The following is a 120,547-nucleotide window of genomic DNA, read 5'->3' as shown; positions in this document are numbered from 1 at the left end:
TAACCTGTCAAATTTATGTAGAAATCATTTTAAATTTTCTATGTCAAACTCATTACCAGCATATCTTTTCTAATATGAACCTGTTAAAAACCTTCAATTTTCAAAATCAATGAAGGTTTCTAGGGGCATATTCCTTGATTCAAGCTGGTTTCCAACAGGTGACTTCAAACATTTCCTTAAAACAAACCAATTATAAGACAAATACTGTATTCAAACCTGTAATTTTTCAAAATTTTCATTAACTTTTCGAACCTTTTGTTCTATGGCCCCGCTCCAAAATATTAACTTTTCTTAACCATTTGCTAATCATCAGTCAAGTATACGTAGACATAACCTCTTTTTTCACCATATCATCTCAAATGTTAAAATTCTATAGCACCAAAATGCAAAGGTACTTTTTTATTGAAACAATATCACATACATTATTATGCATTAGGATATTTTGAATCTGTTCCACATAATGATTCATCATGTTCTCTTTTGATAGTGCAGCTATTCTCTTCTATTAGATTGTAGCCGTTAGAATAACCATTAATCTATTTTGAGTTATACACAGTTTTTACTGTAGTGTCACCTACTGGCTCAATATGCGTTTTGACATTGGTATTATAAGGTTCATTGACTATATCTGTTGGTATAGTAATGTTCTCATGCGCTTTGTTTTTCTTCGATTCGTCTTTATATTCTTTGTTCAAAGTCTCAGCCAATAGCCTTTTTATTTTGCTTTCGATTTCACTGTCTATTACTACATTTTTTTTTACACAGGTAACAGTTTTGGCACGTAGACAAAATATGATTTATGATATTGGTCCATTGGTAGTCCTTTATTTTTCTTTTGCTCTCATTTGAATACTAATACCAGTTAGGTGCTGATAGGATCTTTTAATAGGTAACGTGTTAGAAGTAGTAGCAGCAGTAGTAGTAGCAGTAGTAGTAGTAGTAGTAATAGTAAAAGAAGTAGTAGTAGTATTAATTTATTAACCAAAAGAAATAACGCAGACACAATCAATCGGTAGCACACCAAAAGCGCTGCTTACGATGGTGTGTTACTAACAAAAAAGAACAAAAAATAGAAGAGAAAAAAAAACAAAAAAAAAAAACAATGAGTTAATCTAAAATGAGCAGAAAGGTGAGACCGTGTACCGAGAAAAAATTACATAATAATTCATACACAATCAAGCAGCATAATATCATGATCCCGAAGCAAAAAATAAAAGAAAAAAACAAAAAAAACAATAAACAATTATTTCTAATATTAAATCAATCAATCTCAATCTAATTCAAAGGTATACCTACCAAGAAACCCCACACGCGGCACGGCCTTAAATTGATTAATGGGCAATTCTTTGATACTTGGAACAAGCTTATTCCATAGCTTAGCCCCTCTATAAATAATTGAAAAAGAAGAAGCACTACCAGAAGAAGAAGTTACCAGAAGCACTAGCAGAAGTTTCCCCTCATCATCGACTATCATTTTTATGTTTGCATTCTCTTTGACTGTTATCATCTCTGGAAATGCTACTCTTATATATCAACCGTTAGCAATGTTGATTTTTTTCGGTAGTCCAAAGGAATCTAATCACTCACTGTTATGACAATGCAAGCATACATTTCCATTAGTGTTATCACTTGTACTTGTTTCATAGTTCAAACATTTTTCTTTGCCAGTATTCAACGCAACGGTAAGTTTATCTTGTGCACACAGTTTCTAGGAATATATCATGTTCCTTTTAAAAAAAAATATGATGCAAGTGTTTGTTCTTCCAATGCACAGACAGCACTGATTGAAAACATACAATAAGCAAGATAGCGTCGATGACCAGCCATATAGTACCACAGGGGCAGCTGCATATAAAAAAACAAAAAACGTGGGGTTAGTCCCATAAAAAAACAAATCCCCAAAAAATTCAAAGTAAAAAAATTCCGAAAAGCTCAAGTACAGAAAATTCGAAATCCAAAAAATTTCTGGGTCCAAAAAGGAGTTGGCGTAAAAAGTTGGGGGAGGGGTATTGGGGCCCCTTGGAGATCAGGTGTTGGATTACCGCAAGTTCTTTCTAGCATTAAAAAGTGTTGATATAACTGCTCATTCTCATGAATATGACGATACAAGTGGTTACACTATGCCTATGTTAATATATGCTGTCAAGTAAAGTTCAAAATTATATCATAAATTCTATTAGTCCAATTCGAAATTAAGTATAATGGTTTACTTAAGTGGTCATCCCTCTGATTACGCCAATTCTACTATTTTATTTGAATTTATATGAGTCAGTTTACTAAAGTGGTCATCCCTCTGATTATGCCAGTTTTACCATTCCATTTGAATTCATGTAAGTCGGTTTACTTAAGTGGTCATTCCTCTTATTCAGTGATGGTTGAATACATGTTAATCATGTCAAGACAGGTGTTACCAAAGTGGTCATTCCTCTTATTCAGTGAAGGTTGAATATAGGTTATTCATATGTAGATCATTCAGCGAATCTAGTTGGTAGGTAAACTGGCCTTGCAAACTTTGTAACTTCAGGAGTATTGTCCTCATAACTACTAATATCCTAAGGGTCATATTCTGTATTAACCATTTGTCTTACGGGTCAGCGAACACCCCAGCATCGTATTGTAATAGTTCAAAACGTATGCTGTCGATGTCAACTGCTTTACTATTCTTTAGTTTACGTACCTCTGTCTCTACTTCATGTTAACTGTTTGGCTATATTTATCCAATTGGAAAAGGAGTCGAGCATTTAGAGGGTCTGCAGGGTCTGCAAGAGGGACAAAGTTTAATATATCTCGGAAATAATCTTTCCATCTATTATCGATTTCTTCTTTCGTGTTAGCAGTCGTCCCGATTTATTCTCAATCGCAGTAGTAGGTTTCTTGGCATATCCTGTGATCTCTTTTGTTACGCAATAAACAGTCCTGTTATAACATTTACTATCAGCAACATCCGTTTCGGGAAGCAGCGAGGAAGCAACGTGTAGCCACTCTAGTTAACTTTCAACTTCCCCATGGGCCTCTTTGCACTTATTTTTGAGATAGTCTTTAAATCTAGAGGTGGCACTGAGGTCACAGGAGTCTAGTTGAATTTTCAACTCATTTCTCGCCGACACGAGTTTCCGAAAAGTATTTTCTTTTTCCTTTCAGAAAAAAAGATAAAAAAGCTGAATGCTACATTCAAAGAGCAAGGGGCTGAGGGAAGCGGCTATCCCCACTCCCACCCACGTACTTTGGGTAATTGTTTCTTACAAAAGATAACTTATTATTCAATATTATTAACATATTGAGCCAAGTACATATGCAACAATAGAAGCCTTTGAGCCTGTCCTCCCCCCGATTTCATGATTTTATAATTCATCCTTTAATTTTACAATTCCTGCTGTAATTTTTTACATATTGTGTTGCAAGAGTAACACTTTGGTTTTGTCCCGTTTTTTTTTCCTATGCCGTTGATGTTGGCTTATACCTGGAAACTGGTAGGGGTCTAACCTTTGTGGTTTTTATGGAAAGTGTGGACCTCAGGCCAGATTGATGAATATGACATTACATTTTGGAAAGCTCCGCAGAACTCTTGCCTGGGACCAAAAAGGATGGTTTTTGCTTGTCCACGAGCCAGAGCCTATGGTGTTCGAAGTGAAGTGGAGCTATGTAGCCTATGTCAGAGAGGAGTATCTGAAGTTGTGCAGCAAAGCTTTCGTTTCATCAAACCATGTTTCTACTTTCGAGTGGAAAGCTCCGTTCTAGCAGGCAAGCAGGCAGGCACTACTTTCAAATTGAAGATGGATTAAAATCTATAAGTGTTGAATATATGCGGCAGTTACCCAGCCCCACAGCCAATATATCTTCTTTGAATGATAAATAGAAAAATTTACAGAAGCAAAAAAGCGGCATTTTCACACGGTTCCGGAAGTGCTGCCGTGATTTTGCTAGGTTTATCATTTGTTTTTTTGGACTTGGGATTGAGGTAGAGAAATGTTATCAGATCTACCTCTTTAATTTTAAAAGTTCTGTCATTGCTAAAGACATTGGAGCATATCCTTTGCTCTTTTCTAAGTGGTGACGTTAGAAAGCTGGCCAACGGCAAAAAAATTCACTTTTGAACTAAGATAGATAGAATTTTTCTTCGATGTCAATCGATAGCTCTTGATGAGCTTATCAAAGTATATGTCATCCATTGTTTTATACAAAAATTCCTTCATGAGATATGCTAGTTTGAACATTTCAAGGGGCTGACAACTTCAGCAATAGGGTACACACTGAAACCAAAAATAAGCCCATACCAATTGTGAGACATGTAGGGGACTTGTAAGAAAGGATCAGCTGTTAGCTCACAATCATCTTCGGCAGTGAGGGGTTTGCAAATTTTACTATTTGGTGTACTTATTATTTGTTTCCAGTGTATTTGATGATAAGACCGAGTTGGTTCCAGTGGTGAGACATGTAGGGGACTTGTAGGTAATAATTATCTGTTAGGCTACAATCATCTTTAGTTAAGAGGGGTTTGTAACTTTTCCTAATTGTTGCAGCCTACCCATACTCACTGTAACTTAGAATTAAGTGTTTACGCAACGGGTACAAACGATAACGTAAAACAGCGAGGCAGTTTCGTAATAATTAATAGAGTATCATCTATGATATTTTGATCCAGAAAAGTTACAGATAGCTTTATAATACAAACCATATTATATAAGATAGTGTTCCAAGTCTTGATCCGTCACGATGTCCACGATTGAAAAGGATAAAGTTCAACCGGCTGCAAAGTCAATTTAGTCCCTTCTTTCGATATCCTTTTGTTACTGCTATTTTTTCAACGCAGAGGAATAGCCTTTGATCATGTGATTACTGATCTCGTTCTTCTTTGAACATAACATTTTAAAAGCTTCGATAGGCTGACAACTTCAGCGTTTAACCAATAGCAAAGAACAAAACCAAAGTGTTGCTCTCGCAACACTTGATTCGGCAAAGTCAGATAAAGGTTGCCGCAACACTTCACGTTGCTCAGACATCATAGGTCTATTTTTTTTTCCTATGCCGCCGATGTCGGCTAATTCCTGGAAACTGGTAAGGGTCTAACCTGTGTGGTTTTTACGGAAAGTGTTGAACTTAGGAAGGATTGATGAATATGGCATTACATTTTGGAAAGCTCCGCAGAACTCTTGCCTGGTGCCAAAAAGGATGGTTTTTGCTTGTGCACAAGCCAGAGCCTATGGTGTGCGAAGTGAAGTGGAGTTATGCAGCCTATGTCAGATAGGAGTATCTGAAGTTGTGCAGCCAAGCTTTCGTTTCATCAAACCATGTTTCTGCTTTCGAGTGGAAAGCTCCGTTCTAGCAGGCAAGCAGACAGGTACTATTTTCAGAAGATGGACTAAAATCTATAAGTGTTAAATATATGCGGCAGTTACCCGGTCCCGTAGCCAATTCTTTGAGTGATAAATAGAGAAATTTACAAAAGCAAAAAAGCGGCTTTTTCCCACGGGTCCGAAAGTGCTGCCGTGATTTTGGCTGGGCTTATCATTTTTTTCTCGGACTTGGGATTGAGGTAGAGAAATGTTATCAGATGTACCTCTTAAACTTTAAAAGTTCTGTCATTGCTTAAGAAATTGGAGCTTATCCTTTGCTCTTTTCTAAGTGGTGACGTTAGAAAGTTGGCCTACAGCAAAAAAAAAAAAAATCAACTTTTGAACTAAGACAGATAGAATTTTTCTTCGACGTCAATCAATAGCTCTTGATGAGCTGATCAAAGTATGTCATCCATTTTTTGGTAAAAAAAATTCTTCATGAGATATTCTTGTTAGGAAGTTTAAGGGGTTGACAACTTCAGTAGTAGGGTACACACTGAAACCAAAAATAAACCGATACCAATTGTGAGACACGTAGGGGACTTGTAAGGAAAGGTCGGCTGTTAGCTCATAATCATCTTCGGCAGTAAGGGGTTGGCAAATTTTGCTGTTTAGTGTACCTATTATTTGTTTCCAGTGTATTTGATGGTAAGACCGAGCTGGTTCCAGTGGTAAGACATGGAGGGGACTTGTAAGTAATAATTGACTGTTAGGCTGCAATCATCTTTAGTGAAGAGGGGTTTGTAACTTTTGCTAGTTGGTGTAACCTACCCATACTCACTGTAAACTAGAATTAAGTGTTTACGCAACGGGTACAAACGATAACGTAAAACAACGGGGCAGTTTCGTAATAATTAATTAGAGTGTCATCTATGGTATTTTGATCCTGAAAAGTTATGGATAGCCTTATAATACCAACTAGATTATATAAGATATTGTTCCAAGTCTTGATCCGTCACGATGTCTACGATTGAAAAAGATAAAGTTCAACTGGCTGCAAAGTCAATTTAGTCCCTTCTTTCAATATTCTTTTGTTATTGTTGTTTTTTCAACGCTGAGGAATAGCCTTTGATCATGTAATTACTAATCGCGTTCTACTTTGAACATAACGTTTTAAAAGCTTCGATAGGCTGACAACTTTAGCGTTTAACCAGTAGCAAAGAAACAAAACGAAAGTGTTGCTCTCGCAACACTTTATTCGGCGAAGTCGGATAAAGGTTGCCGCAACACTTCACGTTGCTCAGGCAACATAGGTCTAGTTTCAATATGATTCCTGCATTTTTTTATTTTTTCTATTCTCCTAAAAACCTGCGTACTTTCCTATTTTAAGCAAATAGGCATAGAATTAAACTGAATTCAAATAAAAATTCTTGTGACCAACAAGAGGTAAAATGTGAAGTAGCTCAAACGCAACTACGGAATCCATTGACCTAATCATGTTTTATAACTGGTTATATTTCTACTTTAGCGACTACTACTGCTAGAATCCACTAACATGAGCAGGAGGACTCAGAAAACCCCGATCATTATGCCATTTGTGGTGTCCCATCAATTTAATACGTTCTTTTTAAAAATGAGAGAAAGAGTAAGAATAACACTTTCAAGTAAAAACCTGAAATAACCCAAGTCTTATTATAATTAAATAAAAAGAACAAGTTTTTTTTTTAATTGAAAGTAAGGAGCGACATTAAAACTTAAAACGAACAGAAATTACTCAGTATATGAAATTGGTTGTCCCATATGCAATCCCTCGCTCTTTACGCTAAAGTTTGACTCTGCCACAATTCTAATGTTTAAAACAGTTAAAACTTTACCGCAAAGAGGGAGGGATTGCGGAGGGGACAACCCATTTCATATACAGAGTAATTTCTGTTCGTTTTAAGTTTTAATGTCGCTCCTTACTTTCAGTTAAAAACACTTGTTTTTTATTTAATTTCTGAATGTTTTTAGTCAAAGTACGTTTTGATTTTGGCTCTCCGCAGAGGAATAATTAAAACAGAATTTTCATATTTTTTTTTGGCTAAATGGCTTTCTCATAATTTTGATCGAATGATTTTGAGAAAAAAAGAGCGGGGGAGGAAGCCTAGCTGTCCTCCGATTTTTTGGTTAAATAAAAAGGCAGCTAGAACTTTCATTTTCTTACGAATCTTTTTATCAGTAAAAGATATACGTAACTTATAAATTAGCTTACGTAAAGAGCTTTTGTATTCTCATATTTTTATACATATATGAGGGGGTTTGCCCCCTTGTCAGTACCTCGCTCTTTACACTAAAGCCTAACTTTTTTCCCAATTCATTAAGAATGACCCCCGAATCAAAAAAGCCGTAGAATAAATAGTTGAAATTACTAAAAACACTTTAGCGTAAAGAGGTGAGCCCTTCATATGGGTAATTATTTCTGTTCATTTTATGTTTTAATGCTGCTCCTTACTTCCAGCTGAAAAAAAACTTTTTCATATTTATTTTTTTATTGTTTTTTTTAATTAATGCTAGTAAATCCTGCATTCCCTTCATGGAAATTTTCTTCCCCCATGACAAATTCCTCGATGGAAAGTTCCCATCGAGAAAAGTTCACCCCTTTTCAACCCCTCCCCCAACCAAAAAATGCTCATGAAAACGCCTCTACACTTCCCAATAACCATTACTATATGTAAGCGCTGGTCAAAGTTTGTAACTTATAGCCCCTCCCACGGGGACTGTGGGAGAGTAAGTTGTCCCCAAAGACATAGTTATAAGGGTTTTTCGACAACGTTGAATAAAATGGCTATATCATAATTTTGATCGATTGACTTTGTGAAAATAATTAGCGTGGAAGGGGGCCTAGATGCCTTCTAATTTTTTTGGTCACTTAAAAAGGGCACTAAAACTTTTCATTTCCATTAGAATGAGCCCTCTCGCAACATTCTAGGACAACTGGGTCGATACGACCACCCCTGGGGAAAAACAACAAAAAAAAAAAACAACAAAAAAACGAACAAATAAACACGTATCCTTGATCTGCCTTCTAGCAAAAAATACAAAATTCTACGTTTTTGTAGATAGGAGCCTAAACTTCTACAGTAGGGTTCTCTGATACGCTGAATATGATGGTGTTATTTTCGTTAAGATTCTATTACTTTTAGGGGGTGTTTCACCATATTTTCTAAAATAACCCAATTTTTATCAGGCGCGTAACTTTTGATAGGTAAGACTAAACTTGATAAAACTTATATATTTAAAATCAGCATAAAAATGCAATTCCTTTGATGTAGCTAATGGTATCAAAATTCCAATTTTTAGAGTTTTGGTTACTATTGAGCCGAGTCGCTCCTTACTACAGTTCGTTACCACGTACTGTTTGAAAAGCTAAATTGTTGGAGTTAAATCCATTGATTTTGGCAGCTGAGGTTCAATATTTGTTTCAGTGGCTTTTTAAAGACAATTTTTCTCTATCATATAAATGCTGGCGCAAGTTATTCTGTAAATGCTGGCGAAGTTTAAGTTCCTGATAAGAAATTTTTCACGCCTTCTTTTGATTAGCTTTTTTAATCTTTTTGGTCGTTATCAAACACGATAATATCTTAAGAGGACAGTAAGATAAAAGGTTAACACACTTAGTAGCATAGGACGAATAGAATAAACACTGTGTTCATAATTGTTAATGAATATGGAAATGATTTTAAACGGGATTATTCTTGAAGAGATGAAGAATTTGTCTCGTAGAATAAAAGGCACAGGAATAACACAAATTGTTTTTGGAACCCTGTTGATAATAATATCGGTAAAGTAAATTTGTGTTTGTGCAATGCTCAAGTCCACTCTAAACTAGTCAAACTATTGCCAGTGGCTTCTTATATAACAAATATTCACACTTTGAGACAAAATCTGCAGGCAATTCGTCAATTTTGAATTAAACTCCAGATTTCGATTACCGTATCAAAATCAAATGAATCATTAGTAATAATGTGACAATTATAACGGCTTTTAAAATTCAACCATCACCAACGGTAACCCAGGCTCTAAAGAATCTTCTTTTACCTCAATTACAAACATGTCAAATCTATTACATTTAAAGTTACCAATGAAAAGATAAATTCCAGATTTCAAGGTATTATTTTTATTCAAATTATCAAAAAACTCTTATTCTCCCCCCCCCTCCTGTGAAAAATTTATGCTTGAGAAATACCCTCAAATGGGAAGAAATACCCTCAAAATAGGTATGTAATCTGACCAAAAATCATAACACAAATTCAGCATGATTAAAGATCCTACGCCAGATGTTTCAAATTCTAAGAAAAGTTTTATTACCTAAATGGTTTATAACACATTACATAGAAAAAACATTAGAACACACGAGCAGGAATCCGGTAAGAATGATAGAATCAACAAGACCTCGTGAAAACAAGACTCAACAAGACTTGTTAATTAAATTTTATCATAAATTAATTTTCACTATGGTTCCTATATTCAAAAATAAAAAAAAATATCAGAAAAGGAGTATCTGAACTGAAACTCAAAATTAGTGTCCGTTTAAAGTAATTAATTATATAAAGTCCAAAAATACCAACAAAAGAAATATGACGAGCGATGTTAAAACATAAACCAAAAAGAAATAAGTGATGTAATACATCAAAACAAAACAACTCAAAAATAAACAAAAATTACCGTGAATGCGAAAAATAAAACCTAAAACGAGCAGAGATTGAAACAAATAATAAAAAAAAAGTTAAAACGAACAGATATTACCACAAACTAGAGTTGGGCTACTACTCCCTTAAGCCTTCTTAAGCCATGACTCCCGACGTGGGGCACATGCCCCACCGATATGTAAACATTACCGGCACCAGCACAACAATATTTTGCTGGGTGGTGGGCAGGATGTGCAGCTTTCGGTTGACTTTCCTTTACCGCCTTTATTTAAAAAAAACATTTTTCATCTAAATAGTGTCACATTCAAATGCATTTAAAGAGTACAAAAAAAGCAACCCTCTCTTAATAAAACAACCCTTGGCCACTGATTAAATCTCGAATTTTGATTAGATAGCAAATAGAGTTAACCGTTCTCTACTAAATGGATGCTTTGATTCTGAGTTTTCAGTGTCAATAGTTAATGTAAAATAAGCTTTACTTTTGAGAGTTGACAACATTCGAGAGTTATACTGCAGAAAGGACTATATCAGAAATGGTTTGTGCGATAAACTTGAACATCCTATGAATATGTTCCTTGGGTAATGAGGACTTGGAACTTGCTTCTTAGTCCCTTGATTAGGGGAGATGTGGGCAGAGAGAAACCACACGTTTTTACTCTTTTATCTCAGATGAACCAGCAAACTTTGTTGAAAATAGTAGCTTTGAACATTTTCAATTGGCCCACATCAAAAGGAGTTATGGATTCTAGAGGAGTCATTCTTTAAGGTCAAGGGGATGGCTAGGGCATTTGAGGTGAAATTTTCAGAGGTTTATGTAGGGGGAAAGGAAAACTGGAAAATACGAGTTGGGATGCGTGGTGTCTAAATGGGACTCAATATATTTTTTTTTAATCTCTGATGCCTATCGATCTAACAGGGTCCAGACGTATATAATTAGCATAACGGGCTACTATCCCTGCAGCTGGGCCGACGTCTACATGATTAGCATACTTACATGAACATAAAATTAGAACACGTTCTGGATAAGAGGAATTACCATAATCAAAGTTGAAAAACTTGTATGTATTTGATATAATTTCTTATATATAAGGCTCGTCTCTCTGATAAAAAATTAATACTATTGAATCAGAACTTCAAAAATGAAGAAGCAATCTCAATATAATGCTTTTTTGTAATTAATTTCGAAATCATAGTATATTTAATTATATATGCATTACACTTTAAATTATCCATTAGGGGGAAACCTTTTTTTTCATTGTACAAGATATATGTAAATCAACTTTAAGAGTTGACAGTTGAACCAAAGATAATATACTAGCCTGTCTATGTTCAATGTTAACGCTGAACTGTCTCTCTTAATAAAACAACCTTTGGCTACTGATTAAATCTCGAATTTTGATTAGATAGCAAAGAGAGTTAACCGTTCTTTGTTAAATGGATGCTTTGATTCTGAGTTTTCGGTGTTAATAGTTAATGTAAAATTTTCTTTACTTTTGAGAGTTGACAACTTTCGAGAGTTATCCTGTTGAAAGGACTATATCGGAAATGGTTTGTGCGATAAACTTGAACATCCTATGAATATGTTCCTTGGGTAATGAGGACTTGGAACTTGCTTCTAAGTCCCTTGATTAGGGGAGATGTGGGCAGAGAGAAACCTCACGTTTTTACTCTTTTATCTCAGATGAACCAGCAAACTTTGTTGAAAATAGTAGCTTTGAACATTTTCAATTAGCTCACATCAAAAGGAGTTATATATTCTAGAGGAGTCATTCTTTAAGGTCAAAAGGATGGCTAGGGCATTTGAGATGAAATTTTCAGAAATTTATGTAGGGGGAAAGGAAAACTGGAAAATATGAGTTGGGGGATGTGTGGTGTTTAAATGGGACTCAATATATTTTTTTATCTGTGATGCTTATCGATCTGTTTAGAAATTGATCTGTTTTTTCTTACTTTAATTTAGAAAACTATTTTCTTGGTATTTTTTATTTTTTTAATCATACAAATGAGCAAATGAAATCTAAGCAAAGAGGAAAAAAATAGATATACGCTTGTAGAATAAAATGAATTGTTGCAGGAACTTTTAGTTGGCTATGGTATTACTTCAATTGCGGGTATAATATTTGGATTTTTTCTTCTTGACTGACTAAATTCCGTAGCTGTAAACCTCTATAACCTTAATTAAACAAAAAAAAAAAAAAACAAGTTTTAAAAAAAAATTAAAGTAAGGAACGACATTAAAATTTAAAACGAACAGAAATTACTCCGTGTATGAAAGAGACTTTTCCTCCTCAACGCCCCGCCCTTTACGCTAAATTTTAACTTTGTCTCTTAAGTCTACTTTTTAAAACAGTGAAAAAAAACTTTAGTGTAAAGAGGGGGGCGTTCAGGAGGAAAAGCCCCTTTCATATACAGAGTAATTTATGTTCGTTTTAGGTTTTAATGTCGCTCCTTACTTTCATTAAAAAATTTTTTTATTTAATTACTGGACGTTTTTGAATTAATGCATATTCTGATCTTGGCTCTCCGCACATAAATAATTAAAACGAAATTTTCATATTAAATTTTTCGGCTAAATGGCTTTCTCATAGTTTAATCAGAAGATTTTGAGAAACAAAGCGAGGGAGGAGGCCTAGTTGCCCTCCAATTTTTGATTACCTGAAAAGGCAACTGTAACTTTTATTTTTTTTTACGAACGTCTTCATAAGTAAAACATATACGTAACTTACGAATTAACTTACTTAGCGAACTTCAATATTCGTATATTCGTATTCGGCTAATGCTTAGCATAAAGAGCGAGGTATTACTAGCGAGGTAAACCTCCCATATGCGTAATAATTTCTTTTCGTTTTAAGTTTTAATGCTGCTCCTCACTTTCAGTAGAACAAACTTTTCATATTTATTTTTTCATTGTTTTTTAAATAATGCTAAAAAATCCTAGGCCCCTTCATTGAAAGGTCCAATGAGAAGTTCCTCCTTGGAAAGATCCTCCTACATACACCAACCAGCTCTTCCCCCTCCCCTCCCCAAACCGAAAAATATCTCCTTGAAAATGTCTGTACACTTCCCAGTAACCATTACTATATGTAAACACAGGTCAAAGTTTGTAACTTGCAGCCCCTCCCACGAGGACTGCAGGGGAGTAAGTCGTCCCCAAAGACATTGGTATTAGGTTCTTCAAATATGCTGAATAAAATTAGTACCTCAGAATTTTGATCCGGTGATTTTGGGGAAAAATGAGCGTGGGAGGGGGCCTAGGTGCCCTCCAATTTTTTGGTCACTTAAAAAGGACACTAGAACTTTTAATTTTCATTAGAATGAGCCCTTTCGTGACATTCTAGGACCACTGAGTCGACAAGACCACCCCTGGAGAAAAAAAACAAAAAAAACGGACGCATCCGTGATTTGTCTTCTGGCAAAAACTGCGAAATTCTCACCATTTTGTAGATAGGAGCTTGAAACTTCTACATTAAGGTTCTCTGATACGCTGAATCTGATGTTGTGATTTTCGTTAAGATTGTAAGACTTTTAGGGGGTGTTGCCCCCAATTAACCTAAAATGAGGCAAATTTTCTCAGGCTCGTTACTTTTGATAGGTAAGACTATAGGATGAAACTTGTATATTTGAAATCAGCATTAAAATGCGATTCTTTTGATGAAACTATTGGTATCAAAATCCATTTTCTAGAGTTCCGGTTACTATTGAGCTGGGTCACTCCTTACTACAGTTCATTACCACGAACTGTTTGAAAATGTGTGTTTGAAGAAATACAATTCTTAATAGAGAAAATGATTCTTAATAGAGAAAAATGAAACCTATTTGAAATAATATTTCGAAAAATTAATTAGACTATATTATTCTTCTTTTTCGTGACTTTGAAGTATATATATTTTCGAATACACTTTGGTCACTTGCATGCACATATAAATGCACCACTAAGTGTTTAGATTGTTCCTTATATCACATTTCTTTATTTTTAGCAGACAGTACCTAACTTTATTACTTATATGTTGATTAGATACTTGACTTCTTTTTATCCTGCACGTCGTATGGAGGATTCTCATGGGGCTTTCTCGGATCTGGAATTTGGTCAGGCCTGCCACTAATTTCAACAGGAATTATCGGTGCTGTGCTATCAAAGAGGAAAACGGTCGACAAATGCCTGTGAGTATTTTTAAAATTTACTCATCCCGGGTTGTAATTGTTGCAGGTGTAACTACAAAGTAATATAAAAGTTGACCAAAGCACTTGGGCCTGTCTTCATGAGGAAGGCAGTTGAACTCAGTTTCACATCTAATCCTCATGAAAACAGTCATTAGTTAAAACAAGAGGTGGGTTTTTCATTCCATTTCACAGAGTTGAACAATATCTTTTTGGCATGCTCAAAAGGAATGAATAAAAAACCAGTGGATGTTATTCTTTTGTTGAACAAATAGAACACAAAATCAAAGGCTCACATGAACTGATAGCGTCAATCAAGCTCTCATTCTCGTGAAATTAAGGCCCTATAGGAACTGATATTTAGATAATACGTATTTAAGGATTTTATCGGGTAGAACAGTTTTAAATTGACACGAATTCAGAAACAATAGCTATAATTAGTTTGAAAAAAAAAATAAGTGATAACAATTTTTTTTACAAAGTTTGATATTTTCTGTGAAGAGCAAGAAGCCCCTCAAATACCTTTAAAAACTACGTCATTAGCGCTTTCATCGAAATCCATGACCAGAGTTTTACTACCCGCTATCTGGAAAAACAAGAAAACATGTTTTTGTATGGATGACACCGATGGTTCTCCTTTTTCCCTCAAATAGCCATCATATAGAGCAGATGATCGAACACAGACAAATTAGGGGTCATGCAAAAGTTTACTTGAACTGCCACGTAATTTTGTTAATCAGTATTATATGCTCCATGTTTTACATACATACATACTACTACTAACTGAAAAATGGAGATTTAATGGTGTTTTATTACACTGACCAACTGAATTATTTATCAAACTAAGAACATCAATTGGGTTATTTTGAAGATGAAATAGTCACTCATCCAAGGAGGATGTGTCACCCGAACTAGTCAGGCCAATTCATAATACATGAAAACCCAGCTTGGTATCTTCATAACAATGACATGGAAAAAATCAAACATATTCCTCCTCACCTCCAACTGACTCAATTAACGGTTGATTTAAGCAGCCGTTCGTGTTTCAACACCATCAGTGCATTTAATGCATCCTAGTTTTTCACCACAGGTTAGCTTGATTCTGTCCTCTGATCTTAGTGACTTTTCAAAAATTTCAATCAGTTGCGTAGTTGTTGAGGGTTGGTTGTGTTACGCAGCCTTGCCGTACACCAAAGATCATTTTGAAGAGCTCTGTGAGCTTTCAACGCTCGAGGATGTTCGTGCAAGGGTTTTCCTACAAGTGTTTTCATAGTATGCCTTGATAAGACTCACCAGCATCGGTGGGAATAAGACTTTTGGCATGGTTTCTTCCATTAGTGGGCAAAATACTGAATCAAATGCTGCTGTTAGATCCAAAAACATAGATGTAAAAGGATCCAAAGAAAAAAATGTGATCCCATTCCTTCCAAACCCATTCCTTGATGGATTGACAGCTTGTTTTTTCCTAACTCTTAATATATCTACAACAGCGATCATAACTACATTTTCAGTCACATCCATTAGTGAGGCGCCTTGATAGTTTTGCAGTTACTCATCTTCATGATTGTTGTATCACTCCAAATTTAAAAGACATACCTACTCGCCCAGATCTTCTTGGGGAAATCTATGAGTGAGCTAACCCAGGATAAGCTTTTTTTGGAGCTCTGTTGGTAATTCATCTTCTCCTGGCACTTTGTAGCTTCTGTGCAATTTTACTGTTTTCAGTAATTCTTCTATCACAGCTGGGGAATGTCAGTGAGGCATTGACTTCCGGTTGTGATAAATCAGGTCTGTTGTCTGTTTGGTATAGATTCTGTAAAAGGCGGGTTAGGTTTATTTGAGAGGTTTTTAAGAAGTGTTATAGCCACCCATTAGTTCTTAGTAATACACTGGTTATTATAGCATCTTCCATCTTCTTTACATATTCGGCTATTAAATTCCAAATTATCTTGAGAACTTATAATCTGGTATTGCTTGATGAACTCAGTTTTTCTGGCAGCTTCCTCCAGTTCAGTTGCAACCCTCTACCAGTTACTGATCTTTTCGATTCTGGCTAGTGTATGAGCTTTTTTCCAAAGCCACTTGAACTTTGGTTGACCTATGGAGACCTTGGACTTGTCTGTGAGTGCCTTAGGTAAACTATCTCTGCTTTGCTAAAGTCTTTGTGATTTTCAGCTTGATTTTTGAATATCTTTAAGGTGACTTCTTTGTTTACCAGACCTTCTTGTCTGCTTTGTTTACCAAGACTGTCCTACACTTTTGGCGTCTAAGTTGTGATTCCATTCTTGGAAGACAGCAAGAGCTTCAAGCATGTTGCTCCACTTAAGATAAAACTCTGCCTTTACTGGTGGCATTTCTAGTTCCTTTATCATATTTTTAAGCAGCCCATGTTCTTCTAATGACTGAGAGTTTCTGTGGAAGTAGGGCTACAAAAATGTTATGATAAGACCTATAAAGATAATCAGCATTGAAAAAAAAACTTTATAGCTACAGAAAAAGTGCTTTTCTGGTTAATGGGAAGCGCTCTTCTTCCTTCCTTATCAACAACAGAGTATGGCAAGAATGCACTGCTGTACCCGAGCTGTTTAAGTGCGTCAGGGACCATATTCTGAACGAGACACTGTGCCCACCCTTTCGGCAAAACATAAGCTGGAAAGACCCTCTCTGATATCGACTTCGTGGACCATATAGATGTCCTTAGTGACAATCTTGACCAGCTGAAATTTGCACTCTAAACTTAAATTTGCCTCAAGAGTAGGGCTGTAGATTAATAGGAAGAAAAAAAAATAATGCCCATAGATAACACCGTTTTGACTTTACCCTGGAATGTTGAAAGTATTGGCCAATCGGTCGTCTTGGTAAGGCAATTCACATTTCAAATCCATGGGACTTGTCGGTCATATGTCAATCCCAAAATATGGTAGTCTGCATGTCATTGTAGGCAAGCAAATGTCAATTATTCGCCTGTGAGTGTAAATGAATGCAGTCCCCCCTTTTGCATACAAATTCAGTCAACATTGTCCGCCATAAGTCAACCCAGAAATCTTGATCATACCTAAAGTTCTATGGCTATCTACAATAGTTTCTGCTATAGGATGGATGGATGATAGACTATCCGTCGACGATCAAAAATAGTATCATTTTTACACATTCTTGAAAAGGCTTGTGCCAGCTCTTCCTCAGACTATCAACTGTCTTCGCTTTTCTTTGATTAGCCATGGATTGATGGCAACTTGATTTTAGTTCGAGTTAATCAAATTCAATTGATCAGTTCCAAAGCCTCTAGAGTAAATCAACAAATTAATTGGAAGAAAGCAAAGATAATGCCCATAGATAAGACGGCTTTGATTTCACCCTTAAATTTTGAAATTAATGACCAAGCTGTCGACTCGGTAAGGCAGTTCGAATATTACAGATCAGCTATATCCTCAAATGGCACACTTACACCGAAATCTCTACCTGATCAACCAAGACAAACTTTATATTTGGACAACTCCTGAGGGTAGTTTTTCTAAAACCACGAATTAGTCACCAAATTAAATCTCGAATATAGAACGCCAAAGTCTCAAACATCATCTTATACTCTTCTGAAACGCGGCCAATAATTCAGAAATGGCTAGGAAAATCCAATACCGTTTAAACTATACACCTGCGTTGAATAGAAGGCTTCAAATGATATGACAAGATCCGCAACACTGAGATCCTGACGAACCTTCAAGCTTGCAAATCTCTCTACTCAAGCAAAAGCTCATGCCCTCAGGTTGTATGGCAGCCTATTCCGCCTCCCACCAAAAACCCCTGCAAGGAACATCATGGATTTCAACTCTTCAAAAATGGCTAGTGACGTTCTGGAGGGAGACTGAGCACCAGGTAGGCTGATGTAACAAGCCAACAATATCAACCCAAACGAAGCCCTGTCACTAACCTGGGATAGGACCACTAGTTAACTAGTTTCATCAACGCTGGTGAACCTGCTGAAGAAGAGCGTTATAAAGTCTCCAGAAGAACACCAGAGAGACAATACAACCTGATAAATCACAATAATAATAAAGGTGAATGTGACTTGAAAAAACTTTCCAGCAAGGAAAATGTAGTTCTCAGCAATAGGCCAAGAAAACTCCTGATTTTAATTAAAATCTAGTAGTTTCGGGTATCAAGCCATGGTCTAGTTGCAAAAAAAAAGCCAAGACAGATAGTGTAGGTGAGAGACAAAATCTGACATAAGCCCTTTTTAGGATTGTATGGAAATGATTTCATTTCGCTTGTTGATAGATAAGCCCTTCATCCATCTGTCCATACATCACTGCTAGGGCAGACCTAAGGTAGATAGTCATAAAACTAAGGGATGATTTTGGGTTGAGGCGTTACAGAAAATTTCTTCTAGACCTGTATCCAAAATGGGGGACTGAATTTACTTGAACTCACAGCCAAACAAGTAACCTAAGCCTAATAGGCTTGGCCGCTTGTAGTCTAAAGGTAGAATTGACAGTTTGTTCGGAATAGGGGGGGGGGGTAGCTTAGACAATGGACAGGTACTATTTGGAAGATTATTGGATGGAGACTAGGCAGAGAGAAGCAAGATATGAGGGGGTTACTGTAGAAAAAAAAATTGAGATTGTGTGATGGAAGCGGTGGATATGGGTTAGATGGGATCCGAGTGAAAATGACAATATTGTTGGCAATGGTTAAGCACGTGGTTACCGCCTGAGCAACGATCTAACCATGGTAACTAACTGCGAGTAAAGCTTTGTAACTTGAAGGAGCGTTGGAAAATAGGATTTTTTTTGTATTAATGGCAATTTTGTATCATGAGTCGGAGGGTATAAGCTCTACTGCACACACAGTTACACTTTTCATTTAGACTTCTCAATTTTAAAAATCCCACGACTTCAAATTCTCTAAAATTGTACTGTGAGGCAAAGTTTTATTGTTATGATGCAGAAAGGCTTGACCAGTTTTTATAATTCTTTCTGTGCCATTGTCTTCTAAGGTCAAAATCCTGTGGTCCCAAACTTGGCTTCGAAATCTCTATCTTACAAGCCAACAAGGGACAACTAGGATAGTTACTATGAGGCGAATATCCTTGATTATATTCATTGGCTTAAGGAATACAACAGTAATGGGGCTCAACTAAAGGTTTACAGACCACCATCAATAATTAATGAATATACAACATTTACACGCAAAGCAACCTAATCTGCCCCAAAGGACCACTAAAAGAAACCTCAAAATTATCTAGTGCTATAGGCTAAAAGCTACAATTACTAAAAGGCTATGTTTTACTTTCAACCTCGTCTTTTAATTTTTGCTCCCAAGCCATAATTTCTTGACCCCAAGATCCATATTTTACACATAATTTTTCCGGTATTATGCCTTTATCTGATGCAAATGTTCTGTTTACACAAAACCTTCCTTCCTTGTTTATATTAGATGTAAATTGTTTATTCAATGTACTCAGAGACTATTGACTATTTGATAGTTGGTCCAATTTTCTTTATGATTACAAGAAATTTATCATGAGAAGTATCCCATCGATAGTAGCCTATTGATGTGACGCAAAAATGCTTGTCTGGGTGCCTTGTCCTCTGAAATTGGCATCATGGCCCAGTGGCAAGGCATACATCTGTCTAGTACACTGAAAGTCATAGTACAGACCGCACTCTTGGCATAATGTCGTTATAAAATGCTCACTACTTTAGTTTGGTACCATGATATAGGAAGATTTTAGGCAAATGTTTCATATAATTTGTTTATTAACAGGATGGACGGATACTTGGCTATGTGTATTCTGTCAACCATTTTGTCATGTGGTCCCATTGTCTGTGGAGCTATCACTATCGTTGAGCATTCCTATAATCCTTGGCACTATTGCAGATCTAACTCACATGGTAAGAAAGCCGTTTCATTTAAGTGGTTCCTAAACTAGTAACAGATTACTGAACATATTTCTTTTTTCTAGGGAATCAGATCAAACTTAACAATAGACCGTTACAATTAGACCGAACTTAATAATACAGATTTTATCAATTTCCGTCTTTTATCAATAGTAGAAAAGCACGTAAAGAGAATCAAATCCAAACAAAGCCAAACTACTTTTGTGTTAATAATACAAAAACAAGATCGAATTTCTCTAGCTACGATTGCACAAGGTAGAATTTTCTGAGAGATATTAATGTAAAAAATAAGAAAATTATTTCTGATAGAGTTGAGTAGAATCATCTCTACTCAAGTCGAATCATTAATCATCATCAAGAGTAGAATCATCAATTTATAGTATATACACCACATACAAAATTAACTTAAATAAACTTAGCCATGAGGCTCCTCTATCTTTGCAGGACTAAAGCTTTAGTGGGGTGCCTTCAAGAAGCCGGGCCACAGCAAGCAATTCACCGGACCTCTAGCACCCCATTCAACCGGGGCTCTAGCAACCAATTTAACAGGAGCTCCCAGGGTCTGATTCCACCAGGGGTCCTAGCGAGCAATTCCACCCAGAAGATTCTTGTTATGTAATGGGTTTTGTTTACTTTTGGTTATTATGTAATAGGACTTGTTAGAGTCTGCTAGTCAAGCGGGGGATTCCCGGTTGTAACTGAGGGGTACACCTACATGGGATTTTACGTAATGGCAAGGCACACGTAGGGTGTTATGAAATAACAATGAATACGTGGGCTGTTACAAAATACTTACAGAGATTTTCTTCTTCAGGATTTCATTTTCTTTCAAGGCGTTTTCTTCAGGGAACATTTATAATCTAAATATTTTTGTCCGCATTAGAATTTGAATATAAAATAAGAGATTTTCCCCAATGACCAGACCAGAGCCTTAACCATCTGGACCAGCAAAGTATTCATAACATTTTGATTCGGGTAATATTTTCTATGTTGTAACCTATTGTATGCAAGGAGAATCCCCTGTTCCGCTCACTAGAATGATAAAAAGGATCGCATGTTCCCATATGGATGCAATAATTGACATAAAGGGGGGGGGACTGATTTCTAGAAATTGCTTACATTTTATATGCACCTGTAAGTTAAGTCATGCCTTAGAGTGTGTTATCAGATAACATTGGGGCTTATTCATAACGTATTTTTTAGAAATAGAGTCTTGAAAACATGAAAATATCTAAAAACTTCTTAGGAATGATAAATGTATCACCAGAATGCCATTGGCCAACCACATATTGCCATGGTGGCGTGAATTTCTTGGACTAACATGTTCTACAGCTTAAAGTTAGGGTGAGAGGTGTTGATAGAATTTGTCGGTGGTGGGGGAATGAACTATAAAATCCAGTCAAAGAAATGACGCATTTTCATTGAGACCTTTGAGAAATAATTTTTAATATAGTTTAAATTTATCTCTAATGCAACCCTTGCCCTCTGGTATTGCTTTTTAGGGTGGGCTAGCCATATAATATCACGGTGCATTAATATGCATAATCTTGGCTCAATGAAACATGATATTTTCATTAAGGCCTCTTGGAAATAACTTTTTATACAGTTTATATTTATCTCTAATAACAACGATCCCCCTCTGGAATTGTTCGCTAGGAAGGGCCAGCCACATATTGTTGCGGTGGCATGAATATTTATAGTCTTGGTTCAAAGAAACGTGGCATTTCCGTTAAGAATTCTCAGAAATGGCTCTTAATGTGTTTAAATTTATCACTAATAACAAGCCTTTCCATACCTTTCCTCTGGGATTACACGCGAGGGGTGTGGGCCAGCCACATATAGTCACGATGGCGTGAAATATGCAAAGTTTTGGCTCAAAGAAGCGTGGCATTTTCATTTTACCGTCTCAAGACATAGCCGAATGCAAAAATTTGTCTCATTTCCTTGCAGATGCGCCTAATAGACTGCGGCATTTTCATTAAGGCTTCTCAGAAATAACTCTTATTATGGATTAAATCTATCTCTTCCCCTCTGAAACCGGTTTCTAGGGGGTGGAACCGGCACAAAATGTCACGGTGACGTGAATATTTACAGTCTTGGCTCTTAGAGATACAGCATTTTCATTAGAACCTGTCAGAAATAACCAATACAAAAATGTGTCTTTATTGCAGACACGTCCAATAGAGCAATAGAAACGACACATTTCATTAAGACCTCTCAGAAGTAACTCTTATTATGGCTCAAATTTATCTCTAATAACAAGCCTCCTCTCTGGAATTGAATGCTAGGGCTCCGACCTCTCTTTATTTCATGGTTCTATTCACTTATATTTCATCCTTTATAATTTTTTTAAAGTTTTGTATTTTCGTTTGTTGTGTTTTAATTGCATTTTTCTGTGTCTAATAATGCTTGTAATTTTTTTATTATTAAAATTTGTACGTACTAAAGCCTTCATTCTTTATATTTCTTGTTCCCGGATAAAACTTTAAAACATAATAATTTACTCAATGAAATATCTAGGGGCAATGCTATGCAACATCTTATAGCCTATATAAATAGGTGTTCTCGTTCAAGATTGCCTCAAATATAAGTACTAAGTTCTTTGTAGTGAAGAGGAAACGAAAGACTTTTGATCATATATGAAGATGTACAATATTCTAGTCATAATAATACTCTAGCTTTTATTTTATATCTGATAACACATTCATGTTCCAATAGAGTAAAAGACTCTATTTCTAAGAAATTCGTTATGAAACAAGCCCCAATATTATCCGGTAACACCCACTGATGCATAATATAATATGCAGGTGCATATCAAATGTAAGCGATTTCTAGTAATCAATTGCCCCCCCTCCCTTTATGTCAATTATTATCTCCATATGGGAACATTCAATTTTTTTTATCATTCTTGTTAGCGGGAGGGATTCTTCTTGCATGCAATAGGTTATAACGTAGAAAATATAATCCAAATCCAAATATTGTGAATAGTTTGCTGGTCCAGATGGTTAAGGCTCTAGCCTGTTCATTGAGGAAAATCTCTGGTCTTATATTCGAATCCTAAGGTGAAAAAAAAGATTATAAAGGCACCCTGAAAAAACTGCTAGGGGCCCTTGTTAAATTGGTTGCTAGGGGTCCGGTGGAATTGCTTGCTAAGGCCTGGCGTCTTGAAGGTTTCCCACAATTGGGCCCTAAAGGTTTTAAGCCCAACGACTAGAGAAATCCTGGTTTGGTGGGCCCTTGAAGGTTTTGTTCTTGCCCTCGTTGGTATTTTGCACCTGCATCGCTTAGAAAACCGTCCCTATTCCTTCATGAAAAATGTCTTGAAGGAAATGTCTTACAACTTCTTAGAATGTCTTGAAACGTCTTGAAAAGCGACTCCAAGAAAAAAAAAGTCTTAAAAACGTCTTGAAATGTCTTGAAACGCCTTGAAAACCATTTTGAAGAAAAGTCTTAAAAACGTCTTGAAGAGAAATATCTTAACAAAACTTCCCCGCTTGACTAGTGGACTCTAACACGTCCCACTACGTAGCAAACAAAACTAAACAAACCCTACTATTTAAAAACCAAAAGTAAACAAGTCCTATTACGTAACAACCAAAGAAATCCTAAAGAAAACATCCCCTATTGCGTAACAGATATCAGTATCTCTTAGAAAACATTCCCTATTACGTAACATGCACCTACATCTTAAAGAAGTATATAAAAAGAGTTGGGACTGGGATTCAGAGGGAAAAGGCCTCAGTTAAAGTCATTATGCTGTCACTACTCCTTTGTGGATGACATGCCCACGATAGTCCCTGGAGAAAGGGCTCTAAGCACTAAGTAACTTAATTTGCTGATAACTCACACTTAGTATTTGTTCTTGGGAAATAAAGTTTTTTAGGGGGGAGTACTTTTGTTGAGGGAATTTTCACAGGGAGAATTTTCGTGGGAAGGAAAATTTCCGGGGCGATTTTCCAAGATAAATTCTACACGGGGGAAAGGGGATTTCTGGCATTATTTGAAAAACGACCAAAAATTAAATTGAAGAAAACAAGTTGTTCAGCTGAAATTGATTAGCAATATTTAAACTAAAACCGAACAAGAACTATTTCCTTATATGGAAGGTGCTACCCTCTCTTCAATACCCCACTCTTTACGCTAAAGTTTGACTTTTCTCACAATTATTTTAAGAACGAGTCCTGACACTTAAGGGCCGTTTAATTAGAATAAGAAGCTTTTAAAGCAGAAAACTTTTACTGTAAAGAGCGGGGTATCGAGAAGGGGGCAGCCCCTTTTATGCACGGAATAATTTCACTTCGTCTAAAATTTCAATATTGCTCCTTACTTCCAGCTGAAACAACTTTTTTTTTTTATTTAGTCAAATAGTTTGTGGTAACCAACTATAATTACTCTGTATTATTCCGTATGCAAAAAGGGCTGCCCCCTCCTCAATACCCCGCTCTTTACACTAAAGTTTGATTTTTGAAAAATGATAAGAATAAGAAACTTTTTTCGGAATAAAAAGCTTTTTGAAGAAATAAAAACTTTAGCGTGAAGAGTTGATATTGAGGAGGGGGCAGTCCCCTTTTATGTACAAAATAATTTCTGTTAGTTTTAAGTTTTATTGCTACTCCTTATTTTCAGTTGAAAAAAGATTTTATTTTTTTAATTGTTTCATTACATGCTAGAAGCATGTAACTGCAACTCCTTCAAGATCCTTAAAGATCAAAGATTCGTTTGGAATTTAGTAAAAACCAGATAGATTTAGTTTTTATTTAAGCTGTAGTCCAAAGTCTAAGTAAGTAAGTAAACTGGTTACTTGAGTAGTTGAAACATTACCAAATTATATTTTGAAAGTCATAATTAGCTATTAATTTTCTATGAATTCTCATAACATGTTCAAATAAGAAGAAAACGTTGATGAAAACAAATGTTGTTTAAAAACCGTAAAACTAAGAAGATTGTCACTATAAACTGATGCTAACAAAGCTATCTCTTCCTGAGAATTAAACTAAAATTGAATTGTTGAGACGTTTCATTAAAGTTTTTTTTTGAAACTGTATTTTGTTTCTATTAAAACGGAAATAATTCAAGATTTAGGATGGAAGTGGGATAGAAGTGGCTGCCCCCTCTCATTGGTGGTGGTATATTTTTGTCTTCTTACTTCATACATAAGTGACCAGCTTGTTTTAAGGTTAATATCGCTCTTTACATTTCTTTAGAAAAGATTGGTTCTTTTCTTTAGTATTTTTTATCAATACTTCACTTTGGAATGATTAAAAACTACTAAAAAAAGCATGCTTTTATTATATTTTGCAGGTGGCAGCGGTAAATGTTGGTTACTAATGTAGGTAGTTTTTTTAAATGTATCTTTTAATCTAAGCAATACAGCATTTTGCTTTGCTTGTCTTGCTAGCATTTTCAGCCTTATCAGAGCCATTTTGAATGGTTAAAGTTCTGTTTCCCACTATTTTTCTATTATTTAATTGAATTAAATAATATTATTAATTCTGTTAATAATAATCTATTATTAAATTTGTAAATAATAATCTTATATTAATCTGTAAATAATAATCTATTATTAATTATGTTCTATTATTTAACTTCATGCAGATATTACCTTTAACTATCAAAACGAAAACTTCAGGATCCTGTTGTCAATACAAAACTTTTTTTTTAACACAGAAAAAAAATTTCCTTAATCTGGACAATTAAATTGGCAGTTTTTTAAATATTTTTACACATATTTATTTTTATTTTAGAATTTTATGTATCTAGCATCGTACTCAGTTCACTCCTGATAACCTTTGGATTCGCTTCATTTGTGACTAGCATTCCTGGTGGCATTTACAGTGACTTACTGAGGGATTTATCAAGAAAACTTAGACCAACCGTAAGTTACTTTATAATTAACTTTTTAAAGGATTTCCCATGCAATCAAATCAGTTCAGTTCATTCGGGTTTATTAAAAAACATTATAACAGTCATAAGATACATAATCTCTCATCTCTATGCAAAAACTGCATGCTGAGTCCCATATCACCTCAAAAATAAATACGCACTATGGCTCTCCCTCCGCTTTTCGATACAACCATGGCCCCTACCAAAAAACATCCTTACAAGTCCCCACCTCTTCATCCAGGAGCAAACCACTCCAACCCCCACAAAAAAACTCGATAATAACTAAAATCACTATTCTAATTAGATTCTTTATTCAAATTAAACTAATTTAAAACAAGATAATTTTTTATTCTCTTTTTGAAAGAACCAAGGGAGCTCCTACCTCTCAGTTCAAGCGGTAGGATATTGTAAGCCTTTAGCACAGACGATGTCAGGCGAAAAATCTGACCTCACTGTTGGCGTATGTCGAATATGTATCTCTGCAGATAGTCTTGTAATTGGAAGACGCTGCTCGGATACCAAACCGAATAGATTCCCAAAAGGCGGTGGAAGCAAGCTGGAGAGGAATCTGAAAGCAAAAACCAAGCAGGAAAGCTCAAACAGCGATTTCAGCGAGAGATAATCTTCTGTGTGTTTGATGATCTCCAAGGCATTCTTGTGGATGGAATCCAGTTTTTTCAGATGGGATTTGAATGTCGATTGCCATACCATTGCGCAATACTGTAAGTGGGGTCTAATGAGTGCATTGTAGAGAAGGGTAAGGGTTTTACGCGGGAATGTTTGCTTCAGTTTCTTCATGATACCCAGATTCCTTGAAAGCTTTAATTCTAGAGCATGGATGTGAGGAAGGAAAGAAAGGTTTTCATCTACTATTACTCCTAAATATTTTGCAGATCCATTTACTGGTCGTTGAACCTTTCCACGAGACGTCATAATTCCTGTTATTTCCGGGTGAAGGGTTCCTACCCTAGAAAATAGTAGAATGCAAGATTTTTCTACATTGATGACAAGTTTGTTGGCATCCATCCACAGATAGGTCTCTTCTATGATGTTTTCAAGCTTCCGCTGGAGTGAAGGCATATTGAGTCCGCAGCAGGTCATTGTAGTGTCGTCAGCGAATGCTATAAGTTCATCTTCTTCGTTAGTAATGTCCTCAGATGTTTGATCAAAGCATAGGTTACAGTATTTTTGGTCGTCATGATTCAGATTAAGGATTAAGGATACGAATTAGCTCATTTACATGGACTAAAAACAAAAGAGGACCGAGGATTGATCCTTGGGGCACACCAAATTTCACAGTAGTGTCGTTTCTTGGGTCGTCACCAATGTAGATGCACCTATTTTGAAGGTAAGATTCAAACCATTGAAGGGCTATCCCTCTCACTCCAATATGTTGCAGCTTTCCCAGTAAGATTGTATGATCCATACTATCAAATGCTTTCTTGATGTCAAACAATATAGCAGCTGGCAGAAGACCTGAGTCAAGTGTTCTGTTGATGAATAAGCTTAAGGATGCCAGAGCATTTTCTGTTGAATGACCAGGTCTGAAGCCGAACTGACGACTATGAAAAAATCCTTTTTTTTCGAGAAACTGGTAAAGTAGTCTTTGTAAGAGTTTTCCAAAAACTTTTGAAAAAACAGATAATATGGATATGGGTCGGAAATTTGATGGATCGTCATGAGGGCCACCTTTATGCAGAGGGATTATTCTTGCTTTTTTTAGTATCGAGGGAAAAACACCACTTCTTAGAGACAGGTTTATCAAATAAGTTAATGGCTCTAGGATAGAAGGGAGGACTGCTTTCAGGGTTTTCGTGTGTATCCGGTCAAATCCAGATGCTGATGTGCCTTTCAAGGTCTTTACAATTAGTTCAACTTCAGTTGATGTCAAAGGAATTATTACCATTGATTTGGTGCATGCTGAGCCAAGGTAATGCTTGTAGGGTTTGTGGGGACTTTTCGCAGAATTAGATGTAATTCCTCCTATCCTTGCGAAAAATGTACTGAGTTCTTTTGCAACCTGAGTGGGTTCCGTAACAGCCTCCCCTTTGACAAAAAGTCTGGAAGACAATTCTACTCTCTTATCATTTGGTCAAAAAATCGAATTAATGACCTTTCAGACTTTTCGTCCATCCTTCCCACTTTCCGATATTTTATTATTCACATAAATTCTTTTTGCTTTCCTCAGAACTGAATGAAGGCATTTCTTATACGTCTCATATCTCTCAAGGTTTTCTCGGTTTGGATGGTTTCTGTAATTTGCCCATAACTTATTTTTTTTTTATTTATGCATATGAGTAAGCTTTCGGTAACCCATGGACATATTGGTGTATTTTTTCTTCCAAGGTTTCTTGGTTTCTCTTTAAAACAGCATGTTTTATATGCAGCTATAAACGCATTGTGAAAAATTTCAAAACCTTCGTTCACATCTTCATTTGCTAGGACACTGTCCCAAGAAACTTCTTTTAACTCATCATTTAACAATTTAAGATTCTCCTCTTTAAGATGAATTACTTGTAGACCCTGGTTAGTTCTTACAAGTGGAGTTGGCATCCTCGCTGTGTTGAAGACAGTGTGCATAGGAAAATGATCAGATGTGTCGCTGGTGATGACTGATACCTTCCCCGGACATAATGTAGAAAAAATGTTATCAATCAATGAATGTGTACTTTCTGTTACTCTGGTTGGAATTGTAATTGAAGGGTAAATATTAGACCCAGACATAATAGTGAGAAGATCCACTGAGCTATTTCTTAGAGGAAAGGCTAGATTAATGTTAAAATCACCCATGATGATTACATCTTGGTTCTGGTTTCCTATCAGCTGTAAAATCTGAATTAGTATATCCATAAAAGCAGAAACAGAACCTGATGGTGAGCGATATATTTCTCCAATTAATATCTTTTTCTTAGAAGGCCCATATAGCTCAAGGAAAAGTGATTCAAAAATGCCTTCAACATTCAGGGTCAGTTGGTTTTTAATAAGCACAGCATATTCATTCCTCGCATAAATAGCCAATCCTCCTCTGCGAGCTTCTTTTCTATGTAGAAAATCTGATCTATAGCCTGGGATATCTAGGAGGCTATCTGTTTGTCCTGTAAGGAATGTCTCACATAATCCAATTATGTCAGATTGCAGTTGGTGGCACGTTGCAGTTATTTCCATAAACGATGAACATAATCCTTGACAGTTAAGTTGAAGCACAGAGAACTGAGAGTCAGAGCGTCCCTTCGTCAAATCTATTAAATCAACATATTTACTTCTAGGAAAATTACTTTCACTAAATAACGGCAAATCATCTTCATTACTTATTTTTTCATCAAAATTTTTCTACAAATCCAAAAAAAGAATTCTCTAATTGTTTTAACCGGTATTAATTTGTGGTAATAAAGAAGTGATTAGCCCCCGGGATGAAGAATAGGAGCTCATTACTTACCTAATAGTTTCCAGATGACAAGGCCATATTTTGAAGTGAAGCAAAAGCCATGAGAAATACACACACCCGTAGGAACTTTTTTTGAACTCTGAAAGAGAAAAACAAAACAAAGAAAATGAAATAGCATGGATAAAAAAAGCACTGAAATACACATTCTAGACAGAAAAATGTAAGCAAGTGGCAATCAACTTACCTAATAGTTTCCAGGGGACAACTACATATGAAGGAGAAAAAATATAAAATAAATCGAAAAATTAAGGGATGTTCAAGAACTTAATCAACATCCGACCGCTGGCAAGGATGGGGCAAAATCAACATGGAAATCTAATCAATTGGCAATCAACTTATACTGACAAACTTATGAATGAAAGGAACACACACAATTATGACTCTGAGTCTAATTCCTCTGGTTGGATAGTTGGCAGTTTAACTGGGTCAAAGCATTCATCTAGATATTTCGCCCACTGTGAATTTTTAGACTTTTTAACATGCAACCACATTCTGATGCCTCGTTGGACAAGACGAGTTTCTGCAACTTTCTCAGCTGTCACTTTAGATGTATTTAGCTTATACCCTAATGACAAAAGTTCCTTTCTTCTTTTACCAAGCTCTGCTGGTAGGTCCTTCGATATACTGAAGCCCGTCTTTTTAAGTTTTCTACACTCCTTCATGATCATCGACCGGTCAAAGCCATCTAGGCTTACAAAAATAGGCTTTACAGCCTTTTTTCGCTGTGTCCCACTTCGGAGGCTCAGAACACTCTCTGGTTCTGGTCGACTAGATTTCTTTGAAATACGATAAATGGCACTCATACGTATTTGGTTAGTGTTGGATATTTCAAGCTTAGCCTCAAAAAATGAAGCTATAGTCTGCCGAAGATTTTCTGAGCCTTGCGATGCTTCAATTCCGTGTGAAACGATATTATTTTTTCTTGTATATAGTTCTGTTCGTAAAGTAGAAGTCTTCACTTGGACGAGCTCAGTCTTGAGCAATTTATTTTCTGCTCTGAGTAGTTTATTTTCAGTCTGTAACTGCGAAATTAACTGTAGCATTTCGTCCATCTTCCGGTCAAAATGCTCTTTTGTCACTGCCATTACTAATTTCTGACGATAATGCCGCTTTGCCAATCTAATATACTAAAATATCATCGAGTGAAACTTACTCGCAAGGGCCCCGTTTTGTAATAAAACCAGTTATTACTAGGGCCCGCTTTCATCAAATACAAATCTGAAATCCTATTCAATCGAGCTTGTTCTCAGTGAAAAACACTATATCCTAGGGGCGTGGCTATAGCAAATTAACTTTGCACAGCGGAGAACCACACTGCCTAAAACGATTGTATTCAAATTTTCATATTCAGTAAATATTTAAGGAGAGTTCTGGTGACAAAATGGTCCTGATGGTTCTGATTAGAGTGACTAGCCTATAGTCAGAGCGCCAGATTCTGTATCGTGCACCCACCCATGCCGGAAGGTAAAAAAAAATGCGGATGACGGATCATAGAGTCCGCAATGGCGCAAGTTCGCCATTGGGGCATTTCTGAGATAGGCCAAAAACGTTAAATTTAGTCTATAACTAAATGTGACGATTTAGGATTTTTTTTCGAGTTATTGGGTTGAGAAATCCGGTGTAATGTTATATCAATCGAAACAAGAGATCTATATCTCCAAGAATATAAGTTTTAAATTGAAAAGAACACACTATTTTTGTCTTTATTTACTGCAGTTTCAAAATGAGTGCTGTAAAATTCGACAAATATCTCAAAGAAAGACTAAAAACTCGAAATTTCGTCAAGTTAACAAACTTTTTTTCATATTACGAGATAAATTTTCATTCAACTCCGTACAATTTGAGCTAAAACAAATATAATCTATTAGTATTTTTAAAATGTCTGTGATTTGTTTTGTAGTGTCACTGAATTGAACATTAGCCATATCATGAAAAGGGACAGGGCTTTTTTTTTCTTCAAAGGATAGGAATGTTTCAAACTTCCTAACTGTTTAAAAACTTTAACTTTATCTTAAAAATAAAAATAGGTTTAAAAAAATGTTGACTAAAAAAAGCGTTTTTTTTTTAGAATGGATGAATATATTTTCTGGTGTACTAAGGGTCTGTTATTACCTTTTTGGCATCACAGATGGATCCAGTCGGCGCACTGGCGTTGTCTTACTTGACCTGGTCGTAAAACTGGGTAAAAGTAACTAATTAGGTACCTGTTGTAATTAAAAGTTAAAGGTATCAAATAAAATTTTCGAAAATATTCCTCATTTTCTTCTTCCAAGATTTCAGATGGGGCAAGGTCAGACTCCCTGCATGCCCTCGTCGTTCCGTGCCAGGAGCATAAGCTACAGCATCCTTTCATTTTTGAGCAACTACAGTCATTCCTGCATTTTTCACTTTTTTATCTGAAGTAAGCTTCCAGCCTTGATACTTCTTACAGCTTGAGCCGACTGCATCTACCATTAATGGAGGAGTCTTCCATTAATGGAGGAGTGGATATGGAATGCTCGATTGAGCCTGTAATGACGACAAGATTACCCATGTAGCGAATATGGCTCTTCGTATGCATGGCTCAAAGGTGTCGTCAGAAGGTGGCAGTCTTCTCACATCTTATTTCTGGAACCAAATGCATGCCCTTATACTAGCCAGTGAATTAAATCCGGCTTATTTACCGTACATTTCAATGACCGGGGATTTTAGTAGGTCGTAAACTTCTCTAAACGGGTCGACTGAAAGCTTCCCTTCTGCATCCTTGATCCGGTCCGTCAGAGACACCATTTTTGAGGAAAAAGTTGGAGACGCCGCAATGTTTCAGAGAGAGGCTTTTCCGACGCCGAAGGAAAGTTCATTGTGTCACACCCTAACAGACAGTGTACGAACAGTAACATAATATGCTCCATAAGCCAGCTCGTGTACTGGGATAATGAAAGTTGGGAACTTCAAAAAAAGTTCACTGAGTCCCTCAGCTTGAAGCTCTTCAAAAAAATGAACACAGGCTACTACCACGTCTGTGTCGTTGGCATGTACAACGATGCTAGATGCGTAACGGCTAGCGTACTTGGCATGTGTCATAAGGCGATGGTCAGCCTCTTCGTGGCTGGAGGACAAACATTTCTCGTAGTCACAGTGTTCTGGTGAAGTTGGACAGCAGCCATGCTTGACCAGAGACACTTTTAATCTCTCTTTGAACCCACCTGAAAGAAAAAGTTGATTGCTTTCGGAAACAGATCACCCATCTACTCCCAGGTTTGATGCAAAATTTTGAGGAGCCGGCTTTTAGACGCTGAGCTTGCAAGTAAGGCATGCCATTCTTCAATTGTACCAAGAGTGAAAATTCGGAGGTTTTTTCCATTCTCTCGTTGGAGTCTGTATGCTAATTTCAAGGAGATCAACTCTCCGGTGTCCGTGAGCTTGCCAAACAGCACGTCGTACCGATCTGCGACAATATGAACATCAGGAATACCCACTAGAAAATCATTCAGCAACGATAGAAATAATCTTTACGCGAAGGATTCGACTGTTTCAAACCTGGCAGGCCGTTATGATCTTATATTGGACATTAGCTCAATGACATGTCCTGTAGCCGATGGTGTCTCTTTGGATTTCGAAGTCGCCAGCCAAGCTGTAAGTCCTCCTTTTTTCTTAGGCAGTTCAAAAGCAGAGCTTAGTTACCTGTGTTCATTTTCCATCCAGAGGATGTCTTGGTTGATTGTTGCAGAAGATGTTCAAAATGGATGGAGGGAAAAGAAGAATCTCTTTGGTAAAGATCATTACTACTGGTTTTTCCTTTTCTTCGTCGTAGATCAACTGAGCAGTAATGATTCTGTTCAAGGATGCTGCTCCAGAGCTCAGGAGATCGGTTCAAGGGACACCCTTTACTTTCTGAGTTTTTCTCTATGAAGGGACAGTTCAAAGTGCAACGTTTGTTAACATCTTCTTTCCTGTTGCACAGAGAGTCCTCAACCACCTCTTTTCCTTTTGCGGCTACGCAAGTAATATCAGAAACAATCTTCTCATCGTCCACGACTTCTGACGTCACAATATTCACTTGTTCGAAGTTCACTTTTCAGAACGGATTGCCACGTATAGTGAAAATATCTCAAACTCCATCTCACGATAGTTGTAATCGCGTTGTCTTCGACTGATTGTCTTCGTGATGTTTCAATGTCTCTGTGGATAATTTGACTACTTACAGAAAACCATTGCTGATGGCAGCGGAAATCGGTAAGGGAAGAATCTAAGCTTCAGTCTGTCTCTCATCCATTTGTTCTCCTATTATTCCGGCCGTCGTCTTTGTATCCTTGTTCGCTTTATATTCCAGTAGCTGATCGGACTAGGAGGCCGTGAACCTGGTGTGCGTTCTCTTCACTGCGAAGTATCCTTGATATAAGAGCTGTTCTGTGGAGCATGCAGTGCATCGCGAGAACATCGGGTGTTTTCATTTTACTAGTGCTGGAAGTGCTTTCATTTGAGCCAGTTTTTTGTCCTGACATTGATTTTGCACCACAAAATCATCAAACGCAATTATTCTACAATATGCGTTTCTCATTATAAAAAAAGTGTCAATTACATAAAAAGTCTTTTCCAGGAACAAGTTCGCAAAACAAAAATCTTCAGTTATATTGTTATGTTCAACATATCGAAGATATCAAATTAAATATGCGGCTCTAGCACATCAGTTGCTTCAACTTGTAAGGCGAATTTGGAAAAGCGTACCTGAGAAACTAATTAATCGCAAAGATCGTATCGTCTATCGTCTAAATCGTCTAATTGTCATGCGTCTATTTTTTCAACCCTGAATGGAACATCTACCAGAATCTATAAAATCTTGCTATTTCTAGCTTGAGATATGGAAACTACCTATTGCAAGTTACTATTTTACCTATTAAACTATTAGTTAGGCACAAATTTACTAAACCACAGCTTGCTAATTCTACCTATTTTTTGTTGATCCAGGGCCAGTAAATGCCGCAGTCCCGAAAGGGTTAAGATATTGTTGTAGTTGCGTGACTATGTAGTTCCAATTCATTTAGTTTTTGTCAATCATGGCTGATACTCGTCCTTTACCATAGACTAGTCTATGCTCCCCTGAAGAGGCTTGCCTCCCAGTTTCGAAAGTGCTGCCCTAGTCGATGTTTTGAGTCATAGTTCTAACAAACCGATAATTTTCCCTTAGATAACTGTTTATCTACTTAAATAACACTAATTAACAGGTGTTTACCTTTACTTTGACAGTATTACATCATCACTTCAGGACCAATGACTCTCTACATGTTCAGGAATGATTAATTCTACCTGCTGTCACGTGATGAAAAAAAAACTTCCTGCCAGGTAGCAGGTTACTAAACAAAATTCCTATTATCGGGGACACTCTCTAAAAAAGCTGGAGACCCCTCAGAAACAATATTTCAACTTTTTTTCTTAGCTCAATGTGTTCTGAATTAAAAAAGCTACTTTATCTGGAAAAATTTCAAGTTTGTAGCTTCTCTGTTAAAAATTTTTTGACAAAAATCTGATTTTTTTTAAAACTGCAGTAAAAAGTATACTTTTTTTTAATTTTTTTTTTTTTAAACAAAAATCATATTCGTGTAGCCCCAAGCCTCTTCTTTTGATTGAGGTGAGAGTGCGCTGGATTTGACCAATCTTATCTGTAAAAAAAAAAAAATCATGTTTTTTGCCTATATATCAGAAAAGCCCCAACGGCAAACATACGCCATACGATATTTATTTTTAGCACAGTCGACTACCCTGGGATCCACCCTTAACATCTTTGTACCTTCCGGCATGGGTACTAATTGAAATAAGTGAGATACAGAATCTGGCGCTCTGACTACTAGGTTCCCTAGAAATAGGATCACTGTTTCTACTTTGAAAATAGTCATGAAAACGCTAATAGTCAACGTTTTGCATGAGAGTTGACCGTCTGTAATTTTTCCGAACAAAGGTTGAGCGTTAAACTACTATGCAAGACTTGAGAAGCAATTTGAGTTTCTGTTCTTTTCTTTGCAGTATATATCAAATTTATTTTTTGTGTTCATGCCACAGATGAGCATATCTTGGAACTAGTTGTTAATTATATAGAAAAGAATACCCTAGAAGCTAACCTATGAATTTGTAGGCCCTATGCTAAAAAAGAACATTTTGCAATTGATTAAGGTCTGTTAGATCACAATCCTCATTTTGTTTTTTACCAATTTTCTTTTTTTTAGATTATTCAAACAGGAAATGGCCCTATGGTGATGCAACATACAAATCCCAACACGGCATTATACGGAATCAATCCGTACATATCTGGCCAACAGTATATGATACCTGCCAACACTTACACAATGGCTGGGCAATATCCCATAAACAATCAGTCTCTACAGCCTTTACCAGAAAACGCCCAGATGGCTCCTAGCTCATATCTAACAAATTCAAATACTATGGGCAATATACCACGGGTTGGCGTCAAAGCTTCTACCGACCAAAAAGCATTGAAGACGGACCAAGAGCCTGCTGAAACAAAATAACATGATCTTTCTGAAACTAAAAAAGTAATGTTAAATACAAAGTCTGAAAACCAATAAATATTTTTATTTCTCATTGTTTTAAGAGAACTCAAGTTATAAGACAGAAAAAGTAAAATTCTCCACCTATATAGTTGATCAGCATCCATAAAAAGCAGTCAAACCTTCATCCAAAACCAATGGGGTGTTGCTATTACCCTAACCGTGTATACTTTTACATCAGGGTTAATTAGTTTCGAATAACAGGGAGGGGTATACTTTTCTTCTTTTTATTATGCCTGAAGGTTAGCGAGTATTGCATATAGTTTAAAAAGATTGCATACAGATACAATCAGTAGCTTTCACTAAAAGGTTTTTCATTAAATGTTACTCACCTAATTTGGTGAGTATACCCTATTTTGTCTCTATTTTTTCATATGTTTAAATTTGGGAATTGAAAGGCAGTGTGGTCAAAGAAATTTTTTCTAGGCTTTTTGGAAGGAAAACTCATAATATTCTCCCTCCCCCAAAAAATTATAGATCCCTTTGTTGCTGTTTTAAGAATTAAGATATTCCCACCTAAAGCGTTCAAAAGTAGATAATGATTATTGTTTTTTATTATAGGCCCAATAGTAAGTCCTGGCTATTCCTATTGGGACAACTAAGAATCAGAATTGTTCAGTTTTTAAAGAAAGCATGAAAATTGGCAACTATACACTTTCGACCGTGCTGAGCAATTTTACAATTATTGCCGGAAAACTCGATCACTAGACCGTCGTTTTACACTGTGAATTCCCAGAAAAATTCAAGCAGGGTTTTAATAGCGCAAAAAGTTTTGAAGTGGGTAAAATATGTTGCTAACCGCACTGATCCTACAGTTATATCCTCAGGTCCCAAGAACGTCGTAAAACGTCACGTTAAAAAGATTGTTCTGATATATAGGAGTTCGTAAACTAAAGCCGTAAACAAGACCTGAACTATGATGAACATCCTACAATAGGGAGGCAAATGCTAAATCACAAAAAGGTCTTCAAAACGTTGTATAACGTTACAAATCTTCAAAAGTGGTATTATTAGCGCAAGATAGTCTAGAATGGATAAAAACGAGCTTCTGATCGCACTGGTTGTCTCAATTTTGCCAGATTATTTTAGTGTTCTATTAGAGGCCATAAATCAGGATGGGAGACCTTATTTACGATAAAATGGCAACATTTTCAAAAAGGCACACTAGATTTTTTAACATTCTCTTTTTTTAAAATAGAAATCCAGACATGGACGACAAAAACTGATTAAAGAACTAAGATTCCATGTGAGAACACAGTAGATATGCCGAGAACGTTGCAAAAATTAGCTATAAAAAATTAACTGTAACGATTCACAGTGTACGAGTAAGCTATACGATGAATGAATCACTATTTTTATTAGCAATCAAACTGATTTGTACGTTTCCGCTTTTAATTTGACATTTCATTTACAAGTGGGGTTATTAGTAGTAATAGGGTTGTGGATACAAGCAGCGTGTCCAAGACTGCACCCTCTAAGGGCATCAATACTGCAACAGCCCTCTCCTTTTTTGCTCCTGCAGCCATGATGCATCCGGGTTGAATAAAACCGGTCTATATTATTATAAGTTTCCTTCACTGAGTGGATATAAGGCGGGGTTTTAGATGTATTTTAGAATTAATTAAAAAGCTTTTCAAAGAAAAGTAGAGAGCGGAAAAAAGCATACAAGGAAATGACCATGGATTGGACTGACATTTCTTCGTTAAGGTTTTGATAAATTTTCATTTCTGAAAGTAAGAAAGGTGAAAATATTTCAAGCGTATTTTGTTTTCAGTAAAGCGCAAACTGGGTTCTGGTCTTGAAAAGCCATAGGGGTTATCAGCCTTACTCGTGTTAATTTTTGCTCGTTTTGAGTTTGACTCGGCTATTTATTGTAATTTCGGTTCGGTTTTAACTTCATTTAATGAGACATAAGGGCTTGTTTACATATTTTGTTTTCAGGATCAAGCATGATCCTGAATATGATCAGAAGCATTATTTTTGAATATGCTTTCAATGCAGATCCTGTCTTTGTGTTTTCATTGAGAAGACTGGTATATGACAGACTTTTCTCGGACTAGAGAAATCAGCTTATGTTCAGTTTCCTGATTTCACATTTCCAAATCTGTTTAAAAGTTTTGCCCTGGAACCCTTCCCCTATTGGTCAATTTTACGAACTTTACGAAAAAAATTAATTTAAGTTAACTTTAATGCTCGCTCACGTAAAGGTTTACGGAAGGTTAACGAAGCAACTTTACGAACTTTACGAACGCCGTCCTTTATGGTCAAGGAGCTTGTTCATGCAAAGAGAAAATGACCCATGAAGAGGCCAAAGAGTATACTCTAATATCTGGTTTTGTCTGCAGATCAGCTACCTCAACCAGCCTTGTGAATGTGGCTTGGGGTTTTCTTAGAAGAACAGCAACTATAAATTTCCTTCTGCTTTCTCATCAAATAAAAGGAAGCTACTTGGTCAGATATATTTCTCGACAATGAGGATACACAACAGGATGAAAATGAAGGTGTGATTCGATTTTCAAGTAGATTTACATCTGAGCTTGGCAGCCCATGCTAAAAAATAAAAGATGCTATCCTGGTTAACGCAATCAATTCAACTATTGCCTTCTGGAAACGATATTTGACTTAGCTACCGTGTATTGCAGTTTTAGCAAAACAAATGAGACGTTTTCAGCAAGTGCGAGTGTAGAAAGAGTTTTCAATAGTGCAGGAAAAATAGTTACTTTAAGCGTTCGCTGTTGACCCCGTATCGTGCAAACAAGCTTATAATAGGAAAACTACAGGATTTTTAACGTTTTTGAGGGAAGTCTTCGAGGTTGTTTTTCTAGCTAAGTCTCTTGAATTCCTAATACTGGCTCAATAAAGCGTAAATAACAGCAACCCCCCCCCCCTAACAAATAGGGCTGCTACAAAAAGTCTCAAAAGTTAAAGGAGATAGGTCTAAGCTGAAATTGTAAAACGGAACTGATAGCTGTCTTTGTGATGCCAATAAAAAAGTTTTTTTCTGAGTATTGAAGTGAAGGGAAAAGACCTCGGGAGATTGTCACATAGGGATAAGGGAATTTGAGAAACAGATAGCAGGTTACAAAACCAGTAAATCCAGACATGAGACATGATATAGTCATCGGATTCCCTTAGCATTCTATAAAGTAGATATGGGTGCAAGGAAATTTATTTCAATTCCGTATTTTGTCGGATCAATTCAATTCTCAAGCAGTTTAAGTCTCACCGTCGATCATTCGCATTAAAAGAAAAATATTTGAAAAAGCTAAATGTCTTGTCTTTCATTTGTCCAGGGTTTGGCTATTATAGTGAAACTGAAAAGGAACTGTGGATAAAAAGGAATTTTATTGAAAAGGAAAAAGGAATTTCGATGAGAACTGGTACGCTTTTTTTCGCAAAAATATGTTTGCTGATAATGCTAAAACTAGAGCAAACGCCGATCGTTTGGCAACATGGGACCAATTAGTTTTAGCGCGCATAATTGTGTCTGCTGCTACTGAATTAAAATGTGGCGAGGATTCAGGGACTAATACAGAGCCTTAAGATTTAGCAGTACGGTTCAAAGAAAAGAAAGCTATCTGCTCTTTTTCATTAATTTCTGTCTTGTAACCAAGTAGCTGTTTTGAAATCCATTGCTGCTAATGAATAACTTCAGTATCACATTTAAACTTATGTTTGACACTAGACAACTATAATTAGCAAATGTCCCTGCCCATTAGCTCAGAAATCCTATCAATCAAAGGTAGTTCTCAGTATACAGTTAGTAGCTTTCAAAACTTATAAAGGGAAGAGTGGGAATTACTCACCGAGTCATCTTTAGAATTCTAAAATTATATGATTTGATATTCTACTTACTTTCTTCCATTTATTGAGTTGCAGAGCAACACTACTGCTTTCGGAGCTGTTCTATTTTTTTTTTCATGGCCAGTAGCTCCAAAGTGGTAAGAGATACAAACTTGGAGTTTTTCCTCTGTGTGGGAATCGTGGAACAGTGCAGAAAAATTACATTGAAGTTTGTAAAAATTTTCAGTTGTCTTTCTGAAAAAAAAAAACTCACCAAGTCACCTTTAAAATATTAAATTCATATGATTTGCAATTTTACTTACTTTCCTTCGTTGATGGTGTTGCAGACTAACACTACTGCTTTCGGAGCTGTTCTATTTTTTTCATGGCCTGTAGCTCCAAAGTGGTAAGAGACACAAACTTGGAGTTTTTCCTCTGTGTGGGATTCGTGGAACAGTGCAGAAAAATTCATTTAAGTTTTTAAGAATTTTCAGTTGTCTTTCTAGTAAAAAAAAATTACTCACCAAGTCACCTTTAAAACATTAAATTCATATGATTTACAATTTTACTTACTTTCTTTCGTTAATTGTGTTGCAGAGTAACGCTACTGCTTTCGGAGCTGTTCTATTTTTTTCATGGCCTGTAGCTCCAAAGTGGTAAGAGATACAAACTCGGAGTTTTTCCTCTGTGTGGGAATCATGGAGCAGTGCAGGAAAATTCCAGTTAAGTTTGTAAAAATTTTCAGTACTCTTACAGAAAAAAAAGTACTCTCTAAGTCACCTTTAAAATGCTAGAATTGTATGATATACGATTCTACTTACTTTCCTCCGTTTATTGTTTTGCAGAGCAAAACTACTGCTTTCGGAGCTGTTTTTTTGTTGTTGCTTTTTTTTTCATGGCCTGTGGTAAGAGATACAAACTCGAAGTTTTTCCTCTGTATGGGAATCGTGGATCAGTAGAGGAAAGTTGGACTGAAGTTTGTAAAAAATTTCAGTTGTCATCCAGAAAAAAAAATTACTCACCAAGTCACCTTTAAAATGTTAAAATTGCATAATCTGCAATTCTACTTACTTTCTTCCGTTTGTTGTTTTTTAGAGAAACATTACTCCTTTCGGAGCTGTGTTTTTTTTTTCACGGTCTTTAGCTCTAAAGTGGTAAAAAATTGAAACTTAGAATTTTTCATCTCCATGGGAGTCGTGGAACAGAGCAGGAAAATTCAAGTGAAGTTTGTAAAAATTTTCAGTTGACTTCCAGGAAAAAAAGTTTTTTCTCATTTAAATCTTGTTGCCAAAACAAAACTACACTAGCTGGAAAAGTAAACTTCTTACTTTCCCAGCAAAATGTTTTTTTTTATGAAATTGCTTCTCAAAGAACTGAAGAACAAAATTCTGGATCTTCTCTAAATTTCTTGGAAATAATTCTGGAGAGGTCAATGTCAAATGCCAAATTCCAGCTTCTTTTCTGAAGTTTCTGACCTGATACCTCATGCATTTTAACCAAGCAATACTATGAAGAGTAGGCAAGACGACATCAATTTTCTCCTGAACGAAATTTCTTCATCCACGCAGAAATAATTTTTAAACTCGTCACAACGCATTAATTTTTTAGGTATCCTAAAACTTTTTTTTTATCAAGACAAGGTAATTTTTTCCTAGGCAGTTAGAGAGGTACCCTAAGAGATAAAAGTTTGCATAATGAAGAATGGATACTCATTAACCGCAGTAAATAATGCACAGTCTTAAACACCGGTATAAACAAAAACACTGCAGATACAGAGTTTCATGATTACTCCACACACACAGCTTATTCCAAAGTTTCTCTAATTACATATTAATTTTACAAATAATAACTTCCAATAATCATAACACATATATTTATAAACATAATATTTATAAACGCGAGATATAGCTGCATGTGTTGCTCAAGACATACGGCCCAAGGGTCACGATTGCCACAACACTCTACGGGCCTTGGCACCGAAGGTCTAGTTTACTACTAGCAATGAAGCCTATCAAACTTTTGCGTTGAAGGGTTTTCCTCCAATCACTATAAAAGAGAATACACTACGTTTTTTTTATTCTCCTTTTATTCTAGTCGTCCGACAAGCTCTGCTTCTAGTATGAAAATATGAAAACAATACAGAAATCAAAAGAACAGACCCAACTAAAATGGAATATAGAAGAACGGAGAAAAATAATAAAATGAAACAAAAGAAGATAAATAATCTAAACATACAACTTAGCTCCTCCAATCCGATCAAAGAAGGTAACTGTTATATTTGTCGTATTTTAGTAAAAGTACTCATTTCAAGGAGATATGGAAGATATACAACCCCCTTCACACCATTACCATGATTATGTTGAGGTTCGTACTGACTGGTTAACGAATAATCCTATTTAACCAAAATGTATCAAGACCAATCTCATGGCTTCATTTGCATTTTACTGATCTTGTTTTGATATTGAGCCTTATCAAGGAATTATAGGTCATTAGGATTTTTAGTCTGTAATAAAAGCTTTTGGCACCAAAAAAAAAAACAAAAACGATTTAAACAAAATAATGATTCTCTAAAGACAAAGTAGGATGTCAATGGTTTGGCAAAAAACAACAGACAACAAAGAATTCTTTCCATGTGAAATTGTCGTGTTTCCAATGAAAGCATAATAACTTGAAAATTACTTTGTTACACCTACGGCACTTAAACAAAAATTACATATGTGATTAATAATTTGTGCCTCACAGAACCAATACAAGGTATTATAGAGCATTGAATACGAAATAACTATGCAAATACATATCTACCACAAAAGCTTTATCAAAAACGCCTTTTAATTCAGAAAAATAGTCATTTTACAATATAAACGCAAATAAACAAAATGTTATCTAAATTAACACAACTTCATTTGATAACCTTCTTCAGGAAGGCAAATCCTGACTTATAAGAAATTCAATAAAGAACTATACATTTTCAGTAGGAAAATATCATTAGGATTTATGGTTTAACGATAAGATCTACTCTTAAACTTCCATTTTTAAGTAAAGATTTTAAAACCAAAAAAAGAAGATTTCTTGGTGGCCTTTGAACTGATATGGCGTCAAAGAGTAAATATACTACGCGCATAACCATAATCAGAAACATCTAAGTTTCGTCAGACCGGCATGAAGAAAAAGTAGTAGGCAGAGGGAGGGAAGATGATACAGGCTTCCCACAATTGCAGGATTTCCCCCATTTTTACTTAATCATAAGACCCCCCCACAAAAAAATTAAAAAAACAGGTGTAGGGCAACAAAGCATTTAAAAAAAAACTCAGATCGAATTTAAATTAAATGATACTTCACAATAGTTTGTTTTGTTTGTTTTTTTTTCTGTGGAACATAACTATAGCCGAAACTTGTTTGGTCAATCCAAAACTGAAACTTCGCACATTTTGTTTTACAAATTCAACTAAATTCATGTTTGGACTGACTTGAAGCAAATCAGCAAGATAGGGGATTAGATTTGTTATTGATATTTTGTAATTGATGTCTGAACCTTCTGACATTGTAATCCAATTTAACGTCAGGATTCTATCGTTTAAAGAACACACTCTCAGTCTCAAACGCCCAACGGTGTGAAAAAAGGTTTCTAAGTATTATTTTAGAACGATCAGTATCGTCCTGAGGATTCAGGACGATACTTACGTTCCTGATTCGTTTTTCCGAGAGAAATGGTCCCTGGTGCGTTTTTTTCAGAGATTATCGCATCAAAGCCACGAACTAAGTTATTATTAAAAATGCGTCATTTGAACGGATATTTATGATTTAGTGGCTTTCTTTTAAATAAAAATCTTTGCATTAATCCTGAAATATGCGAAACTGATGAATGGACACGGGATCTTTCACTGTTAAAAACTAGGCAGATAATCATGGCAGGGGGAAGCTAAGTTGTCCTCTTCATGGGGGGTGATTCAAATGGCAACATCAATATACTTTTAAATGTTTGGATTTTAAATGTATAATGAAGAATATTTTGTCCTACAAATTAAGAAATGCTCCAACCAAATGATGCAGACACTTGAATTTTACCTCAAAAATGCCTGAAGATTAATGGTAGATAATGATGAGTAGTTCTGAAAATTCAATAAAACATGTTTCTAAAATGCCTTTTGAATCAGCATCTAAAAAGTCTTTATTACACAATGTCCTTGACTTTATCGTTGTTGTTTTTTTTTTATCTCACCTTACACCTAAACGTACTGTCAAGTTTTGGAACTGCTATCTGGCCACAGTGACATTGAGTATGTGCAGGCCTTGCAAAATTCAGTTACAAATATTTGTAAACGGTTAGTCCAGATTGAATAAGAATAAGGTTTATACAACGCTAATATTTATTAACATTTTCACTTTAATTGTTCCATTTTCTTTATTAGTAGCTTACATCTAGACAACTATTATAAATGTTTAGCGTCGGATAGTGTCATTGACAGATATCCAGATCAAAGATGACTTATCAGATGACAGATGATTTTCTTTTTTTTTGTCCAACTTCTATTTCACTTCACCATCTTTTTACACACTATGAGTGTTTCAGTAGGGAGTAATCCTTAAATTGACTTATTTCCCAGCAAATCCTCTCCAAAGGCTTGCAACTCCGGCAGCTGCACTGGTCACAAAGCTCGCAGCAACATGTATACTACTTTGACCGGGAAGAACGTATGGTCCAATCGAAGGTAATGCAGCTGTGACCTATAAGGAAATCATAAACAGAGGTCTTTCATAAAGAAACACAAGAAAAATAACTTGTGTATGACTTGAAGCAACACCAATTGCATTTTCAGTAAGAAGAAGATGATGGTCAGCCATTAAGAAGAAGTTTTATGTACATAAAAATTGGATATTATCAATAAGAATCGGCATCTGCAAAAAATAAATTTTATAAAACATCAGAAAAAGAAACTGTTTCTCTTGATCACAAGGATATCGGATAGATCTTAATTTTTGAAGAGAACTAAATGCAGCCTTTTCCACCTTTTACAATTTCACAGCCACGGCCTAAGTCATCGAGGCAAATCTTAGTCACTTGTACTGCATTTAAGAAGGCACCAATCGACAAAGCAGAGTCTATGCTATACAGAATCGTATTATCACACATTGATTGATGCTAGTCAATCACTGTGAGACCGCCTCACAGTCATTAAGTTTTTTGGCAATTTTGTGGTTTAGATCAAGATTAAAACTGAGCCAGAAACTCACTTATTCTTAAAGTTCACGTAACACAAGGAAAAAATGGGTATACAAAGAATTATTGTCCTTATTTTCACCCTTATTAGAAGAAATGTATTATATTTTTAAAAAAAAGTAGGACCATACTACTTTTAACAAGAAAAAATGTGGTTTAGAAGTAAAATCAAAGTTTGAAAAGCTTAAATGAACATTTCATCTATGAACATTTTAGACCCTCATTCCGTTTTTTGCTTTTCTAAATTACCATGTCAATTTGATCAATTATTGGTACCCTTGTCACATTGCTCCCCCCCCCCACCATGATTTTTCTGTAGATCCGCCTTTGAACTGGGAAGCATTGTATATTGACAAACCATATCTTTATCAGGAGAAAGGTCTTATTGGCGAAACAATCGAAGCTGTAGAATAAAAATCAAAACTTATTGTAGTTACCAGTTGCGCCAGCTCTAAAATTCGGTTTTATGACCAATCTTCTATAAATCGTTTCTATAAGTAATTAAATTTATTTAATACTTAAACGAGTTGATCCATCCTGCCTGATGCCAATGGACATTCTTAAGACTTTATTTTGTTGTCTTATTCCACTATGCTAACGATGTTTAGTTAGGTCCAGTCCCAACGTCTCTCACATCTTCTGAATCCTCTCCACGGCTCCATGTTGAACTGGGTTGAGTCAGGTTGAACGCAATTGCCAAATGTTATATCTGATGCCCTTCTTTCTGTTTCCCTGAGATGATTTCACCTTAGTACGGCTCTCCAGGTATTCCTTTGAGGCCAAAACATCCTAACATCAAGGTCAACCTATGGTCTATTTCTTACTTCAGACTTCGTGTTGGCTGCATAATGACCATTTGTGGTAAATACTGTCCTGGTTTTCTTGTTGTTGTTGTTGTTGATTGGATTGCTATGGAGATGCTCTAGCAAAATCTCAACATCAGAATCAAATTTCAGGTCTGGGTTTTCTCAATAAGCGCAGCTACTTGTTTGTCCGACCACAGTATTTGCACATTTAAAATCTCCTGAGTTTTTATGTCAGCAACATATAAAAACTAATGAAGTTTACAGGCAATAAACAAACAATTTCTTAGAGTGAATATTTTTGTGATTCAATCTATTCCAATACCTCAAGATTAGGAAAGAGTAATAATCCTACTGATATGGAAGCACAATGGGAGCCATAGTGATTGTTGAATTACTGAGGGATAACGCTCCATCCTGGTAGACGCTACACACATTACGATGGCCCTTTTAAGAAGCATCGAGTTCCTCCGAACTCCGAGGAACTTTTCTGCTACCTTTTCCCATTCCCCCTATAACCCCAATGATGTTGGATAAAAATTTAAGATAGCCGTTTCGTTCAGAAATGTTAAAAGGTCTAATAAATATGCATCTGGGGTCGACACATTGTTCTCAAATTACTGAACAGTTTTTAGTAAAAAATGCGGTTATATTTTGTTATTGTTGTCCGATCAGATTTCGTCTCTGATATGCTCGTAACCATACAGACGGTGCCAGCTAGATTTCAATGAAAACAAGAACATTTCGATGACTGGTTGCATCGGTAGAGCACCTAAAAAATTGACTTAACAAGTTTATTTTATCAGATTGGCATCGGCTTAGACTTCCAGGGAATTAAGACACAAGGGAAAATTCAATGAAGACAGAAAGTATATGAACAAATTGTATTGAATCGTGACACTCTAAATAGGTAAAAATTTCTCTTGTCTCTAGTCGGCTATCAAATTACTGCGTATGTATTCTGGGCAAAGCTAAGCCTCTAGAAGCAAATATGAAGTCCCCTTCCTCCCCCCCACACACACTCCAAGAATTTCAGCTTGAATCCCGAAGGTTTTCCGAGAATATTTCAGATATGCTGTTTCGATCACCTAGCAACGCACAGTGTCTTTTGATTTACCTCACTACTTAACCATGGAGGTTAAGTAGAAAACTTCTTGTGCAAAACCTTTAGATAAATTAGATTCATAAAATGTTTAATCACTCCTGCTCAACAAGTCCCTTTGCTCCCCCCCCCCCATACATCTACCGGATAGCTTCAACTGTATACCACAACCCCTTCCCAGCATATTGAAGATATCCTATTTTGATGACCTGGATACATACCGTGTCTTTAGACTTACCTTTGCCTCCTTCCAAAAACCAAAATTTGAGGTAAACTTGACCCCAGTACCCAGATATATTGCAGATAACCTACTTTGATAGCATCGTACCATATCATTATATTTTCTGAAACCACGCTGGCTAAGTATGACTAAAAAGGGAACTCAGGAGAACGAGGAAAAATGAGGTGAATCACAGCAAATGAAAAAAAAAATTAAATATAGTCGTGACCTCAACAGTGTTCATTGCTTATGAAAAATATTTAGACAAAAGTCCAACGATTTAAAAAAGATAAACCTTATCAACATAAATCAACATAAAACTAAACATTTTCACCGTGACTAAAGTCTTCTAGTTTATTCTTTAAGGCTTGGCTTTTTCTAGCGGTCAAACGGACTTATATTTATATTTTTGTTATTATTTTTGCACTGAGGATAGTTGTTTGAAGGGCTGGAAAGAAAAGAAAAATGCATCTTCCTCTCTTTTTTATTGGCTGTTATTGAGCACTAGGGATCGGCACCGATTATGTTTTTTTTGTGTTTTTTTTTTTGTTTTTTTTTGAAAAAACAGAAAACACAAAAACACGTAGCTGTTTTTTCATTTCTGTTTTAGTTTCTGTTCCATTTTTTTCTTACCGTTTTCCCGTTTCTGTTTTTTTTTAAGACTCATTTTTCTTCATTTTCCCTGTTTTGCTTATGTATAGCATCATATCGCATTCTTACGACTTTTATTTGATTGGGATACTTGCCATGTAGGGAGTCTACCTACTTGTCAACCTACTTTTTTCATTTTATGCTCTATTTTTTGGAGTTGCTTCCTCTTTCCCGAAGCGAACTTTCTGCAAATAACTCGAATATTCTTTGCATGCTTAGATTCTTTGGTATATATATGATTTTTTTTCATTTTGACCTTATTCGCCATAAAAAAAAAAAAAATTGATAAGCACGCACCTTTTTCGTAAGCAATCAATTCCGGCTTCAGAGATTCAGGCAATAACAACTATATGTTATAAGTATTACCGACTGATCAATGAAACTAGAGTGAAAACTCTGTATTCTTGATGGTCTCGAACCAAAACAAAAGCCAAGCACGCAAGATAAATTTTGTCAGTTCAGAAAAATTTCTATCAAGGAAAAAGAAGCTCGTAATCAGAGAAATTTAAAATGAGATAATTAATCGATTCTCTAATTAAATGATTATGGCGTTAGTCTTTAGTTCTAATTCATGAGGTGTCAAATAAGCAATTTCAATTAAATTATGAAATTCTCGCGTTCATTCAATTCCTCCTTCCTATTAATCAACCAATTTATAGGATTTATTTTCTTCTGGGAGTTGATGTGATTTTCATTATTGCTTCTCTTCTAGCCGCAGATTTCGTTTACAACTTGATGTGATAGGCCCTGTCACTTTTCTTCTAACCGTAAATTTTGTCGTCCGTTTTTTTTCCTTTGGGATTTGCTGTGACATTTGTTGCATGTCTTCTAGCCGCAGATCTTGTTTATGTTTCATTTTGTGTATTATTACCTTAGACATGTTTCAATGTATTTTGTTTTAGCTCTTTGGGTTCATTCGAAATCATCTGTGATTTTGAATGGATACAAAAACAAAAATAAATTCCCCAGCTTTTTACCAGTCGTCATATTTTTGCTTTAATAGCGTTGCCGTACAACTCAGAAACAACAGGGAATGTTCCAACGCCTATAACCTTCTGATATATCTATATTACGCATAGGTATAATCATTTCTGTATTCTTTGGTTTCAAATTTACCCCATCCTAAGAAAAATTAATTTAAAAAGAGTCCGGAGTTGTTATTTCAGGTACTGTAAGTTTTTCCTTTTCATTTCTCCTTGGACACATAACCGGATTCTAATTGGCAAATATGGTGTACCCGATAAAACATTGAAGTTGGAAAAACTTCAGAGGAAGCTCTCAGGTACTGCTCTTGGTGGGCTTTTTCCACATAATCATCTTTTTTCTTCTTTTTTTATTTCATTTCCTGTGTGTATTTAATGTTGACTTTTTCCTTTATAGTTCGTTATTTTGTGTGTGTGTGGGTTTATTTAATTTTTGGTGTTTATATAATGTAAAAAAAAATCTATAGTCATTATTTTTGTTTTTTGTATGTTTTGCATTTTTTGTGGTTATTTAATTGTTTTTACTCCACATTTTAACACTTTTTATAGCGTTTTTGTGGGTAAGAAATAAATCATCATTATTGTTGTCAAATCAAAGGGTGGCAAATCAGTCAATTGAGGCTATGACGTGAATTCAATTCCTTCTTCCTACTTATCCATAACAGACACCAAAATAGCACGATCCTTATTCCATTAAAATATTTGAAACATCTAAATTACGTATTACCATAATTATCATGTTATTCTTTAGTTTTAAGTCACATTTTTTTGCAATTCAACAAGATGTTGCTCTTTCTTCTTCCATGCCATTTTCTTCAGCAGTTCAGAATCACTTGTCATCTTTTGTAGTTTGTGCTCGTGAAATAGATACTAAAAATTAATTCCTCCATCTTGTTCAACCTTCACAGACTTATACACATTAAATTTACACGTTTCTTTATTCCATCGCAATTTTGTGCAACAAAAATGTTGCACAACAGACTTCGTTGTGCAACATTTTCGTTTGCAAATGAATGAGATTTTTGCGGTTTCTTGTTCCATGCCTTTTTAACTGTTCATAGCCATTTGTCATCTTTTGTAATGTTGCATGCACTATAGATATTAAAAATAATTACCAATATTCATTCCTAGGGAAAAAATGGTGTAATTCTTGTTTATTACATGACTCGCATGATTTTTTTTTTTCCTGCTACAAATCCAATTCTTCTTTTCTGTATATCCTCACAGACCCAAAGATAAATAAATTTATTATAAAAAGCCAAAATAAATTATTCCATTCCATGGTGGCTAAGAAATTCAGGCGTGAATTCACTTTCTCCTTCCTGTGTATCTTTACAGACACTAAAATAATGATTCTTCATTTTATGATGAAAAATCAGCAATTTTGATTGAATAAGTAATTCTAACATGAACTTAATTCCTCCCTCTCGTTCATCCTTTACAGACACAGGCGCGCTAAACTAAATTCGAGCGTAATTTTGCTTCTAACAATAACAATAGTTTTTGCTGTGCAACGATTTCCTTTCCAATTTAATGTTATTTGTGCTGTGCCTTTTTCTTTAGTTGTTCAAGGTCATTTGCCATCTTGGGTAATTTTGCATGCCTCATACATACTAATACCACTCCTGAGAAGGGTGAAATGATGTAATTTATACTCTTGAAATGCATATAAATATACTGCCCCTCACATTTTTTTTCTCTTTTTTTTGCCAAAATTAAGACTTTAAACGAATTTTCTCAAGCATTTGACTTACATAGGTCGTTTTTTCAGGCCTGAAAATCCCAGGGTTTCAATCTAAAAAGATGATGGAGCCATTTTCAAGAAAAAAAAAATTATACATACACAGTTGCTCTTATAAAGAGAGTAGAGATGAAACTAGGCTTGATATGCTACTCAACACAAGAGCTGGCCTTTTTATCCTATAATTTATGAACGAAGAAAGATTGTTTTTTTTTTCAGTTTCTCGACACTACTAGGCTGCAGATGAACTCTTCAAGTAAAAATAATAACAATATAAGCACTGCCCGCGTACCAGCAAAAATCATTAGGGCATATGAGGACACAGTTCCAGTCTTCTTGAGAGTGAAAAGATCAGGAATAAATTAATCCTGATCGACTAGAATTTTGGACTAAATGCTTCAACACTTACCCTGAATTAAGTGAAATTGCGTGCATACATCTCGCAGTGTCTGGAAAAATCGGGAAAATATCTGTTTAACAGCCGTTTTTATTAAAAAAAGTTAGTTTCTGTCTTACGATAAAAAAAAAAAAAAAAAAAAAAAAAAAAAAAAAAAAAAAAAAAAAAAAAAAAAAAAAAAAAAAAAAAAAAAAAACGGAAAAAGTAAACAGAGTTCCGTTTTTTCCTCCTATTCTGTTTCTGTTCCGTTTTTTAATTGCCGTTTTTTACTTTTCTATTTTAGCGAAAAATCGAAACGATGCCGACCCCTATTAAGCGCAGTTTTCTTTGTTCTCTTACATTTTCTCGTTTAACAGTATAATTCCAGTTACTTCGCTACTTAGACGTGACTGAATCATAATTACCAATGCTGTTCATAGTTAAAAAAAAGCTCAACTGAATTGAAAACCTAATATTTTATCCGCTTGTTCTTTTGCAAAATGAATTCGAAACTTCCTGCACACTACCTGAAGTATCAGCTGCGTCCCCCATGCTCTTCCCTAGACACTGGAGAAGTACTATTTTGATAGACTAGATACAAATACTTTCTTTAGATACACCTCTGCACTCTCTCTCTCTAACTAAGCCAAAAATTTAGGTTCAATTAACTCATCCCCCCTCTAATCACAAAAAACACCTCCAGAAAGCTTCAACTAGATCTCCGAAGCTGTCCTTGAGATATTATGGATACTCTATTTTATTAACCTTGGTAATTATCGTGTCTTTTCATTTATATCGCTAATTAATCGTGAATAGAATACAGTTCCACAGGGACTTGAAGTGTCGAAACTTTTAGGCTGATTTGCGACAAAATTTATTGCCTTCTCTGCCATCTCCCCCCAAGTAAAAATAAAAGTTCCACACGACCCCCCCCCCCCAAAAAAAAAAAACAACATTAGCTAAGAGCTCATATGGCACTTGTGACGAGGTTGGAAGAGCCAAGAGCTAAGAGCTCATATGGTATGAGCTCTAGCAAAATTATAAGAATCAACAGATTGATTTAAAAGGAAAATCAGAGACTTAATACCGTTCTCGATTTAAAATAAGAGCTCTGAGTCACGAGGTCCTTCCAAATATCAAATTCAGTTAGATCCGATCACCCACTCGTAAGTTAAAAATGTCTAAATTTTTTTAATTTTTCCTCTCCCTTCAGCCCCCCAGATGGTCGAATTGGGGAAAACGACTTTATCAAGTCAATTTGTGCAGCTCCTTGACACGTTTACCAATTTTCATCGTCCTAGCACGTCCAGAAGCACCGAACTCGCCAAAGCACTGAACCCCACCCCCTAAATCCCCCAAAGAGAGTGGATCCAGTCCAGTTACGTCAATCGTGTATCTGCGTCATTTGCTTATTCTACCCATCAAGTTTCATCCCGATCTCTCCAATCTAAGCGTTTTCCAAGATTTCCAGTTTCCCCTTCCAACTCCCCCCAACGTCAAAAGATCTGGTCGGGACTTGAAATAAGAGCTCTGAGACATGAATTCCTTCTAAATATCCAATTTCATTAATATCCGGTCACCCGTTCTTAACTTAAAAATACCTTAATTCTTCGAATTTTTTCCAAATTAACAACCCCCAGCGCACCCCTCCCCCACAGAGAACGGATCCCTTCCAATTATGTCAATCACGTATCTATAAGTTGTGCTTATTCTTACCATCAAGTTTCACCCATATCTCTCCACTCTAAGCGCTTTCCAAGATTTCTGTTCCCCCCTCCAACCTTCCATGTCCCCGGATCTGATTCAAATTGAAAGCGGAGCATCTTAGACATAAGATTCTTCTATATATCAAGTTTCATTAAGGTCCGATCACTCATTAGTAAGATACCTCGATTTTCACGCTTTCCAAGAATTCCATTTTCCCCCTCCAACTCCAACATAAAATCATTCTATATATTAAGTTTCATTAAGATCCAATCACCTATTCGTAAGATAGAAATACCCCAATTTTCACGTTTTCCAAGAATTCTGGTTTCCCCCTCCAACTCCCCCCAATGTCACCAGATCTGGTCGAGATTTTAAATGAGAGCTTTAAAACACAAGATCCTTCCAAATATCCAATTTCATTAAGATCCGATCACCCGTTCGTAAGTTATAAATACCTAATTTTTTCCAATTTTTCCGAATTACTCCCCCCCCTACCCCCCCCCCCCAGCTCCACCAAAGAGAGCGGATCCGGTCCGGTTATGTCAATCACATATCTTGGACACCACGTTTCATCCTGATCTCTCCGCTTTAAGTGTTTTCCAAGATTTCCGGTTCTCCCCTCCCCCCAATGACACTGAATCCATTCAGGATTTAAAATAAGATATCTGAGTTACTATGTCCTTCTAAATATGAAATTTCATTAGGATCTGATCACTCCTTCGTAAGTTAAAAATACCTCATTTTTCGAGTTTTTCAAAATTAACCCTACCCCCAACTCCCCCAAAGAGAGGGGATCTGTTCCGGTTATGTTAATCACGTATCTAAGACTTCTGATTATTTTTACCACCAAGTTTCGTCCCGATCCCTCCACCAGAAAGCTTCAACTTGATTCCACCCACCGTTTCCGAGATACTACAGATACATTAATTTGATAAGCCTAATGCACTTTTTGACTTGGTTCTACCTTCTACCCCAGGTTATCTGTCTTGGTTTTTCTACAATTAGCCATGGCTTGATGCTCACAAGTACTTGATGTTAATAGGCAAACTCCCTGAAATTTTGAACCCGATCCGCCAAGTCATTCCTGAGATAATGCAGATAATTTAAAAGCTCGAGTGCAGATAACATCTTCATATTTATTCAGGCAGGCGTGTCCTTTCTACAGTATATCCTTTGGGAAACTCAGGATATCTTGGCCTAATGGATGATCACTAAGAGCTCCTAGCTGATCAGACAACTAAGACTGAACATGGGCACGTTTTTTTACTAAAATATCTCAGGAAATAGTAAATAATTAATTAATTTACGTATATTCCCCATAGGACTTTCAGATGTGACGTCGGCCTTTGAAGGTTACTTACTAGACTTTTAGATCTTTCGATGTTTCTGAACAAAATGGTTATCTCACATTTTCAACCAAACATAATGAAAGCCCCAAAAGTCAAGTAGAAGAAACGGGCACGGCAGGGGCCGTAGGGTAGTGGAAAGGGTAGTGAAATTTACATTTACAATCAATTAAGCCCCATGTAAAGTTTCTGTGACCACCCCTTCTATACGAAGTACCCGGGGAAAAAAGCTTTTTGGACTTTCTCTGGCCGTTTTCTGGGCCTGTTTTAGGGGTGATCAATTTTTTTTTCTCTATCTCTCCTTCTGTATTGGGATTCCCTTAGCCAAATGCTAAGGATACAAGTTTAAGGCTCATTTAGGGCCCGGTTTTTTGGAAGGTGAGGACACTGCTCTTGAAGAAAATTTCTTCTATACTTGGTTCCTCTGAGATCTCTCACCTGCAAGTTTCGAACTAACCACGGACAAAAAGCTTTTTGGTCCATTCCTGAGCCAGATGTACTTCTTCCTCAGAACACAGTTTTGATCCTTTTCAAAAAGAGAACGATCCCTGAAATTCTTTCGTTGGTAATTTACAGTATTTACAGCCCTTGTCCCAAGGGCTGTAAATACTGAAAAAAAATAGTACATTAAAGGCATATGGCTCTTTACTTACACAGCAATAGAGTCTACCACTGAAAAGCAGGCAGTGAGACAAGGGGGCTGTAGGAAAGGCCACGGTTCCATTTGTGCCTGTAATCATGGAAATTGAAAATCACAGTATGTTTCCGGTTTCAACAAGCTGCCACCTACCTAAATTTCTGCAGACCAATTGACAGTGGGGACGGATTCAGCTTGGAATTAGCTCACTGCTACACTGAGTGTATACTTCGGTCGTTTTTAGACCGAGTCAGTTCACATCGTGGACGAAATCATGGAAGATTTTATCTAAAGCCTGAACTTAGTTCATTTTTGCAGCCAAAAGGGAAATGCCTGATGGATATAAAACCACAGGCGGACTAAAGCTAACGAATAACTTTTAATCGGTGGATCAATTCTTTGACATAAGTGGGCCCAAATAATGAAGGCTACTCGGGATACAGCAGAAGATAAACTTGGGCTTATGAAGCGTAAAATGAAGACGCGGATACGAGATGATATTAAAGAACTGATTGAAAAAAGCTGATTGAAATCTTCTCTTAGGTCAAATGGAGAACCCTACACAAGCTCCAAAAGTCAGGAAAATAGTCAAAACTTCATGACCGGGAGCAATACAGGCACAGGACAAGCAGATCATGTGAACAAGCTTGAGCAGTCATCAAGGACTCAGAATACTAGGAAGGAGTTCGATTTACTAGAGGAACCTACCAACAGAGCACTTTCACTTGCCATCTCACTTAAAAATAAAAATAGCTACAGAGGAAAAGTAACTACAGACGTCATTTGGTTTTGGCGACACAGCCTTAGCTTAATTCTAGAACTACAGTGGCAGAACACCCTTCTCTAAACATGCATCTGAACGTAGCTACTTTCACTACTCAAGTGTTCTGCACAGGTCAAATTATTTACTCCTTAGGAACTTTACTTCCCTACACTGGACAGTTTTCTTTAGCTTCATTTAGATAATATAGTAGACTAGAAACGAAAATTCTGGAAAAATAATCGAAACTTTGTAACTTCTTGTGGAAATTGTCTTCTCTGTCCCTTGATCCCTAAATCAGGATTGATCTCTTACCGTCTCCGAGAAACAGGCTGCTGATCACTAGAAAAACAAAGCTCCATAGAAGATTTGAGTAACTGAACATTGTTGCTTCATTTTACGTAGAATACAGTACATATATTATGTCAAGTATAATTTCGCCCAGAGATACTGATTAAAGATCCCCTAAAAAAACGATTTGGACAACATAGTGGTGTCAATTAATAAAAATGTAGGACGGAGTGGATTTAGTAGGACGGAGTGGATTAATTATAGGGGTTAGGGACAATATTTTTAATTTATCACTGAAAATATTAAAAAGACACTTTTCAATGGAAATGAAAAAGGTATTTTCCAAAATTAGATCTAGGGAGAAAATTCCCCCCACTCCCTCGATTAAAACCACTCATAGTACAATATCACTTTAGAAAGAAAGTGGGATGCGACCTTCCGTATTGTGTTCGATGATCAGTTAGTGGGCTCTTCATTATGCTCAAATTCAATTAGTGCATTTTCCGTTCGAAGCTAATTAAGCTCAGTCCAATCAGATGTCACATTCCGTAGCCTTTCACCCAAGCCTATACAGGACTGAGATTTTTTTTTCGCGTAAGACACCTGAAATCAGACACGGAAAGTCATAACAGTTTTTATCATTTTCACATCCTAAGGTCAGAAGTCTGGTAAACTTTTCATCTTTTGATACATGGGTGATAGACCATAAAACATCATATATCTTTAAATCTGTCAGACTTAGGCTGTGTAGCGAAAGACAACACCTAGAAACTTATTTATTATTACATTTCAAGCTTTGAACAATAAACATAACTGCAATGAGAATCATCAGTATAATTACAATCTTTTATATATATAAAAATAAGTTGTCTGTGTGTGTGTGTGTGTCTGTCGAGTGACGTCATGTTTGTGTGTCGACTGACGGCATGTTTTCGACTGACGAAATTACAGACCGGGACATCGGGACACAAATGACGACCGGGACACCGCTCACAGGGAATATAAATGACGATTGGGACACTCAAAGAGAAAGCGACCGGGACACATGGAATGTTCGATTAGCAATCACCATCAACAAAGCACCGGGACACAAATGACGACCGGGACACAGGGTGTATAAATGACGACCAGGACATAAGTAAAAAAAACTAAAAAAAAGGTAAAAACTACAAAAAAACTAAAAAGAAAAAAAAACTAATAAAAAAACTAAAAAAGCTAAAAAACTAAAAAAACTAAAAAAGAAAAAAAAAAGAAAAAAAGGAAAAAAAATGAAAAATAAAGGAGAAAAACAAAACTAAAAAAAATAAAAATAAAAAAAAACTAAAAAGAAAAAAGAAAAAAAAAACTAAAAAAACTAAAAAAAAGTAAAAACCAAAAAAAAACTAAAAAGAAAAAAAAGGGGGAAAAATACAAAAATTTATTTCATCACATACCATTTCAAAAACGAATGTATATACAGACACCGGGATACAAATGACGACCGGGACACAGGGAATATAAATGACGACCGGGACACAGGGACACAACTACAACGGGGACGCCGGGGGGCACAAGGGGGATATATAAATGACAACGGGGACACAGGGAATGTTCGATTAGCAATCACCATCAACAAAGCTCAAGGGCAATCATTAGAATCATGAGGTATAACTAAAAAAACTAAAAAAAGGTAAAAAACTAAAAAAAAAGACCAATTCAAAAGGATTGTATATACAGACCGGGACACCGAGACACAAATGGCGACCGGGACACCGGGACACAAGGAATATAAATGACGCCCGGGACGCTCAAAGAGAAATCACAGACTGGGACACCGGGACACAAATGACAACCGGGACACAGGGAATATAAATGACGACCGGGACACAGGGACACAACTACAACCGGTACGCCGGGGGGCACAGGGGGATATACAAATGACGACGGCGACACAGGGAATGGTCGATTAGCAATCACCATCAACAAAGCTCAAGGGCAATCATTAGAATCATGAGGTATAGATGTGAATACGGATTGTTGTACTGTTGTATAATCATGAGGTATATATATATATATATATATATATATATATATATATATATATATATATATATATATATATATATATATATATATATATATATGGCGCGTAACTAATATGGCGCGTAACGACTTACACGCGCGGGGGCTTGGGGGGGGGCGAAGCCCCCCCCCCCCCACCAACTAGGTGTTGAGGTGGCGCGAAGCGCCACCCCAACAGCTAATAAAGAATAAATAAGCTTGTTTTAAAAGGGCCCAAAGAAATGGAAATCGTCAGTCAGGTATCAAAAAGTGATATATCCAGCTTTGGGCAAACAGAATCAATCTTAAAGAAGGTAGAAAGAGGGAAGAGAAGCCTGTTCAAAATTTTTAGATCAATAATAGGAAAGAAAAAAATATATTTCCAAATAAAAAATGATCTAGACAGTAAACTTGTCTAGGAGAATAATGAGTTTCGTTACGTTCTCCATTTACATTAACTAAAAATGAGGACATAATTTTCTAATACCCAAATACTTAATGCAATTCTTACCGGTTCCCAATCATTATGTCCTTGAGCTTCCTCATTTTCTTCATCAAAAGAATCATCGTCCTCAATTGTGTAGTCGATGGCCATGTCACAGATGACGTTTGACGCACTTAAAATGAGTAAATTATTACTAATTTACTTTGCTGAGTTCTTTAAGACTTGGCAAATGCTAAGCATCATGTAATATACTGTCTATATTCAAAAATACCATTCACTTAGAGGGGGAAAGGGGTCAAGGTGCTCACTTAACCAAAAAACAGGTGAATTATACGACATTTACTGGGAACCATTGGAAAAAGTCGAAAGAATTTAGAGAGGTTTGGGGAAAATTGCCACGATTTCTAAAATTAACATAAACAGAAAGAAAATCACGATTTCTAGTTATCAACGACAGACAATTGGGGAAGGATCAGGCATGAACTGAAGCAAGGGGAGAGGTTTTGAGCCTGAATTCTAAAACGACTAGACTTTCTAAGAATTTTTGTTTTCAGTGTTCGTTAATAATTTTTAGAAGTTCGACTATTTTATGATTTAGCATTTACCTTCAAAGCGGTTATAATGACCGTCAAGGCGGTTCACAGGATTTGAAAAGAAATTAAGAATTTGAATTTCTAGAGTTCTCAGAAGTTTAATGACCTATTTTTCAGAGCTTGTTTGAGGGGGATATTAAAGCTTACAAATCCATCTTTTTTTGTTTTAATTTAGAGTATAGATCCATTGCTGAAAGATACCTCTGTCTAACAATAAAACTTTTGAAGTGCATATGAAGCCAATATTCAGGAGGATAAAAAGATAGAAACTTTTAGGAGGTAAAAACCTTTCCGTGCTCATATTTTTCTTACAGATCTATCAGCAAAGGTTAGATTCATATAGCTTCATTTAGTAAAAAGATAATAAAAGGACTTTTTTTGGGTGTATTCTGTGGCATGGTGTGAAATTAATATTACGTCTATTATTATTTTTTCTTGGTCATATCTTTGATTATCAATTTATTTCTTTAGTTTTTTTTTCTCTGAGCAAAACCAGCTTGTCTCTGATAGATATTTATATATCTAGAATGTTATGTGTATAAAATTGAAAAATAAATGAACCTAATCCTGAACCTTTGAACCGTCCACGATATGGGATTTGTGTGTAGATACGACTCACATGTACTCTTAATTAATAGCAGGATTACATCGTTGTAGCAATGTTATTTTTCCATCCATCGGATTACTCCTCAAAGTCACTTCTGACCACAAGCTCTTTCATAGAAAAGGTAATATACAATATCGATACAGTATCGATACTATATCAATGCATATATCGTACTACATATATCGATACTACATTGATACTTAATATCGATACATGAGAAATACTCACTTTTCTCTATTGTTGATGTGGTCTTCCATTAGTAAATGTAATATTTTGACTGGATTGTATGGTATATCAATCAGGGTCATTGGCAATTGACGATGCTGAGCAAGGTATAATAAATTGAACGTAAGGCGACAAAGATATCTTTTCAGTTTTTGCGGATGATCTTCACTAACAAAATTCCTGAAAATGAAGACAACGTCTGAACAAATTATTTCATGTGGAAAATATCTCATGATATATTTAAAAATAACCAAAACAACTAAAGTAGTAAAATTAAGGTCAAACTAAAGTCAAAATTTGGGCAAGATCAACAGACCGAACAACATGAAAATCTAAACATGAATTCAACATCTAACCGAACGTTTCCTTAATAATTATGATAAGAAAAAAAGGATACAGTAGCTTAAAAAAACACTTCAAGATAAAAAGTTCGTGAAATAAAAACAAGCGACGCTATAAAAACCATCGCAACAGTAATTAAAAAAAAAAAAACTTTAAATTTCTATTCAATTCAATGTTACGCGTCGATGATGCCCAGGAGAACATAGGATGTTGATAGAGTGTCACGCTAACTTGGTCGGTTTCGACACTTAAAAGGGGCCTCTGAACTTTTAGTTTGCGGAAAAGGTGCGATCTCTAGAGCATTTCTATAAAATCGTTCAATAAATCAACTTCAATTTGTCAAATACGTGATTGATGTTTTTTTAATTTAGATATTCCTACTTCAATCTTAATAATGTTCCAAGATAATTATACAATCTTTTAGGACCATTATCTGAGTAATCATTACGTAATTGCGCGTCAAAAGAGGTATAAAACGATTATATTTGATAGTTTGGGCAGGACAGATTTGTACCATACCATGAAGTCTCCATACACCATAAAGTCTCAGCTACATACATACTCCCTACACCACAAAGTCTCAGGTGCAAATGTCTCTGAGCTAAGGGTTCTAAATTGTGTAATATAACGGAATATAAGGTAGGTAAGTCGTGCTTGTGGGCTTATTCGAATCGTTTACTGGCATGAGATTTAAGGCTTTAGAGGAATATATCTTTAATTTTGAGCAATAACAGTATTTATGAGAGAAAATGGGCACCCGTTGCTAAACAGTATGTCTATAATAGAATTTGGTCTCTAGAGTGAATTGCAGGTTTCTATCGTAAGTATTTAAGTATTCTAGAAAACCTTTAAGCTCTTATTGTTCTAGAAAACCATGTATGAAGCTTCTGTCATGTATGGATCGTTTACACAATTTAGAAATCTTAGCTCAGAGGCATTTGCACCTGAGACTTTATGTTTCATGTAACCCTCGGAAAGTTATTTTGATAGTTCTCAATATATTAGCTAACAAACAATGGGGGCAATAAGTGGTGCCTGGGAGTGATCAAGGTAATGAAGAGGTGTAAAATTCCCTAGATAGGTTTCTATAGGGGTTTTTAACTTTTATTTTACAATTGAATAAGCTGTCTTTGAAGTTCCTTTGACCATTCCATCTCAATTCTTCTATTAATAACAGCTACAATAACAAAAATAATAACAATAAAAGAAAACTTTCTCATGTTTGCTATTCCCATTTGAAACTTTCTTTAGTATTAGTGAGCCTCGTTCGATTTGTAGTTATTTTGTCGACAGTAATGTTGGATAAATGAACAGTTTGAAGCAATTTTTTCGTCCCTTTTTTATTTTATTTTTACCTAAATCTCTTACATCCTTATAATTTCAACAAATATGAAAGAAAACTTAAGCTATTTTCTTAACTTCACAAAAAAAAATCATTATTCCAGTGCAGTATATAAGCATTTCCCTTTGTAATTTGCCCAAGACTCAATTTTTTTCGTTAGCATGCTTCAGGACAAATATCTGTGGTTGCTTAAAATATTGTACGAAAATATGCCAGTCACTATGGTTAACTCTCTCAAGAAGGACAGTTGCCCAAAGCCAACTCAAATTGCACAGCTATCATAACTCAAGAGATATATAGCCCTTAACTGTCAAATAAACTTTAAAGCTCCAGAGTAACGATCGAGAATTATCAGTTATCTAGCATAGTCTAGGATTGTTTTAGAGGACTTCGACCAATCCTATCTTCGCACAAAATTAGTCTATGGCAAATTGTAAGCAACAATGCAAAACTACTCCCCGGGGCATTCTTTATTCGAGTGAAACTAAAGAAGCTTTTTGTAGTTCTCCTATACACACCTCTTAGGTAGTTTAACATCAAATTATCGAGAAAGGAATGAAAAAATATTTCACAAATAAGTTAATTTTAAGCAACTGGTAGAATCTTATATTTAAATGAAAATACAGGTTGTTCAAACTTCATTTTACTAAATCTTATTTTTTGAAGCAATTTGACTCAGTAGTTAAAAACGTATATATATATATATATATATATATATATATATATATATATATATATATATATATATATATATATATATATATATAACCAAAAAATTGGATCTTGTCCAAAGTCTAATGTGCCAGAGGTGCAAGTAACAACCGTTATGTCATTGTAATATCTAGCTTTTTCTTGCGATCATCATGCAAGGGTATGGCAATGACCCGGAATGAATCTCACCTACTGCTTTAAATATCACATTATCAAGCTACATAGCCCACCCCTTTGATGAAATTCTCTAATGAAAAGCATTAACAGTACCCTGGAAAATAGCCAAAAAGCATATAACAACGCCATCTACTTCTTGAAGTAGCATCTACTTCTTTGAATATCTCATTACCAAATTTCATAGCCCCTTTTCTGAAATCTTCTACTGAATAATAATAATGTAATTTAAAGAACTGAATAACCGGTTGCGCACCTTCACTCCAAAGAAAGAAAGCAAAACGACAAAAAAAAGTAGATCTAAAGAGAAAATTGTTTTACCTGTACGAAACCCTTTTTGGCAGTTTAATGTTTAGAAAGTAGCTATATAAGTTGGTCAGTTGAGCTGAATATGCCAGACCCGGTAGTATACAATTCGTTAATTCGAAAGGATCCATAGAGCTGCTCAAAGAGGCAACTGTAACTTCTGAATCTGAAATAGATTTAAAATTTTAAATGATAGTATTACCACCGATCAGAAATTCTAACAGAATTGAGTGAATGGTAAGAATTTACTACACAACTCATCTTAAAACAAAAATTCTAACAACATATTAGCTTGGTATGAAAGCTCAGTTATGTGATGAAACGCTTATTTTGGATAGTTCAAAACCCATTGACATAATTTGTACTAGACTTGACGAATACTTTCAACACGTCCTCCCCCCTAAACTTTGATAAACTGCGATAAATATATTTTTATAATTTAAGGAAAATAGAATCTAAAGGATGAAGTTTTACACCGTTGCCCCCCTCCGTGCTTTTAATGAAAATTCAATTGTAATATTTAGAGTTTTAGCAATTGAAGTTTGGAATTAAAATCGTCTTGTTTTTTTCTCAATTGGGACACATCCATAAAAAGATATCTAGTTGTTTCATAGACATCATGAAACGATAAGAGACAGCGGGAAAATATACATCTTCTATTTCAGTCGAACTCTGACGCCTTGTTTACTTTATTTAAGCAGACTAAGGAAACATACAGGTGACCTAACATTAACCTGTCATTTCAAAGTTCAAACATCAAGGTTTCTCTGTAAGCGAGAAACCTTCATTTTACTCCACGTTTCTGATATAGAAAAATAAAATTCGAAAATTGAGACTAAAAAGGATAGTGAAAAAAAAAATTGTTGCTCTTTTTCTCGACGTCATTATGAGCCTCAGAATCAGGTCAAAAAATGTACACCATTTCTATACATCAATGGGATTGATATAAATGAAGTAATTGAAAATTAAAAATTTGTCAGAATATAAAATATGGTACTCTCTTCGAGCACCAAAGTGTTATTTTAGCACAATTACAGTGACTTTTTTGACTGTAGTCCCAAGAATCGCTGTGCAGTAGCAAATTTGCTGTGTAGCAGGAAAATTTGGGAAACTGTAGCACTATAGGGACTAACTGTGATGGGAACCCTGCTCATAAATGAACTTAGCCCCTCATTTATTAAACATTCTAACTGACGCAACACATATAACTTGATTTTCTATTTTCTGCCGTTTATACCCTTAAGCCTTGGATGAAGCAATTTGTTATTTGATGATTCTAGATATTTTTCAATCTACAAAATGGCTCTTATTATATGTTTTTTCCTCCACTATTCTATCTTTTAAGAGTTTTGGTTTATGTTAAAACAAATCCTTTATTTGATAAGCTTCAGGCTTAATGCAGATTTTTACGCAATGGATAAAGAAATAAACATTCTTATCATATAATTAGGCACAAATGTAATTTCATAGATGGCGCTGACCATGGTTCTGTAAAATAGGTCAGTTTACTAAGCAAGAACTCTGATGCTATTCCTACAAGTTAAACAAAAAAACAATGCCTCTTACGATGCTTAAAACCCGTGAAGTCATTCACTGCAAAACTCTCAAAAAGTCAGAATTCTGACTTCTGAATTCTGACAGAATGTGAATAGCTTATATTATGTTAAGGGAAACAGTGGAAGAGTATCTATGGGGCAGGGAGGATTAGGGGTTGAACCCCTCCCCCTGGGAGGGATCTCACGTTACAAAAAGCGTCCTAAATGCTGGAACAAACTTCATACAAAACTATTAACTAAACTGAGTTGTGGCACCAGTAGTATATTGGACACTTAATATACCTAGCACTGTGAAGCATGTTGCGAAACGATAACCTTGTTTTGATGCTGATTCAACAACTGGATATACATTATAAAGACCCAGATGACACTATTTAATCAGCACTATTTCATTTGGAGCTGGATAAAACAATTTGTTGGGTTGCAATCCATGAGCTTTGTAAACTCGTTGATACGTTCATTAAAAAAAAATGCTAGGAATTTTTTATCATGTCTTATCAAATTTTGTTTTATCATGTTTTATCAAAGTTTTATCAATTTTTTTTTAAATGACTTCTCTTAGACAGTATCATTGCAAGGTTTATTTAATGGACCCTGAAACGTCATTAAATTTTTTATTAATTAAAATTTAAATAAAAAATCGAATTTTTTGGAACATTCTGTCCCAGGATAGCTCCATAAGGTAGTTTTACTCAGCTATTAATAATATTAGTACCGTTTGAGACCTTAAAATATACTTTATCCCTCTCATCCAGCTTGGGTCACCTTCTTTGCATTGGACAAGTAAAATCCTAATTTGGTTAGCAAGTTTCGCCAGGAAGAACGTATACAATCATTCAGCGATGGTTCGACTAGGCTAAATCTAAGTTCGACTCGTCCAATTAGACCAATACAGCAAAATCCCCCTCCCCCTTTCGTTTTGTGAAATAGCATATAATTAATGAAAATGTCAGAAGGATATTAAAAGCAAGGTTACCTAGTATCTGAAAAAGCGAGTCTGTAACTGATAGGGGAATACGACTTTGTACAATTTGAACGACTTTTCGCTGCTGGGAAATAACTGGTGTTTCAATCCACTTCCCGTAATGATATGACGTGTTAGAAGCCTCAACTAGGGCTGCAGTGATTGGAGAATTATCTTCTTCTTCCATGCTGAAATATACAAAATAGAATAACAAAAATAGATGCAGAGACGCAGACAGATCTGACCCTAGAGGGGTAGGAGCTTTTTCCTAGAAGAGGAGAAACTAAAAAGCGATTCTTATGCCACTAATTGTCAATTTTATCCAAAGAAGGGGGGCTTCGGACCAGTCTCAAAAGAATGAAATCCCCCTGTTATACAGGTATGCATACGAATTATTTCTTATATTTGAACAGAGTATTAGATACGTGATTTTCAAACACTAGTTCTTGAGGTTTTGCAACATAGGCTATGTCAGATTCATCTTTCAACTCTAATAAATTTCTTCAAAATTAACTTTGATATTGCAAGCATCTCCATCGCTGATAACGGGTTTTGTGTTAAATGAGCGATGTTTTATTATTCGCTCTGTTATATCAGTCTCCAATTTCTTTTGTTTCATTTTCCAGCAACTCTTTTTAATTATCTTTGCCTGTAACGCATTGTTTCCCATTATTTTCGGAACTTTAGACTGCAATGACTTAAAAATTGTTTTTGCAGAAAATTTGCCCTGATTTTAGAGGTCCAATGAGTATTAATGATGATAATATTCAATCGTCCTTCTTACTTATTATACATTTCTATACATAAAAACATATTCACCCATTAGTCACTCCGAGAGGACAAATTTGTTCACCTCCTTTACAAATACAGAAGCATTAAAAAAAGTCGTTTTTTTTAAATAAGACAGCTTTACCTCGGTAAACAATTTTGCTATCAAATACACCCTATTTGATTAACGAAAAATTTGAGGAGAAAGGGAGAGTATATACAGTTATTTATTTTATTGGAACGCAATTCATATATTATCTTTTAAAGCAAAGAATTTGAATTCGGCAAATTAGTCTCGTTCCTTAATTATCTGTATATTACTTCTTTTTCTTTTTGTAGTATCCTTTTTTTTATTGATTTTGGCAAGAAACTGGCCGAAACTTACTTTATCTTGAAATTAATAAAACAGTTATTACAGACAAAAATACCGCATATATTTCCAGTCAATAGCATTAAGTTCAAATAGTTTCGTATATTTTAATTCTTTCAAGTTCGTTGCTCCGATCGAAGACCTGGGTCTTGAACGAAATGGTTTAAGCTCCAGAGCTGATAACCAGACTTTCTATCACTCCGTTTTCACATCTTTAAATTAAAACACAATTAATAGTTGTTTTTTTACAGCATACTACTTCAATTACACAGATAACTTAGAACTTCCTGAGCTAAAAAATTTTCCAGTGCATTAACAATAATGAGAAAATTAAATTACAATTATTTTAGTTTTCTTATTATTAGCCTAGCAAACAGACAAAATGAACTTTCCATAGGCATTGACGGATCTAAGGGAAAGGGCATAGAAGGCAGCCTGCTTCGGCGTACGTTCATAGGGGTGCCGTCTCATTAGAAGTTCCTTCTAATGGAAGGAGCTTCGGCAAATTGAAGTATACAAAAAATAATCTTAGAAACAGGACGGCCTAGCAGCGGTAGACAAACTTTAGTATAATCCACAAAGAAAATGATGTGGCATCAAAGGTTTCATATGAAGACATTATAATGATATTTCCTTTGAGAAAAGCATGTAAAGTTAAGTTTTAATGTATAGGATAATATTGATTGTGTGTAATATAAGTAGTAAGTGTACTCTGTCACCAATAAAATGTTGTTACTTTGAATCTTAGAGTTTTTCTTTTATCAACCTAATTATACATTTTAGGATTTACACAAAAAACATACTAACGTTAGTATAACAAATAAAATATATACAGTAAATGAATAGTTCCTTTAGAGTAGTAAAATAACCATAATCTAATAGATCCGTCCCAGTCCATGTGTCCAATGCCAATCTAGCAACGAGTGAAGCGCATAAATTTATTCGAAAATATAAGGACCAACAACGCTAAGGCGCTGTATCCTTGCAAAACTAAACTAAACCTGTAAAGAATTAAATAGTAGTAAAATTAAGCAAATAAATATAACCACCTTGTGATATATTGTTTTCTGAAAATAATCATAAAAACCTGTGGCTACAGTCTTAGAAAACCAAAATTTTATCGACCTAAAAACTAATTGACCAAAACCGAATAAAACGAAATTTTGGAGCTGTAGAGATACCGTTGTAGCCTTATTGCATTTGAAACCTAATGGCTCCAAAAATTACATTTTGCACTAAGCTGTAATTTAATGTTAACATTAAATACAAATAGTTCGCCCTAAAATGGACCAAATAGGCTGATGCAGAGATAAGCAACTTTTGAGATATAGGTTCACCCTGTTCAAACTGAATACAGTTCAAATCTTACTTCCGCTTTTAATCGTGTATGGCTAGTAAAAATTTCAAAGACTCATAAAGATAGCCGTTTCTTAGAGCTTTTCAAGGCTCATCTTTCAAACATTTAATATTCGGAGACATATTTCAAAAGATTTTTATTCATTATGAGCCAATAGTATCAAAGCAACCTTAGTTAATTGCATCAATTAGCTTTTGTTGTTGTATTATTTGTTATGTTTTGTCACCCGAATGTTATTATACTCCGAAACAAAATTAAGCCTATGAATCAGCATTACTATAGTAGAACAGAACAATTCCAGTTATTGAAAATTTTCCTCATGTTGCTCTCTATGACAAAATTGATATTCCGCTTCGTTGGATATCAAGTACTAAATTTACATTAAAAGTTAATTATTTATAAGTCAAGGTAACAGGATCAATATATGAAAAGGAAGGTATAAACACAAAGCTGTTTCATTAGTCCTTTTTTCAAGGTCTCTGGATCACCTTCAAGGTCATTGTATTATATATTACAGAAATAAAACACTTAATATTCGGAGATTATTTTAAAAAGTTTTTATTCATTATGAATCCGTGTTGTCAAAGCAGCCTTACTTAGTTACAGCAATTAGCTTTTGTTGTTTATTCTTTTCATCACCCCAATGTTATTACGTTCCGAAACAAAACTACATCTATGAATCAACATTACTTTAGTAGAACAACTAAAAGTTTCATTAAAAGTTTTTTTCATAAAATTCATAAAAAAGTTTTTTAAGTGACAAATAAACCAATATATGAACATTTTACATGAACAATATATGAACATTTTGTCTGTACAACTTATAATAGTCGTTCGCTGTAAAATAGAGGATAACTCAACAAAACCTTCAGTTAAACTATAAAATACTCCCACAGCTCCTAAAAAGTTTAAAGAACAAGAAAGTGGGACAAGCAGAAGCTCACTTTATGTAAGTCGCCACTCAGGCTGAGGCAATCTGCTACTTTTCCAAAATATTAAATATCTTATAACTTTCCATGATAATGCACCATTCAAACAGATCCAATTAATGGCATTCTTCTCTTTAGCATATCCAGTTTTTTTAAGTGTAATTTACCAGTATGTTATTTATCTTCTATTGGTCTCTCTAGTTTCTTTTTGCGGTCTTCATTTTCCTTGTCAATTTTTTTAATTCAGCCCCATTTTTTGTAACGTTTGTTCCACTTAATCTCTTATATTTGGTTTTATATCTCCTTGTCTTCGAGATAGTTAGGATCTTTTGAGCTTTGCTGTATTCTGGGGATTGTTTTTTTTTTTTATTAAATTCTCCAAATTGAGTTATTTTTTAAATTAATTCAACACTTTCATTTGTATGCGAAGGACTTTTCCGAACCACTATCGTCTTTTAAAATTAAATTTACTGACCTTATTTGTTCAAATTCCTTGGTAGGTAAAATATCCTGAAGTTCTTTTAAATTCTTGAAAACTAGCTTTTTCCATTCTTCCCTAAATTTTGCTAATTCTGTTTGTTTTATGCGGATTCGCTTCTTATAATCACTGACAGTCCGCTTATTGCCTTCAACAAATTCGGATATCTTTCGATTTCTTTTCTTTTGTAGAACACAACATTGCTGACATGACTGAAGATCCTTTGTCACTGGAATAATGCAACAATTACTAAATCAAAAAAGCCAATACATGCTAGGATAAACACGAATTCAGTAGAAGGATTTGAGCCAACCCCTCCCTCTTTGTATGTCAAGGTAAAATAGTAAAAACTTTTAAAAAAAAATAGCGTTTGCTAAGAAAATCCCAAAATCGTCTTGTTTTAATATTTTTTTTTTTTTTTGTACCACTACACAGCTTAAAGCCATTGTGAAGAGACACATTCATTTTATTATTCAATGAGAAATCATATGCTGTTTACAGTGCTAGTAATTTTTAATTCCAATAAATACCACTTTAAAGCATCAAAAATTTGATTATCCAGTTTCCTAATTCCTTTGGTGCTAAGCAAAGGCTATACATAAGGTTCGCATTTATTTCGAGCCTCCGAAAGAGGTTGGCAGACACTCGACACATCAAAGAAAAAAAAACATATACTCTTTTGTGATAACCAGGAAAAAACAATTTTTCCCCTTTCTCCAAAGACAGAATTCTGGTGCTAGGCACCCCCCGGAAAGTCCCCAGTGGAAAAGTCACCCTCGGATAATTCCCCTAATATCCCCCTGGATATTTTCAGATGTTCATTAGAAATCAAATTGAAAGTTATACTCCCTCTTTCAGTAATAACATAAGATTTTGCCATGGCAGAGTGGTATTTCCTACCCTTTTGTGGCGTTAAACGACAATTTTTGCCCAAATAGTGCTATAAAATCATCGAGTGAAAATCCTGAGATAGGCAATTGATTTAGAATTATAAAAAAAAACCTAACCGCTGAGCTTTCCCGTTTCAGAGACAGTAGTGCCACGCCTTGGAGCGCTCGATCCTAAAGATGCACATAGTCCATAAAAAATAAACGGATAAACCAGAAAATTATTTTAAGCTTCATTTATCTAAGTTTATTCATTTGAGGCTTGATAAAACTGTGTAGAGTGTTGTATAATTTTGTGTTAATCATTATGGAGGAGGATTGGTGGATTTGTGCGCAGGTGAGGGGAGTGTACTTCTATTTTTAAAAACTGTACTTTCACACCCAAATTTTCCATCTCTAAATGAATCTTTAGGTATTTATAGAACAATATTTGGGAGAGGGGGATTACATTGAGGAATGAACTCTTACATTCAAATTCCTACTAGCACATAGGTGGAGAAGAGGAGGGGCATCGTGAGCTACACCAGGAAAATCCTGTGGGGAGGGGGTGGTAAGTGCCACAAGGAGCTATGTATTCATTCAGATTTAAATGGTAATATTTCTCATTTCCGTTCGTATACATCATTTAATATATTCTTGTCCCCCAGGGCATTGTCCCCTACTAGTGTCCATAGGGAATATCCCTATAAAAAAGGTTGGTTCGAGGAATCCGCCTTAAAATTCGAGGAATAAAATTCGAAATATCAAATCAGACTTCGATATTTCAGGCTCCCTTCTTGATAAATATCTTAAGGGGTTGTTTTTTCAGGGATGATTATCATTTTTAAAGCATTTTTTTCTAACAAATATTAAAGAACGTACTCCTTTAGCCATCTTACCCCTCCCCCAAGACAATGACTTGCTGCTCTTCCTTAATATAACATCACTGTATTGCAAAGCAAATCAAATTAGTCAAATAAAACACTAAGATAAAGGCCAGAAACTAAGCGTGCTGTCACCCTGCAGCGCCCTTGTGGACATTACTTACACTTTTCCACCTGCTAGAAATTTCCCCCGTAATATTCTCTCCATATGTAAAATTGTGCATCCAAAGAGAAAGAAAGACAAATATAAAGAAAACTGTACATGGATTCATGAAAATTCCTACAAGAAAATGTTTCCCCACTGAAAATTCTCTCGCAGGAAATCTCTCCCTCCCCCTCCGGAAAAACTTATCCGCGATAAACGTTCGTATTTTTCTCAACAACAAATGTTATATGTAAACAGTGGAAAAATTGCAGGGCTGTGGGGGGTCATATTATCCTCAGAGGCATATTTCTTCAATTGCGATGATTGCATAATACTTCTTTGACAAAAAAAGAAAATACACAATTTCAAATAATTGTAGATGAGAGCTTGAAACCTCTAAAGAAAGGTTCTGTTATTTTGTTGTAGTTAGAGAGGGGGCAGAAGCCTAAAGGGTGCATTTTAATACAAAAACATCCCAACTCTCATTGACATTCATATAAATACAGAATTAGTTCTAAGGAAAGAGTGGAAGGGGTAGAGGTAGAAATTAATATATAATCCATTTTGATTTCCAGAAATATTTCTGATCGAAGCTTTTATTATGGAAATAAAGAGTAACATTAAAAACCCAGATGAGCAGAATTTAATCAGTATATGAATGGACTGCCCCTTCCTCGTCCCCCAGCCTCCTGCTCGTGGTCTTAGAAAATTCTAAAGATGCTCATTCGACTGAAAATTGAGAATTTTAGTCCTATTTTTAAAGTTGAAAGTAACTGAAGACCAGCCGACCCCTGTCCTACAATTGTTTAAATTAATATTTGTTCCCTTTCATTACCCCTTAGGACACCTGATCAACAATTTGAGGTAACTATTTTGTACTTTTTCTGTAGCTGCTTGATTTTGCATGTGGGAAATTTTCCAGAGGAAGGGGAATAAGATCCCAAAATGCCATGTCCTTTACCCCCCCCCCCCCCAAAAAAAAAAAAAAAACAAAAAAAAACAGAAATCTGAAATTCAACTCGATCTCTCAGCCGTAAGACAAACAGCATATAGGCTACTAGCCAAACTACCCATAAAATTCGTCACCTTTTAATGAAACCAATTGACTGTGTACAATCTTAGTAACGATATGCACTTGCTTGCCTTCGGGCTTCAGGCATAACAGAGAAAAAAGCGGACACACTCTTGTGAGCATCCGGAAACCAAATGACTCTGATTGTAAATGTACTCCAAATAGACCAAGTTATAGCCCATTGCATAGCATAAAGTGACATTTTTTCAGACTAATGATAGGCTGGGTGCTATGAGCGCTTATCAATTCTTTGAAGTGAAGTAAGTATAAATTCACCAGAAGCTATCAAGAGGGTTTCATTTCGTATGTTAGTTGCTTCAAATGCTGTTAATTACACTTTAAAGAAAATACAAAGCCTGATGATAATTGTCCAGGTTCAGTATTCAGCATCCAGTATCCAAAATTAATCAGCCTAACAAGTGGTTAGATTAACAGCAGCAAAAAACAAGTTGACCAGTGGGGTCATTGTTTAAGGTATGGTAAATTTAAGACTGTTCACTATGTAGTTGGAAAGGATTACAACTCTATTCGTATATTCTGAGACAAATACAAATATGGCTGACTTGAGGGCCTCCTACAGCTAATGGTGTTAAAAAATAAGGGAAAAGAAAGCCAGTCAGAAATGATTATGCGTTGAGACATGTCTAGTAGAGTAACTACTAAATATTTTAAAGACTGTTATACCAACTTAATCCTAGAGCCCAGCAATACCACTTCGTTTCCCTGTTAGGCTATAGTCGTAGACAATTTCTTGAAATGGAATTTGCTATAGTTCCATGGCTTGTTTTTTATAAATACTCTGTTCGGGTTTTGTTATGTTTATGCAATAATCTTAAACACAATCTCTTTTAAAGTAAAGATTAATGCTGCATGACAGCAATGGCGTTCCTATTAAAATTAAACACATCGCTATAAATGCTAGTCAGATGAGTATTCTTATAAGAGTGATATAAAACTTGTCCATATTCTCGGTTTGCCTTACGAGATTTGACTCCGCAGAGGTGTCCATGAAACTAGTATTGGGACTCCAATCACAGTTTTCAAAGGTCATCCCTCAAGTCTCCAGGTGAAGCATCCCTTGACACTGCAATTAAAATTTTCTGACCCCAATACCATTTGAATTTAAATCTGAAGACATGCTTGTATTCTAACTTGGATAGTCATAGGCCAATCTTGTGGCAAAAATGGAATTCATCTACTATTTCTCTCACTGCACAAACATGTTCTGAACATTCAGAACGAAGAACTTTAAAAACCGAACTTAACAATAGAGAGCTTTGTACACTTTTTACTAAACATGTACATATTTAAAAGGGGTTTTTCTAATTATTTGGGTACCTAATCTTCTTCCAATTCTACTTCCGCATCACTACCTACCAGTGTTGTGATAAGTACTTCAAATTTGTGCTTAAGTATCAAGTATTAAGTACTTCAATTTTTTTTTTACTTAAGCATCAAGTATTAAGTACCGAACCCCGATTGTATTTAAGTAGTACTTAAGTTTTAAGTACAGAACTTGTACTTAAGTATTCCTTCAAGTACTACTTAAGTACAACTCTACTAGCACCATTTCTAGCTCAGTCATATCTAGTTGTATAATGGAAATATAATAAAGTCATATAATAAAGGCATTATGCAGTTTAAACAAATAATTAAACACCACGAAAGACAGTAAAGCTCCGCTTCTTTGAACGTTAGTTAGTTTTAAACAGTAACTGTGCCACATGTATCCACTTGACGTAAGTCATCCAACAGTCTACCAAAGTAACTAATTATGGGATTCTAGGTACTTCTAGGAATTCTTCAGCGGGTGTTTTCTTCTTTTTCCATTTAGTCTGAACTGCACTGTTCTAGGTCAAGAAACATTGAAAGAAGTGTAGCCTCCCTTACTCAAGGTTAATGATTTGTCTTCTGGTGGAGATGCTGGTGCTGGGAATTTGCTTTTAGCACAGCTAAGCACTCAAACCTGAGGTCTCCTAGCAAATTCCTTAGCGGAGACAAAATGGATCCTCCAGTTGAAAAAAAAGTCTTTCAATATGAGCTGAAGATGGCAATACACAGTTGTACTTTCGAAAGACTTGCCACACATAAGGGTAAGCCATTAGAATGCAAAGGTCCCTCCGTTTGTTTCCTAGAAACTGCAAAACTTCTATCTTCACTTTGTTAACTGCAAAGTTAGACTGTGACGAATCGCTCTCATCTTCTGAGGATTCGTAGAAACCATCCCCTGACAAGTAGCTTGACTTGTCGTAATCAGGACCACTTGTTCTCATCCTTTTAGCCTCTTCAACCAACATTGTTGCAGCTGCTTCTTTCCAGCTGTCGTGGAATATTTTGTTCTTGAACATGGGAGTGCTGCATGTTGCGAGGACGCAGTCTTTGCAGCTTTGGACAGAGCCCCCCAGAAAGCTAAACCGCAACTTAACATCATCTAGTAGTGTGCTAACCAGTGGAGCAGTGTACTGCACAGACTGCTTGAGCTTCATCAGTTTTTTTCTGAAGGCTTTCGGTTATCGGCTAAATGCTATTAAAGAAACATCTTTCTTTAAGAAAAACTTTTTAGAACAATTTTTTACCAAATTCATTTTATTTAAAAAACATGCGACGGACAGAGCCGATTATTAGTTTTTATTGTCATACACACACAAAAATTCGTCAACAAGTCAAAATTAACATTCACAAAATTCTAATATATACAATTAACAATAATAATTGTCACGTACGCACGAAAACAAGTCGACAAGTATACACAAAATCATAATAGATACAATTAACAACAATAATCCGGATTAAAAAGTCGACCCAGCATTAAACAACTTAACAAACGAGGGCACAAAACTAAGCTCATAACGAGCATGTGACACAGTCACAGGTTGAAGTTTCGGTACAGGCTCTCCAACGGCCTTGAGTGGCCTTACCCGTGCCGGTTGATGTTGGGGAGGGAGGATATTTCGGTGTATAGGGCTTGACAAAATTTTATTGCCAAAGGATAGGGCTAGTTTTAAACGACGAGATTGAAGGGTTTGAAGTTGAAACTGATTAAGGAGGGATATGTACGGTACTTTTGGGGCTTTTGAGATTACTAGGAGGGCACGGTATTGCACCCTCTAAACCCGGTCCGACTGTTCCCTAGTCAGCCCGAAATGCCATACAGGGCAACAGTATTCAAGTGTGGAACGTATAAAAGAGAAATAGATGCGTAGGAGGTGTGGTGCAGGGATTCCATGGCGCGCCAACAACTTCAGAGACCTGATGGCCAAATTAGCTTTTTTTAACATGCCATCAACATGTTTATTCCACTTCAGATCCGAAGTGATACTAACGCCGAGCAGTTTAATTTCGGTCAAGTGACTGGCGCTGGGAATAGGTGGATTGAAACTGGCGCAGATTTTAAAAAAGAAAATGTTAAAATTACAGATTTATCAAAGTTGACAGTCATTTTGTCCACCTTTGCCTCTTGACATATATCTTTCATTAATGAACCTGCTCTGCTTGGTAGGTTTTTTCGACAACATTCAATGAGCGACAGATCGTCGACATACTTCCAGCGGTCATCCAGTGTTGTTGCCAAATCATTTATTATGACAAGAAACAAAAGTGGTCCCAAGAGGGTACCTTGGGGAACTCCACAAAAAATGGGCAGTGGGTCGGAGTAGGTGGACTTATATTTTGTCCGTTGAAATCCTGAAATCTTACTACTTTTGAGTCTTCAAATTCCCTTTTTTGAAAAATTCTATTCTGTAAAAAAAAGTCATTCCATTGAAGAGGAATGAACATGGCAGAGTACTTGAAAGTACTTAAGAATTTATTGGTACTTGAGAGCTTCAAGTACCTATTAAGTAGTACTTGAAGTACTTCCCAACACTGCTACCTACTCAAGTTACAAGAATTATAAGGAAAACAATATAACGACCTTTTTTAGCTGTAATATAGCTGGATTACGAAGGATGAAGAGTTGTAAAACTTACTTTGGTTTAATCCCGAAATTTTCTTTTCAGCGTTTTGATTAAGCTGAACAAGCTTTTGCCGTTTCAAGTCGATTTCTTCCATCTAAAAAAGAATCAGATAATTTGATAATTCTTTTAACCATGCTGCCTTTGCAACAGAAAACACAACCAAAATATGGCTCGTTATCTTCAAAGGCAAAAATGAAGAAAAAATACGCATGCAAGAAAACAGGATATAGTGGCCCTAGTTCCATCATTAGGCATTCTAAAACATACCAAATTTCTTTTATTGGTACTGAAAGGCCTAGATTTTCAAATAGTTACGAAATGCCGTTAGTTTCAAGCAAAACTGAAAGTTGAAAGATAAAATATCAGCTGAAGTTAAAAAGGAATTATTAAAGATTGCCTATTGACCTGTGATGATACAGGCTAATATTAACATATATTACGGTATATTTTTGTTACAAATATACCCATGTCAGGTTAGCCTCGCACGACCCACTTACCCAATGTTTCTTTATTTTTATTTGTTCATTTGTTAAATGAGTCATTTTTTGTTATCACCATTATTATTACAACATGCACAGGTATATGTTCTTCGTTATTATACCCAATTTTACAAGCCCAGCTCACCGTTGGAGGTTAATGTTTTCTGTAGCTTTAAATAGATAAATAAAAACAGCTGCAACGATGACAGAACCATCCTCAGAGAAATAAAAAAGGAAACAGAAAAATCTTCACAAAACAAAGAGTTAAAAAATTGCTAGATGTTCCAGTCACAGTCAAACTGGCAAAATTAAACCTGTTACTGAATTTTTTTCATAAAATTTCATCGCACTTTCACTATTCCAAATCAACAGTTAAAATTGAGAAAATCCATTCCAAATTTTTAAATTACATTCATTTAGAGCATGTACATCTAAATCAATGTAATATTGTGTACAATAAGCTGTTAAAGTCATTGGACGTTTATATAAAATAAAAATTCGTTTGAGCCATAACTGAAACAAAATATCTTATGCCACATTCAGAGAATAATGATCAGTCTTGTTATTAGGTGAGGCTCCTCATTCTACTTTTCAGCATTCTTAGCTTAGACACTCAAACCTTTTTTATTAAGAATCTAGATATATCCATGAAGAAAAATAGAAGCAGAAAATAAGAGAAATAAAACAGATGGCACTGTCAAGACCTAAACACCACAATGTAAGGTAAAATAGCCAAAGTTTTCTACAAATCTCTACAAATGGAAAAAAAGCTTTAAAATTGAATGTCTTCTTTAATATTGATTTGCGCCAATAATAGGATTTACTCAATAGCAAGAATGTTGTCCCATCATAGTTGCTTATTAATATATAAATACATTTTTTTAATTCACTTACCAGTTTCAGACTCCTATTAGGGACTTCCAATTTATCAGCTATCCCAGTCAAAATATCAATTTTTGCTGCATCTACTTTTATGAGGTGCATTTTTTTGTCAATATATCTAAAACCTTTCATGTCAGTTCGGCAAGGAGCTAAATGAGAATTAACTTTTTCTGCAAAAAATACAGTTGGCTTGCTTCCTTGGTAAACAAAGTCTCCTTTTCTGAGACACCATTGACAAATAAATCCAGCACGCATGTTTGTGCAAAGCCAACATTGAACTTTGCCAAAGTTCAGATCATCATGAGAACTTTCGATTTTCCAGTTGGTAGGAGGCTTCTCGTGATTGTCTTTCATTCTTATCTGGCAATAACAAAAGGATCATAAGTAATATATTAAGAGACAATTTCATAGTTATGGCTAAAGAATCCAACTTCCAAAGAGTATCGCCTTCACTAACTGATGTTTTCTTATCATGTTTAAATTGCAGGGTGATTGTGACACTTTTCCCCAGGGAACGAGCCATTGTGCTCTTTTCAACCAGCTTATGGATATTCATCCACTGGTCACAGTGGTAAAGGCCCGTATCATCAATCGGGAATCAAAAGGTCGTATCTCCATAATTATAACTTTCCAGGTGAGCAAACAAAAAGCCTCACAACTTTTTTATTTCCCCTCTTATAACTGTCAAACAAAAACAGATTGATATGCATTGATTTTACATATAAATCCATTGTTGTTTTATGGTTATTGGAGAAGAAATAAAAAATTGTTAGGCTTTTTATTTCCTCTTCTGAAAATTCACAATTATGGAGATACGACCTTTTGATTCCCGATTGATGATATACTTGATAAAGGGCTGGGGACACCAACAATGATTGGGACGTTCCATATTTCAGCACACCTAGCTCAAAAGCTACCAAATATAATTTTACATATGTAAAATAAACACTAATAAAAATATGCAGTCACATTTTTACTAATATTTCGTATTTTAAATTATAAAAACTACACTTACTGCAAGAGTCTTGAATACCTTACTTTTTTCTATAAAAATAAAATTTCAAACAGCAAATGGTTTTGGGTAGAGTAACGGGTATTTCCTTTTTTTAGAAATAAGCTTTTCTATTAAAGGAAGTAATATCATCATGGAATAACAAACCAGTGCAAATATTCTAAGCCCCCTACTTAGTCACAAAACAATAGTTTTATGCATTCATGATGGTACATGCTCTGGTTGAGCTTGTTCCATTGCTTTTCAATGGTCATTACAAATGTTGTCTAATAATTAGTCCATATGTTTACTTTTACTTACTTTAGGACTTTTGGTAACTGGAATGGCTTGTAGTTTACTTTCTTGCGTAAAGCAAGTTTAACCCCTATATCTTTATTTTAGTAACGTGAAAGCAAATTGGAGAGTAAATACTTTATAATTTTTTTTTTAACCACGTTTTACAAATGGACTATAGAGAGGAAAAAAATTTTCGGTTCTAAATAAGATTTTTGATACACATACTTTAAACACAATTTAAACGTGGTGCGCATTTTCAGTCAATTACCTATTGATATCTAACTATTCACAGTTCTTTATTTAAGTTTAAGTCCATTTGTAAAAGTTATTTTTTTTAAATATAAAGTATTTATTTAACTCTTTTTGGTCTTAAATTGTGCCTACTTAGTTCTTCAGTATATACTACATTTAGTACACATTGAATATCCAGACACACTGACTTGCTCCTATGTGAGAACTGCTTAAATGCAAGAATGCTTGTCCAGTGAATGCTTGAGTGTGCTGTCTATTAGAAATACCCACATCTAGAGTGGGGAAGGTATGCTTGAGCTAGAATTTTCACAGATTTTTAAATTTTAGGATAATTAAATATTTTTGAGATTCAAACATAACAGAATATCAAAATGTTAGGTGAAGCAAAGCTGTTTACACATTCAAATCAGATGAAAGGAAGAGGTCGAAATAACAATATCAAATTTTGGCCACAGACAGACAGAGGAAGCAAGTTAAGTAAAATGTGGTAAAAATACAGGAAAGTTAATGGAAAGGGGCAAAGCTGTAAATTATAACCTTCAACTTGGAACAGTTAAAATGAAAATACCAGGCAATATTTTTGCTCTTTTTGTGTTGTTTATTGGTAAAAGGCTTAACTTTCAGAGAATACAATGCTCAGCTTGTTTTCTCATACAATAAAGATATACCTGAAATTCTTAAGCTTTTAGACACTACTTTGAATGTAATAAAATTCATGCAAAACAGCTTAATCAACAATTGTACCCTTCAACTGGGGACAGTTTAGAATTAAAAGGCTTGACACTGATTGATTCTGATGTTTGCTCGAAAAGGATCTTAGCTTTATTTTTTTGCCAATCTATTTATATCATCAGCTTTGCAAATATACCGTTTGTGACTTAGTTACATCTGTTTGTTATGATTAAAGGTTATAAATAGCATTAACATACACCCTAACAATCAGGCCCATGTGTATATGTGGCACTATTGCATCATCCGAGAATGGCTACGGGTAACTGTTATGTTGACAATCTCTGATGCCCTATGGGTCATCAATGACTCTGGAAGGCCTCTAATTATTTTATAGTTAAGCAAAACCAGAAAAAAAAAATCCTGCTTCAATTCTTCTTTTTTTTTTCAGATAAATGTCAAAGCAGATGACTACACCATTCCTGCAGCCTAGAACCTCTATCATTTAAACCAGAGATAGGTCAAAAAATTGTTATCCTCAATCAGTTTGAAATGTAAAACTATTGGTGCTTGGGCCAAAATGTACAAGCTGTTCTAGAGCACAGTCCTTCTCCAAAACGGGCCAAAAGAGCTTTTATTGGTTGGCTTGAAACTTATATCTTCAAATACCTTGACTAGACATCCCTGATGCAGAAGAAAGAATAGAGAAAAAAAATACTAGTTCCTGCCTGAGTACCTGAAATTGAAGCTGTCAGGTAATATTTGGGAAACAAAGAGGTAAGGGTTGGATATGGAGGGTATTAAGTTCAAACCTTCAGAAAGCAATGAGATGGGAATGAGACAAGAAGACATCGAACTGGTCTATAATCTGAGGGATAGGGTAGAGCTAAACAAAAATACAGCATGTGCAACAAGATTATCAAAATAGTGAAAGGCACTGGCTAGTCATGTCTCAGTAGCATGGTCAATTGAAAGAAATTATGTGGTAACAGGTTATCAAAATAGCACATCTACAACATATCCAGAAAAGCTTGGGATATCAAGTTTAAACTTTCAGGGAGTGTTGAGAGGAGGAGCGAGTGGACATTGAACTAAAACATGAGGCAGAGGGTAGCATAGTACCTAAGTAAATTGAACGATGCTATGTGCATACAATTTTTCAAGATCATCGTGAATACCTGGGGATCAGCCTAAGAAGACCAGAAGGGCCTAAAAATATTTTTCCTCTGATCCAAGTTTTTGCATTATAATCTTCCATAGGACCTACAATACATTTGCAGGTGAGTAGCAAAGTAAATCAGGAGACATATTGTGTTCCCATAGATCATAGGACCAAAACAGTACATCTGCATTATCCTGGGAAATGCTTTGGGAATAAAGTTGACACTTTTAAGGGGTTGCTAGGCCGGGGGGGGGAGTTAAAGTAGAAATATAGACTGAAAGAAACCATGTCCAGGCAGGTTCCCATAATAACATATCAGCCTTTGCTCAGGGACAGCTTTGGGATCAAGTTGATATTTTCAGGGGGAGTTGGGGAGACAAGTGGACCTCAAATTCTGACTTGTGGGAGGTATAGATGTTAACTAAAAGAAACTATGAGTCCAGTTTATGAAAATAGCATATCAGCAACATCTTGGAAATGACAAGTGGCACATATGTCAATTGGGAGGGGTTCGATTGCCCCTCTCCCCTTAGATTTTGAAGAATTTTTTTTGAATATATATATATTGAAAAACACCCTTTTATATTTTCACTAAACTAGATCAATAAAACAACAAAATTAGCTCTTAATTTCAAACAAACTCGCCTGCCCCTCCTCCCCCCTTCATTTTTTCAATTGACGCCCCTGATAGGTAGAAATCAAGTCAAAAATTTTAAGAGTTGTGGGAGGGGCAAGAGGACTTCATATTTTGTATTTAGAAGGAAGGAATGAGGGCAAAAAATGTGTGTTTGTGATCTGCTCAAAAGTTTTGACACCATTAGCCTCAGTAGAACTTCAAATCCACTCATAGTGCAGTAGTGAGGTAAACCAAATGACAATTTACTCTCCCAGGTTACTAAAATTCATATCTGTAATGTCCCAGGAGCAACTAGGGAATTGAGATAAAACTTTATGGGACAAAACTTTAGATAAATTGAGATAAAACTTTAAACCATATCTGGAGTTGGCAAGGGGATTCCAAATATTATGTTTAGGCAAACAGAAAACAGTGCCAAAACATTTTTATCTCCTAGATACTGTTTTGTCTAAAAAAAGATCAACAATTTTTTCTTCTATGCTTGAAGCTTATTTCTACAAGCTACTGGATCAAAGGAACTGTTATTTGCACAGAAAAAATTTGATTGTTTTCAGCACAGTTGAATATCTGTTCACATAGTTTCTGAACAAACTATGAACATTCCTCAACATTGTAGACCAAAAGGCTAAAAGATAAGGGAGACACGAAAACGGAGCCTAATATTTAGTTTCCCCAATCAGCCTAAAAACCACATTCACAAGTTTCTTGATGAGATGGATCCCAATGCAGAAAATAAACTTGCAACCAATTTTGGCTCCACTGGTTTGTGATGCCTATAGACATGTTAAATTTGTCTTGTCTCTGATTGGTTTGTTGCTTCCAGGGGATGTACACATGTACACAGGGCCATGCAGACTTTAATGAAAACAAAAATATTCTAAATATTGGCTGTCTCTACATGAAACACCTGATAAACAGGATTAAACAATTTTGCTTTCCCAGATTGGCCACTAGTTAGCGATAATGCAGAAAGAGACAAGGGGATCTAAATTAAAAAAAAAAAAAATCTGCTACAAGAAATGGTTCTACAAATTTGAGGTTAGATCACTTTTGTTTCCGATTAGCTTACTCATCATGTATAATAGACCAAACAAGCCTGAGAGGAAAATAATATTTTGAAAAAAAAAGTTATTCGTTCATGAAACCTTAAAGTGAGCCAAACATAGTTTTTCTCTGGACAACATGAAAATTTCAAGGTAAGCAGATTCAATTAAGGGGAACATAACAAGGACATTTTCAAAGGAAAATGTATTGTTATTGCTTCTTATCAAAAAAATTGATTTTCTAAAATGCTGATCTGCTTCAAAATTGTAGGTCATGTGGACACGTCAATCAGAATTTTAGGGCCAGGGGATCATCAATCAAAACAAAAAATTAAGAAGAAAATCTAGTGGTATTGATTTTTGGCATTGTTTCAACTATTGTTTTCTTTCAACTAAAACAAACAGAAATTAATTTTCAAAACATTTTCCAAAAAATAAGCTTTTCAAAAAAAAAAGCAATATTAAAACTTTGAACAAGCAGAAAAGAATCCATAAAACAAAATGAAATCACCAAAAACAAGAGTACCCCTCCCCTCCCCCTAGATCATCTAAGGGCCATAGTATCACTGTGTTTTACAGTAGATTATTTGTATTTCGCAATAGTGTGTTTTTATTTGTCACAACACCAACTGCCATACAATAAAAATTATATCCCAAGGAAAATCAGAGTTCGTAAATAAAGGTGGTGCTTCCACCCCCTTCTTACCACTCAAAGCCTCTAGATGGCTTCTATTATATCTATTTCATTGAAAACAATATGTACTTGGAACAGCATGGTTTTTGACTGTCAAAACATCAATGACAACAAAAAGGATAATGGCACAAACTATGAGGCCATACAAGAAGGATTCATCCTGGGGATAGTGATGGCGGAAGGAGTTTATGACAAATTCAAAACCCTTAATCATCTCAGGACATCTGAACAGCTCCAGCCTTTTAAACCTAGTCAATTCTTGCCAGGGAATTGCTGGGAGTGTTATAATTGATGGAATATTTTGTAGAAGTATTTTCACACAGAAAAATTTGCTGAATAGTCGAAAATTATTGCCGAAATAGTCTTTGTAAAGAACAAAAGTTAAAAGTTAAGAGCTCATATGGCACTTGTGACGAGGTCGGAAGAGCCAAGAGCTCATATGGTATGAGCTCTAGCAAAATTCTAAGAATCAATAGATTGCTTTAAAACGAAATTCTGAGGCTTAATGCCGGTCGGGATTCAAAATAAGACCTCTGAGTCATGAGGCCTTCTAAATATCAAAATTCGATAAGATCTGATCACCTACTCGTAAGTTAAAAATACCTCAATTTTTCTAATTTTTCCTATCCCTTCAGTCCCCTAGATGGTGGAATCAGGAAAAAATGACTTTATCAAGTAAATTTGTACAGCTCTCTGACACGCCTACCAATTCTCATCGTCCTAGCATGTCCAGAAGTACCAAACTCATCAAAGCACTGAACCCCAAAACCTAACTCCCCCAAAGAAAGCGGATCCAGTCTGGTTACGTCGATCACGTATCTACGACATTTATAAGCATTTTCAACGATTTCCGGTTTCCCCCTCCAACTCCCCCCCAATTTCAACAGATCTGGTCGAAATTTGAAATAAGAGTTCTGAGACATAGGTTCCTTCTAAATATCAAATTTCATTAAGATCTGGTCACTCTTTCTTAAGTTAAAAATACCTCAATTTTTCTAATTTTTCTAAATTAACAACCCCCAGCTCCCCCAAAGAGACCGAATCCGTAACCAATTATGTCAATCTCGTATCTATAACTTGTGCTTATTATTCCCATCAAGTTTCATCCTTATCTCTCCACTCTAAACATTTTGCGAGATTTCTGTTTCCCCCCCTTTAACCCTCTATGTCCCTAGATCAGATTCGAATTGAAAATGGAGCATCTGAGATATAAGATTCTTCTATACATCAATTTTCATTCAGATCCGATCACCCATTCATAAGATAACTCGATTTTCACGTCTTCCAAGAATTCCGGTTTCTCCCTCCAACTCCCTTCAATGTCACCGGATCTGGTCAGGATTTAAAATGAGAGTTCTAAAGCACAAGATCCTTCTAGATATCAAATCTCATTAAGATCTGATCACCCATTTGTAAGTTACGAATACCTCATTTTTTCTATTTTTTCCAAATTACCCCCCCCCCCAACTCCAACAAACAGAGCAGATCCGGTCCGGTTATGTCGGTCACCTATCTCAGACTTGTGCTTATCCTTTCCACCAAGTTTCATCCTGATCTCTCCCTTTAAGCGTTTTCTAAGATTTCCACCCCCCCCTTAAAGACATTGGATCTGGTCGGGATTTAAAATGAGAGATCTGAGTTTCGAGGTCCTTCTAAGCATGAAACTTCATTAAGATACGGTTACACTTTCGTAAGTTAAAAATACCTCATTTTTTCTAATTTTTTAGAATTAACTCTCCCCTCCCTCAACTCCCCCAAAGAGAGCAGATCCATTCCGGTTATGTCAATCACGTATCTAGGACTTGTGCTTATTTTTCCCACCAAGTTTCATCCTGATCCCTCCACTCTAAGCGTTTTCCTGGATTTTAGGCTCCCCTCAGTTCCCCCCCAATGTCACCGGATCCAGTCAGGATTCAAAATAAGAGCTCTGTGACACGATATCCTTCCAAACTTCAAATTTCATTAAGATCTGGTCACTCCTTCGTAAGTTAAAAATAACTCATTTTATCCACTCTTTCAGAATTAACCCCCCCCCCAGCTCCCCCAAACAGAGCAGATCTGTTCCGGTATGTCAATAATGTATCTAGGACTTCTGTTTATTCTGCCCACCAAGTTTCATCCTGATCCCTCCACTCTAAGCGTTTTCCAAAATTGTAGGTCTCCTCCCCCCAACTCCCCCCTAACGTCACAGGATCTGGTCAGGATTTAAAATAAGAGCTCTGGGACACAGTATCCTTCCAAACATTAAATTTCATTAAAATCCCATCACCCATTTGTAAGTTAAAAATACTTCATTTTTTCTATTTTTTCTGAATTAACCACCCCATCCCCACTCCCCCCCAGATGGTCAAATCGAAAAAAATGGTCTATTTCTAATTTGATCTGGTCCGGTCCTGATACGCCTGCCAAATTTCATTGTCCTAGCTTACCTGGAAGTGCCTAAAGTAGCAAAACCAGGACAGACCAACAGACAGACAGACAGACCAACAGAATTTGTGATCACTATATGTCACTCGGTTAATACCAAGGGCCATAAAAACCATAGTCATAATATATGTCAAATAATTATAATTTGATTAATTTATTAATCACATAAGGTAAGATCAATATTTTAAAAAATTGCTATTACAAGCCATAAAGGGTGGTAATCCAACATTGGGATCAATAAATAAAAACAGGACAAACAAAAAATCATAAGATACAACAAAACCTAAAAGACTGGCAAAAGAATGGAAAGATTAAAATTCTTAGAATGAAAATCTATTCATTTGTCATTATTTAAACTGAGATTATTAATAAACAGATAAAAAGATTACAGAAGCAAAACTTGTTAAAACAAAACACACACAGAAATACAAAAAGAATTTAAAGGGACACTAAAAAAGGAGGGGAAAACAAGCAAATAAATACAAAGCATGAGCAGCACCTGTACACATTAATAAGAAGAGCTAGCAAGATGTCTTGTTTATTTTGTCTATATTGTAAAGACAAATGTTTTTTGTTTTATTTTTTTTTAAGTGTGGAGGTACAGAAGCAAATGAGAGACAAGGTAGGAACAGGCTGGGAAACAGCCTAAGAACAGCATAACCTGGGTAGGGAGTGTTTTCTTCAGAAAAATGTGTTCTGTGCAAAGGTTTGTGGTTGTATTCTCAAAATCCAGAGGCAATTATCTCTCATGTACTCAAGTGTTTCTAGCCTAGTTTTTCTTTTTAGATGCAGATAGTACCAGCATGAAACTTTAGCTTCTATGAAAATTATTCAGAGGGCCGTTTTTTGTATAAATTCAATTTTATTTGACCCTTCCCTGGAAATGCTTTCCAGAGTTTCCAGAGTCGTATTCAGGGTTGCCAACAGCGGTACAATTGTGCCATTTTGGTACATTTCACCTCTAAAGGTACATTCTGGTGGAATCACACATTTCCTGGTACATTTTACAAGATGTGGCACAATATGGCACAATAAGATTTAACTGGGCGTCAGGACGCAGCGAGCGAAGGGAATTGTAGTTTTTATGTGTTTTCTCTTCAAGAGTTTTAAGTTTTCCTTGACACATTTATTTAAGTGCCTGTTGTTGGCCTCTTACGGTCATAATATAGCGTGAAGAAGCCATCTGTACGGTAAGTACAAAATAGGTGAGTAGCTATTTGGAGGAGTGACACCAAAACGGGCTCTGCAAGGGAAAGGAAGTATCCTAAATATCGTTGAAAGAAGATATCTGATATTTTGTTCTCTTTACTGTAATGTAATTTTCCGATCGTTCAAGTGTTGTGCGTAGCGAAAAATTTTCGTCTTGCCCGTAGCACAACATGCAAAAAAATAGATATGGTACAATTTTTGATTAGTGGTATAATTTTAGGGCGTTTTGCCGTACTTTTTCTTCCGAAGCTTTGGTAACACTGGTCGTATTTCATAGTTCAAAGTGTCAACATCTAAATCAGATACTGCTTGGACATTATTAAATCAGTAAGTTTTATGTGAAGACAACCAAAAATTTCGCAATAGGGATTATAGTGATGTATAGTCCATACTTATACTTACTGACCTACATGTTGAAGATATTGCACAGACATTATCTCACACTGAAAATAATGAATTAAGTTACTTTGTAAAGGATTATTTTGAAACTAAATTAATCAGATGTTAGCTGTTTGACAGCATGGTGAGTAATAAACTTATTTGATTTTGGACTTCGGCTAATTGTCCATAGACGAATTGACAAGATTGCTGCAAAGAACTTTTGTAATGCTGTTCCATCTGTATTGAGAGATTGTGACGTCAAAGTAAAAGAAACGAAATATATTGGAATTATCAAAGGTATACTGAACAATTTTGATGAGGGGATGTTAATTGATTGCTGTAATATTACTCATGCAAAACGAATAGGTAATTCTTTGGCGGTTAGGGTGTTTTTCTGAAAACGCTGTTGTGGTTGCTAATGCACTTAGACTTGGTATAAAGATTGGGTATGAGATATATCGAATTTACGAATTCCAACGCCCATCCAAATGCTGTTATAATTGCCAATCAACAAATCACTTAAAATCAAATTGTGATAAAGAAAAAGGCTGCTCCTGTTGCGCAGGGCAACATGAATCCTCGCCTGATTCTCCATGCCAGGCCATAACAAAATGTGCAAACTGTCAAGGCAATCATGTGTCATTCTCAATGAAATGCCAAATTCTTTGCGAACTTCTGTTGAAGCAATCGTCCTTTACAAGAAAATGAGTGCTAAGACTAACTTCACTATATGTTTGTTCAATATTAACGGTACTAAGGATAAAAACATTTCTTTAGCTCAGAAATTAGAAAATTTTGATGTTTTATTTCTCAAGGAACATCTCCTACCTTTGGTGAGCTTAAACTCCCTACAGAGAAGTAACAAACACTTAGTTTTTTCTAAAAGTGCACGCAAAACCTCTGGCAGACCATCAGGTGGCTTAGCATGTTTAATACAAAAGATGCTGTTTTCACTGGCCCCTTTATGTTATCACAACAGTAATTGTTATATTGCTATTCGTCTTGCCAACCTTGTCCTCATTCATGTTTATCTCCCCTGCGAACAGAAACCCCTCCAAAATTCAAATAAATTTACAAAATCTTGCACACTAATAAAGTCTTTTGAATGGCATTGAGAGTAATGGACTGGACTGGTTATTAATTGGTGATATGAACTGTAATATTAACTCTTCATCAGTGTGGACTGAGCTTCTTTTAACTTCCCTACCGAATAGTTACAAAATTTTGAAGAAAGATGCCTCCCATTCCTATATCCATAATAGTGGCTCATTTTTGGACACTGACCATTGTATTGTTTCTTCTGGTCTCATCTATGGCGAAGTCCATGTTGATCAGGATGAGCATGATTATAACCATATCCCCCTATCCCTCACTGTTACCCTTAATGCTACTGCTGAAAAGAACCTTCGTCCTAATTCTAGAAAATGGATTTCTAAAAGAGAATGGAACAAAGCTGACTGGCTTCTTTATTTTTCTATGCTTGTTAGCCTTCTATCAACAATTAAAGTCCCTTTTAATCTGCTGTGTACAAGCGTTGGGTTCCCACAAGCCAGAATTCAGCTTAATATTTATTATACCTACATTGTATTTTGCTTAAAGAGGCCTGAAGAGGTAGCTGTTCCCCTATGTTGCTTTCGAGCCCAAACAAGAAATTCAATTTGGAGGAATAACCCAGAGCTCAAAACTATAAAAAATCAGGCTAAATTGTGGCTAAAAATGTGGATAGATTGCAGCCGTCCTTTAAGGGGTAATGTATTTGATATTAAACAAAGAACACAGCTTGATTTTAAACACTATCTTCAAAGAATTAGGTATAATGGTGCCGAATTTCCTAAGACTCCTAGCCAGTAGAAAAAAGTGATCAATGTCACAATGTTCAATAGATTGCCTACAGCCAACCAAATCCCTAATGTATCATGGATCAATCATTATAGTAACATTTTCGATACAGTGATATATGCAGTTAATTTTCTTTTTGCCAAGCTCTATTTTAATCTGTTATCACTCAAGGTCATGTACCTCCCATTTGTGTTGACCATGTCAAAAGAAGCTTAGAGAGACTATGCTTCACTCAAGGTCATATACCTCCCATTTGTGTTGACCATGTCAAAAGAAGCATAGAGAGACTTAAAACGAAATCTTATGATATAGACAGCATCAATGCTTTTCACCTCAATACTGATTCCAAGGAATAATTTTATCACTTGCAGTTACTTTTTCAGATGTGTTTATACTCTTCTTTAGGCCCTGATTCTTTTTTAGTTGGTAACATTACATTGATTTTGAAATGTGGTAAGGATTCAACTAGTTGTGCTTTGTATAGGCCTATTATGGTTGCTTGTACTTTAAGTAAAGTATTTGAATATGTTTTGCTCCCTAATCTCCTGTCTAAAGTAGATTATATGTCTAATCAGTTTGGCTTCAAGCCATGTATAGGATGCCAACATGCTCATCATGTTATAGCTTTGCTATTACTTGAAGCACATAAAAATGGTTTTGAGGTTCATTTTTGTGCACTTGATGTTTCAAAAGCATTTGATTCAATATGCCATAGCCAACTTTGGTATTCTTTAATCCAACTTGGTGCTAATGTGTCTATTATATCAACTCTTCATTTTTCGTATGCTAATTCATATGTTTGATTCAAGTCAGGTGACACCTATGTTGGTAATATCCCCATCCATTCTGGTCTTAAGCAAGGAGGAGTCTCATCCTCTTATCGTTTTAATGCTTGTCTTTATTCTGTTTAGCCATGTATTAATCCATCATGTTTTTTAGGCCTAACTAATCTTTTGTATATTGCATATGCAGATGATTTACTTTTGATCAGCTCCACTAAATCTAGCCTAATTACATTAACCCAGCTTGTTTCTAAGTTTTTGAAGGAATTCGAAAACTTAATACTGAAAAATATGAATATTTAGTTTTTAATGTTAAGCATCAAAGTAGTGATCTTGCTTGTGGTTATTTTCCAGTTCAGCTTGTTTCATTGATTTGGTGGCTTGGTATTAGTATTTGTTCATCTTTATTGGCTTTTCAATCTTGTGGGCTTAATGATATTAAAAGTAAACTCAAATTGGGTGCACACAAATTGTCCCAAACCAAGGCAGATTTTCACAAAAGGTTTTATCCAGACTTTATTCTACATATTGCAATCATTCTATATTATTTCATTCCGGTTTGTGCCCGTTTTTTAATAATAAAGATTGCAAGGTATAAGAGTTCTGTATTTTTGTTATTGCAAACATTTATTGTATCTGCCACATTCTTATAGAAATCAGAAGATTATTAGAAAGTTTTGTGCCACTGATATTATTTTTGTTTATAAAAAACTCTATGCTAGATTAGGTGCTGAGACTTGTCAACACTTGGGTCCTTACCACCCTTTGATTGGACTGTATTGATTGTATTGTTTGTGTTATTTTGTTTTTCTTTCCTTAATGTGTTTACTCCACTTAAGTTGTTGAAACAAGTGGGTAACAAAAAAATAATTGATTATTATTAATGCTAGGGTGTTATACTGTACAAGCATATTCAAGAGAGGGCAGACAAAGGAAAATCCTTAAAGAATGGGAAGAGGTTCCAAATTTGATAAGAAGCTTAAGGAGGGGGATAAATACATTAGCTTGATGTATGATATTTTTAACATGGATATCACACTTCAAATTAGAAGATATTGTGATCCCACATAATTTAAGAAGGACAGATAAGACAGGAGGGATAACATTCAGAAAATAGGGTGGGTATTTGAGGAACAAATTGGAATTATTAAGGACTTTGAAGAGTTTACTCTAATATCTAAGTTTGATGCATTTTGTGCAATGTTGTCCAGGATTCTCATAGGGTTACTCATAAAATTTCTATAGCAATTTTTAACAACAATAAGGACACTGATAAATGTCTATCTACCAGGAAATTAGTAGAACAGGCTATCAGTCATGACTAAGAAAAGGAGCAGACCTAGAAGAGTACCTTGGGGCACCCTATTGTGGGCAGTCAGACAATTGGAATAATGATTCAGATATTTAACTACTTGTGGTCTGTCTGATAAGAACACAGCCACCAATTTTGCCAGGGAATTTAAGATCAGCGGAAATAAATTCTTATAAGAGTTCAAACTCAAAATGACCAGAAATTACTATTAGAGAATAAATAAAGCCCAAAACAAACATGAATTAGATAAACAACCATACCAAGCACATAGTTAGCAGGTATGGTACTAAGATAAATGAATAAATAAATCCTAAATGAATAAAAAATAATTGGATATTGAAGTCAATCATAAAACAAACAAAATCACTACAAACAGGAGTTTGGCCACTGCCTTTTCCCTCTTTCCTAAATGCAAAAGTTTAAAGTCTACTGCATCATTTGCATTTTACTAAAAATGGATTATATTACAAACAATTTTTTATATATATGCAACATCAAAAATAAAATTAAAGTGAAATAAAATCTTCAATTGTTGAGCTTTCAGAAATTAATATAGCAAACATTAAGTTTATTTTTACTAGTTCTTTCCAAGGACTGTTTAAAACACATATAGTTTTCAATAAAGCACAAATGATGTAGTCATTAGTTAAACAAAAACAAATACATAAAACTCACACCTTAATAATTTTCAAATACCTCTGTAAACAGCCTGAACAATCAGCAGAGAAATGTCAATTATGTTTTCATGTTTGACAAAAATGCTTATTAGGCTACTAAGATATGAGTTTTATTTATTTGTTTTCTCATCTTTATATGTTGTGTTTAATTTACTTTACTACTTTTTTCCCTGGTTATTAAAGCTCCCAGATCTGTTTAGACCAAAAACAGGCTATCCCAGAAAATCCATTTAGGCTAATACAAACTTCCTTACCATTAAATAGATAATTTTATTACTTTTGTGTCTTCAAAAAAGGGCAAATACAACAATGGTACTCACACTTTTGTTGGTAATATTCTAGTTAATTGACTTCTGGCTATCTCAGAAAGGGTTTAGGTTAGGAAAATTAAACTTTCCGGGATGAATGTATAGACTAAGTTTGTCCTGGGAAGGTATTTTGAAGCAAATACCTCTACTTCTTCTCTCTCCAGAGGGCCCTGCTTTCTAGACCTTTAAAAATATGTGTGTTATAAAAATGAAACCTTGCAAAATAGATCTTCTGCTTAATTGAAGTACAACAAAATTGTTTTCAGCTTCATAACTTTGCTCAATTCCATTTTATAAGGTTTTAAAGATATGCAAATAAATTTCCTAAATTTTGAAAATAAAACATTGATATGGCACAAAATTCTACTCAAATAACAGGAACTGTATTTTTTCAGAGCTAAAGGCAGAGAAAAAGCAAATAGTAGCCTAACTGAAAATTAAGGTAAAATGTTTTGTCAAAATTTCAATAGGTATAGACCTGTCATGTAGGCAAATTTCAGGGCCCTCTAGAGGGAGAAGGAGTGGAGGTGGATACTTTAAAATGCCTTCCTGGGACATACTTTAGCCTGTAGACCCATCCTTGACAGTTTCATTTTCCTAACCTAAATACTTTCCGAGATAGCAAGAAGTCAATTAACGAGAATTTTACCCTTCCACCAATCAAAGATACTATAGAACACAATTTCATCTAACTACATAGTCTATAGAATGCAACTTGCTACTTCAAATCCAATTTTGTAAGAAAAATGCTTGAACTGAGGTCTTGGAAGCTTTTAGGATATACAGTTGGGCTACTACAATGAGTACAATTATATTAAAACATTATTATTGTTTCTCTAGTACACTTTGGTTCATTTCTTTTAATCATTAAGATCTGATCTGAGAGATTTGAGTCTCCTCTTGACAGCAATGCCAGTTGAGACTTCTTTCAATATGACTAATTTCCTTTTTTTGGCACTTCACCATTAGCTACAGCTACTTTCAATACAGCAATTATTATTTCATCTCAGCTTCAAACTAAAAAGAACAAATAATCTTCCTTTATAGCAGGTTTTTTTTTTTTTTTTTTTTTTTTTTTTTTTTTTTTTTTTTTTTTAAATCACTCATCAAGTGCCTAGATCAATATTAAAACACTCAGTCAAATAGAGTCCACATACAAATCAATCCCTATTACAGCACTGTCAATATAGCATTTACAATATTATCAAAATCAGATAAAATCCTTTTCTCTACCACTTTCACAAATAAACTTAATAAACAAGTCTATCATCCTATACTTCAAAGATTAAGATAAAGTACCATGTAGCCAATTTCAAATGTATTGCTTAAAAGTTCTTCTGTTTCTTCGGAAAATCAGTATCTCCCAGATCAGTAATAACAACAAAGATGTTTTCATTAAGCACACAAGTAAAAAGGTTTTTACCACCAGGCGGTTTCAAATGAGGCGCTGGAGGGTGAATCTTTTTTAGTTGCCTAGCGTAGTTTTACAGCACTTTCATTAAAATAAATACCGCTGCTATATATATATATATATATATATATATATATATATATATATATATATATATATATATATATATATATATATATATATATATATATATATATATATATATATATATATATATATATATATATATATATATAGCAGTGGTATTTATTTTATTGACAGCAGACTCTTTGTTTGGCTACGCAGCCTACGTCACGGGATGGTAATGAGCATAAAGGTGCAAGCATTATTGGTGCGAATCTAATTCCATGTTCATAAACCCTTCTAAGTGTGTTATTCAACACTTTGCTTGTAAACTCCCACCTGTGCATACTTACCAGCTGTCTGGCATACGAATCCCTTTTAACGAAATAATGCGTGACCTTGGCGTTTACTTTGATACCCAATTTAAATTTGATAAGCATGTTTCGGAAATTGTAAAGAATGCAAATTCTCGTTTATTGTCTATAAGGAGAAGCTTTAGTAGGTTTAACCTTCGTAGTTTCTTACTACTATACAAATCAATGGTCCACCCTCTTCTTGAGTATAATACTTCTGTTTGGTTTCCGTTAATTTTAACGGATGAGCATAGTATAGAAAAGGTTCAGAGAAGGGCCACTAGATTGGTCCCATACCTTCAGCGCCTTTCCTATCCGCAGAGACCTTGTGGGCTTCAACTCCCCTCGATGAGGTTTCGTAGACGTCGCAATGACCTCGTAAATGTGTTTCGTATAATTAAAGGAGTGGATGATGTTGATCCAAATTCATTTTTTTAATTTAGCCATTATCACTCTACTCGTCAGCATGATAATAAATTATGTCCACCAATACCACTGAAAAAAATTGGTCAATTATCTTTGGTTAGTAAAGTTGCCGGACCATGGAATGGTTTACCTTTGGAGGTTGTCGAGGCAGAGAGTGTTCGAATTTTTAAGAGTGCATTAGTAAATACGCCTTTTTATTTAGACGCTTTTGTTGTGTAGTGTCGTGTTATTTAGAAGTTTTTGCTGTTTAGTTTGCCGTTGCCAATTTACTTTAGATTTGTATTTATTTTGTGCTTTTGTGTTTTTGCGACAAGCATTGATGCTTACCGCTATTCGTAATAATAAATAAATAAATAATTAAATAAATAAAACAGTCACAAAGAGCAAAAAGAAACCCAGTGCGAATTTGAGAAAGCTCACTCACAAATTATATAGTCAATCTCCAGTAGATATATCCAACCCAAATTGAAAAATATGTCCATGCAGGATTGATATTGTCAGGTTTAGATTGGTCGTTGGGCTTTACCTTGATTAAATAAAAAAAAACAAGTTTTTTTAACTGAAAGTAAGGAGCGACATTAAAACTTAAAACGAACAGAAATTACTTCGGATATGAAAGAGGCTGCTTCCTCATCAACGCCCCGCTCTTTACGCTAAAGTTTGACTCTGTCTCTCAATTCTTCTTTTTAAAACAGTAAAAAAACTTTAGCGTAAAGAGCGGGGCGTTGATGAGGAAGCAGCCTCTTTCATATACGAAGTAATTTCTGTTCGTTTTAAGTTTTAATGTCGCTCCTTACTTTCAGTAAGAAAAACTTGTTTTTTTTATTTAATTTCTGAACGTTTTTGAATCAATGCATGTTTTGATTTTGGCTCTCCGCAGAGGAATAATTAAAACGAAATTTGAATTTTTTTTTTTTTTTGGCTTAATGGCTTTCTCATAATTTTGATCGAATGAATTTGAGAAAAAAAGAGCGGGGGAGGAAACCTAGTTGCCCTCCGATTTTTTGGTCAATTAAAAAGGCAACTAGAACTTTTAAGTTTTTACAAATATTTTTATTAGTAAAAGATTTACGTAACTTATAAATTAGCTTACGTAAAGAACTTTTGTATTCTCATATTTTTATTACATATATGAGGGGGTTCGCCCCCTTGTCAGATCCTCGCTCTTTACACTAAAGCTTAAATTTTGTCCCAATTCATTAAGAATGACCCCAGAATCACAAAAGCCGTAGAATAAATAGTTGAAATTACTAAAAATACTTTATTGTAAAGAGCGAGCTATTAGGAGGAGGTGAGCCCCTCAAATGGTAATAGTTTCTGTTTGTTTTAAGTTTTAATGCTGTTCCTTACTTCCAGCTGAAAGAACTTTTTCATATTTATTCTTTCATTGTGTTTTTAAATAATGCTAGTAAATCCTGCGCTCCCTTCATGGAGATTTTCTTCCCCCATGACAAATTATCGATGGAAAGTTCCCCCAGCATAATCCCCTCTTCTCAACCCCTCCCCCAACCAAAAAAATCCTCCTGAAAACGCCTGTACACTTCCCAATAACCATTACTATATGTAAGCATTGGTCAAAGTTTGTAACTTGTTGCCCCTCCCATGGGGACTGTGGGGGAGTAAGTCGTCCCCAAAGACATAGTCATAAGGTTTTTCGACTACTCTGAATAAAATGGCTATCTCAGAATTTTGATCCGTTGACTTTGGTAAAATAATTAGCGTGGGAGGGGGCCTAGGTGCCCTCCAGTTTTTTTGGTCACTTAAAAAGGGCACTAGAACTTTTCATTTCCGTTAGAATGAGCCCTCTTGCAACATTCTAGGACAACTGGGTCGATACGATCACCCCTGGGAAAAAGAAAAAAAAAACAAAAAAACAAAAAAACAAATAAACACGCATCCGTGATCTGCCTTCTGGCAAAACATACAAAATTCCACATTTTTGTAGATAGGAGCTTGAAGCTTCTACAGTAGGGTTCTCTGATACGCTGAATCTGATGGTGTGATTTTCGTTAAGATTCAAAGACTTCTAGGGGGCGTTTCCCCCTATTTTCTAAAATAACGCAAATTTTCTCAGGCTCGTAACTTTTGATGGGTAAGACTAAACTTGATGAAACGTATATATTTAAAATCAGCATTAAAATGCGATTCTTTTGATGTAGGTATTGGTATCAAAATTTCATTTTTTAGAGTTTTGGTTACTATTGAGCCGGGTCACTCCTTACTACAGTTTGTTACGACGAACTGTTTGATGTTGCTATTCAGAGGTGATGCATGCCGACATTGTCGACCCGAAATAAAAAAAAATCTGCTCAAATTTCAAGCAAAATATTTAAAACTTGAACACGGAGTCTGTGGAATGAAATAATCTAAAAAGAGATTAGTAAAACATCCCTGAGAAGTAGCCAAAAATTTAATCAGGCGTCAGTTGAAAGTGGTATAGAAACCATTTTTCTTTCTGTAATAAAATACTGTGACCTGAGGTGTTTTCTAACAAAAACTTGCAACCTAGATTTTAAACAAAAATTGGCATTTTGTCATCATCAGCTATTTTTGGTAACACTTCAAATGAGGGGTGGTTTTGCTATTCAAGAAGAAGTTGTGTTATGTGAATTAAACTTTCAGAAATGTTTCCAGGGCCTAAGCTAGGCTAGGAAGGTCTTTTGAAGTATTTCTCCATCCCTTTTCCTCCAAAGGGTAGGCCTACTTACCTTTAATGAACTTGCAAGAACCTTGCGTTATGAAAACGAAGCTTCCATAAAGTGCTTTGAGCTTATAATTTAGTAAAATAATTATTTAGCCTAAATTAGTTTAGGCATAGCTATTAGCCTAAATGTTAAAAAGAATTTTAATAGACTAAAATAAAATATAGGTTAGACCTCTGGGGTTTGTGGAAGTATATAGGCTAGTGAAGGTTAAGAATAGTGACTATCAAGAAGGACACATGCCAGAACAAGTAGCTTGTCTAGAATTCTATTAAACAAAAAGAGAAACATTTCTAGATGCTCATTTGTATGGTTTTGTTTCCATTTTGCCAATTCATTTTCAGCCTTCCCCACCAATGGTCCCATACAGTGCTAGTCCATATAAAAAACTAACTTAAAAAACAATTAAATTTTTACTTTGTAATATATGGTAAGCTTACATTAATTAGATTATTGTGTTCTCATATGTTATTTTAACTAATTTAATATGTTTTTTTGTTAATAAATTTGCAGTTGCCTATATAATTTAGCTAGATGATGAAAGTGAATAAATCACTTAATGTCTTTTTATGCTCTTTCATAATTTAGTAATTGTTCCTTGGGTAAATTACATTGTCAACTGTGAAAAGGCTAAAAGAATCAAAAATATTTGAAGGGATCAAAGAAGCTGAAAGTCACCAAAAGTTCAAAATATGTTTCTTCAAAAAAAACTTGCCATTAAGAAAAAAAATGCCATTTTGTAGCTGATACAGCAATGGTAATTATTATTTCCTTAGTCTGAATAGTAAAATGTTATTTTAAAAAAATATAACAATTTTTAAAAGAGCTATAAACCTCAAAATGACATCAATTTTGCTGTGACATCATTTTTGAGTGTTTTCAGGCTCTTTTTGAAGATTTCAACAAATTTGTTTTCAAAATGACATTTTACTATTAAGACTAAGGGGAATAATAAGACTTCCCTTAATCAACAGTAATGGCAATTTTTTCTTAGTAGAGGTTTTTTTTTAGAATTATAATTTTGAACTTTTGGTTAGCATGGACTGTTTCACTTTTTGGGGCCCTTTAGGGGCTCAAATTGTAGTTTCCCCAGACACAATGATTGAACCATAAAATAGCATAAAAAGGCACTAAATGATGTATCCACTTTCATCCTTGTTAAATTATGTTGAAAACTGTAAATTTATTATTTTTTTTCAACCAATATTCAGCACAATAACTGAGGCTATACTGGATTTTGCTAAGTCAGTGCAAAATAACTAGTTTTACACCAAATTGATCAATAGAAAAACAACAAATAAATATATTATGAAAAGGAGCACAAACTAAGAAGTTTAATGGTAGATTTTTTTTTAGTTTGTATAAAGCCTAGGGCTATATAGAGGGGTCAGAGGGAATGGGAATGAATTGCCAAAATATGAACAAAGCCATGCAGTGGCATCATTGAAGGCGTGGGTAGGAGTTGCCCCCCCTTAGTTTAGAGAAAAATTATTAAGTAGCTTTAAAACTGTTGCTTGTTTTAATTCTCAACTTTATTCTTTACTTTGAGCAGATAATTATTTTTAACTAATACATCCTTGTTCTTAATATAAAAAAAAAAACAAAAAACAGGGGCTATGCTTCCTAATGTGTTCTACATTAATATTTATACAAATATACTGCCTTAAAAACCCTATCATTAAGTTAATAGGTGAGCCTAGCTAATGAAAAAAGTACCAAAATCTACTATACTTCCTGTTTTGTTCAGTTTGGTCTATTCAAATTGTTTTCCCTGATAGGTAAAGGTATTTTATTTCCTAAAATCAGTTCAGTATAAGATTTTCTTGTTTTAACACTTCCAAAAATAAATATGAATACACCCTCTATATCTACAAATAGGACAGACACGGGATTGCTGAAAAACAAGAAACCATTGAAAACAGGAATTTTCTCATCAAAAAACATGAAAAGAAATCATAAAAATATGATTTAAAACCTGGTGCTTTTTATAATAATTTTTATTCTGTAGCTAGATAGGTCAAATTTCCTGTAACTTTGTAATAGAAGTTAGTATAGGGAGAGATCAGCTCCAGAAATAATCTAATTGTTAAATATTTTTACTTCCAATATTTAAGTCAAAACTCTAATGTAGATTCAAATCCTCTTATTTGTAATTGAAATGCCTTGTGAGTGCTTCTAATGTTCTATTCCATGTGTTTTAGATTGACATACTAACCCATAAATATAAATGCCTCAATGTGCAATACCATGCTAACTTGCCATTTTTGCTTCTCTAAATATTTCTTTTTTACCAGCTCCAAAAGAAGAATTGACATAAATGTACTGAGGATGATTTACTGCTACTACTCATATTTTATATAATGCCAGCACTACTTGTGTGACATTTATCTCTGCATCACTATGCTATATGGAATATTTTCTGCAAGTAGGATAAAGTGAATCTGAACAATATATGTATGTTTTTCTCACAATTTAGACATTTTATGCTCACAAATAAGCAGTACCAACCCATACTCTTTATCTATTGTTATCAGTTTTAATATGCAGCACTAGGAGAGCAAGGTTTGCTTGGTGGAGAGTATTTTAGACATACAAAATGTTCAGCTCCCACCCTGTCTTCTGGAAACGTATGCCTCCCTTGCCCAGATTTATATACACACAAAAACTTTTGTTTAATTTTGCTACATTTTGTTTTTTTAACAAATATACAAAGGGGAAGGTAATTTTCCCATCCAATTGGCATCCCTGGTAAGTTCTAATTAATATAAGATTTCTACCATGATGTTGCCAAAAATTGTTTCAAGGGGGATTTTCCATAGAGCAGAATTTCTGCAAGGATGGGAAGAACTTCGTCTGCAAAATTTTTTCAGTAGACAACATCCTTTTTGTTATTTTTATTTTAAGAATGAAAAAACAACCCAAAGCACACTTTTTGGGTGCTGTGTGTCACTTTATAATTGCCTTATAAAGTTAAATTTATAAAGAGCAGTCAAATATAAGAATTAGTTTATAAACAAGCAGTAGTTAGCTCTCTATGATGTCTATGTGTCTGGCTTCTGCCTTTCAGTCCCCAATGTGTCACCCAAATTACACTTTTAGTGTACCTTGTGGCACTTTATGACAGCTGCATTGAGTCTAGGCACATAACAAGATGACAAGATATATCTTTTATGAATCCTTGAACAGCTCTCTATGATTTTCCAGTGCCTCAATAACATTGAAGAAAAATAAGAGTGATCTTTTCTTGCTGTTCAATAAGGGGATTACAATTCAGTTCTCCTGTTTAAAGTTTCAACAATGGTAATTTAAAGGGTATACTTTTTGATTTGTTAAGACATCATTTTCAAATCACATGTAACTGAATGATGCAATGCACAAGGCTGTTGAATAGTGCATAGTTCAACTGCGAAATTTTGTTTCCTATGATAGGCACAGGCGTTGAAGAAGTGGAAGGCGAAAATGAACTTTAATATTTGCAGCAAAGAATATAAGCTTATCAAACTCCATCACCCACCTGAAAGAGTTTACAGTACACTACTGTTGTCTGCATAAACTCATTGCTAGCAGTCTTAGTAAAAGCTGACTCAACTACTTAAATTTATGTTTGTCTGATGTGTGTGTTTTGTGTATTTATGTATTCTATAGTATTTTTGAATTGAATCAAGTAATGTGTTTGCTAAATAGTAACTTTTTTTGTTATTGCTTGAAGAAAATGTCCTATTGGAGACTTAGGGAAGGAATTGGCTATCTTTACGTTTTAACTGCTTAGTACATCTCCCTATCCCCCCATAAGGTAGAGGAGTACGTATGGGGTCCCACGATTGGGACAGCTGGGCTGCTATGTATTATATAAATTATTAATTCAGAATAAGTACATTCTTAGGCTCAGCAATGTAAGATGGCCAAACTTTCAGTTCCTTGGCCAGTTCCATAAAAACCAGCTTCGTCCAACTCTCAACTTTGATGTGGTTTATAATGTTATTAGAAATATAATTTGTGCTGGTATCAATTTTAATTGGTTCAAACAGGCTAATAAGACCAACAGAGGGCACACCTTGCTTTCTTTGGCTCAGAACTAACTTTATAAAGCAACAGAAATTAGAACAAGAAGAAAAAGGTATTGAAAAAGGATTAACAGTGGAAGCTAGTCAACTTTGCCCAAATTAATTAACAAACATGATCCAAATAATGGTCCAATCTCAACTTTGACTGATATTTGTGATGACTCCTTTCAATCAAGAAACTTGATTTTCCCTAGACTATTGGGAGAAAATTTGGAACAGAATCATTAGAATTTTCAGACATCTTTCAAATATATCTGGGCTTGTGTTTTTTTTTTACAAATTTTATAACACCCTTTTCTCCCCAGATGGTTTTACATAAAAGGGGTCTAGAGGGTGCCCAACCCAGGCATAGATATTTTAGGGATGCAAATTTGAAACAAATAATCTAAAATTTACAACCATTTTGTAGAATTTAAATTTTACTTTTATTAAAATAAAGTAGAGGCTGTAGATGGCAGTAAGTTATTTACTGTAATGCTTATGTAGTAATACTTAATACTTACTGCAAGTATAAGCGAATTAGCGTGGCGAGAATCACCACAGCTTTATCCTGGAGGATTGCCCATACCCATTGACTATTGGGATTTGGACCACTTCTTGCCCCCCAATAAATTTTACTGGTTCAAATCTTCTTTTTTTCAATAGGTAATAGGGCTGATGGAAATATGTGGTGTAAAATCAATGAAAGAAGATCAGCCTCTGTTTGTAAAAAAAAATGAATTGATTTTAATTGCAATATCAACAAATCAGTCAGTAAAAATAACCAATCAGTTGGTAAAGTTATTCCCCCCCCTCCCAGACATTAAATGATGTCTCTGCTCTAAGTCTGCATTACTAATGTTCTGAGATAAATTTTACCATTCTTTGGCTAAGATTGTACCATAAGAGATTAATTTGTACTACCTGAACCTTACCATAGATCCTCCTGTGCCTCCAGAGGCACTTAGGGCATCAACAAGGAGTCTCAGTCTGTACAATTTTCTGCTGCTGCCAGAACATCTTCCTACTTGGGCTGCATAAATTTATTCAGAGATCTGACTGGTAAGAATGGTATAATATGTTCTTGGGATGATTCTTCCTTCTTGATCCTACAGGTTGCCACTAATAATTTCCTTATGAGTTCTAAGGTCCTCTATTCCCAAGACATAGCCAAGATATTGCCATCAACATTGACAGATGATATTTATAACATGAGGCTACTACTACTTATAATAACAACTCAGCACCCAGCTGGTTGAGGCCAACACAGCTATGCACGCTCTCCCCAATCTGTTCAAAGCCTCATTCTTTCCTATTTCTTTCAAATCATTCTTATGACATCCTCCCACTCCAACCACAGACGACCTGCTTTCTATTTGGCCCTAGACGGTTTGCCGAAAAGGACAATCTTTGGCAATCTATCATCCATCATCCCCAGAACATGCCCTAGCCATCTCAATCTTTCTCTCTTTATAGCATTAGACAGCGGGATTGAACCACAGTTTTCATATAGCCTATTGTTCACAAGCGGCTGGTAGTTCATTTTTTGAATCTCAACATTTGAGACTTGATCTTTCTTGTGTATGTTAAGGATTCTTTAGAGACATGCATTTTCAAAGGCTGGTAGTGCCTTTGAAAATACTATCTGAACAGTAGGTTTTAAAACACTTGCTGCACATGATGCTTACTGGCACTTATGTTTAATTGATTTTAATGAGAACTAATAAAGAGTTTTAGGCCAAAACTGGAAAAATAAACCCAAAGCAGTAGTAACTCCCAAGATATATGATAAAATTAAATTTTTTGCGTGCTATAATCCTAAAATCCTATGCACATGTTTTGAGGTGATTCTGGAAATTTACATTTATGTGATAACTATTTCAAAACTTGATTAATGTCAACTATAATAAACTAATTTAGTAATGATGAAAATCAATGGAAAAACAAAATTATAAAATGTTAGAAAATAAGTAATTTTACTGTAGCCCAAGTTAAATTAGAAAAATTTGAAGCTGTAAGATAAATTTTCATGTAGGAAAATGTGAACCTAATCCCTTTGAAGCTTATGGATTTCTTCTACTCTCCTGACAGTTCTTGTTTTACCTCCCTCCCCCTGCTCCTGCCCAAAAACAAGAATTAATCTGAATTTCTTTCCCTACCCAGATAAATTCTGGTTATACAGATAAATAAAAGTGTACCACTTGTGTTTAGTAAATATTTGCAAAAAACTATGCAATCAATTTCAGGTTCGTTTTTTGGGAAGTTGGGTGGTGAAACACCAATATAAGTTGTTAAAAAAAATTAAACCTTAATTTCCCAGGGTCCCCCTCTATAGACCTAAGTAAAAAGGAAACTTTTGTGCAGATCTTAATTTATGACAACAGAATGCTCATTAGCCACAATAAAAAAATATAATAATAATAATAAAAGAAATCATCCATGTACACCTATGGTACTCAGTGTAATTTTCTTCTATCAAGTAAAATGCAATGCTCTGAATCAATTACCCAAGTTTGTTTCAAGGTTGATTCTTAATAAATGTATCTATATTTTTGTGGACAATATACCAAGTGATATACAAAGAATAGTTTAATTGTTACAATTAGCAGGAAAACTTCCCACAAGTCAAAATCAGTTATGCAAGTTCTTGCATCTTTGGATAGTACTGTCTAATGTTTTATTAAGTTTCTTCTATAATAGATAGTGTTTGGAAATGCTCAGGCTTTTGAAATGTGTAGCCCCTGTTTTAAAACAATAGAATCCTCAAGGACCAAAGGTTGAATAAATGATCTGTATTTATTTAGGAAAGGATAGTACACTACTCAATTATGCAGATAATATTCTTAATGTAAGCTGAACCCTTATATTGAGGAAAACTTCAAAACCCTCATCAGCCCTTGTTTTCGACAAGAGCAAATACAATAATACAATTTGGGCTAGATTGTATAAAACTACATTCATTCTATGTTTCCTGCACTATCACCTTTTTTGGAATAATTTTACTTGATGATAAAACATGTCCCTGGTCTCAATTTAACATGTATGTACATACAGCTATATGTAATATAGCTGAAAAATTATTGTTGTTGAGTTGATTTGGTATGACTAATTAGTTTTTTTCAAATATATTTTTCGGAGGTTTATGTTCACTTGAGCCTAACAGCTGTGCAATTTTGTTTGTCCATGAAATGTCATTTTATTACCAAATATACCTAATACCCAGATAAACTGCTGAAAAATGCAGAACAAAAATTTGTTATTAGGCTATTTAGCATACTGATGAGGTAATACTGATCATAAGACTGCAATCGATGTTCAATGGAGTATAGTTTTTTTTTTTTTTATGATTTAGCCTTGGTTTTTGATGCTGCTGACAAAGCAAAATTTGTTGGTGATGATAGATGTGGAGATTGGTTGTCTTTGTGTGAGTAGTCGTGTGGGCAGTACTTCTTTTTATTTTTGTCTAGGCCTAGTTCAGCAACCTATAAAAAGCTAATATACAGTGTAATTTTTTCCCAGTTAATGGGCCTTTTGGGATGTTTTTTTTTGGATTGTAAAGTAGTTTTTTTATATTTATCACATGCAGTGCAACAGCGCTGCCTAAGTAAAGAGTACTGTAGGCACAATGTATTATTTATTTAAATTTTTTGGCTTTTTTTCCTTTGGTTTTTTGATTTTCGACCAGGGCACTCTGTATCGAAGGAGTTGTTGTAGAAACTTTGAAAAGTGCTCATTCGATTAGAAATTCAAGGAGGTAGTGCCCTTCTTTATAGTTGGAAGTGTTTGGATGGCAACTAACCCCCTCACACGCCTACCATTTCCCCAAACAAGTCCAATCAAAATTTTGAGATAACCATTTTGTTCAAATTAGTTAAGAGGTCCGAAAATTATGTCTTTAAGGGTGACAATCTCTTCCCCCACAACCCTCACGGAAAGGGTTGTAGGTTTTGCCCTGGTAGTCCAGGAAAGGAACGGTTTGACCCGAAACAAATTCGCAAACGAAAAGATTCTTTGACTACCCAACTCAAAAAAGATGTGCTGATTCTAAATATGTAAATATTTGTCAATATATGTAAATATGTAAAATATTTTATATAGGCTTACAACAACAAAATTGATGTCTAGAATGGTGTAAAAGGTCATAGTGATTATGAAAATCACCTTTACATGAACCTAAAACTAAAAATTATGTTTTTATGGCACTTGGTATCTACCAAGTGACATATAGCGATCGCAAATTCTGTTGGTAGGTCTGTTGGTCTGTCTGTCTGCCCTGGTTTTGCTAGTTTAGGCACCTACTTGTGGAAAGAATTCCACTGTACTTGTTCGGGATGTTACGTTTCGTTAGAAAGAGTGGCAGGACTTGTGGTACCCTACATGAGCAGCATGTAGATCCGCAGTGGCAACAAGTATTCTCGTCATTACTGCTCCTGACCAGTCGTCATTTCTCTGTAATGAGCAGTAATGACTAGAATACTTGCTGAAACCCAACCCCTAACTACCCCAAAGAGAGCAGATCCAGTACGGTTACGTCAATCACGTATCTACGACATTTACTTATTCTACTCACCAAGTTTCATCCCGATTTAATCTACTCTAAGCGTTTTCCAAGATTTCGGGTTTCCCCCTCCGACTACCAATGTCAACAGATCTGGTCGGGATTTGAAATAAGAGCTCTGAGACATTAGTTCCTTCTAAATATCAAATTTCATTAAGATCCGGTCACCTGTTCTTAAGTTAAAAATACCTCTATTTTTCTAATTTTTCGAAACTAACACCCTCCCCCCCCCAGCTCCTTCAAACAGAATGGATCCGTTCCAATTATGTCAATCACGTATATATAACTTGTGCTTATCTTCCTCATCAAGTTTCATCCTGATCTCTCCACTCTAAGTGTTTTCCAAGATTCCTGTTTCCCCTCCAACCCTCTATGTCCCCAGATCCGATTCGAATTGAAAATGGACTATATGAGACATAAGATCCTTCTAGAAATCAAGTTTCATTAAGATCCGATCACCCATTTGTAAGATAAAGATACCTCAATTTTCAGGTTTTCCAAGAATTCCGGTTTCCCCCTCCAACTCCTCCCAATGTCACTGGATCTGGTCGGGATTTTAAATAAGAGATCTGAGACACGATATCCTTCCAAACATCAAATTTAATTAAGATCCCATCATCCGTTCGTAAGTTAAAAATACTTCATTTTTTCTATTTTTTTCCGAATTAACCGGCCCCCCTCTCCCCCCTGCAGATGGTCAAATCGGGAAAACGACTATTTCCAATATAATCTGGTCCTGTCCTTGATACGCCTGCCAAATTTCATTGTTCTAGCTTACCTTGAAGTGCCTAAAGTAGCAAAACCGACAGACAGGCTGACAGTTTATGTTAAAATAGAGGTGAGTTTCATAATCACCATGATCTAGTACTCAATTCTATACATCAATTTTGTTGTTCTACGCCTTTATATGGAAAAATCATTGGGTGATAGTTGTCATTTTACATTTTAAGACCAATTTATTTCGGATTAAGAGTGGTTTAACATGAATTTCATCTTCTTAAAATCAACCTCAACTTAAAAGAAACCTAAGTGTTAATTTTATGTTAAAAAAAGTGATTTTCGTAATCACCGTGACCTATTACACTATTCTAGACATCAATTCCGTTGTTGTACGCCTATATACGGAAACACGAAATTCGCCCCCTCAAAATCAACTTCAACAAAAAAAAAACACATTTGTGAGGCAGCTAGATGAGCCAACTTTGCATATTTGGAATCAGCACATTTTTATGAGCCGAGTAGTCAAAGAATCATTTCTCTTCCAATTGTTTCCGGTTTGGCTCTTTTTTTCACACTCTTCATGGACTATGGGGGTATTTAAGGCTTATGTATACAGGGTAATCGTATAAACTTTGGAGGGGATTCACCGGATTTGTAATCAGAAGTTATATTGCGCTCTTTAATACTCAGAGTGATTGGAGGTTGGATACCCCCCCCCCACACTTCGTATTTTTCTGAAATGTATATGCCATTTGAGATGGCCATTTTTGTTGTAGAAACTTCTAAAAAGATTCATTTGATTGAAAATTGAAGGGGCTAGTGCCCCTTTTAGTTGTCGAAAGGAAAGGGGGCAACTAACGCCCCTCATGTGCCCACCATTTCCCCAAACACATCGAATCAAAATTCGATACGTCCATTTTGTTCAACGTAGTTAAATGATCCGGAAATTATGTCTTTGAGGGTGACACCCCCCAGCCCTCAGAGCAAGGGCCGTAGGCTATGCCCTAGGGGCATGTAAAGTTTTATAGAAAAGATGGTCGTGTAAACTTCAGAGGGGGCTAATTGGATTAGTAATCAGAAGTTCTAATGCCTCTGTTAAGATTCAGTGGTCGGAGAGTGGATGCCCCCCACACCTCGTATTTTCCTAAAATGCATCTAGAAATTTCGAGATGGCCATTTGTTGTCGTAGAAACTTCAAGAAAGGATCTTTCGATCGGAAATTGAAATGGCCGTTTTTAATAGTCAAAAGTGATTGGAGGGCAACAAGCCTCCCCCCCCCGTCACGCCTATCAAATCCCAAAACGCATCCAATTGAAATTTCAAGAGAGCCATTTCGTTCAGCGTAGTTGAAAGGTCTAGAAGTAATGTATTTGTGGATGACAACCCTCCAACAGCCCTCAGCGCAAGGGTTGTAAGTTATACACCGAGGGCATATAAGGATCTTATGGAAAGGGTGGTCATATAAAGTCTGAAAGGACTCATTGGATCGGGAATCAGATGTTCTAGTTCCTTTTTAAGAGTCAAAGTGATCGGGGGTACCCACTTCCCCACCCCTCTTATGTTGTATTTTCCACAAATGCATCCAATAAAAATTTTGAAATAGCCATTTGTTCAAAAATAGTCCAAAGATCACATGATAAGGCTTTGGAAGCGGACAGAATTCCCCCGAGTCTTACGGTAAGGGTTGTAAGTGCTCAATTGATCTGAATTGTATAGTTGTAATTCCATTTCAAGAGTCAAACATGATGTAGAGCAACTAGCCCCCCCCCCTTTCCTGACATCCTCTTTTCCGAAAACGTGTTCAAATGGAACTCTGATATAGCCATTTTGTTACCAATAGTTGAAAAATCATATAACAATGTCTTTAGGGTGGACACAATCCCCCAGAGCCCATTGGCAAGGATTGTAAATTATGCCCAGGGCATATAAGATTTTTAAGGAACGGGTAGTCGTATAAACTTGGATCGGATGGAGCTCATTTGATTAGAAGTAGACAGTTTTAGTGCCCCTTTTAAGAATCGAAAGTGAATGGAGGGCAATCAGCCCCCTCCTCCAAGTCTAGCATTCCCCAAAACATATCTAATCGAAATTTTAAGAGAGCTATTTTGTTCATCCTTGTTGAAACGTCCAGTAATTGTGTTTTTGGGGATGTCAACCTCCACACAGTCCTCAGGGAAGGGCTGAAAGTTAGGCAATTCATACATGTTTGCACCTAGTATATGTTATTGAGAAACTATGCATGTTTGAACATTACTTTCCAAGAAGATGAAGGATATTCGGGTGAGACTTTCAGAGAATGTTGTGGTAAGTGTTGAACTCAATCAAAACACGTTATGTGTTTACGGATTGCCAAAATAGTGCAACACAGGAATAACTAAGTATACTAATTTGGAAAATTCAGGAAATAATAAGGGAGATGATCCAAAAGGCAATAATTTCATGCTACCAATACTATTCCAACTACTGCCACTACTACTACCTCACTGCTACATTTACAGTATTAAGAGGAAATTCGAACTAAATCAAAAGACGTTATGTGGATGCACATTGTAAAGATGCGGTATCTCAAGAATTGATTTGGGTTTTAAGTTGGAACTTCCAGAGAAGACTTAAAGGGGAAGGTCATCTCACACGAAGGCAATGTGTTCACACTACTACTAATACTACTGCTACGGCTACATTTACTACTACTACTACTTCTATTGCACCTACTTCTAGGGATAAGGGCGTTGAGATGAAAATTTTAAGAAGTAGCCTATGTGAATATACAGGTTATCGAAAGGACATATCAGCAACGCCATAGCGACAGGTAACCGTATTAAGTTGAAACTTCCAGGACTTGATAAGAGGGATGTTCTACTGACCAGGAGGCAATAAGTTAATACTTCTGCTGCTACTAGTGCTATGGCTATTCAATATTGTTACTAGTAGTACCAATAATGCTACTGTAACTTCGATCTCAACTATGCCTAAGGGTATGAAGGTGGAAATTTTCAAGAAATATTGATAGGGGAAAATGAACTGAATCAGAACATGCCCTCTGTATGCAGGTTGTCAAAAGGATATAACAATAGTTTGGGCTGTGAAGTTGAAACTAACAAGACTGGTTGTGAGGGATGTTGAATTAACCAAAAGAAAATATTTTCATCGTAATGCTGCTGCTGCTTAAACTCACGCTATTGCTACTGTTACTATTATGAATACTTCTATTACCTCTACTGCAATCAAATTACGGATATTAAGGTGAAAAGTTTGGGATGTATAGAAACTATATTGAACTAATTTGAAACACACTGTGCCCACACAGGTTGTCAAGGAGACGCGTCAGAAATGCTTCAGAAACGGTTGATGGTATGTATTAAGCGGAAACTTTCGGCGTGTGTTGGAAGGGATGTTGAAGGAACCAAAAGTGTTATGCATAAACTGCTACTATAACTATGGCTACTGCACAAGCTAAGGGTATTAAGGTGAAAATTTTAAGGAATATTTTGGCGGATGTTGAACTAAATTAAAATTAACTATGAGCATCTGGACTTTAAAAAGGTAGCAAAGGAATATCTGAAGAACAACTTATATCATTAATTTAGACCTTTAGGGTAAGTCGGGGGGACCTTGAACTAGCCTGAAGGCACCAAGTGTTTACTTTTGATATCACCATTACAGTGAGTGTAACTAATGACGCTAAGGGTATTAAGATGAAACTTATAGGGAACGTTTAGGAGTTTCAATTAAACAAAAACTGTATGCATGCAGGTTTTCATAGCAATATATTAGCAATATCATATGCAGCACCACTCTGTAATAGCCATAAATATCATAGAAACTTTTAAAGGAACTAATTCGATTCAAAATTAAAAGTTCTGGTGTCCTTTTTAAGGATAAAAAGAGATGGGAGGCAAGTAGCCCTTCTCTCAAACCCATTCTTTTTCCAAACGCATCCAGTCAAAATTTTGAGACAGCCGTTTTGCTCAGCATAGTAGAACGGTCCAGCAACTATGTCTTTAGAGATAATTGACCTATTATGCTTTAAAACTAAATGTTGCTTTAAACTAAATAAAAAAAGAATTGTGTTTATGGTTGCTAATTAGAAACCTCAGCATTATACGAGAATGACTGGGGGTATTCAGTTGAAACTTTTAGGGCTACTACTATTACAACTTTTGTTCTTTCAATTAAAATAAATAAAAAGAGCATAAGTGTATCCAAATTGTCAAAGAGTATAAATAAATTTTTTTGGAAATAATATGTCAACCCCCCACAATTACACAGCTGGCCCATTATGTTTTAAAACTAAATGTTGCTTTAAAATAAATCAAAAGGCATTGCGTTTATGGTTGCCAATAAGACACCTCAGCAATATATTGAGAACGACTGGGGTATTTTTCAGGTCAACTTCAAAAGCTAAAAAATTAAATTAAAAACTACACATTGTGTCAGGATTAAAAATTGCTAGAAAAAATTTTCTCCAGCAAACAAATAGCAATCTATACTATGGATTCTTATAGAAAAAAACTAAAGAAATGTAAAATATTATTTTTTCCATTATTTTTTTCCCAAAAGACTGTGCCAATAAAAACGAACAAATATTAATTTTGAAAACTTTTTTCACAAAAGATTTTCAAATAAAAGTAAAGAGCTCCATTAAGCCAAGAATGGGCAGGAATAAAGTCAAATAATCTTTCCAAGCGAAAACTACCACAAATCACTATCAGTAAATAAATGAAACTTAAAACGAACAGAAATTACAATAGATAGTTGAGTCAAACTCAAAATGAGTAAAAATTAACATGAGTAGAGCTGATAACCCCCATGCCTTCTCAAGACCAGAACATAATTTAAGTTTTACTAAAAAAAAATACGTTTTAAATGTTTCACTTCTCTTACTTTCATAAATAAAAAATTATTAAAACTGCAAGGAATAAATATCAGTGTTTTTCAATTAAAGTGACAATCCACGGTCATTTCTTTGTAGTTTTTATTTCATTTCAGTAAAGCGCAAGTTATATTCTGGTCTTGAGAAAGCTTGGGTGTTATAAGCCCTACTCATGTTAATTATTGCTCGTTTTGAATTTGACTGCTATTTATGGTAATTTCTGTTCGTTTTCACTTTCATTTATTTATTGATAGTGATTTGTGGTAGTTTTGCGCTTGGAAGATTATTTGACTTAATTTCTGTTCATTTTTGGCTTCTTGGAGCACCTTACTTTTCTTTCAAAGACTTGGTTTGTGGGAAAAGTTTTCTAAATTAATTGAATAAAACAACTTGAATTCAAACTTGCATACAGGTAATAAATAAAATAAATGACTAAATTCTTGATAATGGGCTCTTTACATCTTTGAAAGTATTTGATGAATGTATGCACTGGGACACCATCTGATGGTAGTAAACATTATATTTGGAGAGATCACTCCTCTTGGGTAATATTAGCAGTTTGGCAATGACAGATTAACAATCACAAACTCTTGAGATTTTTTTGTGTAAACATCTAGGTGACGTTAAGTAATTTACCTTTTAGAGCATTCTCCTCCTAATATGAAAGTAAGATAACTTTTAGCAGCCTGGTGTCTTAAAATTTACTATATAAAAAACATAAAAGTTAAAACTAGAAAAAAAATCCACATAAAAGGGGTGCTATTGTCCCACAAACGTCCCGCTCCTTACGTAGGAATTTTGACATATTATAAAAAATATTCTTACCCTGAATAAAGGATAAGTTATAAAATATTGTGGCTTAAAGGGGGGGGGGTAAGGGTAGTATTTTTCGTAAATGGGATAATTTGTTTTAGGTTTTTATGCTGCTTTTTACTTTCTTGTGAGAAAACTTGTTTGTTTTATCCTAAATCATATTTTTTACTCTAACTCAAATTAAAGTTGTGTTGTTCACCTCCCCCCATACCACTGGCTAGAATGTCATCTCTGCTTTCCTAAAAACTTAGTAAATTCCTTTGAACATCTCAATTTGTTTTTATTTGGCTACCATTTTCGTATACTTTTGAATGAAATGGAATTAAAAAAATAAATAGTATTAGAAAAAATATTCTAAAAAATAAGTTGTCGCAAATCTCACAAAATATATTTAAATCACAAATATATTTATTTAGATTTTTGAGACCCTTTGTCCAAGAGCACAGGAGTTTGAGTCCTGGTGTTGCTGGTTATTTGGTTGGAATAGGGGTCAGAGACGTGACTCTGTAAGCTCAGGAAGAGTCAACCAAACTCTAAGTGGGAAAATTCCAAACGCTGGCTGAAGGGCCATGAAATGGAGATCAGGACCACTGTTAGGGATTGTAAAATCTAGTGATGTATTTTTTACTATTACTATTTTAAGGAACTTTTCTCCATGGGAATAAGATTAGTTTTTTTTCTATACATATGTAATGACAGGAAAAGCATTGTTCAAATATATACTGCTTCCAAGCCACAAATTATACTCTAGCCTTTAGCATACACTCCTCATACACTCCTACTCGTGATGCAAATATTGCCACTAAAGATGAATTCTATGCGGATTCGCAACAAGTGTCTTCTTCCTTCAGTTGCTGCACGAGACTACGCAACAAGTGTCTTCTTCCTTCAGTTGCTGCACGAGACTACCTGATTGCTGCTGGGGACTTCAATGTGAAAGTTGGATTGTCTTATCATACCCCGATCCAAGTCCTTGGAAAGTTTACACTGGGACTTAGGTGTGGCAATGGGTAAAGACTGGTAAAATATGGCCGGATGAATTATCTTGTCACCACCTCCATATTTTAGTACAAGCCATCTATTGACGTGGCACTTAAATGACGGTGTTACTAAGATTCAAATCGACTTCAGTCTCGGTTGCCAACACCAGAGAAGCTCAATAATAGACTAGTGAACTTGTAACAGTGCAGACACAGGCTCAAAATGGGGGTCTGATTACAAGCTAGTCCTTGCAAAAATCCTGCTGCGTCTTGCTGCTCGAAGAGAAAATAAACCAAAATCCCGAATTTACCTTGGCAAGTTGCAAGATGAAGAAGTTCGACAAACTCTAAACCTGAAAAACCGTGACAATGAGCAAAGATGGGAGACCTTCCAAACAGTAGATAGAGAGACAACCAAAGAGATCCTAGGCCGAAAGAAAATGAAACGACAGCATTGGATTACCACCAGAACCCTGTCAGTAGTTTGGGACCGAAGGAAAAAGATGAGTGGCGCTATAAATGTCACAAATGAGTTGCGCATACAGGTTAAGAGCTCTGCTCTTCTCGACCGCCACGGAATGTTGGAAGAGACTGCTTTGTCATTAGAAAAGGGATCAGGCGCTCATGACACCCGCCAAATCTACCAGCTTCTCAAGGAACTGACTGGTAAGAAAGCTGCTGTGCCTGGAGTTGTCAAAGATCAGAAAAAGTCAGTAATTGTGAGAGGTGCTTTTGACCAGATGGAAAGATCACTTCGAAACCCTACTTAACCCATCCCCATCATCAACTTCAGGTGGTTTCCCCCCTTCGTGTCCTAAAGAACCTTGTAATGTCGAGCTGGCCGCCCTAACAAGAACGGAAATACTCAAAGTGACCAAGGTTCTGAAGAACTACAAAGTCCACTGCCAAACAGCTCCACGGCATCCTTGAATAAGTATGGAGGACCAACAGTTTCCCAAAGGATTGGTAGATATCAGTTATTCTCCCATTCTACAAGGAGACTGATGAAACTGAGTGCAAAAATTACCGGGAATAAGTCTAATTGACGTTGCGGTAAATATATTTGGGATTATTCTCCTTAACTGCTTCAAGAGGGCGAAGGAGAAAAGAATCAGTGAAAACCAAGCCGGCTTCCATCCTGGTAGAGGCTGCACTGACATTTTGTTTGCACTCTACCTCACTTTTCATCAGTTTCAAAGGTATAGTTTGCTCCTGATTCTGATATTTCTGGACTTCGTTGCCACTTTCGACTCGATCACTCACCAAAAACTACTGGAAATTCCAGAAAATGACGGAATGCTCCGGAAATTTGTCAAATTGCCTAAAGCATATTATGACGGGTCAGTGAGCCGAGTCCGAGTTTACAGAGAAAAGACTGAAGAATTCCTGGTTGACTTTGGAGTAAAACAGGGCTGTGTCCTGTATTTGACTACGTTTAGCTACTGTTTTGATTGGGTGCTTGAGAGTGCCCTATCTTCTTATCCAGGATTTCAGATTGGACAGAATCTTTCACTTGAAGAACTTGACTACGCTGATGATGTCGGAATCCTCTCAGACCCAGTGAAAGCCCAAGCTATGCTCGATGATGTGGGGATTTGGGCAGATCATATTGGCTTGAAAGTCATTACAGGGATGACAAAATTTATGGCAGTAAATGACACCTATCCTTTTTCGCTAATTGAATTCAAGACCAGTTGGATCAGATCGACAGTTTCCCATTTCTTGGCTCCCAGTTTTGTATTGATGGATTTTCAGACGCCGATATTCAACAGCGATTGCAAAAAGCACAATTGGTCTCTGTTTACCTCCAAAAACCATTGTGGAACCGGTTGAAATTAATATACCTACTAAAGTTCGAGTCTACTCGGCTTTGGATCGAACAGTCCTTCTTAATGGATGCAAAACTTGATCAGTGATACAACTATATGAAAATAAACTGAAAGTTTTTTAGCATAACTGTCTGTGTAGTATCCTCAGGATACACCTGTGTTCACATATCAAATGTGGATATACGACGAGTATGTGGTATCAAGATATGCATTGCATAAATATCAAGGAACGTCGATTGAAATGGTTGGGTCATGTCTTACGAAGGCCACCTGAGTACTTGCCTCACCGAACCCTTCTAGTTGAAACCCTCAGCTCATGGAAAAAACACCACCAAGGTGGACAGAAGAAAAAAAGGTAGAACCTGGTTAAATCAGATCTTGAACTTATTGGGGATTTCAGGAAGTTCGGTCACAGATGCACTACCCAATGGCCCCCCATTGCAAAGCAGCTGGCAGCAGACCAAACTACGTGGCCCAAACAGGTCCTGAAGATCCATGATGCCGGGCAAGGTGGAAACGCCTGATTCCCGCCGCAAGTAAAGTAAGACACTAAGCAAAGATAGTAAACATTATAGTAACAGAACTCTTACTTCATTTAATTCAGAAGGTCTCTATTCGTTTTTCAAAGGCGATTCCAGTTTATATACAGCCCCCCCCCCTCTTGTGCCTTAGGGGGGGAGAGGCTGGTATGTATTTGAATTTAATGTACCTCTGAAAATCTGATAAATAGACATTTTCTCAATGTAACTATGTAAGAATTTTCTTATTATGGTGTTTAGTTCAGAAGAGAACATAAACTACACTATTACAAAATATCTGGATTCGCATTTAATTTTATAGACATGTACCTACAAACAAAACACTAAAAAAACGAAACTTTAGACCGTTGGTTTTACAATCCAGGTGTTAAGTTTCATTATTTAGGTTCTCTATCGCTTACATACTTACTTACTTTCGGCGGGAACAAGACTAAGAAGGAAGAGCTGTCCTGCCCAGGACCAATGGATTTTGCAATTACTTTTGACAATCACTATGAACTGTTGATTGCAGCTGCCTTTGTGATCTTCAGACAGTCCTTGCTCCGTTTCCGACCATACCTTCGGAATCCCTCTCCATGGTTCGATGTCATCTGAGTTTTGGCCAAAAAATTTTCTTATATCCTCCTGGATGTCATCTCAGGGAAAGTGCTGGCTCATATATGAGGACGTCTCGATATATAGTACCTTGACGGCGACGCAAGGTGTGGCCAAGGAGCTTGAGGCGACGTCTTTTGATGACGAGGAATAGCTCTTCATGCAGTGACTTTTAAGCAAGATTCAAAAAAGCATGTTTATCTTCAGGGATGAAAGGTTATGTAAATTGGCTAATTAGTCTATCTTATATTTGTTCTTATGCATTTTAGTGTGAGAAAATTTGTCTCCATAGAAGTTGCTACGCTAAAATTATAAGTAATATCATAATGCGATGACGTAGTTTTGTCCTCATTAGTTGTGTTTTGTGGCATTTACTTGGAAATAGAACGTTCATTTTGTACTCACTATCAAATACGCCAGAAACAAATAATACTTATTTTTTTTTTGGCAAAATAGAGTAGCCTTTGCTTGCCCATCCTTTTTTTTGTTTTTTACAAGAAAGACTGAATTAGGTTTTATATTTTGAGTCAAATTAATGCAGCAGCAGCATATCTGGGTGGTGTATTTCAACAGTAAAACAGTGACTTAGTGTCGGGAAAAAGAGATTGAAGTTAGTTTTTAGTTGAAACCGTCTGTAAGGAAAGCATCACCTTTTTTTAAAACAAAATTCTTCTTATGACGTAAAATTTAAAAAAGCTGAGGGGTCGAAAAAAAAAAAACTCCCTCCATGAATATCGTCAATAGATAGTTTTTTTATTTTATTCTAACTGCTTAAACTTACTGCCTAAAGTATAACTGCTTTTTTTTTTCTAGGAAATTTTGTGAGCAATGGGTCTCCTTGAGTACTTCAAAACTTTGTCGGAGAATCCATACTTTGGTGCTGGATTTGGGCTATTCGGTGTTGGAGCTGGTGCTGCTATTTTGAGGAAAGGGTTTCAAATTGGATCAATATACTTTAGAAGAAATTATATGATTACCCTTGAAGTACCATGCCGAGATAAAAGCTATCAGTGGCTGTTACAGTGGATTACTGAAAAGGGGGCTCGAAACACCCAACATATTAGTGTTGAAACCTCATTTGAAGAGTCGGCTGACTCGGGGAAGGTGAAAACCTCATATACATTTGTACCTGGTATTGGAACACATTTTATGAACTATAATGGGCATTGGATTAGGGTTGAGAGAAACAGAGAACAACATACTTTGGATTTGCATATGGGTATACCATGGGAAACTGTGACGCTTACCGCTCTTGGAAGAAACAAAGGTCTATTCTCAGATATGCTGGAAGAAGCACGGACATTAGCCTTGAAACAAACAGAAGGTCGAACTGTTATATATACCCCTATGGGCGCAGATTGGCGTTCCTTTGGCCATCCTAGGAAACGGCGGCCTCTTAGTTCGGTTGTTCTTGATAGAGGTGTGAAAGACCGACTGGTTGGTGATGTAAAAGATTTTATTGGTAATCCAAAGTGGTATAGAGACCGTGGTATACCTTACCGAAGAGGTTATCTCCTGTTTGGCCCACCAGGTTGTGGGAAATCCTCATTTATTACAGCTCTTGCTGGTGATTTAGAATATTCGATTTGTATTTTGAACTTGAGTGATAGAGGTCTTACAGATGACAGATTGAATTTTTTACTCAATACTGCACCAACTCAAAGCATAGTGTTACTAGAAGATATTGATGCGGCTTTTGTTAGTCGTGAGAAAACGTCAGAAAATAAGGGTGCATATGAAGGTTTGAGCAGATTAACTTTTAGTGGACTTTTGAATGCTCTTGATGGGGTTGCTTCTACAGAAGCTCGAATCCTATTCATGACTACAAATTATGTGTCGAGATTAGACCCAGCTTTGGTTAGGCCGGGCAGAGTTGACGTTAAAGAGTGTTTAGACTATTGTACAGATTTTCAAATTTCTGAACTCTTTCGAAATTTTTACCCTGAAGCATCTGAAGCCCTAGTTGAAAAATTTGTCTCTCAGTGTGGCGAACAAAAGAAGAATATAAGTGCCGCAGCTATTCAAGGACACTTTTTAATTTTTAAAAATGACCCAATCGAAGCTGTGGAAAGAATAGATCTATTAATTGGATAATTATTAAATTTTTGGTAAAAGTTGGGTTTTGATTTTCTGTTCTTCAACTTATTAGTACTTTTCTGGTTCAAAGGAAGACTTTTTATTAGGGGGGGGGGGGAGGGTACAAACGTTTACTCTACAAAATAGAACTGCCACTTTCGGTTATCAAACTATACTGATGTCATGACTATAACATGTAGGTGGTGTGAGCTGATAGATTTTGGTAATTTGAAAGGTCCTGTTAAATATTGTTAATGTTGATTTAATGTCCTTCTGTTCAAACTAAGCAAATTCTGTTTGTCTCTTGTCAATCTCTTTCTTAATATCCTATTTTCTAACTCACAGATACATTGCAGAAATGCAGGGAGGGGGACAATTGAGGGAGGTAATTGCCCTCCCCTGAATTTTGAATTGCACCTTTTTTATACCTTCATAAACAGAATCCTTGCCCTCCCCCCTCCGTGTATTTTCGTTGATTTGTACCCCTGGGGAAATTGAGCTTCTAACATTAAAGCTCCAAGGTATTTTGCTGTACCTTGGGTGCCTGAAAAATATTCTTGTACAGCTCAAAACTGGCCTAATAAGATTCAGACAAGCCAAAATGTATTTTCCTGTTTTTTCTTGTGTTCAAGTTCAAGTTCTATTTATTTTCATAAAATAACAATAACAAAAACAATATCCCAAAGGGCTCAATGGCCCGTTATTTGGGAAACGGCATACAATAAATAAAGAATCATAAAAACTTGTCATAAACATACTAAACAACATCTAAGTATAAATATGTAAGGAAAAGACATCAATTCACCGGCAGTCCCCACGAAACAGCGACCCTCTCATCACCCGATAATAAAATATAAATTAAAATTCTCGCGTCATCGAGGATACAACACCAACAAAACAACAACCCAAAAAAAGGAAAAAAAAATAATAAATAAACCATAAGAAACATTTAATAAGAAGCCTTTAATAAGAAACTTTTCATCGGGCTCTTAAAGGAGCCAAGTGTTCGTGACTGCCGGATCTCAGCGGAAACCAAGTTCCAAGCACGTCCCACAGTCACAGCCAGGCCGAAGTCTGAACGAACCAAGGGACTAGCTGGAATCATCACATCCTCCCGGTTACGAACGATATATAAATTTACTTCCCCTACTAGTTTAAGCAGTCCCGAAAAACAACATGGGAGATCTCCCTGGAAATATTGATATGCCAACGAAGATAGAGATAAAACATAAATATCTTTAATTTTGAGGAGGTCAAGAGGAGTGTGTGTAGCCGCCTGTAGAATTCTTGCCGCTTTCTCATAAAGATTGTGAATAGGAGCAAGTACCGAGGGAAATGTGGACATCCACACAGACGAACAGTAACATATATAAGGGTAAATCAGAGAAAAGTATAAAAGACGGAGGATAGGGAAAGGGAATGAACGCTTTAATTATCGGATGATTCCAAGTCCACGGGAAATTTTCACTTTTATTATTTGAACATGCCACTTAAATGATAAATTTTCATCCAAAAGAACTCCCAGGAATCGCACATATCGATCCGGGGGACGACTTATGGAGCCTCTTGGTGTATGAAGCTCAGTAATTGTGGGGCACCTCACACCTTTACGAGAAAAAATAAGAAGGTAGGACTTTTTTACATTTAAAGTTAGTTGATTTATGTCAAACCAAAAGAGTATTTTTCAGTCATTGCTTGAAGCTTTGGAATAAGGGATGATTCATCCGGAGCTGCAGCACCTAAAGTAGTGTCATCTGCAAATGCTATTAATTATTCTTGACTATTAGGTGTGAACACCAACGTACTCTGAGAGTAAGATTTGTGACACAATCCACAGCAAACATTGTTAATTGGGGTGTTAAAAAGTCGGTAGAGATCGTTCACATATGTGAGGAAGAGGGTTGGCCTAAGAATAGAATCTTGGGGTACTCCGTATTCATTTGGAACTTTTTCGTTTGTAACTTCTGTGGCGATAGATCTGTCAGTTAGGTATGACGAGAACCAAGACAATGCTTCCCCACGGACACCAAAATGACAAAGTTTACCAATGAGAATCTTATGTGTAAGGCTGTCAAAAGCTTTCTTTACATCAAGAGAAATGGCTGCAGGAATATGATTAGAATCTAAAGATCGTCGTATAAACTGAAGAAGTCTATTACAAGCATGTTCTGTAGAATACTTTGCGCGAAGCCCAAACTGATGCTGATGGAAAAAAAAAATTTAGCTTCAAGAAATCTCACCAGACGTTTGAGCATTGCTCTTTCAAATATCTTAGAGAACACTGACAGAAGAGAGATCGGTCTGTAGTTCCCAGGATCCTTTCTGTCACCTCCTTTAAAGAGAGCTATAACACGAGCAAGTTTAAGACGTTGGGGAAATACTCCTAGTTCAAATGACCTATTAATCAAGTGGTAAATTGGGATGATAATCGATGGAAGAATATGTTTAATTACTTTAGCAGAAATTTGGTCGAAACCTGCTGAAGAATTCTTTAAAGACAGAACAATATTTCTAATTTCCTGCACCGTAACCTCCCCAAGAACCATTGATTTCAAGCACGAGGGACCTAAGAACTGCTTCCAAGACTGTGACACAGAGGAATAAGAAACGCTATTAGCAGTTTTTTTCCCTATCTCCGCAAAGAATTTATTCATATGATGTCGAATTTGGCCTTTTTCTGTTACAAGTTGATCGTCTACAATGAGAGACTTAGGGAGACCTTCTGGTTTCATGGACGGCCGACTAACTTCCTTAATCACGTCCCACGTCTTTTTTATATTTTTACCGCAATCAACAAATCTTTTTGTAAAATATACTGTTTTAGCTCTGCGAATAATTGATTTCAGAAAATTACGGTACAACTTAAATGCTTCTAACTTGGCCTTATTTGGTCTT

The 120,547-nt window shown here is 35.5% G+C and overlaps 2 protein-coding genes and 2 long non-coding RNA genes across 4 annotated transcripts; 3 read left to right on the top strand and 1 right to left on the bottom strand.

The window, feature by feature from the left end:
- The first annotated feature begins 8,922 nt into the window (after positions 1-8,922).
- Positions 8,923-20,007, top strand: LOC136033775 (uncharacterized). The gene is made up of 3 exons (XR_010619014.1): positions 8,923-9,093; positions 13,977-14,122; positions 19,880-20,007. It is a non-coding gene; the product is annotated as an uncharacterized LOC136033775 (long non-coding RNA).
- A 5,749-nt stretch (positions 20,008-25,756) lies between these two features.
- On the top strand, positions 25,757-35,902 carry LOC136033774 (uncharacterized). Its single transcript, XR_010619013.1, has 2 exons — positions 25,757-25,888; positions 35,542-35,902. It is a non-coding gene; the product is annotated as an uncharacterized LOC136033774 (long non-coding RNA).
- Positions 35,903-42,477: 6,575 nt separating this feature from the next.
- LOC136033773 (uncharacterized) lies at positions 42,478-93,096 on the bottom strand. Its single transcript, XM_065714673.1, has 9 exons — positions 92,972-93,096; positions 77,005-77,352; positions 75,644-75,725; positions 68,706-68,937; positions 64,819-64,994; positions 62,302-62,452; positions 59,415-59,591; positions 58,053-58,158; positions 42,478-44,391 (listed from the first exon to the last, which is right to left on the bottom strand). The coding sequence occupies exons 1-9, from the start codon at positions 92,972-92,974 to the stop codon at positions 44,260-44,262; spliced, it is 1,407 nt and encodes a 468-aa protein (XP_065570745.1). The 5' UTR covers positions 92,975-93,096; the 3' UTR covers positions 42,478-44,259.
- A 3,130-nt stretch (positions 93,097-96,226) lies between these two features.
- Positions 96,227-117,702, top strand: LOC136033772 (mitochondrial chaperone BCS1-like). Its single transcript, XM_065714672.1, has 2 exons — positions 96,227-96,359; positions 116,390-117,702. The coding sequence occupies exon 2, from the start codon at positions 116,405-116,407 to the stop codon at positions 117,668-117,670; it is 1,266 nt and encodes a 421-aa protein (XP_065570744.1). The 5' UTR covers positions 96,227-96,359; positions 116,390-116,404; the 3' UTR covers positions 117,671-117,702.
- The last annotated feature ends 2,845 nt before the right edge of the window (positions 117,703-120,547 follow it).

The sequence above is a fragment of the Artemia franciscana genome, chromosome 12 (genome assembly GCF_032884065.1).
Source record: "Artemia franciscana chromosome 12, ASM3288406v1, whole genome shotgun sequence".
Classification (NCBI taxonomy): Eukaryota; Metazoa; Arthropoda; class Branchiopoda; order Anostraca; family Artemiidae; genus Artemia; species Artemia franciscana.
Note: the sequence above shows the minus strand (reverse complement) of the source record. Positions and strands in the feature narration are given on the sequence as shown.

Excerpts from the sequence above, each read along its gene's own strand:
- LOC136033773 (XM_065714673.1), bottom strand. Across the intron at positions 68,938-75,643 it reads AATTTCGGGATTAAACCAAA|TGACAAAGGATCTTCAGTCA; the intron begins GTAAGTTTTACA and ends GCATTATTCCAG. Across the intron at positions 64,995-68,705 it reads AAGGAATTTGAACAAATAAG|CATGGAAGAAGAAGATAATT; the intron begins GTCAGTAAATTT and ends TGTATATTTCAG.
- LOC136033772 (XM_065714672.1), top strand. The coding sequence starts at position 116,405 with ATGGGTCTCCTTGAGTACTTCAAAACTTTGTCGGAGAATCCATACTTT.